At 39.4% G+C, this 130,943-nt stretch overlaps 1 protein-coding gene and 2 long non-coding RNA genes across 4 annotated transcripts; 2 read left to right on the top strand and 1 right to left on the bottom strand.

Annotated features, from left to right (window-relative positions):
* Positions 1-21,206: 21,206 nt before the first annotated feature.
* On the bottom strand, positions 21,207-26,409 carry LOC123611361. 2 transcript variants are annotated; one of them, XR_006718616.1, is made up of 2 exons: positions 26,306-26,409; positions 21,207-21,834 (listed from the first exon to the last, which is right to left on the bottom strand). It is a non-coding gene; the product is annotated as an uncharacterized LOC123611361 (long non-coding RNA). The 2 variants fall into 2 exon arrangements; XR_006718615.1 differs by having other exon boundaries at positions 26,237-26,409.
* Positions 26,410-26,507: 98 nt separating this feature from the next.
* On the top strand, positions 26,508-64,508 carry STRIT1 (small transmembrane regulator of ion transport 1). Its single transcript, XM_045503197.1, has 5 exons — positions 26,508-26,594; positions 30,470-31,227; positions 61,245-61,440; positions 64,212-64,307; positions 64,405-64,508. Exons 3-4 carry the CDS (start codon positions 61,428-61,430, stop codon positions 64,301-64,303), a joined length of 105 nt encoding a protein of 34 aa, XP_045359153.1. The 5' UTR covers positions 26,508-26,594; positions 30,470-31,227; positions 61,245-61,427; the 3' UTR covers positions 64,304-64,307; positions 64,405-64,508.
* A 24,454-nt stretch (positions 64,509-88,962) lies between these two features.
* On the top strand, positions 88,963-93,799 carry LOC123611362. The gene is made up of 2 exons (XR_006718617.1): positions 88,963-89,227; positions 93,537-93,799. It is a non-coding gene; the product is annotated as an uncharacterized LOC123611362 (long non-coding RNA).
* The last annotated feature ends 37,144 nt before the right edge of the window (positions 93,800-130,943 follow it).

Genomic DNA, 130,943 nt, shown 5'->3' on the forward strand with positions numbered 1-130,943 from the left:
CTTCTCCACAGCATGTGCATAGGAAAGTCTATCAATTCTTCCTAGACTTTGATTTATTTCATGCAATATCTATTATATTTGATCTGTATGGTTCCAGAAGTCAGTCTATAACGTCCTAAAGTGCAAATACCTTGCTTTTGTCATTTTCCTATTTTTTGATAATTGTATCACCATGCCAAATAATGCTGAGATAAACATTTGTAATCTACCTCCTTTCTTTAAAAAAACAAAAAAGTTTATTTGTTTTGAGAGAGAGAGAGAGAGTGTGCAGAGAGAGAGAGAGAGAGAGAGCTGGAGAGAGAGAATCTCAAGCAGGCTCTGCACTGTCGGCACAGAGCCCATTGTGGGTCTTGGCCTTATGAACCATGACATCATGACCTGAGCCAAAATCAAGAGTCAGACACTTAACCAACTGAGCCTACCATCCTTTCTTTGGGATGATTTTTCTTAATGAATCAACCTTAATTTTTAAGGTTAACTCCCATGAAGGGATCATGAATCAAGAATTTAAGTTATATTGGCTTTTACAAAGATATTATGGTTACTTCGACATGTCCATAGCTTACTGGACTGGGACAAACCATCAAGGTAGATCTCTTGAAATATTTCTATTTTGTCAGGGAGGTAGTGCTATTTCCCATGTTCATAGGTATGTAGTCAGGGCAAAGAGGTGATGACCCTTGACGTGGGCCTGCTTTGTGAGCATTTTCAATGAAGTTCTGTGAAAACAGAGCTGAGCATGGAGAATATTGTATGACTTAAAAAATGCTAAATCCTGTGATTTATTTTAGCACATTTGAGTCTTTATTTGTAATATTTATTATAGTCTCAATGGATTGCCTGATCTACTTTCCTGCTATTGTTTTAAAGAAGTTTCTCTCCAGATATAGTACTGAGTGAAGTAATTTGCTTGAATGTAATATCAAATTAACTGCACATAGTTTAGGTAGAGAAATCTCCTTGTCGATTTCCTGAGGGTCAGCGTGAGCTCACCTCAAGTGGTGCCAAGTGGGTCCTGTGGGGCTGTGGAAGGTCACAGCACCAGCAGGAGGGGCTCCTTTGTTGAGAACAGCGGTGTAGAGCCTAGGCCTCCAGGAAAACCCAAGAGAAGGAGAAGTGTTGGCAAAGCTGCGAAGTCATTGCCCAGGAAACTAGACACCTCTGGAATAGAGTCACATCTGCGGTGACAAAATTGCCACAAAGTTGAATAGACTTGTGTTTTACTTGGAGAGAAGCTGGTCAGCAGGAAGCCCTGAGCAAAAGGCAGCGTCATTCTGGAGGCACTCTACTGGCTAAGGATTTACCTTCTGCCTCCTTCCCCCCACTTCCTTAATCCCCTGACTTTTAGAAATAAGAATGAAAGCTATGGGGCACTTGGATGGCTCATTCGGTTGAACATCCAACTTCGGCTGAGGTCATGATCTCACAGTTTGTGAGTTCGAGCCCCACATGGGGCTTGTTGCTTTCAGAGTGGAGCCTGCTTTGGATCTTCTGCCCCCACCCTCCTTGGCCCCTCCCCACTCATGCTGTCTCTCAAAAATAACTAAACATTAAAACAAATAAAAACCCAAAAGCTAAAACCATGGTAGATCTAGTTAAAATATTGTATTTTTATATTCAAATAAACATTATAGGCAAATGTGCAAAGTTCAGGGGTAAAGAATTTACACAGTGGAAAAAAAAAGTAAACAAATGAGACTTCCTACTTGGTTAGTTTATCTTGTTAATCACAAATTGCAAAATCTCTTACTATTTTTCTATCAAATTAATGAGAGAGAAACCCTCCTGTATTAGTTTGTGAGGGCTGCCAAAACCAAGTCCCAGACACTGGGCAGCTTACATAACAGAAATGTATTTTCTCACAGTTCTGGAGACCAGAAGTTAAAGATCAAGCTGTCATTGGGGTTGGTTTCTTTTGAGGCCTCTCTCCTTGGCTTGTAGATGGCAGTTTTCTCCCTGTGTCTTCACATGGTGTTTCCTCTGTGTGTGTGTGTGTGTGTGTGTGTCTGTGTGTCTGTGTGTCTCTGTCTCTGTCTGTCTGTGTCCTAATCTCTTCTTATCAGGACCCCAGTTGAGTTGGATTAGAGCTTGCCTTAATGACCTTATTTAACCTTAATTACCTCTTTAAAGACCCTATCCCCAGATATAGTTACGTTCTGAGGTGCTGGGATTAGCATGGATTTTGTGGGGACACTTTAGCACACTGTCTTCATGAGAGTTTTGGAGTACATTCTAAAACTGTGCAGATTTTCTGTGATTAAAAATTATATTTAAAACATTTTAAGTTCCTACCAAATATGTGCCCAAAACTCTACGAGGTCCAATGTGAGCCTTGAGGGAAGGAATTGGAGTCCTTTTCAAAGTAAGATTGAAATGAGTGTGAAGACAGAAATAACTTTAAAAATGGGAAAGTTAAAAGGATAGTTTATAACAGTCTGCTAAAATGAATATTAACTGTAAAAGAAGAGAGTCATGGGAGCTGGAATTTTCAAGGTGGGATTTTTGGAAGAGGTAGATTTTTAGCAAGAACACAGTGGGGGGTGGGGGGGTGCGATGGTGCCTGGGTAGCTCTGCCCATTAAGTATCCTACTCTGGATTTTGGCTCAGGTCATGATCTCATAGGCTTTGGGATATCGAGCCCCGCGTTGGGCTCTGCACTGACAGGGTGGAGACTGCTTGGAATTCAATCTCTCTCTGTCTGTCTGTCTCTCTCTCTGCCCCTCCCATGCATGCATTCTCTCTCAAAATAAATAAACTTAAAAAAAAAAAAAGAACACAGATAATATGCTGTCTATCCCTCATCCCCTTTTTTCTCAAGCTCTACCAATTCCACACATGTGTACTTCATCTTTTGATGGCTTAATTAGCACAAAAAGTCTAGGATCTGGTGGTTCCTGTTCCTCTACTAGAGTAGGAGGAAAGTTTGGGTGTCCTTTCCCTTCCTCCCCTTCCTCTTGTTAGTTATATTGTCCTTATTTCTTTTTCTTTCTATAAAAAATAGCACAGTACTCACTAGCAAAAGCTCTTATACCTAGGATTATATACATTAATCTCAGGGTGCTGGCTGGCTCAGTCAGTGGGGTGTGTGACCCTTGATCTCATAGTTGTAGGTTTCGGCCCTACATTGGGTGTAGAAATTATTTAGTAAAATCTTAAAAAAAAAAAAAAATATATATATATATATATATATATATATATATATATATATATACACACACATCTTGGTGGAAGTGAAAATTATCTGCATACTTAATCCTTTTGGAGAGAAGTAGTGTGTCTGCCTTAAGTAAAAATAGTTATTTTTTCTTGTGTGAGAACACTCAGACTGAATGCCTAACGAGTAAATTTAGGAATCAGTTAGAACATTCACATTTAAGTCAGAAATAATTATTTTCTGAATGTTGACTACTAATATTGGCTATAAAATTGCACTAGGCTTTGGATGACAGAGTGCAAAATATGAACAGGAACATAATCCAGAGCTTTCAGTGAGCAAGAGGGCAGCAGATAATGGGGTTTAAGGTGTAAGCAGACTCTTCTTGGACTGATATTAAAATGCCGTTTCTGTGTTTCTAGTAGCTTCCAAGATCTAAGAAAAGTTTTGCAGATCTTCAAGTTTTGCTGACCAAACCTGATTTGCCTCTACCCAAGAAGCAGTTATCAGTATTAATTTTAGTCACTTGTTTGGTACTTTTGTCACAAAGTAGATTACATTCCCTGAAATACAATAATTTTCCTCTCCAATATCTATCACATTATTCCTACCAAGCAGGCCTCTAGCACAGGTAGGAGAAAAGATGAAAGGACAAAATTTCTGAATGCTACAGTTGAAGAATTCTGGAAAAAAACACTCCTGGGCAAATGTCTGTTGAGCACCTGCTATGTGCTAGGCATTGTCCTTGGTGATACAGTTAGAAAGATGAAAAATGCATGATTCTACACTCTGGAAGCTCACATTTTGGTGGAAGAGATGCTCAAACCTCTTAATATCATACAATGTCAACCAACAGCACTGTATTAGAAATACACACAAAGTGATGTAGAAACTCTGACTAGAAAGTAACTGACTGTGAGGAGTTAGTTACAGAATAGGTTACTCTGCAGAACAGGTGAAGCTTGAGGCTAGCGACTTGAAGTGTAAGTGAGAGTTTACCAGGTAGAGAACAGATGGAAAGATGCGACAGGCTGGTGACAACATAATGACAGCAGAGAGGATAAAGTGCATATGATCGGTACACGTTGTCATAGTGCAAAATGGAAGCAATTTAAATGCTCGACACCATAGGGGAATGCATAAGTACATTGCTAAATATTCATACAGTGGACTATTATGTAACATTTTTAAATGATGTTTACAAAGACGTTTTAATGTGGGGAAGTGCTTATGCTATAATATTAAGAAAAAAAATAAGCGAATATAATGGTCTATATGGAATAAGCTCATCTTTTATGGACATAAAAGGAAGAAAAATGTACATATCATTGCTTTTTGCTAGTTTGCAGTATTTGAATTCAGCTTTCATGAGTTTATATTGTTTCAATAGAAAAACAAGAGTCAGAAAATTAAAAAGAGTGTATGTCAGGTTGCAGAGTAAAGACTAGAGTAGCTGGAGCTGAGGCCTGGGGGAGGGAGATGAGGCAGGCAGGCCACCCTGCTGCGGTCACTTACTTATCCTGGAGCTGATAGGGAATTATGGAACTCCAGTTTGTACTGAACACTGAAGCCCTGTTAAAACAGAAAAATGAGTCATGAGGGGCAGAACACTGAGCTTCCATCACTTGTAAATTTTTGCCTTGAGTTACAGTGGTGGTCATGCTGCTGGGTCCACAAATACCGTGGACCCAATTTTCTATGCATTCTGTTGCCTCTTGATAAGCCCTATACAGCAGTTTTTCCCTCTAGAGCTGGAATAGATTACTGCTACTACTATTGAACACTTGGAGAGCTACTTGGCTTGCATTTACATAAATATATTTTTCCATTGTGGTTTTCTACCTGTGTATAATTAAATTTGCACAATTTAAATACGCATACACCCATGCTGTACTGGCTTTTCTGGCAGAGCTGTGTCCTCAGGAATAGGGACATAGGACTTCCAGGTTTGGAAGGGGACAGAAGGGCAAAGGCTTAAGATGTTTTTTGGCATCATGGAGTGTTTTCGTGGAACACCCTGGGAATCTGGGGGTTGGTGGGGAAACCTTCAGTGTTAGGGTTGGAAGTCCAAGGAGTAAAGGTAGGGGAACCTTAAGCTCATATTTACTTACTTCTCAGGTTTTTCTAGGGTTGGAATGAAAATTGCAGCAAAGCCATATTGTTATTTGACATCAATATGTCTAACTTGTGAGATTTTATTCAAGCCAGTGCAAAAAAAAAAAAAAAAAAAAAAAAAAATCTATCTAGCCAGCCAGCCATCTAGGATGACAAATTCTGACATAGATAAATAAGAGTGCGCCTTCTTTGTTTACACAAGGCCTTTGTTACCTGAGGCCAGGCTTGACACAGTCAGTCTCAAAGGATGGAGACTGCTACCGCACCTTGGAAAAGAAGCAGCTGTAGAGACACCGACCACATCTCCTCACTCCTGCCCTCTGTCCTCAGCGTGTGGGTGCAAGCTTCCCTGAGAGAACAGTCTCATGGCAGAACAGACAGAGAGGTCTGAATTTGTGCCGATGGTTGATGGAGCATGTCAGGGGCTCAAGCAATGAATTTCTCTAGAACTAGTATGTAGCTACCCAAAGCATACAATGGTCGGGAGCTGGTTAAGGCCAGGCTCTTGCAAAGACAAATTACCCACATCACTATGACCCAACTAAATTTGTGAAAAGAAGTATTATCAGTGAATGAAAAAAAACCTGGCTCAAAAAGTTCCCGGGACTGGGGCGCCTGGGTGGCGCAGTCGGCTAAGCGTCCGACTTCAGCCAGGTCACGATCTCGCGGTCCGTGAGTTCGAGCCCCGCGTCGGGCTCTGGGCTGATGGCTCAGAGCCTGGAGCCTGCTTCCGATTCTGTGTCTCCCTCTCTCTCTGCCCCTCCCCCATTCATGCTGTGTCTCTCTCTGTCCCAAAAATAAATAAACGTTGAAAAAAAAAAAAAAAAAAAAAAAGTTCCCGGGACTTAACGAAAGAGTCTTAGCTAGTCAGTGAGCAAGCTGGGGCTAAGAGCTCAGCTCCCCAAGCCCCCAGACTGTACTCAAGAAGTCAGCACATCTCATTTCACTGTTGTTCCATGATTTGCATTGGCAACATGAGATTATCCTCACCTTTTCCTCTTTTAACACAATGATACACACATAGGCTTGAAATTTTTTCTCAGTTTTGATTCGAGGAAAGCTGGTGGTGCCCTTTGTTTTACAGTCGAGCTGTTGCAACCTGACTGAGCAGGCCAAAGTGGAAATGTGAGAAGAGCCTTTCCCTAGACAGTTAGAATACATAATGCAGATGGAAATTTCCAAGATCTGAATCCCTAAACCTGGACAGATCTCCCCTCTGTCCTTGAAATATGTAAGTAAACTAGCAAGATGTAAGAAATTGAACCCAAATAAATATTCATCATTTTCCTTCTTCCATTCTGGATCCTACAGAATATAACAGGTGGTGCTCTTTGCACTGGCTCTTGGATTTTAAAGTGTACTTGCGTGGGGGGCCTGGGTGGCTCAGTTAGTTGAGCATCCGACTTCGTCTCAGGTCATGATCTCACGGTTTGTGGGTTTGAGCCCCGCATTGGGCTCCGTATTGACAGCTCAGAGCCTGGAGCCTGCTTCAGATTCTGTGCCTCCCCCTCTCTCTGCCCCTCCCCTACCCCCGACTCTCACTCTCTTTTCCCCTCTCTCTCTCACAAATAAACATTAAACAAATTTAAAACATTAAAGTGTATGTGTGTATAGGAGCGAGTGTGTGTGAGCATCTGTGTGCAAGTGTGTGAGTGTGTGTGCATGAAAGTGTGCCTGTGTGGGTGTGCATGTGATTATGAGTGTGTGAGGACATGTAAGCACATGTAAGCATAAGAATGTGGGTGTGCCTGTGTCAGAGTGTTGTGCATGTGTGTGCACTTTGGTAAAAATAAGAGTTGAGACACTAATTTCTTTTGATAACCAGTCCAACTTCTGCAGCTCCAGTTATGACATACACCTGTTCGCAGCACTCTTAAGATGGGAAAGTGTATTCATGTTGACAGCACAGTTTTCAGAGTAGTGGTTTTAATCAGTTGAAGTCACATCACACATTTAGAGATGTTTGACAATGTCAGGAAAATATTTGCCTTCATTTCTTAACTGCTCCAAGTTTTGATGCAAGTACCAAGGCACGTACTAAAGGCCAAGATTTTACTTTCAGATATAGCAAAGGCTTTATTTATAGGAAAGATATGTGTTCTAGTCTTGCCTTCCTCCATTTCAAATTTCATACTGCAGCCAAAATGATTTCAAATTCATGATTAAATTTGTTACTCTCTACCTGAATTCCTTTAATTATTTCTGTAGAAAACAACAAATATTGGTTGCCTACCCAATTCACTCTCTGCTTCCGATGGATGTCATTTAGTTGGACATCCCTGACCTCAGAGCTCCAACGCCATAGCACTAGAGATGGATGCTGGCTGGCTGAAGCCTCAACGACTTCACCTTCTCAGCAGCTTTCCTGCCCACAGTCACCTGCTCAAGGCTGGAGTGTGCGCTCAGCTGGGTGGCCAGGGTGCATCTCAGGATCTTTTCTTGAAATGTTGGGACCGAGACACAGCCTCTTTCAGGATAAGCTGAGGCAGACCCAACCCTAGGAAATGTTGGCATCTTGAAATCGGGATGGGAGCCAGCCTGGGGAAGCTGTGATCCTTTAGAAAGTGAAGTAAAGAGAAAGAATGTGAGCCCGTAGTGACTCTATTACAATAGTCCTGAAGCTCACCTGCTTGAGGGCTCACTGTGAGACCTGAGCATTCTTGGGGAGAGTGCTGGTGACCCCACCACTGCACTCTCCACCAGCCTCCATTGCCTCCTGCCCGAAGGTGTCTCCAGGTGTGAAGTGGGCCCCAGGCTCTGTTCATGCATGCCCCCACTCAAGAAAATGTACAGCAGTTTCTCCTACGTGCTCCCTCCCTCTGCTCCTCCTTAGAGGGGGTGAGCCTGTGAGATTCTGCCACTCCCGGATAAGGAGACTGATGCCTAGAGTCAGTGCCCCCCTAGAGGGGGATTCCCCTCCGTCTAGGCACTTCTAGGTGCTCCAAGAGATGTTTTTGACCTCCTCCTTTTGTTCCAGAGTATTCAAAACAGGGGGACGAAAGTACCCTCTCCAGACCCCTTTGCCTTGAGGACTTCCTTCTGGATTTCTACTATTTTCCTTACATAGGACACAGAGATAAGTGAAGTCCTGGGGGATGAGTTGTGTATCTTTCAGTAATTCTCACAGAACATGTCCAGAAGCTCTTCTTTAAGATTTGAGGACATTAGTACTAATTGCCCTCAGCATTGGGACTTAAATAAACAATTTTGTGATAAGAACAAAAATGCCATCCAGTGTCCTATTATAGGTCTCAAGACTAAAGGTCCACATTAAAGACACTAATTGTGAAAATATTTTTAACTGACAAATTATAGGTGCACAGTGTTTCATAAAAGAATGGCAAGTACACATGGATTTCTAATTAGCAATAAAAAGAACACTTTCAGAAGTACTTTTGTTGCGAGAAAAACAGAATGGTTCTGGCAGATAATATGAATGAGGTGTAATGGTTGTGCATAATACAATAGAGAGTAGTGGGGATTGTGGTAAACTACACCACAGAGCTGTTTAAAAAGGTCAGCTGAAACTCAGTTCCAGAGATTTTGTTTCATGAAGAAACATGGCCTTAAAACTAGGTCCTATTGTGTCTTTTTTAAAACAGTTTATTTTTTTTTGAGAGAGAGAGAGAGAAATAGAGAGAGAGAAGCAGAGAGAGAGAGGGAGAGAGAGAATCCCAAACAGACTCTGTGCTGTTAATGCAGAGCCTAATGTGAGGCTCGGTCCCACAACTAGGAGTTCCTCATCTGAGGCAAAATCAAGAGTTGGATGCTTACCTGAATGAGCCACCCAGGTGACCCTAGATCCTATTATTTCTTAAGAGGAGTTGGAAATACTTTTTTTTTTTAATGTAAAGTCCCCCAAATTTTAAATAATGGCAACTAAATCAAAAACATACTGGGCTCAACAAAAGCCTAACTAACACCTGGCCAAATGTGGTATTTAGAACAACAGTTTACCACCTCTGAGAAAGTGCTATATAAATATTAAACGTTATGATGATGGGAATGATGAATGCTGTTCAACATTTTCTGAACAATGCTCTAAAGTGATAACTGTGTATTTCAGTAATCTAAAATATGTCCGGGGCGACTGGGTGGCTCAGTCCGGCTAAGCATCCACCTTCGGCTCAGGTCATGATCTCATGGTTCTTGAGTTCAAGCCCCATACTGGGCTCTCAGCTGTCAGCACAAAGCCTGCTTCAGATCCTCCTTCCCCTTCTCTCTCTGCACCTCCCTTGCTCATGCTCTCTTTCTCTCAAAAATAAATAAAACATTTAAAAAATATGTCAATCTGGGGCACCTGGGTGGCTCAGTCAGTTAAGCATCTGACTCTTGATTTTAACTCAGATCATGATGTCATGGTCATGAGATCAAGCCCCATGTTGGACTCCACGCTCGGCATGGAGGCTGCTGAAGGTTCTCTCTCTCCCTCTCCCTCTTCTCTCTCTCTCTCTGCCCCTCCCCTGAGCTCTCTCTCAAAAAATAAATAAATGAATAAAATGAAATATGGCGATCTGATCCTATTGTTCTGAAGCTCAGCATTTCTACCAGGTGGACTTTGCTGGAAGACAGACTCTATAGGTATTAGGTGGTGACATTTAATTCCTAGAGCAGTTGTCCACTGTGCTCCAAGTGACAGGACCAGCATACCCTTCATCATTGGGTGGCAGGAGTTAAAAATATACTGAATCAAAATCTATTCTATTCACTTGCATATCACTATCCTTTGACTCAAAAGGTAGGATGGGTCAGGGAGAAGGATGGGAAGTCAATGACCAGTACCAAACAGACTCTTACTGAAGAAACGAATGAAATGGGTGTAACTCCATGGTTGTGTTCACATCCATGTATTTTTATCAAATGATTTTAAAATTCAGTCTGATTCATTCATTTTCAGTTCAGTGAGCCCCATACTATGGAAATGATTTTTGTAAACATCTCTTAGGCCAAGAGGCTTTTGTTTAGGCTTCATGAAGAATTAGCAGTGCAAAACTCTGAGAAGTTTTGCCCTCCAAATCAATTTATGTGACAGTGTTAGAATAATTGCTTGTGTGATATGCAGAGAAAGACACTTGAGGCGGTGGTTCCAGATGAGGGCTCTTTGTAAAATGCAAGCATCCAGCTGGCTGACCAATGGCTGCTAGTGCTACCTTCACAGGCTCTTCCTTGTTGTCTTGGAATTTGTCCTGCTGCTGGTGGGGGCGGAGTTCTCCCACATGCATTTGCTTTAATGTCAACTTCTTTAAGTGGCATAGAGGTGGGAGGCTGGTTCCTAGGGTTTTCCCTTCCCATTCTTTCTCCTCACCTACTCTTCTGCCTCCCTTTTATAACTTGTGCTCACACACACTCAAGCATTCACAAATTCCTACACTCTCATTTTACCTCCAAACGAGTACTGGGAAAGCATCCTTTTGTGTAACGAGGCCAATGGCTTGGGGAAGGAAGGAAAAGGAAAAAAGAACACCCTCCTAAGAAAGATGACAATTCTCATCAGGTTTATAGTCAATCTTTTAGAATTATTCTGTTTTACTTAAAAAATAACTTTTCACAAGGAGGAGTGCCTTTGGCTATGTTTCTAACTCTAAAAGAGTCTAGACTGGCTTTTTATACTGGTTGGCTTAGTCACTCATTCAATTAATATTTCTTGACCCTCTTCTAAGCATTAGGCACTGTTTGAGTCAGTGGAAAGAGAACAACAACAACAAAAAAAGACAAAAACACCTACTTTTCCAGTGGATGTAAATGAATTAGATTAGAGCAGCGAGGTTGTATTCAGAGGGCAAATTATCAGCAGGTGGACAGTAAGATCAAACACCTGTTGAAGATGATTTGCATTTTAAGTGCACAAACACTGTTTTCTCAAACAAAGCATAGTTTCTTATTTAGAAAAAAAATCACAGTCGATTCTTAAATACAGAGAACAAACTGAGGGTTGCTGGAGGGGTCATGGAGGAGAGGGTGGGTTAAATGGGTGGGGGGCATTAAGGAGGCACTTATTGGGATGAGCACTGGGTGTTATATGTAAGTGATGAATCACTGGGTTCTACTCCTGAAGCCAAGACTACACTGTATGTTAACTAACTTGAATGTAAATTTAAAAAGAAAAAAAGAAAAAAAGAAAAAATGACAATCTTCAAGAAATGAGGCATTCGTTGGGTTTCAATAGAAAATATACTTGGTTTTATTATGGTTAAAAAGTGAAGCACTATCCCTACTCATAGATGCAGAGGCTGAGACTGCATCCTCACAACTACCATTTACTAGTGTTAAAAGAAATCTAGGCATATTTAAATTTTTTTAAGTTTATTTATTTATTTTGAGAATGTGTGTGTGTGAGTGCAGGAGGGACAGAGAGAGAGGAGAGAGAGAATCCCAAGCAGTCTCCATGCTGTCAGTGCAGAGCCCAATGTGGGGCTTGGTCTCACAAATCGTGAGAGCATGACCTGAGCCAGGATCAGGAGTTGGTTGTTTAACTGACTGAGCCACCCAGCCACCCCACATATTAAAAATTTTGAGTTTATGTGAGCAAAATCAATTTAAGTCAGGCAGTATCCAATCTAACAGAAAAGAGCTCTGAGGAGCTGTACAAAATAAAAGACTTTTATAGGCAGAAGGGAGCAGGGACAGGAATGTGATAGTAGGCAAGAAGGAATTGATCATTGCAAGGTTATGTTCCTTTGGGGGATGGCAGGGGTCTATCAGGCATATCACCTAACTAGTACTGATCAGAAGATTTCTGAGAGACTGGTTGAAGCTTCCGTTTCTAGGAAAGCCAAAATTGTAACTAAGCCTTGGTTTGGTGATGTGGGGCTTAGCATAAGTGGCTCAATTTTGGGCCTGTTTTCTTATTTTTAACCAGCATTGCCACCTTGGGAGTGTCTCCTTTTTTCCCTCTAAGTACCCTTGTTTGTAAAATGGGGTTAGTCCCTAATACAAGATAGACCTATGATGGCATTTAGATAGTGTGCTCTCAGGAAAAAGCATTTTGTCCACTGTGAAGTGCCACAGAGGATATTATGGTTAAGTTTGGGAGTAGGTGAGGTGAGTTGGAAGGGAGAGGAGGCAGAGGGAGACCAGGACCCAAGTGGAGACAAACGTATCTAAAGAGATGGTCCAGGCGGGGGTGGTTGTTGTGGAAATGGCCTGATCTCCTAGTGCCCTGGATGAGATTATGGCAAAGAGACCTTTTCTGGAGGCAATGTCCTCACTACTCTGTTATTATGCAAGTGAATATGACTAGTTTCGGGTCTGGCCAGGTACTTAGGAGAACTGGTCTGTTGTCCAAGTTCATTAACTACCCATGTGATGCTGGGAAGTTACTGCACTATTCTGGGCTCCACGTTCCATGCAGCTCACTGGCAAACAGCCTCAGGAGATTGGGCTTTTGGTAGGTTGGAGGTGGAGGCGGGGGGCACCCACCTACCTGGAGCAGGAGGACACTGGCAGTTTCCCCATATAGGAGTCTGCTTTGCCTTTCTTCGGGAGCTGAAAATTTCAGTGTAGTGCAGTTTAAATGGTTTAAAAAGGGCATGAGGAATAGAGGACGTGCTTTGCTGAAGCTATAGATGTCAGATTATAAATCAGAGAGTGGTAAGGGACCTTGGACCACCTAAATCCAAATTCCACATTTTGTAGGTTAGGAAGAGGGTTGGTAATGATACATCCCATGTGACCTACCCCCATGAGAATCAGCACCCTCTTTACCTTTCTCCACATGCCTTTGACTGTCTATAAGGCTTATATTAGGGTGGATCTTTTACATATAAAGTTGACTTTATATCGAAATCTTGTTATCATAAAGGATTATGAGTTTTCTTATAATACTGAAGGTTTGTTGTACTAGTTCCATGAATTATTGATCTCTCTGTGCATATGCTTGTGCGTGTGTGTGTGTGTGTGTGTGCTTGTGTGTGGGTCCATGCACGTGTTTGTGCGTGTGCATGAATGCCTATGTTCTGTTGACCCAACTGTGCTGGTTGATCTGGTTCACTGTAATCCCAGGTCAGGGGAAAGGGAGCAGACACTCTTCTAAAATACTAGAAGTGTATTCAAATACTATGGTAACCAGTAAATTTATATTTACATTAGCTTATCGCAATCTTATTTTAGTATTTGACTTAGTTTCATTCATTTTTAAATTTCACTTTCAAACTTTTAAAGCTCTTTTCCTCCCCCTGGAGGCCACACCTGTCTATGTTTTCCCAGCATGTGTGTGTGTGTGTGTGTGTGTGTGTGTGTGTGTGTGTGTGTGTTGAGGGGCAGGGGTGTGGTCTGTCATTAATTAATTAATTTCTTTATTGGCCTGTTTAGGTCTGTCCCTACTTTTAAGCCAAGCCCTTCTGGTGCTTTGGGATACAGAGGAGAGGCACAGGGCAAAGATGTCACTCTCCCACTGAGCAGGCTATAGTTCCTTCATTGTTGTTTCTCTGGCTCATACAGGCTGCCTGGCATCATGCTCCCCCTGCAGTGGCCCAGGTCCAGTGTGCCTCTCCAGGAAGCACCTCTGTGGCAGGTTTCCTCCTGCTGGAGCTCCCTGCCCTGGCCTGGGAGAGCCAGCTCTGCTGGACCTCCTCCACCACACCTGTTAAGCCCTCCAAAGACTGTCTGTCCCACAGTCCCATTTGCTGGGTTCCCAACCCCAGCTGGAGGACACTAGGGTGAGGAATTGGCAAGTATGAGTTCAGCTCTGTCTGAGATGGCCACCCCACCTGTGGGGACACCTGACATCCTTGCCACGGCCATTCCAGGAGTGTGGGCCACTGCTCTGCTGTCCGCTCCCCATCCCTGATCTCACTCCTCTTGTCCTTTGCTGGGAGCAGATGGGCAAGCCAGAGACTAAGCAGACATGAGTCAGGGAAAGAACTGCCCTCCTCTCTTTCTTCCAGACACCCCAACTTAATGAGAGGTTCTCTTGAGGTGCTCCACTCTTGACTTTGGAGAGAGTAAGCACTCCGTCTCTCCACAAGGAAGGCCTAGCTTCTCTCCATCACTGCACTCCCCTAGATGGCAGACTCCTCCTTCTTTGGGTTTAATCTGAGTTGGGGGTGGGATGTTCTTGGAGGGCTGGTTGGTTCCAAAGATTCTCAGTGAGCCTGCAGGCCCCTACTACCCACTCTAGCTGCAGGCAGATGTCATCTCTCTGAACTAGGAAAGGGCTTTTAGTGCCTTTGTTCTTGGCCTTGGACCTTTGCCACAATTCCGAGACACCAGGAGAAATCCCTCTTGACATTCTGTATCACAGCCAACATACTCTGTTCTCTGTCAAAGAGCTCAAATCAAACCCCTGGTGTTTCTTTTTTTTTTTTTTTTTTCAACGTTTATTTATTTTTGGGACAGAGAGAGACAGAGCATGAACGGGGGAGGGGCAGAGAGAGAGGGAGACACAGAATCGGAAACAGGCTCCAGGCTCTGAGCCATCAGCCCAGAGCCTGACGCGGGGCTCGAACTCACGGACCGCGAGATCGTGACCTGGCTGAAGTCGGATGCTTAACCGACTGCGCCACCCAGGCGCCCCAAACCCCTGGTGTTTCAAGGCAAGATGTGCAATCCGGAATCCCACTGATTGCTAGCACATAGTTCAGAGGTATACATTTCAGTTTTAATGGGAAAATATGTCCAATTTTCTCTAAACTCTTGACTAATATATAAAGAGCTAAATTTTTCTTTAATATGTTGCTTTTGTATTTTTAATCCTGAAGAGAAATTTCCAGAAAATGAGATTTTCACATAAGTTTAACTAGTTTGTAAATAGTTGTACATAGTAAACTGATAACTCAACATTTGTTTGGTTATTTTAATTAATTATTAAAAAACTCTGTAGCAGAGAAACACACCTGCCCAATGTCATCCAGTGGGATTAGTCAGTGGCCAGGGAGGGCCAGATACTAAGGCTCCTGACACTTTCCACCATAATGGTGCTCACGGGTTCTCTATTATATACCCTAAATCTTCCAGAAATCATCTTGACCCCCAACACCTAATTTGATGGTTTAACTGCATGATAACTGTACCTCACACTGTGTTTGAGAGTAACAGACCTCCATGTAAGTGTAAGTCACAAGGTGGAATTTTTTAAAGTTTATGTAATAGTAGTTTAATTATTTCAGTGCAGCGACTATCTGGGCTACCTAAACCAGGTGTCAAAATATTCCTTCTGCAATGATGCAAAATATTTCTTTTGCAGTGAATACAGAAATGAGGTATCCAATGGGTTTCAATAGAAAATATACTCGCTTTTAGTATGGTTAAAAAGTGGAGCATTATCCCTACTCATAGACACCGAGGAGAGCATTTCCAGTCTCCTACACACAGGGGGTTTAACTGCAGCATCAGTTTATATGTGTCTATTGTTGGAGAACTTATTGGTGCAAACACCAGCATGTATATTTGATGGCCAGTTTTTAAAAATGTTTTAATAACTGGCTTTATTATCTTTTAGCAGACATATAAATAAATTCTTTTTGGGTTACAGGGGGAAAATAGTCAAAAAGATTGATTGGAGAAACAATTTTCCTAACTGCATCATAATGGAGTAGAAGCAATAATTTTTTAAAGAACTTTTTTCCGCAAAAAGAAAAAGCTGGAAGGAGTTTATGCATTTATCAGACCTGCCAGAGATCCAGAGATGTCTCTTTCACAGTGGTTAGAATTTCCCAAATATGCCAAGTGAAACATACATGGAACCAGGGAGCCTCACGGTCCTGGGGGTAAGACAGTTGACTTTGAAATAGGAGCAGACCAGCCAGGTCAGCCAGCAAATGGGTGAAGAACAAGAAAGAAGCCAGACAGACACTTTGAAGCCGATCATTTAGGGACAGCATGACTGACCATCTTGGTATTTCTGAGTTGCAAAACTGCTTGAATCCCTGCTTTAATGCCCTGCTTTGTGAGGTCCCTAAATAGTTCTTCCTCAGAGAGAGATCTGGCCTTATGGGTGAACTGTGTAGGCTTGCTTTCAGGATATCTTCTTTTGCTTTGCTTGGTTGATAAAAGCATAGTCACAGATTCATTCTTTTACCTAGTATATGTGTGTTGTCAGGGGCTGTCTTCTGCAGCCACCACATTGGGTGTCTTCTATGGGAAGTGGCACAGAGTGTTACTTACACAGGGCAGGACCTGGTCCTTCAGGGGACCTGTATTAGTCTTCTCAGCTGCCATAACAAAATACCACGGGCTGGGTGGCTTAAACAACAGACATTTATTTTCTCACAGTTCTGGAGGTTAGAAGTCTGCCCCAGACTGAATGTTTGTGCCTCCCTCCCCCCGCATTCATATGTTGAAAGCCTAATCCCAGTGTAATGGTATTTGATGTGAGGCCTTTGGAGGTAATTAGGTCATTAGGGTGGAGCCCTCAGGTATAGGATTTGTGCCCATATAAGAAGACACCAGAGAGCTAGCTAGCTCTCTCTCCACCAGATGAGGATATAATGAGAAATCAGCAGTCTGCAACCAACCCAGAGGAGGGCCCTCAGTTGACCTTGTTGGTACCCTCATCTCAGACTTGCAGCTTCCAGAGATACATTTCTGTTGTTTAAAAGCCACCCAGCCCATGGTAGTTTGTTGTAATATACCAAACTGACTAAAGTTCAAGATCAAGGTGCCAGCAAATTTGGTTCCAGGTGAGAGCTCTCTCTCTGGTTTGCAGATAGATGCCTTCTTGCTCTGTACTACTCACATGGCCCAACTTCTGTGCATACAATCAATGACAGAGAGAGAGAGAGGACAGAGAGCACAAAATTAGCTCTGGTGTCTCCTCTTTCTATAAGGACATTAGTTTTATTGGATCAGGGCTCCAACCTGATGGCCCCATTTAACCTTAATTATCTCCCTAAAAGTCCTATCTCCACATACGCTCACACTGGGGGTTAGGACTTCACTATATGGATTTTAGGGATACACACTTCGGTCCATAAGAAGACCCATGTGGCACACCCGTATGAACTGATGTCTGGCCCTTGTGGGCTCCAGCACTGATGTCTTCACATGTCACCTGACTTAATCCTTTCTGGGATTTACCTCCTGGACTTTTCCAATAGTCTCTACCCACAAATGAACTTTTGCCCCTTACCTGTCTCCATCCTACACACATTGCTTCAGCTCCCCCTTCCTACTTCCTGCCCCTGTGTCAGAGTCGCCTGCCATGGGCATCTTGCTGCAGAAGAGGGTGCATTAATCCATGTCATTTTTGCTTCTACCATGTACAAGACAGATTATCAGGATCTATGTCAAAGATTCATGTTGGAAGAAAACTCCATATTGAAGTCCCCAGGGCCTGGAAATTAGCTCTTGCCATTCAGTAGATATTACTGTGTGAGGTGCTCTGCTAGGACTGAGGAAGATGTAGTCTCTATTCTCACAGTGGATGGGATCCCTTTCAATCCATGATGAACTGTCAGTTTAACAAGAAAACCCTTGAGTGATTTATTAAAAGATAGACTTTGACAGCAAAGTATTTGCAAACATGTATCACCCCTCTGGAAACCATAAACCTGCTCCTGTTTGTGGCGATGCATTTATTCATCCAGCAATCACACGTGTTCATTATAGAGGGAGTGTAAGTTGCCAGCAGAGGCCAGAGTAGGTGAGACTGGAAAGTTAGACAGGATTCAGATTATGAAGGCCTTGTGTTCCTAGCTGAAGACTTTGTTCTGGAGGTAATAGGAAAGGTAGAGGCACAGGGGATAGAAACATGTGACTCTGAAGTTGTGGAACCCACAGGATATGGACCATGAGGGCAAGGGCTCACTCCATAATAACCCCTGGCTTCTGGCTGGTGAGCCTGGGGGGCTGTCTTCTAGAAAGGGAATGCAGAAGTCAGAGTGGGCTTCTGGCAGGGGTGATGGTTTTGCTTGGGGAGCATGGAAGTGGCAGATGCCAGGGGGGCATCTAGGTGGGGATTCTGAGAGTCTGTGTTTCCCTTGAGCCTGGGTGCTCTGGAAAGAGACCTTTTCTTCTCAGTCTCTCCTTCTTTGGTACCTGCTTCTGTCTGAAAGCCTTTCTCCTTCTGCCTGGCTCATTCTCAGGCCATCTTCAAACTCCTTTCCCAGAGTTCCTTGGAGGGATCCTCCCCAGGAGTACCACTTTATCCACCAGGTCCATGGCTGACTTTAGCCCCTAAGCGTGATTATTTTGTCACAACTGCTGTCCTGCCTGGACGCAGCCTGAACCCCCCTCCCCCCACCCCTTTCCATGTGCTCAGGCAGGACTTGGCTTGCCTGTCCCCAGCTGTTTGTGCTTCCGGGTTGGATAGCCAGCTGCATCTTGTGGCTCCCTAATTACCCCTTTACTAAAACACTGTAGAGTCCTAAGCTCTTCTAGGTACAGACCGTTCCTGGGTACACTTAGAACTTAAGGAAACAGAGAGACAACATTAGGACACTGCTATCACAGAGCCTTTTTGGAAAGTAGACCCAGTGATATAAATAAATGCATGATGAAAAAAAATCAAAACATAGGAGGTCCAGGGCCCTTTCCTGGAGGGGAGACAGTACAGAAACAAGGCCCGGTCTTTCAGGAAATGCATTTCATCCCCTTCCTCATTTTCTCAAACTCAGGTCAGAGAACCTCTTATTTCAGGTTCTGGTGAAAACACGAGGTAGAAGCCCTGTTTCTGAATTATAATAATAAAAATCACAACAGTAGTAATAACTAATGTTTATTGACTGATTACAATGTCCCGGGCACTGAGTACATTGCATGAATTATGCCATTTAATCCTATACTTACTGTTATATACTGTTATTATTCCTTTTTTTTTTTTTTTTTTTTTTTTTTTTTACAAGGAAAAGACATGGAGCTTAAACAGGTTACGTCACTTGTCCATGGGTTCCACAGCATGGCAGTGGTGAGACTGGGCTCAAACCTACCTACCCAGGACGCATGTTGCTGTGTGTATACTGGGCCTAATAGTGTCTCCCCCAAATTCAAGTCCACTTGGAGCCTCAGAATGTGACCTTATTTGGAAATAGCTCTTTGCGGATATGATTAGCTAAGATGAGGTCAATGCTGGATTAGGGTGGGCCCTAAATCCAGTGACTGGTGTCCTTATGGGAAGGTCACGTGAAGACACAGAGACATAGGGGTGAGAAAGCCAGGTGAAGATGCAGATTGGAGGGATGGGTCCTCAAGCCAAGAGCACCACGGATTGCTGGCGACCACCCATGCCAGAAAAGGATCTTGGGACAGATTCCCCCTCAGAGCCTCAAGAAGGAACCAACCCTGCTGGCATGTTGGTTTCAGACATCTAGCCTCCACAACTGTGCACTGATAAATTTTTGTTGTTTTAAGTCACTCAGTTGTTACAATACCCCAGGAAACTGACACACTGGATTATGGCTGAATTAATTTTTCAAATCATTTCTGAATAGTCAAAATGATAATCATTTTCCAGGTACTTTCCATCTTCTTCCAGTGTTGATTTGACAAGGCTTATTTTAACCTAGATTCATTTCCTCCTTTATACAAAATTTCCTGGTTTATTTATGTATAGGTGTGCCATCTAGTGGCATGAAGTGAGAAATGCTTGTTATTTTTAGAAATGGCTATGATTTGAGTAGTCTCATTTGCTTGCTCCCTGAAGAATATCAGAAAGAAAATCCTGCAGTAGAATCTTTCCTAAATATCTGTCTGAGTGACACAAGATAATTCAGATGATTTTCTAAAATTATACGTAGGTTTTAAAAGAGGTAAAATTAAGACATTAATTTTAAGTTGGACTTACAGCAAAATTGTTTTTTTTTTTTTTTTTTGGCACTATTTTTACAATTCAGCATATATGAGGAAGTTTGTGTTAAAAATACATGAACCTTGTGGGAATATCTTTTAGTTTTATTGTGAATTAAAGTAACTTTAGTAACTTAACCAACTTTATCTCTGCATCTACAGATCTACCTACCTATCTTCATATATGCATATTTTATAAAATTTGATGTTATTATTGGGAGATTATTATACAAACAGCATTAACAGATTTAGCTGCATTTAACCTACATACATAGGGTAATTCTGCCATACAAAAATAGAATGAAAATGGATTATGCTACTTTCAACCCCACTGCCTTTTTGTAATGGTGAATGATGTTGTTTTCAAAATTACCCATGGGTTAGTCCTCCTGGCAGTGCCCCGATCATCTCACACCTGGAATGGAGGAATTCTCACTGTGCTCTCCTCCACCTCGTAGAGCACTGCTCAGTTAATCCTTGCAAGGCTCTACTTTCTTCCCCTGCTAAGTCCGTGGATTTTTTTTTCTCTTACCTTTCCAAGCTTCCTGCTCTAGGGCCCCGGACTAAGGAATGATGGTGTCACCACCCCTCAACATTTATCTTACATGATTCAAAGTAAAGCATCCCCTGACCCATAAAAGACACAGGTTACATCTACTTTGGAAGGTAAATAGCCCCTTCTTAGAATTTTGGTTTGCAAAATTCTTGATAAACTTGGCCAAGTTTAATATTTCTCCTTTTCAGGGACCTCTGCTTGCTCATGCCCTCAACAAGTACTCAATTTGCTTCTTAGATCACGCACCTTAGTTGTCAAACTGATTTGGTTCAGTGCCTCATTTATAACCTGTCTCCCTCGTTGCTCTCCTTCCTCAGCCCTCCCTCTCATGCTGACTAATGTTCGTTCTGGTCTCCATGACAGACTTGTGCTCAGCTCTCACCTGAAATGGAGCTGTCTCTCTCCATGAGCCAAGTTCCAACAATTCTCTAAGGCCCACACCAAATCATGCCTTCTGCAAAGGCAGGAACATTTTTTAACCCCACTTTGGCCCTGCCAGCATCAACATGTGTTCTGTTTTTCTTCATCCATAACTGAGAATTTGGAAAGACCGGGTGGCTTTCCATGGAACACTTCAAGATCTGTTTTTAAATCGTTCATTTTAGACACCTTGTAATCTGAAAGATGTAAACAGTGGAAATACTGCTTGGCAAAACCCAATAAAGAAATCAAGGAAGATTTTATTTTATAACTCTCCCTGGATGATGCATGGCTTGATAGAGCAATATTTTTTAGATTGATAGCACTCGGCAGAGCTTTCTATGGGGAATATTGTTGACTCACGTACAACGAATAATTTTTATATTGAAATTCACTTCTAGCTTATCTGATGTTTCTATCTGCCTCGAGACATTAGCAAACATAAAAATGAAAAAAATATTGGCATATAACAAGAGAATATTTTTAATCTAGCATTTTTACTAGAAACACATTATTGCTTTTTCAAATGGAAAAGCCAATTATTTTACACTCACAACAGAATCATTCAAATCATAAAACATCCAAGAAAGTGCTTAAAAAAATAAAAATGATTGACACTTCAGACTCTGATTGCCCTGACACTGTATGTTCTAGCTTGGGAATTTTCTGATCTTGTAAAAAGGCCATCTTTCTTTCATCTCTGCTTCCCACAGACCTAAGAAGTTTTTGGCTGGGGAGAGGGCAGTTACTTATGCTTAGAAAATTTTGATGTGACATTCCTGCCCTTTGGAGTCCTTTTTTTATGACTGGATTTTCAGTTTCTTCCACAGCTTGTTACATGATGCCAGGAATTAATCGTTAGTTGTGGCTGAGAAAAAGAAAAAAAAAAAAAAAAGGAAACAATAACTATAATAAATACATAATATATTTACTTGTTATATTTAATAAATAATAAATATGTAATACATAAAACATAATAAAATATAATGAACACTCTGTGTTGGTGCTTGTTATAGTGAAAATAGTAGGCACTGAACTATTTGTCACTAGAGGTGCCTGTTAAATTGCCATGTGCTACAAAATCTTTCTCTCTTTATTTTTATTACTTTTTTATATACATATATAGAGAGATTGAAAGCAAGAGTGCAGGAGAGGGGAAGAGGGACAGAGAGAGAGAATCTTGAGCAGGCTCCATGCTCAGTACAGAGCCTGATGTGGGGCTCAATGCCACGACCGGGAGATCATGACCTGAGCTGAAATTAAGAGTCAGACGCTGAACTGACTGAGCCACCCAGGCTACTAGAAAACAGAAGCCTCATACACGACATGGCTACCATAAGCTTTGTTATTTGTATCTTGATCAAATCAAGGCTGTGATAATTAGACATTCAATTAGAGTTCGATGTCAGAGCTGTTATTGTCAAAACGCGGAATCTGTTGCGTACATAATGCATGTTAGAAATAGGCTCTCCTTTGTAAGCAATGTGAGATAGTCAACATATAAGGATTGGCTGTTCCTCTTGCATGAATAAGATGTAAAAACTGGAGGAGGCCTACAGTCTACATCCTTAGGGAAGATACCACACGCTCAGTCCCTAATGGTCCCGTGTCCCATTGGTGTAAGATGATTGCTTGCTGATGCCTGAAAGTCTAACAGAATGTTGCCTCTATGTCCTGTTGTATCTGCCTCAAGTGGACTTGTCAGGAAACCTAAAAGGGATCCAGGAAGATGGGACTTCTGTTAGCTTACGTGGAGTTTTGTGCTGCTTGCTAATGAGTGTGTGGTCAACACGTACCTGTATACATGTTACCTTTGCTTTTGTTATAGCCTGAATAGCAAGAGTGGGGCCACAGCTCACCCTTATCTACATCAAACTGCTCTATAGGCTCCTGCTAAGGTCAGCTTCTGCTAGCTGAGGTTAGTTAGTAACAGTATATAAACTTGCCTTTGTAAAATGCCTTAGTTGAGGGAATACATGTCAACATCTTATCAATCAACATTGATAATTGGCTAGACTGTATTGCCCTTTGGCATAACTGAATTACATAGCATGCTAGATGATGAAAGTCTTATTAAAAAAAAGAAAAATAGAGCAAGGTAAGAAGAAGCAGTTGTGGGGGCAGAGTAGTTGGGTCCTCTGGGGTCTTAGCTATTTTAAGTACTTTGCCTTTTTCTCTGAGACAAATAGGGGGACATTGCAGGGTTTTGAGCAGAGGACTGACATAGTCTGATGTAGGATCATTCTGATAGTTGGATTGAGAATAGTCTTGGAGAGCTGGGCTGGAAGCAGGTTCACCAGTGAGGATGCTTTTTTGGGAATCCAGGAGAGAGATGACAGTCTCTTAGGCATCAAGGGTATCCAGGAGTGGTTGCAGCTAGATCTGTTTTATAGTTAGAGCTTACTAGATTTGCTGATGGATTTCATTGAAGATATATGAGCAGGAAGAGCCAACAATGACCCCCTTTTGGCCTCAGCATCTGGAAAATGGAATTTCCATTAGCTGAAAAATTGAAGCCTGGGATGAAGTAGGTTGAAGAAAATAAATAAATATGGGGATATCTTGTAATACATAACTGCTATAAAAATGTCAGCCTGTAGAATTCGGCGTGTTTATAAAGTCTATGTAATTTAGCATATTTTAGTAAACTGTTGCTTTTTGCCTAACTTACTCTTATGTAAATTTCCTGGTTTCTGATGATCGCATCACACCCCGCACAAGAAATCTGCTTTCATTTGCTCTGATTGCTTCTTGTCTCCCTGACAACCTCCTGCCCTGCCTCCAGTCCAGCACAGTGCTGAGGTAAAGATTATTGGCGGGAATTGGCGGGAATCGGACCATTTGCACCTGTTAGCTAGTGAGGAAGTTTGCCATCTGCTTAGCTTATGAAATCACTTAAAGAGCAGAACATAGTTTCTGTCACCAGTTTGCCTCCAACAGTCATTAGTAATGTGAGATGTTTATTGAATTTGGGCTTCCTAGGGTCTGGCCTGTCAGGATCTGGTTCAACTTTTAGATTTCTCTTTCTTGGAGACTTCACAGAAAAACCTCATGGTGCCAAAAATATACATGATATGTTAAGCATTAGCGTGGAGTAGTGAGGTGAGATGTGCCATCCAGATCCTAAGAAGGAGGAAAAAAATGAAACATTCAAAACACCATATTCTTGTTTACTTAAAAAATAACTAACGTACTTTCTAGCCATGGTAACACGTAACAGAGACTGGATTCAATCTCTAACATAAAAAAGGAAAACCAGACAAAATGTAGGAAACAAAGGTTTCCACACATTGGCTACGAAGCAATGCAGGACTGTGATCCTTGAGGAAAGGACAACCAAATCAATAAGATGAGCTCTGGAACTGACCCAAACTGTTGCCCAAAGGCAGTTTCCAGGCTGCAGAGTCTGGAAGTCTGGCTGAGTTGAAAAGCTTGAAATTGGAATTCTGGGGGCTAGATGCCTGGAGTTTGTGGGACAGAATATCAGGGAAGAGAGCTACAGAGAGTTTCTGAGACACGCAGATGGGTCCTCTCTGGTCTTTGGCTGAGCTCTGATCTGCTCGTGTGTGAGAAGACACTCAGCCAGCACTAGATCAAACATGACCCAGAGTTCACACTGGGTTGGGAGTATGTCATATCCCCACAAGCCAGAGTGGGGAGGCCTTGTAAGATGCGGACATTGAGTAGGATGAGAAGAAGGGGGTTAGCACGAGACTGCCAGTTTCTCCTGACCCATCCTGGTGAACTTTAAAGCAAGTTTCAAAAGGATGAAACTGTTCCTAAGTAACTTGGGTCTAAGTAACTGCATGCTAAAATAGAGTCCAATACTCCTTAAGTGCTACAACAAAATCCAGTACCCCGCAAAATGTAAAATTTACAATATCCAGCCAGCATCCAATCCAAATGACCACGTATATTAGTTTCTTGGAGCTGTCATAGCAAAGGCACACAAACTGGGTGGCTTAGGATAACAGAAATGGATTCTCTCACAAGAGCATTAGTTGACATAGATGTTGCAACAACTATGATAAAAATTCTCCATATGCAGGGTGCGTGGGTGGCTCAGTCGGTTAAGCGTCTGACTTTGGCTCACGTCATGATCTCAAGGTTTGCATGTTCGTGCGCTGTGTGGGGCTCTGGGCTGGCAGCTCAAAGCCTGGAGTCTGCTTCAGATTCTGTATCTCCCTCTCTCTCTAACCCTTCCCTGCTCACACTCTATTTCTCTCTCTCTCTCAAAAATAAACAAACATGAAAAAAAATTACAAAAATTCTCCATATGCTCCATTTTGGATAGTTTTTTTTATTATGTGTTCTTTTGGGTTATTTTTTATATAATTTCATCTAATCTCTGTAATAGCATAGAAGACAGAGATTAATATTGTAAGTCATAAGTAACCCCTTAAAAAACTTTGCGAATGCGAGTCATGGAAATTTTCATAGTTCCTTCCTTACTTTTAAATGGAAATAATAATACTTAAACCTCACAGATAAGTTGTGATGATCAAGTGAAAGTTTTATAAATTACCTGGTATATAACTGACTCTTATTAAAGACTAGCAAGTATTTTTGTTAATAAAAGCTGAGGCAATGACAAAAGCAATTATAGGTCCAATTATGATAGACCTATGATGGATGAGGCTGACCACAATAGTTTAATTATGATGGTTTTGATTTATTGCTTTTGGTAAGAACTGTACCAATTCAGACAAGCTGGGATAAGGCGAAAGTCAAATTTGAGTGAGCAGTCTTAATTACAGAATTTGAAGAAATGGTTTTTGATTATTGTCAACTACATGCAGTAATTTGAACCAGGCAGCAAAGTTTTGCCTAGTATATATCCTTAAGGGACTGGGCTTTAATGATTACATAAAATGATCTTTCATTAGCATAACAGGCTTTCAGTTGCTATAAAACAGTTTCTTTACATAAGCAGTTTGTTTTCTTTAGCGATAGTATAACTCCTATTGGAATGATTTGACCAGCAACAACCATATGACAATTTCTTTATAGAGCCAGGCACCAGCCTCAAGGCACCAGCTGAGGGCCATAGCCCTGGCCATTGGGGCACCTGCACCCTGGGGAGCCCCCCTGTGAATGCCTGGCCTCTGGTGATGCCACTTCTTTCCTATTGCTCCCCCACCTGTGGTGGTGGTAGCTGCTTCCTGCAGTTAGTAATATCCAGATTATTTTAGTGTGCGAATATTTGCTCTTTCAGTGCTCCAACAACCATACAACCAAGTCCTGAGTTAAATCCCCTCTGTTTTAAATACCTAGCATAACTATTCTCTTGACCAGATCCCAGCTGATAGCATATACCAAGAGAAACAGTTGGCACCGACCAGACCAGAGAGATGCCAGAGATGGAGCAGAGGGGCAGTAACCAGAGAACGAGCTGGAGCTGTGCGGGGGGCAGGAACTAGAGGGAGGATTTCTAGGGCAACCCACCCAGTTGGTTGATGATGCAGCTTTGGCAGAGTGTGCTGTCCTAGTGGCGCCCCCACCAGCGTTTCCTGCTCTCTAGCTGAGTGGCCTTGTCAAAGCCTCATCCACTACTTAGAGCATGGGTCTTCAGTTTGCAAAATGTGAAGGTTAGTCCAGAGGAATTCCATGCCATACTTCTTTTTGGCTGTAAGTTTCTCTTGAATGGTTGACAGTTTTGCCCAGGTCCAGGTCGGGAAGACTCTCCTGTTTCTTTCCATAAGCTAAGGGAATACAGGATTAAGAAAGCAGAATGATTTGGCCCCCTGGCATGCACTGCCTCCTGAACAGGTAGCAGAAAGGTTTTGTACAGCCTCTGTCAGGTTCAGATACCAGTCAGCCAGAGGAGGCAGCACATGTCAGACTTGGCAGAAAGCGCTGCCGCATGGCACTGACCATGTCACAGTGCAGCATGTTACATGTCAGTATGATTGTGTTTGAATGGTGGTCATTCCAAGTGTGGCAGCAAGATGAAGTCATAACCAGAAAGCTAATTAGGTTCCTGGGATGGTGCAAAAGGAGGCACCGGGCGGGATTCCTGAATATGGTATAATTAAAATGAGTATGCATGTTTTCCCATATATAAAATGTACTGCCTTTTCTGAATAAGTTTTACAAGAAGGAATAAAGTCTAATTGCTTGCCACTTAAAAAAAAAATTTTTTTAATGTTTATTTTTGACAGAGAGAGAGAGAGAGAGACCGAGACCGAGCATGAGCAGGGGAGGGGCAGAGAGAGAGACACACACAGAAACCAAAGTAGGCTCCAGGCTCTGAGCTGTCAGCACAGAGCCCGAAACAGGGCTCGAACTCACAGACCGCGAGATCATGACCCGAGCTGAAGTCGGATGCTCAACCGACTGAGCCACCCAGGCATCCCAGTTTGCCACTTTTTAAAGAACTGGACTTTTTATTTTAGGTCTATTGTATGTGGCAGCTAGGTCTCCTTGGTCTTAATATAAATTAGTATGGGAAAAGCTTTGAATTTGTTCCTGTGAAATTCCCAGGGACGTGTCTGCATCCTGCCCGTGGGCTTCTGGCAAAACCTGTTTTGTATTCTGATATAAGGTGACCTGATATCAAAGCCTTATACCCTCAGCAGGTGAAGATGATGATATTGGACACTGAAGGGATCTGGGACTCTGAAAAGCATCATTTGCAATTAGTTTGAGGGTAGGTAGCTCAGCTGGCTGGCTTTCAGGTTGTCAGTTACCATGAAAAAGTATCTGCAGGATATTGAATACCTATGACAGTAATAGTATCCTGGGTATCAATCAGTTGGAAAATAAATCCTTTCAGGGTGGGTCAGATGTTGTTGGTCTTTAATTTCCACGGGCCAGATCATTTTCTGGTCCTGATGTAAGCATTCAGAGGACCTGAAACCATTTTTTTTTTGCCACATATGAGTGAGGCTAAAACAGCCGCCATCCATTTTCAGCTTGTACCACCTACTGAGCCAACCCATCCCCAAACCACGGTCAGCTGCTCGTAAGGGATCCCCCATATGGCTGTGGCTTTGGGTTGACAAAACGACAACGTGGTTGACAAGGGGGTCTGAGCTACCGGCTCACACGACTTGCTTGTGCCCTTTGATCTTGCTCGTTTGGGATCCCAGACATACTATTTCCATCTTGTGATGAATTGCTGCTGGGCTCACTGGACACTATGACTTGGTGGGTCTGATAATAGGCCCACGCTCATGATGAGCAGTTCTGGATGCATGATTGCTCTGGTGGTGTTCCATGGCCAACCACTCGACCTCACACATAGCCCAGGAGCAAATGAGAAGGTGTTTTTCTTTAATTTTTTTTTTTTTAACTTTTACTTATTTTTGAGAGACAGAGCATGAATGGGGGAGGGGCAGAGAGAGAGGGAAACACAGAATCCAAAGCAGGCTCCAGGCTCTGAGCTGCCCAGACGCAGGGCTCGAACCCATGAACTGTGAGATCATGACCTGTGCCGAAGTCAGACGCTTAACCGACTGAGCCACCCAGGAGCCCCGAGAAGGTGTTTTTCAAGAGGCCTTGAATTCTTTCCTGCATGGGACATGGCCGTGTGCAAGACGCCCAGGGCCTGTGTGGTCATCCTCCACTGGGGTTTACTACACACTCCACACGGCGTCTCTTCCCACAGCTACTATCTCTCACGCTATAGGGTCTGCCGGTTCACAGGCCCAGGTGACAGGACTCCTTGTGCACCAGAACCGAGACCTGCTGTAGAGCTCTTCTCTTCTCTGGGTCCCACTTAAGGCTGGTGGACTTTGTGTCACCCACTATGGAGACTGAAGCATATTCCCAGGTGTGGCACATGCCGCCTGTAGAACCTCAATGCGCTGAGCTAACGTTTTCAAGGTTGAAGGTGTAAGATATAATAATTTGTCTTTTCCTTTGGAGAGGATTTACTGGCATGCCTCTTGCCACTCGACTCCAGGATTTTTATTGATGAAGTCTCTTGAATCTTTGTAAGGCTTATCTTTTACCTTCTGGAGCACATGAGTCTTTCCAAAGCCTCCGGCACGCTAGACTTCTCAACTCGTCCTGGCCAATTAGCATAATGTTATATACGTAATGCATCAGTGTGATTCTTTGTGGGATATCCACATAGTCCACACTTCTTAGTATATTGTTACCAGTGGAAGGAGAGTTGACATGGCTCGGGGTTTGTACAGTCCTGCCTATTCCATGTGAATGGAAACTGTTTCTGATCTCCTTTTCTTTAACAAATGTTTATTCAATTTTGAGAGAAAGCATGAGTTGGGGAGGGGGAGGAGGGAGAGGGGGACAGAGGATCCCAAGCTGGTTCTGCACCTACAGCAACAAGCCTGATAAGAGGCTTCAATTCACGAATTATGAGATCATTACCTGAGCCAGACACTCAACTGACTGAGCCACCAAGGTGCCCCTGAACTTCTCTGATTAGAAAAGAAGATATGTCAAATCAATGGCCAGAAAAATACCACATCTGGCATAGTGGCTGCAATTGGGCTATTCTTTAGTTGAGTTTTCAATATTCCACTCTAGAGCCTGTTTGTTTCTCCATGGGCCAGACAGGAGAATGAAATGAAGATCTGGTGGGTACCACCATCCTGCATCCCTTTTAAAAAAAAAAAAAAATTTTTTTAATATTTATTTATTTTTGAGACACACACACACACACACACACACACACACAGAACAGAAGCAGGGGAGGGGTAGAGAGAGACAGGGAGACACAGAATCTGAAGCAGGCTCCAGGCTCTGAGCTGTCAGCACAGAGCCTGATGTGGGGCTCAAACTCACAAACTGTGAGATCATGACCTGAACCGAAGTTGGACACTTAACCAACTAAGCCACCCAGGCACCCCTTTTTTTTTTTTTTAAATTTTAACGACCATCCTTCATCCTTTAGGTCCTTAAGGGTAGCATTGATTCCTGCCATCTCCCCACCCCTTGGACCTGATATTTTTTAAAAGTTGGTGGTGGGCATTTTCAGAAGCTTCAGTTTGCCTTTCCCCACCATGATACCCCTTATCTCACAAGTTGAGGCCCCAACTTGTGTTATAACTACTGACAAAAGCATTGATTAAGCATGCCAGTCCCAATTATGAATTCAGGAACAAGGTAAATCTTATTTGGTGGGTCCACAGACCCAGTGGACTCCATCTATCACATCATGACCCCCTCCTGCAAAGAGGAGGACCAGAATGACGCATTGTCACAAATCGGGAATAGATGGTAAATATCAAAAGAATGGCACTGATGGTGATGGTTACAGGAACTGGAAGAAAAACATTGGAGCTGAAGACCCTTATTCTAAGATCCTTATAAATATAGCCTATTCCTGGAGTGGATGCTTGGGAGATTTATATGTAAGATGAAATTTATGTAATGTAAATTTAAATGTATATGTATATCTGCTAATAATCAGCAGGGGTGCATTATTTTTATTTCAGAAATAGATATCTCCACCCCCTCCCCAAAGAATCTCAGACACTTCCATCAAAATAAAATAAATTACTCATTGGAGCTTACTAATTTTGAATTGACAGGCATGGATCCAAGGGAAATATGGATATGAGCAAGTAACAAGAACACGTCAGCTGCAGTTTACTTTCATCCTTAAGTGTGTTGCCCTTGACAGTTTTAATAACTATTTCTAAGTTACAAAGCTTTGTACTGTCTGTTTGGCTTTTAGTTAAATTGGCTCCCTGAAAAAGGAATATATGCTAACGCTCATGCTCCAGTTGCTTTCAAGTAAAGCAGATTAGCAATATCATGCATCATGTCGGTTTCTGCTCAGTAATCACAAATGTTGACATGTTTCTTCAAAAATGTATTCACTACATCTGCTGCTTTCTGAAAGACTGAAATAGTGGCTCTTTTTTTGGAAATGGCATTAATGGCATATTGATAACCACGTTTGGTTACAATACACATTGTGAGATCCATATGCAGAATAAAAGGCCCATCTCTCTTTCCAAATGGATTGCTATTAAAACTCTCAGAACTCTCAGCTCTGGCTCAGCTGAGCAGACAAGTGGCCCAGCAGGAGCCGGTTCCTTTGCCTCGACTGTCTTTCACAGTAATGAGGGCCTTTAGTATTTGGAAGGGACATCAAAGGTCATCTGGTGGCAAGAAGATCCCACATCTGACATCGCATTTATCAGATTCTCCTGGGGAGCTTAAAAATACATCCATCGCCGTCCTTATGCAGGCCCAGTAAATCAGAATACCTGGAAGAAGAACTTGAAAAACATCAGCCAGATCTGGGGATTGCTGATCTGGTCCAGCTGCCTTCATGATTTCAGTAAGTCTTCATATTTAGAGTCAGAAGTAAGTAGGTCTTGTTAAACTTATCTCCAAGATCTGGTTGTTGAACTATTTGTGAATGTCCTTGCACGGACAGACCAGAGCCATCGGGTTTTTATCTGATGGGGCATCATGTCCCGTTCATCTCAATATCCTCCCACAGAGCCTCTGCTGTGCCTTGTTCAGAGCCACAACATAACATACTTTGAGTCAGATGAATTAATAAACTTAGGTTTTAGACTTTGTTTCAGACAAAAAGGGAAAAAATAAATGTCATTCTTATTTTCTTTTTGTACCTAAACATTGGCTGTATCAGAACAAAAACTGTTGTAATTATTTAAAAGCATGAAGTGGATTCCTTACCCATACGGAGGAATTTGAAGTTCTTCATTGCCATCTGCTGGAGTCAGTGCTGCACTAAATCCAAACTGCTGTAGTATACCAAAGCTTCCCCCGTAAAACAGTTTATATGGCTAATAATGCTGGAACTCCTATCCCCCCCCCCCCCCCGGCCCCAGGCTAAAAGCCAGGTGCCACCTGGAGACATGTGGATGCAGAGTTGTGGGAATGAGGAGGCGTGGATTCCAGCCGGGTATCTCCAAATTTCGTCTCTCCAGACACGTATTCATGCTCAGCTGCCTTCACTTCTGGGGGCAAAGTGGAAGCTTCTATAGTGAATGGTTCTGATCCTTGAGCTCAGAGAGAACGCTCCTCTCCCAGTTGTTTGGTGGGAGAGCGAAGCTGAAAGAGAAGCAGGCTCGGCGTCCCGGGACTGAAGCTGTGTGTGCGCTGGGCACACGTGAGCCCGTGGTGTCCTCTGTGAGGTGGAGACCCGAGCTACTCACAGACTAACACATGCCTCCTACTGTTAGGACAAACCGTCTGGAAGCATCTGTTTACTTATCCTTAACACAGTGTAAATCACTAACTTTATTCATCCTTTCTCATCCTTCTGTGTGGATGTAAGGTGGGTCTGTGTCCCTGAAGGACCCTTCCCCGGATCTATTCCACCCTGTCCATTACTTATAGCAGGAGATTATTAAGGACATTGAAGAAAAAGTGCATCCTATTCCCTATTATAAGAAGGATGGGTCTTTTCTTGCTTTTTCAACATATATGAAACAGGATGACCCAAACCAAGCGAACCTGAACTCAGAGCCTCCAATTTGCTGGGATAACTTGAGGACAGTGTTGTCTCTGGGCTGGATGGCCCTTGGCTATCACGGGAGTGGAAGAAACTCTTCCTTCCGGTGCTATGGCTGTGGCTGGGCAGATGGAGGGGACGTACTTACCTGGAGCTCTAAGCGCTTACGTGTGCTGGCATAGGTGTGCTTTACTTACACGATGCCCTTGCCCCCGGGCCTGCATCAAGCTGCATGTTAAATAGGGGACGTGTAGTAGGTTTTTGTTGCCCTGAGTCCTGAAGCGTGAGACCTTTATCGGTCTCTGCGGGACACATTCTGCCTTTCTCTTCTCCTGGGTCCTGACTTTTTTGTTCTTTTTCCCTTTTCCCAGGCCCACCTCCCCCTTGGCATCTGACCAATCCTCAGCCATGACTTAGTTCTAACAGGTGACAGGCAAGAAAAGTAGCCAACACTTGGAAGAGGAGAGACTGGGGCAGAGGAGGGTGGGGCGGGAGCGGGCCCAAGAAAGAGTTTGAGTTGGGTCATCATTTCAGTGCTAGGGCCACGTCCTCCCTGAAGCTATCTGTGATGACCCTACTCCCCCCTCATGACCCACCATTATCTGTACCTTTCACGGGGGCCACTTGTCACATTCTGCCTTACTTAGAGGTGCTACATACAGATAAGAACTCCTCTGGCTTATCATCTGTTCTGGGGCAATTTTCAACTTTCAAAACAAAAAAAATCATCTTTCTATCCTGCACATCACAAAAAACACCATGTGACTTACTTTTAATATTAAATACTTGTTGAACCAATGAAAGCAGGAGATGGGAGCTGGGTTTCAGCCTGAGGCTTGTAGCTCACAAAGAACAAAACCTCCCAGTGTAAAGGGAAGTGAGAGTGTGTCAACCCATGGGTTGGGACATTCCTGGGGAAGAAAGAAGTTATCCTGTAGATGTGCCAAAAAGTCTCCATCAGAAGTAATTCAACCTCATTGGGGTGCCTGGGTGGCTCAGTTGGTTAAGCGTGGGACTCTTGGTTTCAGCTTAGGTCATGATCTCACAGTTCACACGTTCCAGCCCCGCGTCGGGCCTTTCGCTGACAGCACGGAGCCTTGGGGATTCTCTCTCTCCCTCTCTCTCTGCCTCTCTCTCTCTCTGTCTCTCAAATAAAGTTTTTTTTTTTTCAAGAAGAAATTCAACCTCAGAATGCAATGGTTAATAAATTTAGGAAGTGAGTGAAGTACAAATTATAAATGAGTACATATATTTAGATGTTCATTTATCTGATGCATAGAATGAGAGTTTTCACAATTAACGTAAACCCACAGTACGAGTGCAACAGAAGGCAAATTGAAAGTGTATAGATGACATTTATCCAGTTTCTGAATAAAAACCAACTATGCAAAGCCATGTTTGGCTCAGGAGCGCAGCCCCATCATGTGGTATTTAATAATCCCCACCAGCCCTCCTGTATTGGCTACAGATGTGGTTCTTCCTGTCAGTCATGTGGGCATTATCCCTGCAGCAAGTGCAGTAGGTAATAGAGATGGGTTGCACTGAAGTTAGAAATGTCATGGATTATGTAGCTCACCCTGATGCCCTAAATGTTGTGGTACTGTGCTCTGAGTCTGAAAGTCAAATAAGAACTGGACCCATTAAGAGTAGAAATATTGAACTCACATGGTCTGAAAAAACAAAAACTGAGCTCATTTAGTAAGGCATGTTTGCAATTCTCTGCAATTAAAAACTGTTAGTAACCATGCTGGATAGGGACCCTCTGTTTTCAAGCGTAATTACAAGAATGAACCGAGGGTTTGCGATCTGCTCACTAGAGGGTGTTAGACACTAAAGAGCTGCCTTCTCAAGGAGCGCTGAGCTGGATTGACCAAGACTCAGGAAAACAGATGCCAGACTTCCCGTGACAGGGCCGTCTTTTCATAGATTTTTAAAAAAGGATCCTTTACTAGTATGGTCAATAAATCAGAATAATTTTTAAATTGTTTTTCTAATTTTACTGTAAATGTTCACTGGAGGAAAACAGAAAAGTAATAGAGATACCCTAACATATGAAGAGCATTTTAATTCACTTATAAAGTCCACATTGAGAACCAAACATGATTAATAACAGGTTTAACCACAGACTTGCTGGAAGCTGAACATTCTTAAGCAACACAAGCCACGATTTCATATGGTTTCACTTAGTATTTTGGTGTCTATATTTATTTTCTTTCCTATGCTTATAAAGTGTTAATAATTTATTTTTTACTTGATATTATACAGAGACTATGTATTAACGTTCATGTATGAATATATTACTTATAAGTTTATGTCTAGGCTTTGCATATTATGTGGATCAATATTAGATTATTCTCTAAGTTTTGAAAGGTAATTTTCAAGGAAATGAATTATCAGTCCAAACTTTGTCTGAAATCACTCAGTTTTCCGTAACTGTAATTTTTTTCAGCTGCTTAACAGAGACAAAAAAGGCGACAGCTAATTAATATCAGTTGTATCAATTGTATCTTGCTTGTATCAAGCAAGATAGAGAATAAAAAGCAATGGTTCTTGATATCAAAGATTGTGTAATCTAGCCAGGGAAATGACACTAACAGCATTGTAGGAATGAATGATAGTGAAGTAAGCAGAATGCCAGTGCCAGTCCAATATTCCTGTAACATTGAGTTGTAGACCCTGCCTGCTGAAGAAGCTCCGAGAAGGAATCAGAGTTAGGTGAACTTTTCCAACAGGCCTCCTGGAAGAAGCAGAATTCAGAATACAGTTTTGAGAAGGCAGGGACTGCGCCTAACTTCTTCATTACTGCATCCCCAGCATTCAGGGTGAGGCCTGGAAGGCAATTTGTTTCTTAAAAACGTCAGCACCTCTGCTCTTTTTATGTAAGAATGGTGATACTGCCCTCCAGGGGAGGATGTGTCATTGAAGATATTTTCCAGTCCTGTGAGGAGGCCATTCACTCATGTATCAGCTTTTCCTACTATCTTTTATTAGAGAAGTAATGAGGTTCTGGAACACTGTCTAGGGCCATAAGTCAGAGTGCAGGTCATTAGCTCTTGTTGCAGGTGAACTTTTAACCTTAGCTTCACGAGCACGGAATGAGCTAATCTGCCACCAGTGATATATAAAATATGCTCAGCAGAAGTGTATTGTTTTTTTCTTTTTCTCTGTTGTCTTGAAAGACCTAGAATAAAAGGGAAAAAATGGCTAAGAGAAGCTTAAAGGTATGGGAAGATGTGTGGTGATGGAGTTTTTTTCCCTCTGTAGTCTCTTGAAACATTCTCACACAAAATCCTGTTCTGAATAAAGTATGAAGGCTAGAATGAAAATGGCAGTGCACGGTTAAGCCAGGCATTCAAAATGCCTTACAGATTTTGAAACTATATTCTGGTTTTAATTTTTTCATGCTATATGATCGGTGCTGGCTGTAGGCCATGCGTCCTCTCAAGTTGGAAACCTCTTGCCAGGCAGAACATTGCTGGAAGCTATTAGAGACGCCAGCTCTGTCAACACAGGACACTCGTGGGCTTAGCTATCCTGCATGGGCCTAGGGCCGAGGTAAAGAACTTATATTAGATGCATTTGAATTTTGTGACTCAGTGACCACATTTCCCAGCTTTGAGGGCCAGGCAAAAGACATAAACAGGTTTACCCGAGATACAAAATCTGGCTACAGTTTGCTGGATTGCACACAAAACACTGAAGTAGCTTAAACATTTAAACATTAGTGTTGCCTACCACTTTAGGAACTACAATCCCTACTAGATTCAGTGTGAACTGGTTGCAGTGATGGTAGAAAACAAGATCGCATTGAAACTTCTGAAATGTTAATGAAGCTATTATTGCAGAAGGAACCCTGCTCTGAGATTTGGGTTTCCTTGTGTCAGTGGCTACTAATTAGCTGTATGTCCTTTGGTTAGTGTCTTCCCATTCCTGGTCTCACTTTCCTATCTGTAAAACAGGTCAAACTAGGCAACCTAAGATCCTTTCCTGCTCTGCCACTGTATGCTTCACAGATAATAGCTTAGTCAATATATCTTAGGTGTAGAAATGATTCTGAAACTATTTGTGTGTATTAACTTTGAAAAAAAAGGTAGGCTTCTGGTTGAGGAAAAATGCATGACAGATTTCATGTATTATACCCCAAACTGTGCCACTAAAAAAATCAATGCAATTTCTAATATTCTGTACATTTGACTTAAAAATAATTAATGATTTTCTGCTTTTCAGGTTGGTTTTAGTGAATGTAACTGACGGCAACATGTATTTGTTTGTATTATATTTTGTTAATTGGCAAAAAATTTCAGGGAATTTGGTGGGGTGGCTGGTGCGAACCATTCTAGTTTTGAGAAGCAGTGAAGACTGAGGAAGAAGAAATAGAGAGTTTACATTTTACATTTTATTGGGATTAGGTGTTTGGAAACAGAACTTCCTCAGCAGCCGAAACACTGTAATGAGGGAAATAAAATGTTCCTGGCTAAGTCCATGTCCCTGTGCATTCATATTACCTACCTATGAGCACATGTTTTGAATTTGGGCCTGAGTATCTAATGGCATGCAGAGTTCTTCACTTGACGTCTGCTCATCAGGGTGATGTCACACTTGTCTGGCCAGGAGCTATTGCTAGACGAAATTTTCTTGATTCAAGGATCATGCTGTGTATGGTATGTGCATGTGGTGGGGGATAGAATCTAAATACATAAGTATCAGACTTCAGCAGAGGTCAGTGATCTCAGAATGACATTACATCTATTTCTGCTCTTACCAAACTTATACTCCAGCTTGCTTTTTTTTTTTTTTTTTTTGTCCTGGTGATTTTTCCTCTTTGGATTTTACCTGAGTAGACAAGCATGAAATGAAGTTCTCTTTGCATTTTACTAATGTCAGGAATTCTTGCAGCTCAATATCGCTGATTGGTAACGGTCCACCACACCAGGGACAGGTAGTGGCTTTACGCAATGCCCAGGACTCCTTCAGTCCACCAGCTGCCCCAAGGATCACGGCCTGCCAGTTCACAGCTGAGTCCTTCCCCAGGCATTGCTCTTAGCCTTAGGGCGTGACCTTGCCCCAGTTTCCATCTCCTTCCTAGGGTGGCCTACGTCCAAAATCCGGTCGATGTGGAGGCACAAAGGCCTGGCCTCCTTGTCTCAAGCTTGCATGGCCCTGAGGGCCATCCCAGCTCCATGGCCTCCTACGGGATTCACTGAGGCTGACTGAGATCTTGATCACAGCTGCATCACAGTTTAACCTCGCCTTCTGCCCAGTTCCACATCTCTTTTTTACCTCACCATGTCATTCCTCAGAGCTCCCAGGGAAGCCTCCTGGGTGCTAACCTCGGACTCACAGTCTGTTTCCCTGCAAACAGACTGAATGGGAACTGTTTTCCCATTTAATGGTGTGAGCTTCCTCAGTGTCCATGCTCAATCCTAGTAAGATAAACTCTTCTGGAAAAGTTAATATTGACTGTCTGGAATATTAACACATAAAATTTAGTATTTGTATTTTTCACTTTAGTGTCTAGTAGAAAATTCTAAAATAAAAAAATAAATTACTCTTTTACTTATTGCAAATATTCTAAAACCTCATTCCTTCTTTGGATATATTGGAATGGTCTTTAAAAAATTACAAAATATTGTTCAGTATGGTAATCATGGCCTCTTTTAATAGTGTCTTTATATGATTTATCCACTAGCTTTTTTCATCTTCATTAGAATGAAAAATTAAAATGCTTGATATTGTTCTTAAGAAATAATTAGTGCAGCTGAACACACATAGAACTGGATTTTTTTCCTTATGATTTATTTCTTCACTGTTGTGACTCAAACCACACACATAAGTAACAATGAAAATTTCAAAGAAATAGCCTAAACTGGTACTACTTTGTACCAGTTTATATGCACATGCCCTGTACCTTGCATGAAAATTCCATTTTTATAAATCCATTTTTAGGATTTTTTGGGGGAGTCATAATTGAACTTAGTAACTTTTGTCCACCTTTTAACTAAGCCACAAGAGATATTCAACTGAGATTGTTGACATATGCCTCTTAAAGAAAGTATTGTGCTTTTGTCATGATGATCTCTTGCCAGATTTAGAAATTAACAAATGAAACAAAATAGATTTTATATCAAAATGGCACCTAGAAATTTCAATTGATAGATGTATCAAATATATAAATAAATGACATAAATTCTATTTCTCTAGGAAATAGAGGAATTTGAAACTTTGTAATATCTTTTATGAAACAAAATCTGTCTATTCAGTAATAAAATCAAGGTGTATTTAAAAATTTATTTTAAGCTGAAGCTCCCCAATTTTTCATGCATGGGATGCAATATTTGACATTTTTCAGTTTGGTTTTTTTTCAAGCTCAAGGTGTTCATAGCTCAATACAGTTTACAGAATGGATGCTTTTCCTTATCAAATGACCACTGTCTGTATGGATTGATATTATGAAAATCATGGGGTTGTTCAGGCAGGGGCAGGGAAGCACTGTATCATTAGCATCCACTATGCAGGCTATAGAAAACATTTCCAGTAAAAGTGTGATGCTGCCATCTTGGAGTTGGCAGAGAGATGACATGGCTATGGGCAGGGTGAAGCAAAGCCTAACGTTCAAATGGCATCTGAGACACATATGCTATTTATAGAGTTGAGAGAGTAATCTGGTAAAAGAATTACACTGGGTTTCCATAACCTGTCTTGGAAGCCTGTTCTATTCCATCCATGTCTCTACTTGGGTGTTAAAGTTAAAGAGACCTCTGGTTAGAAGTTTCAGAAAATAAGTTCTGTTTCTTACTCTTTCTAACTGGGTTGTTCAACCTTTCTCTCTGGGGCTATTTCCAAATTTCCAAATTTGGGGTCTTCCAAATTTCACTTGTGTCTCTCAAAGCTGATGGGGGAAAAAGTAAAAAAATAAAGTGCACAGATGCTGATATTTAAGGGAATACAATGCCCTTTGAAAGATCTGAATAGGAATTAAACATATAAGCGTATAAATGGAGAATCATGTAACTATTTGTCAAACTTATGAGGTATAACAAATTCATTATTAATAGCTGGGGCAAGGGATATCACCTTATGTTTCCTGTCCTGATGAAATCTTATATCTTTCCAAATGGTGTTGATCATCGTTGTTTTGGCATCTGGTACCTTCTTTGCTTTGGGAAAGGTTTTGGGACACAAAAAGGTAGTAATTGCTTACAGCCAAATCAATTGGGGAAATTTTTGGTTAAATTGATTTCTTCACTGTACAACTTCTCAGATCCTGTATTATGAGTCTTCAAGAAAGGGATATCATAGTGAGTGTCACTTATCTAGATAATTTGATCACAAAATCGTTTTTGTGTGTGCATGATTCATTAGTGTGCATTTGAAAGAGGGATTTCTGGGTCAGTTTTGGAAATGCTGACCTTAGTTCTGTTTTTGATTATAATATTTTAGAAAGTTTTTCTAGCTTTGTAAAATGAATTGGAAGTTTTAGAATTTCTCCCCCCCGCCGCCCATGCTTTGAAAGTCACTACAAAAAATTACAAGGATTTGTAACTCTTAATTCTTCTTGTATAAGATGGGCCAGATGACAAAAGTCATCCCACGTTTGAGGTTCCATGAGAATTATTTTTTGAGCAATAAAATTTTATTTTTATCCTTTTTCTTTAAAAGTTTATTTATTTATTTTGAGGATGGGGGAAGGGGCAGAAAGAGAGAGAGAATTCCAAGCAGGCTCAGTGCTGTCAGCACAGAGCCCTATAGGGGGATTGATCCCACAAGTCAGATGCTCAAATGAAGGAGCCACTCAGGAGCCCCACCTTTTTTGTTTTTTAAACACAACTTTCTTAGGACCCCTGGGTGGCTCAAGTCGGTTAAGCAATTGACTCTTGATTTCAGCTCAGGTCATGATCTAATGATTCATGAGATGGAACCCTGTGCTGTCAGCATGGAGCCTGCTTGGAATTTTCTCCCTCTCTCTGTCTCTGTCTTTCTCTCTCAAAATCAAATATAAATAAACATTAAAAAAATAAACACAACTTTCTTATGCAACATAACCTTTTCTATGTTGGACTTCCTAACCAGCAAATAGGCAATTCAAGGGATACAAGGAGATCAAAGATTAATGATGATGTGAATAAATTGGACTTTCTGGAACCACCCTTGCTTTTCATAAAGGAATGCTGAACTTTAGTGACTTTAGCAGTCCGCATGAAGACAAGGGTCTATGAGGTTGGAGAATCCATGCCTGGCAGCTGACTGCCTGATATCACCTCTTACAGGGGATAGGAGTGGTGGGGGGGCAGGGTATGGGTGGGTGTATATCAAATCTCAGGGACCTGTACTGAAAAAACACATTTCTATTTCACTTAAACCATGTTACTCAGTTTCCAGATTAAGATTTTTTTTGAGTACCACTTTGCACCACTGAGGTACCTGATATTTACAAAGCATCTTATATATAGCCTAGTTTTAAATATTTTACTGTGCTATTGTATCTACTCAAGGTGTTAACAAAACAGGCCTGGTCATGTTTTACTACAATATGGTTATTGATCTATATTTATGTTTTTCTACTTGCTCTTGAGTAAGTTTTGAAAATTCACACAGTGGAAATAAATTTTAGGTCCAAGATGAAGCCACTCCTGACCAAGGTGCTATGTCAGCAAACCAATTTTTGTGTTTCTATAACTTCCCCCTTGACCAGAAACACATATATCCAGTCACCCAATATCCGAATACTGATTTCCTTATTCCTTGATTTCTCTAAATGAGGTCAGATATGCAGCACCAGCCAATCTTGCCCCATTTGCTGTTGCCACTTCTTTTTTAAAATGTTTATGGGGGCGCCTGGGTGGCTCAGTCGGTTAAGCAGCCGACTTCGGCTCGGGTCATGATCTCACAGTCCGTGAGTTTGAGCTCCACATCGGGCTCTGTGCTGACAGCTCAGAGCCTGGAGCCTGTTTCAGATTCTGTGTCTCCGTCTCTCTGACCCTCCCCTGTTCATGCTCTGTCTCTCTCTGTCTCAAAAACAAATAAACGTTAAAAAAAAAAAAATAAAAAAAAAATGTTTATGTATTTATTTTGAGAGTGAGTGGGGAAGGGACAGAGAGAATCCAAGCAGGCTCTGCACTGACAGCACAGAGCCCAACCGGGGCTCAAACTCACCAGCCATGAGATCATGACCTGAGCTGAAACCAAGAGTCAAATGTTTAACCACTGAACCATCCAGACACCCCTCCCTGTTACTACTTCTTTTTTTTTTTTTTAATGTTTTTTAAATTTATTTTTAAGACAGAGAGCATGAGTGGGGATGGGGCAAAGAGAGGGGGAGACACAGAATCTGAAGCAGGCTCCAGGCTCCGAGCTGTCAGCACAGAGCCTGACACAGGCCTCGAACTCATGAACCGTGAGATCATGACCTAAGCCGAAGTCGGAGGCTCAACCGACCGAGCCCCCTGGGCCCCCCAACCTGTTACTACTTCTAATGCTCTATAAAGTTTGCTCTTGATCCAAATCCCTCAGGAAGAGAGTTCCACTGCTTGTGAGACATTGAACTCCCTCAATCCATGGATTGTTTTGCCTTCAACAAAGGACAATAAACTTGTTACTAACTTTAGTTTTGTCATTTGACTTTGCCTTTGCAAAAATTATGTATTTTACCATCTTTTTAAAATCCAACTTCTCAACAGACGATGAGCAACAGAAGTCATGTGTTTTCCATCTCTCTCAAGCCCATATCACCAGCACAGTGTTGCACAAGGTAGACATTTATAAAATGTGGTGAGATCATGTCTGCAGGTCAGCGTTGTCATTCTTCATAGCATCATTCTGCACATGTTCGTGTGATACTGTAATACAATGAGAAATGTATATTTGGTCTTCTCTGGTTCCTGGCAGAGCTCCTAAAATCCTTGGAATTTCCTGAATGAAAGGGATGGGGGGAACATCTTTTGTAATTCATAACAAGCCTCTTTCAACTATACCAGAGTCATGCTAAAGAGGTGACCCTTAGAGGTAGGGAACTGGTTGCCAGAGGAACCAACCCTGTGATTAGAGGTTTGTAACTTTCAGCCCCACCCTCTGATCTCAGGGAGGGGAGAGGGGCTGAAAATTGAGTTAATCACCAATGACCAATGCTTTAATCAATCATTCCTGCATAATGAAATAATAAAGCCTAAAAAATTCTAAAACATAAAAATTCTAAACAGTGGAGTTCAGAGAGCTTCCGGGTTGGAGAATTCATTGATATGCTGAGAGAATGGTGCACCCAGAGAGGTGTGGAAGCTCTATGCTGCCCCCTTTACCCTACCCTGCATAGTTCTTACATTTGGCTGTTCCTGAATTATAGGCTTTAGACTAAACCAGTCATAGCACGTAAACTATTTTCCTGAATTCTGTGAGCCATCCTAGAAAATTATCAAACCTGAGGAGAGGGTCATGGGAACCCTCCATTTACAGCCAGTGGGTCAGAAGTACAGGAAGCCTGGACTTTGAAACTGGTGTGTGAAGTGGTGGCAGTCTTGTGGGACTAAACTCTTGTGGGTGTGCTAATTCCAGGTAGTGTCAGAACTGAATTACAATTCAATTGTAAGGAGAATTTGTTGTTGATATGGGAAACCAACCACCACCCTTGACATTTAGTGTCAAAGGTGTTCTGGGAATAGAAATAGATCATAGTGTTAGCTGGTGATAGCCATCATCTATTGAGTGGTCGATATTTTGCCAGTGCTCACCATATATTGTTTCTAATTCCAATGATCTTTTAAGATCATATTCTTGGTACCATTTTACTAATGAGAAACTAAAACAATTGCTTAGTAAAGTTTATATTTCAGATAAACTGAGTTTTCAGTTCTCCCTAACTTGCGATCCCTGCCTACCCTTACCCCACACTAGGCTACTACTACATGTCTCTATAGCCATAAGAAATCTACTGGGGACAATTTATTCAATGAACATATACTGAGTGCCTCCTGTGGTCCCATTATTCTGCAGGATGCTGTGTGTCAGAACATAACAGAAGGAGAATAATAATAGTAGGAGAAAACATTTAATTCTCAAAAAAATAGATACTTTTATTGTCTTCCTCTTACAGAGGAGAACAGTGAGGCACAGGATTGCTATGTAATTTGTCCAAGGCCACACAGCTGAGTGGCAGAGCCATTACTGAAACACAAGACATCTGACTCCAAAGTTGAAATGCCTCTTATATGCCATCCCTTATATCAATGTGTTTTGAGTCTGATTTGAAAACAAAACAGATATACATGGTACAGCTATAGAACTATGATTCCATGGTGTCCATACAAATCTGAAAGAACATGCTATAACCTTCATATTCAAGACAAAAATATCTTCATGGATCTCATATGCAAGTTTCGTGAGCTGCAATGTGATTCAATAGCTTATAATGATCAGTTCAGTTACTTGGTTTAACTACAAATTTTTGTTCAGTGAATTTTTTATGTCATCTTTTGATTGAAATTCCCTAAAAAGAAGCTCCCATCATGACTATTTCTGCCATTCTGAATCTCAAAAAGACAAGGACCAAGAAGATCACATATGAGCCTCTGAATAGAATATAATATCTTTGGTGAAATGCAGTTGGCTCATTTAGACATAGTTCTGCTCAAAATAACCTAGATGGGCTGAATGGAATTTATTGCATTACTAATGTTCTAAAGGCAGATTTCCCAGTAATAACTCACCCATGAAACTCTACTTCAACAAAAGGCTACTTGATGGCATAGAATAAACTGAAATGCTTTTTTACAGCCAGAGATTTCCAAACCATCAATACCCCCATCCCTGTAAGCAAATGGGTCAGAAATACTTATGAGGCACCTTGCATTTTTATCACCTCTGCAATGGAATATAGCAATTTCATCATGACCACATTCCATCTCTACCTTTATTCTGGTGATGGACTCCTTAGCATATCATAAGCAATCCATTAGTGAAAGGAACTTTGGCATTCAGAAAGGAATGAAGGGGAAAAACATAGAAGTTGTTGAAACTAGTTATTTTTGAGCAATATACTATCAATAGCTAAACTAAGTCTAATAGTTATTTCAGAACAATGTCAGCATAGGCAGTTAGGAAGATAGCTGCCTGGTAATTTAATTGATCTGCTGAAGGTATTAACCATTTATTTTTCTTTCTTATAGAAAGAAACAGGGGCGCCTGGGTGGCGCAGTCGGTTAAGTGTCCGACTTCAGCCAGGTCACGATCTCGCGGTCCGTGAGTTCGAGCCCCGGGTCAGGCTCTGGGCTGATGGCTCAGAGCCTGGAGCCTGTTTCCGATTCTGTGTCTCCCTCTCTCTCTGCCCCTCCCCCGTTCATGCTCTGTCTCTCTCTGTCCCAAAAATAAATAAACGTTGAAAAAAAATTAAAAAAAAAAAAAAAAAAAAAGAAACATTCAGTTGATCTTGGTAAATTCCAAATCGCCAGCATTTGAGACATGATGTAAGACTCATCACAGACAGGTTAGCTTTGTTTTCCCCCTTTTTTTCCTAAGAAAGAAGCATGTGATAATAACTGCTTTAAAAGCATCTCTTTAAAGCTGTCAGAGGTCAAATTAAACATTAAAGCATTTTGCCGTTGATCAGCATTGCTGTTTTGTCTTTCTTCCTTGTTAAAATGCTATATAGAGAAAGCCAATATGTGATTTTACATTAATTTTTTAAGAATAATGATTTTATTATTTATGTAAGTGTTGCATGATTTTTATTTTAAAATTCAAGCAACTCAAAGGTTCACAACGAAGAAAACTTAAAAAATGAACTAGAAAGGGAATCTATATTATATTAGCTAATATAGATAATAATAAAGTCTAAGTATGAAAAAACATCAAGTAACATATATACTTTTGTTATTTTAAATTATTTTCTTTTAGAAATCCTGGTTAAAAATTTGGTTAGCCAACTCTCAAATTTCATTATACATTCATAAGGTATGAGACATACATTGTTTAAACTGAAATTTGTAGATGCCCTTATACGAAATGCTAGTTCTAGATTATTTTATTTTTTATTTTTTATTTTTTAATTTTTAATTAAAAATACTTTTTTTTAGTTTATTTATTTTACTTTGAGAGAGAGAGAGAGAGAGAGAGAGAGAGAGAGAGAGAGAGGGCAAGCAGGGTAGGAGCAGAGAGAGAGAGGGAGAGAGAGAATTTCAAGTGCTCCACACTGTCAGCACAGAGCCGGTTGCTGGGCTCGTACTCACAAACTGTGAGATCATGAACTGAGCCAAAATTGAGTCTGATGCTTAACTGACTGAGCCACCCAGGTGTCCCTTTATTTTTATTTTTTTACATTTTTATTTTAATTCCAATTAGCATACAGTGTTGTATTAGTTTCAGGTATACAATATAGCGATTCAACACTTCGATCCATCACCAGTGCTCATCACAGGTGCACTCCTTGATCCCTATCACCTATTTAATTCACCCCTATACCTACCTCCCCTCTGGTAACCATCAGTTTGTTCTGCATAATGAAAAGTCTGTTTCTTGATTTGTCTCTCTCTTATTTTTTTTTCCTTTGCTTGCTTGTTTTGCTTCTTAAATTCCACATCTGAGTGAAATCATATGATATTTGTCTTTCTCTGACTTATTTTGCTCAGCATAATATTCTAGCTCCATCCATGCCATTACAAATGGCAAGATTCCATTCTTTTTTATGGCTGAATAGTATTTCATTGTGTGTGTGTATATATATATATATATATATATATATATATATATATATATATATATACCATTCCCTCTTTATCCATTCATCAGCTGATGGACACTTGGGCTGCTTCCATAATTTGGCTATTGTAAATAGTGCTGCTATAAACACAGGGGTGCCTATATCCTTTTGAATTAGTGCTTTTGTGTTCTTTGGGTAAATACCCAGTAGTGTGATTGCTGGATCATAGGGTAGTTCTATTTTTAACTATTTGACGAACCACCATACCGTTTTCCAGAGTGGCTGCATCAGTTTGTATTCTCACCAACAGTGCAGGAGTGTTCCTTTTTCTCCACATCCTTGCCAACACCTGTTGTTTCTTGTGTTTTTTATTTTAGCCATTCTGACAGGTGTGAAGTGATATCTCACTGTGGTTTTGATTTGCATTTCCCTAACGATCAGTGATGTCGAGTATCTTTTCATGTATCTGTTGACCATCTGTATGTCTTCTTTGGAGAAAGGTCTATTCATGTCTTCTGCCCATATTTTAATTGGATTATTTGTTTTTAGGGTGTTGGGTTTTATCAATTCCTTATATATTTTGGATACTAACCCTTTATTGGATATGTCATTTGCAGTAGATTTTACTTTTCAAAGGAAATATGGCTTTGTATTAATACAAATTTCATTGTTAATTAATATTAATTTGTTATTATTAAGCACCCATGCACAAAGCATTTTTTTAGTCATAAAGATAAATACGGTAGCAGAGACTAGGTAGGTACTTGGACACACAGGTAGATGATATTTACTAACCTTCCTTCGCATTAGACTTGTGACTGAATTCTGTCTGGTGGAATGTGGATAGATTGATACACAACTTTAGGGAGAAACCAGAAGATCTCCCATGCATTTATGTAAAGGCTTTTATTTCTTTGCTTCCCATAAAGATCTAGTGAAAGATTTTGAAGTTCTAGGTGTTAGTGGGGCCACTGGATGAATAAAGCTCTTGATAATTATTTTTACTAATACTTATTGGTGAAACCTTACAGAAATTATTTTTTCAAGTAATATACTGTAGGCATTGATTTTATATACAAAAATCACTTCTGTAATTATGATTCTTTCATACAGTAACCCAATTCCCTCCACTTTTTGTTCTATAATTAACATGCAGCTAGATTTCTGTCATTATCATATGATTTCTAGAGATGCCTGAAATCATTCTAGCGTTCTGAATGGGAAGAGACTTGGATGGATTTTCTTTCTTTTCTTGCCTTAAAAAAAATTTACTCTGTTATCACAGATCCTGGGTGTTCATTTTATTTCCTTTCTATGCTATCAGATAAGTTTTCCTGCTTTTTAAAACTAAGAATAAATGCACTTCACACAAATCACCACAAACCTCATATTTTTCTGCTGTCTACATGCTTTTCTCATATCTTCTTTCATCATCATGTGCAATTTTGATTTTCCTCAGCACTTTTAATTTTTAAAAATGTTTATTTATTTTGAGACAGAGACAGAGCGAGTGAGCACACAAACAGGGGAGGGGCAAAGAGAGAGAAAGACACAGAATCTGAAGCAGGCTGCAGGCTCTGAGCTGTCAGCACAGAGCCCGACATGGGGATGGAACTCACAGACTGTGAGATCATGACCTGAGCCAAAGGCAGACGCTCAACCGACTGAGCCACCCAGACGGCTTTGATTTTCCTCAGCACCTTAAGTGTGGGAGATGGATGCCAAATGCTTTGAAGCTTATGACCTAGGTTAAAAGGCCACAGGAGGCCTGAACAGACTTGGAGACACCAGAAAACAACCGTGTTGCAATGACCTTCACCACCTCACCATGCAGTAGCTCATGAATGGTCAACACAACGACCTTATGTGGGCTGCATAAACATTGTCCTTCCCTGGCATGAAAATAACCACATTTTTAGAAAATATTTTTGCAAAAATGTAGGATTTAGAGATTAGGATTATTTATCCCGGAGACAATGACTATGGAAGGCCTCCCTCAAATTTACAAGGAGTTATTATGCAGAGAATAGGGACCAGCTGTTCTCCATCTCTGAAGAATCCCGGAGAGAGAGCTAACCCTCAGCATGAAGTAATTAGGTTGGGTATGAAAAAGGATTCCTGATGGTGAGAGTGAAACAAGGAAATGAACCTCTTCGAGGAATACCTTAAAATCGGAAAGAACTCCAAAAGCAGAATCACTGTCCTGGAGCACTCCCAACATGTGAAATCTCTAAAAGCCTTGTACTTGTAGGACATGTGCAATTACTTATCTGCATTTCTCAATGGGCATCCATGACATCCTCAGTGACTGCATGTTTATGGTGGTGTGTTGGGCATGTATTTCCTCTAGATGGTAAGTAATTTGTGTTTTGTTTCCTCATATGGTTCTAGTGATGCAGTCTGGGGAGGTAGGATTGTGTTGGCCGTGGCAGGCATCCTGCTCTATTATTTTGATTCCGAGATCTATGTGGTGTTTGACAAATTGCTTAATCTCTCTGAGACTTGATTTCCTATAATAAAAGAGGATAATTAAGGAATAAATACGTCAGTGTATTTGGGTCACAAATACAAAGCTAGCACTTATAGGAAACAACACTCCCTGAACAGATGCATAAATACTTAGTATCATATATTAAAATTTTTGTCCTATAAAAAGTGTTACTCCATGATTCATTTATTTTTTATTTAAAAACATTTTTTAAACGTTTATTCATTTTTGAGAGATCGAGAGAGACAGAGCAGGAGTGGGGGAAGGACAGAGAGAGGGAGACACAGAATCTGAAGCAGACTCCACGCTCTGATCTGTCAGCACAGAGCTAGACGTGGGACGCAATCCGTGAGATCATGACCTGAGCTGAAGTTGGATGTTCAACCGACTGAGCCACCCAGGCATCCCTATTTATTTTTTTACTTTAGACAGAAACAGAGAGAGAGTGAGCACGTAGGGGAGGGGACAGAGACAAAGAGAGAGGGAGAGAATCTTAAGCAGGCTCCATGCTCAGTGTAGAGCCCAGGGCAGGGCTGGATCCCATGACTCTGGAATCATGACCTGAGCCAAAATCAAGAGTCTGGACGCTCAACCAACTGAGCCACCCAGGGGCCCCTCCATGATTCATTTTAAAAGCAAAATACCACTTAGAAATTTAAAAATTCTCTCAATTCCTTTGTCAAAGAGAAAATCAAAAGTAATATGTCAGAATATCTAGAAAACATTATTAATTAAAACATGACATATCAGAACCCATGATACAGCTAAACCTGTGCTCAGAGGAAAAATATACAACCTTAAATGTTTTTATAGATGAACAAAAATTAATGAAGTAAGCATCACATTTTAAAAATTAGATAAAAGACAAGGAGATAAACCCAAGAAAAGTTGAAGGAAGTAACTAAGAAATTTAAAAGCAAAAATTAATGAATATAAAACAGGAAAATGATAAGCCTGAAAAATAAATTCAAGAGTTGACTCTTTGAAAAACTAGTGAAAAAGAGAAAAGCATAATTATACAAAATAATAAAGGAGATGGGGAAATGACCATGGATACTGAGGAAATGGAAGTAACTGACTCTTGATCAACTCAATATTGGGGTGAAGTGGAATAGTTTTTAGGGAAAGGTAAATTGCTAAAACCATCCCCTCCCCCTAAGAGGAAGGCCATTTTCCATATTCAGAGGCCATTTACTGTGAAAGAGATACATAAAAGTTGTTCAAAACACTAATGCCTGTCTAATGACAGCCTGGCTCTAATTGATGCAACTATAAATGTAGGGGGGCAGAGGGGGAGAAAGAGATATAGAAATTGGAAAAGAGAAGGTAAATTATTGTTTGTAGATAATGATTTATATATCAAAACCTAAGAAAATCAACTGAAAATTACTGTCGATCATAAGCATATTTGGAAAGTTGTTTGTATACAAAATTCGTATAAAAAAGTATAATGGAAAAAACACATTTAGAAAAACCACCCATAAATAAACTCAAGAAGAAATGTGCAAGAATTTTATGAAAAGAATTCTAACACATAAAAGAAGTCTTCACTACATAGAAAAGCATTTCGTGTTCTTGGAAGGGTACATGGAATATTATGAAGTTTCACACATCCCCAAGTTAATCCTAAACTTAATGCAAGTTAATTAAAGATAAGGAATTTTTAATTTTTATTATTTTTTCTTTTTTTGTGGGAACTAAGTGGTTTGAAAATTCAAGAGAAAAATCTGTCAGAATAGCAAAAAAATTCTGAAAATAAGAGCAACAAAGGGGGATGAGACATGCAGATTTTAAAATATATTTTAAAGCTAAGATATTTAAAACAGATTGTTACTTGTATGTGAATACACAGGTTACTAATAAAAGCTAGTAGGTCAAGAAATAGATTCAGGTCTCTATCCTAATAAGAGTTTAGATTACAATAAAAGACTCTTAAGTACAGAGAACAAACTGATGGTTGCTGGTGGGGTGTTGGGTAAGGGGGATGGGCTAAAAGGGTGATGGGCATTAGGGAGGGCAAGGGAGTTATAGGTAAGTGATGAATCACTAAATTCTATTCCTGAAATCATTATTATACTATATAGAAACTAATTTGGATTTAAATGAAAAAAAAAAAAAAGAGTTTAGGTTACAGAGGTACATGCATTTGTCAAATTCAGCTAATGTACAGCTAAGATTTATGCATTTCACTGTATATAAAGTTTATTTTGAAAAAAATATTAAAATGTATTGGACTCTTGTCCAATGACATGCATACTAAACTATTCAAAGGCAAGAGTGCTATCTGCAGTTTATTTTGAAAAAAATCAGAAAATCAAAAAATCAGATGGATTGATGAAATTTTGTACACATAGATGGGAAATTTTGTAATTATGTAAAACTATCTCAACTTTGCCATGTGCTTGAAAATGTCACGATAAAGTGTTGGAAAATAGGTTTAAATGTATAGAGATTTAGAATACAGTAAAGAAGAAAGTGGTTATAACTTTAACTATAGAATGAAAGATTTTGTCTCCTATTATAATAGTTTTAGGAACCAGAATGCTGGTGGGAAGGGCTAGGTGTAGGTAACAGAATTACTCCTGGGGTGACTCTTATAGATTCTGTAGTGTTCCCGGGGGTTCTGACTTGTGAGGCTGTGTGAAGCCTCCATGAGGGCTTTCCCATTGGGAGGCATGTTGGCCAGCAAGGGGAGCACAGGTCCTCTGGGACAGCACATGCTCAAAGAGCTGGGAGAAAAATGTAGTCACTGGACCAGAGCAAATGTGCAGGCCAAGGATGGCTCTGTCCTTCAAGCATGGTGATTATTCACTCCTTTGAGTTTTGTGTTAAGCTGCTCTCTTATAGCTTAAAGCCTTAGGATTGAGAACAGTTTGTCCAGGAGTTCTGAGTAGTTCATAAAGTACAGTTATTTAACTATTTGTCTTCTGTGGTTTTGTGCTGCTCAACCCTATATTTATAGTTCTCAAAGATTGTGTGGAATGGGTGTTTGTTGGGAGAGGAGCATTTTTCTGCTGTTTTTTACACAGCCCAGCCCCCAGCAGGAGTAATTTTGCCACCATGTGGAGAGAACTAGCCACACTTCTTCAACCATAAAAATGCCCTTTGGCTCTGATGGGTAAATTTGGGGTTCCTTTTGTTTAGGGTCTGGGGGTGAGATAGGTGTATACCTTTGGGTAGTAAAAGGGAAATATCAGGGGGCACCTGGGTGGCTCAGTCGGTTGAACATCTGACTTTGGCTCAGGTCATGATCTCAGGGTCCATGGGTTCGAGCCCTACATCGGGTTCTGTGCTGGCAGCCTGGAGCCTGCTACGGACTCTGTGTCACCCTCTCTCTTTCTGCCCCTCCCTCACTCACACTCTCTCTCTCTTGAAAAGGAATAAATGTTAAAAAAATTTTTTTTAATAAAAATAAATGGGAAATATCAGAAACTTGATTCCATAGTTTTGAGAGTTCTTAGGGAGGGGAAAGTGTTAAACAGTTTACAGAATATGTTTACAACTGAATAGGTTTCCTCAGCATATCCTTCATTGAAAATATCAGCTTTCATGTCCCCTTTTTTGTTCTGAAAAATTACCACTTGAAAATACAGAAATGCTAATGCATGGTCTCTGAGAAAAAACTTGTCTTTTGGTTTAAATTTATTTGATTGACAATATCGTGGGCCTTTAAAACCCTACACCTGCCTGAGCACTATTGGAAACAAGCACTGGAAAGCTTTCAGTGATGAAGGTCACCCAGCTCCCACACATAGTTCCCACTGGACATTATTTCCATGAGGTATAAAGTGTATAATTAGCAAAGGGTCAGCAAATAAGGTTTTTAAGAATGTGATTATAGAAGCAGAAAATCATTTCAGGCAAGAATGTAAAATGTGGGTGTTAAAGTGTTCAGTGACGAACTGGACCACATCCCCAATTCCAGCTGCTTTGTACTCTCTTCACAAACTCACCTTCAAAGCTCTAGACTGTGCAAAGTGCCTTATATACCTTTCCCACTTAACTTTCATGATAATCCTATAAATTGGTCTTATCTCTGTTTTACAGATCAAGAAAACTGAGGCCAAGAGAGTAAAGTCAGGTTAAAGCATAATTTTCAAAAAGATAAAATCAGAACTCTCAGACAAATATAAAAAGGACCTGTATCAAATATTTTATTGAATTCATAATTAAGGAGGGAAAAAGATGTTATGATCAGTTCAAAGAGCATTAAGAGTGTATTTACCATCAACATAAGAAAGATGTGCTAGGATGAGATTGATGAACTAGATATAGAACTGGTTAATGTCCAGCAGGCCATTGAGATTTGGGGTTATCTGCTCCATTGGGCATAAATTACTTGAATCTCTACTGGACAGAAATGTACAAGTTATCAGGTAAATTCCCTAAGTATGGGAACTTTAATCAATAGTATAAATGAGGTGAACACAGTACAGGTCTTGACAATCCTTGAATGACCTTTGTCCCTATGTGATACTGAAAGAATCTGCCTCTATCTGTCTGCCTTCTTTCCAAGTATGAAGAATTTTTCTGGCAGTAACCTGTTCCAGGTCTCATGAATAGCATAGTAGTAGAGCAGAGATTCAAACTCCTGACACTGTGACTCTACCATCCATGTATTCAACCTGTTGTCATGACTCAGTACTGAGTTTTTTTTTTTTTTTAAAGACTATTGGAATCTATCAGATCTGTGCAGATAATTCCCTTTGATAGCCAATGCATCTTTGAAACACAAAGATTCTCTGGGTGATGAAACCATCCAACCCAGTCAATAAACATCAATCTGAAGTAATAGCACCTTTTGTGTCTGTGTTAGTAGAGATTGCTCAGGCTATGGACTCCAAGAACAGGAGTACTATATTAAGAATGACACTGAAAAAAACACTTTATATTTACCTCTGTCTTTATCTATATGAAAACATTCAAGAAATAGATTCAGACTGAAATCATATTTCATATACTGTTTTGCAAGGTGGGGGTACTGGTGGCAACGGCTTGAAGTTTAGGGAAAAATGTCTTAGAATAAGAAATGGATACATAGATGCTCACCTTGGGGTATCTATCAGCCTTCTTCCTTAAATTCCTTTATACTTTACAGTAGGCTAATAAAGGATTCTCATATCTAATCACTGAACACATCATGTCATGAATCATGTAAAATCACTGAACATGTCATGTCACCAAAGAGGTCATGGATACCAGGAAAGCAGCAGGAAGGTGAGAGGTTGGAAGTAAGGAGGCTGACTGTGAAATTGGAAAAGTCACTTCACTTTTCCATGCATGCCTGCTGCTGTCATGGGCTCCATTCTGCCCAGGTCCCAGCCTGGCCCCACAACTCCGCTCCCCACAGCTCTGCACTGTCCGAGGCTCTGGCCTGCCCGCAGTGTCCACTGCCATGTGGATGCTGTTACAGGACTTAGAGCCTGGGCCCGCGCATACTCGAGCTGTGGCTGGATCGATACATCACGCATACACAGTCTCCTGAATATCCTTCTGCTTGTGCACATGCTCCATTTCTCCATCAACTCTGATGAAACCCAAGAGCAAAGATAAATTATTAAGAATTTCAAGACACTGACATCAGAGCATTAAGCCAAGCATGGGGGCCTTTTTAGCACAGAGTCCTAAATGACGGTACAGGTTGCATACCAAGAAGCTGGCCCTGAAAGGAACTCTCAGGGCCTTGTAAATGCACATGACTTTGTGATTTCACTTACTGGCTCTCTCCAAATCATCTTCTTGTATCCCGAAACCTCTGTTCTGATCTATTTACCAAGGAACAAATCTTTAATGTTTGGGTAGATGATGATAAACATACAAGACTAAGAATGAACAGTTAAAAATGGGAAAAGTCAGAAGAATCTGATGCCACAGAAGCCAAGAAAGAATTTCAAGAAGAATAAAGTAACCAAGTGACACCAAGAGGTCATCAGTAAGTAAGATCAGGACTGAAAAATTTCCATGGACTTTGGCCACATGGAATTTACGTGATAATAGATCTTCATGATCTTAGGAACAAGCTGTTTTAATAGAAAAATGCAGGCAGAAGCTAAATCAGAAGTGCATTGGGAAGTGAGTGGGAGTTGAAAAATGGACTCCTACAACCCGCCTTATGCAGCCTGAGGATGAAAAGATAACCTAAGACAACCCTCAGGAATGACTGTGGCTACATGTATCAGGGAACATCTAGTTCTTTGTACATGTTGCTTCTCATTCGTCTTTATCTCTGCTTATGATAATTTAATTATAATAAATATCATGTATTGGGAATCTACTACGTGTTAGGCTAGCGCTGAGCACATAATACCCATTTATCTCTAATTCTGCAACAACCTTGTATGCTATTTCTCTCATTTTCCAAATGAAGAAATAGACTCAGAGTACACATGACTTGTTTAAGTTCACACAGCGATTGCCAGAGATGGTGTTCAAACTTGATCCTGAGTCCCTCCTCCTTCACTATCATAGTCCCTACTGCTTTGAGCCACTCTTTCTTTTCTGTGACATGTAAGGAGTCCCAGGGAAGAGGATCACGTAGTTTGTAATCCTTTGTTGCCTCTTACTCATTAATCTCAATACATTTCATATTTTGGACACCTCAGATTGGATAAATATTGTTCAATACATTCTATCGCAATTTGCTGAACCTTTTGCTTGGACTTTGAACACACAAATTTCTTGACACAGCAACTTGGTCAACAAAAATTCATAATAGGGGAAAGTCCCACCCAACCTATCAAAACCATATTAGTCACACCTTTGTAAATGTGCCACACTACTTTCTGCCCTCATTAATAGTCACCTTTCTTGATGAGAATTGACCACCACCCTGGTCCAAGTCTCCACCATTTCTTATCTGCATCGTTACAATAGTCGCTAACAAGTCTCTCTGCTTCTACCTTTGGTCTCAAACAGCCACAAATGAGACTTCAGAACTATAGGTCTGATCATGTAATCTCTCTCTTCAAAACTTTCTGTTGGCTCCCTGTTTCACTCAGAGGGAAAAAACAAAATTCTAACAATAGTTGATAAAGCCTCCTTACTACCTGGACTCTTCCCTTACTGCCATCCCTCTTGCTCACCCTGCTGGAGTCACACTAACTCCTTGTTGTCCTTTCTCCCAATGCTGTTTCACCTCTCCCTGATTTTTTGCCTTCGAGGTCTGGGGTTCTTTTCTAAAACTTTTTTGTTTCAAGAACTAATTTGAACTTGTTAAAAAATTGAGGTATAATTCACATACCATAAAATTCACTCTTTTAAAGTATACAATTCAAGGGCACCTGTGTGGCTCCCAACTTTGGCTCAGGTCATGATCTTGCAGTCCATGGGTTTGAGCCCTGCATCAAGCTCTGTGCTGACAGCTCAGAACCTGGAGCCTGCTTTAGATTCTGTGTCTCCCTCTTTCTCTGCCCACACTTGTGCTCTGTCTCTCTCACTCTCAAAAATAAACACTAAGAAAAATAAAGTGTACAATTCAGTGGTTTGAGTATATTCACAAAGTTGTGCAACCAGTACTGTTATCTAATTCCAGAACATTTTCATCACTCCCCAAGAAAACTCAATAGCCTTTAGCCATCACTCCCCATTCCCATCTCCCCCAGTCCAGAGCAACCATCAATCTACTTTCTGTCTCTATGGTTTCTCCTATTGCGGACATTTCATATAGACAGAATCATGCAATACAATATGACATTTTTACATACCATGGTATTTTCAATGTTCAACCATGCTGTAGGACGTACCAAAACATGTTTTAATGGTTGACTATTACCCTGTGTGGCTATACCACATTTAGCTTATCTATTCATCAGTTTATAGATATTTGGTTTGTTTCTACTTTTTGAGCCTTATGAATAATGCTGCCCTGAACTTCTGTATATAGTTTTTGTATACTTGTTCTCAATTCTTTTGGTATACACCTAAGAATGGAATTGCTAGGTCATAAGGTAGTTCTATATCTAACATTTTGAGGAATTACAAAACTGTTTTTTAGAGTGACTGAACCATTTTACATTCCTACCAGCATTGTATGAGGGGTCTAATTTCTCTACATCTTTGTCAACCCTTGTTATTGTGCAACTTTTTATTTTAGCCATTTTGGTGGGGGTGAAGTGGTATCTTATTGTGGTTTTGATTTGCATTTCTCTAATGACTAATGATTTGAGTGTATTTTCATATGCTTATTGACTACTTATACATTTCCTTTGGATAAAAATCTATTTGAATGCTTTGCCCTTTTTAAACTGGGTTGTCTCTTTCTTGTTGAGTTGTAAGACTTTTTTTTTTTTTTTAATATATTCTGGATATTAAACCATTGTCAGATATATTTGCAAATATTTTTTCCCATTCCATAGATTATCTTTTTTCTTTCTCAGTGGTATTCTTTGATATACAAAAGTTTTAAATTTTGATGAGGCCAATTTATCTTTCTCTTTTTTGATTGCTTGTACTTTATGTGTACTTTATGTATGTTTCTTTATCTAAGAAACTGTTGCCTGTTTACCCCTATGATTTCTTCTGATTTTATAGTTTTAGCTCTTGCATTTAGGTCTTTGGTTCATTTTGGCTTAATTTTTGTATATGGTATGAGGTAGGAGTTCACTTTCATTCTTTTGTATGTAGAAGACTAGTTGTCCCAGCACCATTTGTTGAAAAGACTATTCTTTCCCTAATATACTGTCTTGGCACCTCAGTTGAAAATCAATTAACCACTAGTGAGTGGATTTATTTCTGGATGTTCAATTCTATTCTATTCACCTGTATGTCTCTCCTTATGCCTGTACCACACATTATTGATTACTGTGGCTTTATAGTACATTTTCAAATCAGTGAGTCCCTTGTATTTCCTCTTTAAGATTGTTTTGATTATTCAGGGTCCTTTGCAATTCCATATGAATTCTAAGATTAGATTTTCCATTTCTGTAAAAAAGACCATTGGTATTTTGATAGGAATACAGTCACCCTGTAGATTGTTTTGAGTGGTACTGCCATCTTTAACAATATTGTTTCAATTCGTGAACACAGAATGCCTTTCTATTTATTTAGATTTTAATTTCCTTCAGCAAGGGTTTGTTAGTCTTTAGTTACAAGGCTTATACATCTTTGATTAAATTTATTCTTTATTCTTAAGTATTTTATTCTTTTTGATGCTATTGTAATGTTATTTTTTAATTTAATTTTCAAACTGTTCATTGCTATTGTGTAGAAATACAATTGACTTTTGCATGTTGATCTTATATTTTACAATCTTGCTGAATTTGATTATTACTTCTAAAAGAGTTTTTTGGGGGGTGGGTTTTTTGAGCTGGGGTGGCTCAGTTGGTTAAGCATCTGACTTCAGCTCAGGTCGTGATCTCATGGTTCACAACTTCAAGCCCCACATAGGGCTCTGTGCTGACAGCTCAGAGCCTGGAGCCTGCTTCTGGTTCTGTGTGTGTGTCTCTCTCTGCCCCTCCCCTGCTCATGCTCTCTCTCTCTCTCTCTCAAAAATAAATAAATATTAAAAAATTAAAAAAAATAAAAGTTTTTTTGTGTGCAGAAGGGGCTCTTAAGGATTTCTTGGTATATGAGGTTATGTTATATGCAAATGAAGATAGCTTAATTCTTCTTTTCTAATTTGGATGACTTTTTATCTCATCTCCTTGCCTAATTCTCCTGGCTACAACCTCCAGTACAGTATTGAATCAAAGTATAAGCGTACACATTCTTGTTTTATTCATGATATTGGTAGTGGTGGCGGGGGGCATCCAGTCTTTTGCCATTAAATATGATGCTAGCTGTGAGTTTTTGTAGATTCCCTTTATGAGGTTGGGGAAGTTCGCTTTTATTACCAATTGGTTGGTTGGAGTCTGTCAAATGCTTTTCTGCATTTAGTGAGATGATCATGTGTTTTTTTTTGTTTTGTTTTTTGGGTTTTTAAAAAAATTTTATTAATATGGTGTATTACATGAATTGGTATTTGAATGTTGTGCTGACTTTGCATTCCTGGGTTAAATCCCACTTGGTCCTGGGATGTAATTCAGGATGTTGTATGTTGCTGGATTTGGTTTGTCAGTTTATTGTTGAGAATTTTTCACCTATATTCATTAGAGAGATTGGTCTGTAGTTTTTTTCTTATAATATCTTCGGTTTGGGTATTGGAGTAATACTGGCCTTGTAGAATGAGTTGGGAATGAGTTGGGAAGTCTTCCCTCCTCTTCTATAGTTTTTGAGGTATTGGTGTTAACTCTAAATGTTTGGTAGAATTCACCAGCGAAGATACCTGTTCCAGGGCTTTTTTTTTTTTTTTTTTTTTTAATTATTTTTTAAATGTTTATTTTTGAGAGGGAGAGAGAGAGAGACAGAGTGTGAGTGGAGGAGGGGCAGAGAGACAGGGAGACAAAATCTGAAGCAGGTTCCAGGCTGTGAGCTGTCAACACAGAGCCTGACTTGGGGCTGGAACTCACAAGATGCGAGATCCTGACCTGAGCTGAAGTCTGATGCTTAACCGACTGAGCCACCGTGGCGCCCCTCAGGGCTTTTCTTTGTGAAACATTTTTTTTATTATCACTTCAATTGCTTTACTTGTTATAAGTCTAGTCAAATTTTCTTTCTTTTTGAATCAGTTTGGGTAAGCTAAGGTCTTACGAGGAATTTGTCCATTTAATCTATCATGTGAAGATTTATCTACTATAATTCCAGACACTAATGGTTAGAAAAAATTAGAAAAATGAAGAATTACGATTTGTCTTGAATAAAGAGCCAAATATTTGACTTTTTTACCTTAAGTGCCCTGGAAGAATCTAATGTCACTTTGATAATAAGGGATTTGAGAACTCATGAAGAAATTTTTATGCAAAGTAGAAATGTAAAACATTCCTAAATGGTATGCCCTAAGAGGAAGATTAGAAAATTGTCAAAAGAGGCCCTTGCATTTGTGAGTTCAAAGTGAATTCAGTCTATTAGTGAATAAAACATTTTTCCTGAATAAACATTATAATTATTTTTTAAAAGTTACTGATGGGATACCAAAGAAATGAGATTCTAGACTGAACTCTTTTCTGAGATCTGGGCAATTCATGTTCATTGAATTAGTTCCCGCCCCCCCCCCCCACCCCCCTCATTTTCTGTAGAAAACAAAAATAAATGATGAGTTATAAAGTAATTCCTCCTCAAAATTCAAATTGGTAGCAATGTTAATAATAGTCAATTTTATATCAAAAAAGAAAGCTTAAGGTAATTTTAATGTAGAAATGTTTTCATACGTTGTGTTTTTAACCACTTTAGGCAAATTGTTTTATACTAGTATATATGTATATTTGTTTTTTGGATGGTATGTCACTGTTTCTTTTTAATATCTTTTTTTTTTTTTGGTCTTAAGATAGGGTATTCATTTGAATCTATTTAGTTTAAAAAATCAGTATTTAAGTGAGATTAATCACTTTTTCATTCTATCTCTGTTTATCTTGCCTCAATTAACCTTTTATCAATATATAATTATTTAGTATTAAAAAAAATGGACTTTACCAGGGATTTTGTTACATAGATATTACAAGTCTCTCTTCTGCCTGGTATACCCAGGCATTTTTAAAAATATATTTAAATTGTATATAGAGAAAGAGAGAGATGACAACTGTGCTTGAATGATATAACATAAACATATTGCATAATCATGTAATAAACTTACCAGATTGTTGGCTGCACAGTCTAATTATAGGGATATGACTTGAGGTAAAAAATCAATTCATCCCGAATTCATATATCACAAAGGATTCACTGTGGCTGAGGCGTCACTGCAAGTGGGAAAGTAGGAAGATGAGGCTTTTCAGGTACTCAATGAGGAGTTCAGATTTTTATTTTCTGGGAGATGGAGAACCATGGGTGGATTCTGGTGAGTGATGAGATGTGGTCATTTGCAGGGACACCTCCCTCTCGGAGCTCTGTGGAGGTAGACTTGGTCAGGCAACTCTTGTCTTTTCAAGAAGGACACCCTTAATCTCGTGGTGGACTTTTTGAGAAGTTGGTCACAGGGTCATTTTGCAAAACTTTTCCATCCAGACCTGAAAATTAAAGTTATTCCAGTGAGAATCTAGAGCACAGTCTAGGTCATATTACATAAACCAGGTTGGACTTTGAAAAATGGGATGTCCTATTTTTATACATTGCTAATAAAAACAAGCTTATGACTGCTCTCTGAAAATTCTAGGCAATACCCCAGCCTTTCATTGTTTTAGTTTCTAGTACATTTATATTAAAATGTTCTGTTTTTAGAATGGTTCACAGTGAGGGGCACCACTTAATTTACTTTATCTTTTGCATCCTGTAATGTAATAAATGTCTGTATTTCCACATAGCTTTTTCATCTCCTCTTTATGACCCCTCCACTGTGGAAAGGTATCACTATTCTCATTTTAAAATTCAAGAGGCTGATACTCAGGTTAAGCAACTTGGCCTTCATTACAGAAATAGCAGAGTTGGAATTTGAAGCCAGGTCTTTCCGACTACAAAGTGTTTTTCCCCCAGTAGATTACCCTCTCTCCTTGATAGAACTTGTCTAAGTGCAATGCCGTTTTTCCTCTGTACACCCCCTTTCCTAAACATTTTCTCCATGTTGCCTGAAGGCATTGGGTGAATTAAAAATCTGCCCATCTCTGGGTTAGGATAGCTCAACTTCTTTAATTGTTTAGCTTATGTAGCCCGTTGCTTCCTCCATGATAACAGGATAAAGAAGAGCCAGGGGAGATCTGTTCTCCAACACCTTACATCACTCTGCAGACAATTGGCAGTCAGGAGAGAGGCAGCTGCCACACTCTTCAGATATCTATTTAAAGTTCAAAGAGACGGTGCGTGACAATTACGAAGAGGTGAGTGTGGCCCTGACCAACCCACCCAGCAACAGGAAGAATGGCTGAAAAAGGTAAGATTTAAGGCATCAGACCCTCTTGGTAAGACAGGCCCAAGCTCCCTGGTTTATTTTATGTTCCCCAGTATTTAGTATTTCTCAGTTATTCTTAAGAATGTGGTATCTCTGCTAAATGGGCATTCATCATATATGTTAGCATGGCTACGAAAAAAGCCATTCAATGTACAATTTATGGATTATGTCTGTATGTTACATGTAGTTTCAAAGGATCAAACAAACAAAAGAGCTTAATTTGTTCATGCTTGTTTTGAAAGAGGTGGGAGTCAGTTATTCTCGAGTGTTATACAAGATTCGAGGTATTGTGGTGTGCTGGACCAGAATTGAGGACATTTGATTCTGTCCTCAGTTCATGGCTGTCCACAGATCAGCCATGTGAGTTTGGGGAAGCTCCGCTAGCTCTCTGGGCCTGTTTTCTGCCTCTAAAGTGAAAATAAATAAAATGGACTTAGTCATTTCTGATATGCTTCAGATCTGAATTTCTTATTTTCTGATTTTAAAATGTGTGTTATATTTAAGAAAAATGATTGACTCTACTATGACAGAAGGGGCTGAATATATATTGTATCCAAGAAATGCTTTTTTACACTACACTGTTTGCTCTTAATCTGGACAATGATCTCATGAGATAGGCAGTATTGTCTTCATTTCCATTTTACAGATAAGGAAACTGAGGCATAGCTGAGTATAGTCACTTGCCTGTGATCATAGGAAGTGGTGACAGCAGATTCTGAATGCAGACAGTCTTGTTTCAGAGCACAGTGCCCTTAAGGATACTTCCAGGTATAACCTCTTGGGCATGCTCAGAATTGGACAGAGAGAAGCATTTTGAAATCACTCTTCATATTTAAAAAGAAGTTTTGTGCTTGTTTGTGCCATAATATAAGTGACCTATGCAAAGTATATTGTGTTCCTATATATTCCTATTTCAAAACAATGCTACAGATTATGGTAAAACTTAAAATATTCATGTTAAAAGAACACAAATGCAGGCATACTCTGAGTGTTGAAATGCAGTCAACTGTACTGTTTTACAATGAGTAGTAAACAATGAGATATATACTTTTAGGGCTTTATTATATGTAAATTTTAGAATCGTACAAAAATATGCTTGTATAAGATATTTATAAATGCTCAATTAGAATATTCGTATTAATTTTTAAGTTCTTTGAAACTGGGAAAAAAGTGAAATCGCATATATGAACAGTTCAAAAAAATTACTGCTATGTACTCCAACTGTAATGGCACCTTAATTCATAAAAAGGCTTTCATCCAAATGAGAGTAAAGGGCATATCACAATGTTCGCTTTATACTTAAAGCAATACCACAGGCAGGTAAAGACAAAGGTTTTTCCATGAGTGGTTAATGCTTTGTTCAAGGTCAAAGCGAGATGGAGAAGCAAGGAAAACCCGTTGAATTTGTGAGAGTTAAAAGACATGCCAACATTCCTGGAAAGATAGATTTAAAGTATTAAAATTCACTTTAACTGCACAAAGTTTGCTTTTATTAGAGGAGCTCCTAATTTTAGAAGTGTTTCTTTTCCTGATGATTTTAATAGTACTTGAAAAAAAACTTCACATTTTAAAATGATAGAAATGGTAACAGGCACACAATTGCTAAGAATATGCATTCTCTTTGTTAGCTGGTGGTACAAAACCTAATTGTGCTTTTCATTTAAGAGTATATCTAAGTCCTTAATGTGTGGACATTAATTCTATATGATGTCTTTTTGTGCTCTTTTTGAATCTTTTTGTGTGGTGTGCATGTACAATGAATATTTAAAAGATAATTTTATAAATTGCTTTCTTCAGATTAGAGTTCAAAATAGACACAGGAGTAATCATTGTTCTAAAAGTCTTTTATGTGTGTTGGATCAGTGTTGGTTGCTCTATTGAATATGTTAACAAAATAGAATCTCTTTTCTCTAGTTGAGAATGATCATATAAGGTATAATGCTTTTCTTTTCCTATGATACTTAGGATTAAAGTCAGCTATGAAGGCTAACAACAATTTTTTTTTTTAATTTTTTTAACATTTATTTATTTTTGAGACAGAGAGAGAGCATGAACAGGGGAGGGTCAGAGAAAGAGGGAGACACAGAATCTGAAACAGGCTCCAGGCTCTGAGCTGTCAGCACAGAGCCCAACGTGGGGCTCGAACCCACGGACCGAGAGATCATGACCTGAGCCGAAGTCGGACGCTTAACCGACTGAGCCACCCAGGCGCCCCAACAACAATTTTCAATAACTTTCCCTATATTATGATTATTTAGTTTAGGAGGAATTGCCTCAAAAGTCATTTTCGATGGTTTCTATGTAAACAGCTGCTCTCTGTGTTCTTGAACAAATGCAGGGATGTGTTTTGTGTACCCTAGGCACACACACAGGAAGGTTAGAGTTTGCAAAGCTCTTGCACATACACAGTATCATTTGATCCTCTCAACAACTCAGGGAGGTAGATATCACAAGTTTCATTATCTCTACAAATAGGGAAGTTCAAGCTCAGAGTTGCCCAAGGTTGCATAACTGTGTAAGGAAAGCCTATCATTTGAACACAGGTCTTTCCTTTTAAATACCCAGCTGAGTCTCATGTACCCTTTGTAAAACAGAAGATAATAATCATGTCTGAGAGTGACTGAAGAGTGTATTTTTTTTCCTCTTGATATTACCAGATTCCATTTATTCTCTCAAATAAATTCTCTATTTTCAGAAGATATGATGCCAAAATGACCTACCTACTCTGTTTTCTTTTCTTTATTTTTAACCAGAATCTACACTATCACACCTTCTGGTCCCTATTCTTCTCTTGATTGGCTGGATTGTGGGCTGCATCATAATGGTTTATGTTGTCTTCTCTTAGAAAGGTAAGTTTTCAATAATTGAGTATGTTTATTCATAAAGACCATATGTTACTCCAGAATAATCTTTTCTGTTTTACTAATGGAACATTTTATCATACAGGCAAGAAGACTTCAGATTGACTTCATTTAGAAGAATTAAGAAAAACATGAACATGACAGATTATTAAACATTTCTCATGTAAATAACTGCAATGTTTGACATCACTTTCTAACCTTGGATTTGTAAACTGTTACTTTGGTGTACATACAAATCTTTTCAGGAACTTTTAAAAATTCCAACTACAAATAAGAACTGTAAGAAATTATGGATGAATTTCTCTATAACCTGGGAATAGGAAAAATGTTCCAAACGTTGACTAAAAATGCATAACCTATAATAGGGAAAAGTTTGATAAATTACATTAAAAATTTTAGGGGGGGTGCCCACCCAAAAAAAACCCTATAGAAAAAATGAGCTAGAGATGAATAGAGATCGTTGTTCACAGAAAGTAAGATGTAAATATAAACTTCCCCTTCCCCTCTTGCTCATGATGAAAGAAGTGTAATTAAAACCGCACTGGAGAACCATCGCTCACCTTGTAGCTGGGACAAAACAAAGATGTTTGACTTTATATATGTGGGGAATAAAACATGCTCATATACTGCCTTTAGAAATTAAAAATGGTACAGAATTTTTAGAGGTGTTTGACAGTCAATATCTATCAGAATTAAATATGTATTTAACTTCTGACTCAGCCATTCCTTTTCTAAGAATATTGCATTTCCCACAGATGCACACTGGTAAAAGTGCAAAATGGCATCTGCACAGGCCTACTCATTAAGGCATAATTTGTTATAGCAAAAACCTGGAAACAAGCCAAGGGTCCATTAACAGGGGGCTGACTAAATAAACTGAGTTCTAGCTACATAATGTGTTACTTGGACGTCTGTGAAAACGAATGAAGGGAGTCTCTATATACTGATGTGATGTCATCCCCAGGTCAAAGTGTTGAGTGAAAAAAGCCAGGTACAGAATTATGTATTCTACCTTTCTATAAAATGGAGGGGGCTGTATCAATATGCACATTCTTATTCAAGGGCTCAAAATTCTTTTCCCCAGCACTTTAAAACAGAAGGTAACGTTTTAAAGGAGGAATAGAAATGAATTTTTCTATTTTTCTGTTTCCACATCCAACCTGATCATTTTCTCAGAGAACAAAGAAAGCGCAGTAAAAAAGAACAAAAATTTTGGAAGTCAGATTGCTTCATCCTAACTTGGGAGTCCTTTGAATAGTTAATTAATCTCTCTAACCTCAGTTTTCTCAACTATAAAAGAAGGATAATAATATTCTCATGGGATTGTTTTGAGGACCACAATGTTTTCTAAACCTGCCTGATCTGAATTGACTGAGTCATTTGTTAAAAATACAGATTCTTGAGCTCCTTCTCTAAGAGTTTATTTTGGTAGGTCTGGAGAAAGCCTATTAAAAAAATCAATTCTCCAGGTGATTTTTATTATCATAGAAGTTTGGAAAACACACTTACAGTGTATGTGTATATGTAGGCATTCCTCCTGATACATATAGACATTGATCCACGACAGCTTACATTGGTAAGTCCCAGCCACTTTTCTGTTTATGGCTGCAGCAAAAAAATTGCACTATATTATTATATTATATTATATTATATTATATTATATTATATTATATCATATCATATTATATATTTTAATTACATTAGGTATAATGATACATAGTACTATTTGTCCACTAATATTTTCACATATGTGAATTTTATTTTCTTTATTAAATTTAAGCCCTTTATTGGTGAATCCATTTCTTACCTTTTCAACGTATAGACTATAATTCAAATTAGACAACTACTAAATATGCACCAAAAGGGTAATTATTTTCCCCCTACAATATCCTTGAATACACAATGTTGGTGTTCTAAGTTTGAACTTTAAAGATGTTGAAGCAATTTAAGCTGGATTGGAATTCTCAAAGAAGTGACTAGTGATCTGTGAATAATACATCTGAGTAGATGATTGCATACAGATCTTATAAGGCATAGAAGCTTATGTTTTTAAGTTTCCAAAATCTTCAGTGTATGTTCTGTCAAAGTGCAGTTATACCTATTTGAGAAGGGTATGATGGGTTAACTGTTTCTTGACATTTTTGACTGAATTAATGCCTAGCCTTACATCATCATAATACCCACCCTATGTCTCTCCCCTACCCCAAGACCTGTATTCATATTAGAGCTGAGAAATACTACTTTTCTAATACCTATTAGGACATAAAATATAAAAAACTTTAAAGAAAGCTGTTTATCATTCTCTGTGTCTGGGAAAAGTGACAAATTCCACTGAGTCTTGAAATGTTTAAGGAAACTCCTCATGATCTACCAAGCTCAATAGAGCTGAGAAAATACCCAAGGATAAGTCCTGGAGGAGAGATCCCTGTGCACAAACAGATATAAGCTTTTCAAGTAATATGCATCTATCGATCTTATAATAAAATAAACCTGAATTTCTCTTTTTTTCTGAGGAAATTTCCTAATTTTATTTATTTGTTTTATTTACTGTCCTTTATTTTTGCTTATTGCAGTTTCTCAGACATCCCCTTTCTCCTCTTCTTTCTTAGACAAGCACAGTAGTTCCACTTAAAACATAAATATACATTAGCCTGAGATTCCTTTAGAGGAAAGAAAGAAGAACATCAAAAGCAGAAGAATATTTTGAGTTGGTAATTTCCCTGAGAATGAGATGGATAAGGTGTTTTATTCTGCTCTCCTTTGAAAGTGATTTCCTGTTTTGCAAAGTGAGATGGGTATGCAATTTCTTATAAATCATCTGAACGAATCCTGAGTGGGCACAAAGTGGGTTTTTTTTTTTTTTTTTTTTTTTTTGGAAGGATAGAAATATCCCAGGGCTTCAAATTTAGGCCATTTTTGGAGATTTAAGACCATTTTCAGTAATTTCCCTGGGCTGGGCATACACGCCCTTATAAATTCAAAATTCCAAATGACACAAATATAGAGCTGATGAAGTTATTTTTAGAGCTTATGCCTATGACTATTAAAGGAAATAGGATATTGATTAGAATCTTGATGCTGAATGAAATAGGGTCATGGAGAGATTGTTTTGAGTTACAGGTTACCTGCTCTGTAAAATTGGTCCAGAAGTGGAGAGTAAATGGAAACAGGCTTAAAAAGTAGTTTGCATACTGATGTGCTTAAAGCCTCTAACCTGGCATCCTATTTGTTTTCTCTCATCTCTACCATGTGAAGATATACTCAGGATAGGATGTATTTGCATTTAGAAAATGCAATCCCCTAGTTTAATTGACACAGTGATCTCATCAGGATGTTATAGACATTGGGCATATTCCTCATTTATCTCGCTAAAGGTAGAAACTTGCTTTGGAGCCCATTGACATTAGATGGAGAGATTGCTTTGGACCTCTTCAAGCATATAGCCAGATCTGTCCAATTTTGTTTTTCCCTTCATTTTCTGCTCTTATCTTTATTTAATATTCTCTCTCACTCTCCTCCTATTTCCCTGTTGTATGGAATAGACACTTCTTTTCTGGTCTCAGTAGCCCATGGGGAGTAATGAAATCACCTTAATATCAGTAATTCTAACTTCCTTGGCTCTTGCACCCTCCTGCTGAGGAAGCCAGGAGGGTCTCATGTGGCTCACATGGGCTTATGAATATGTCCCCTGCTCTAGTCACCACTTCTCCTCTCCAGGACCCAGCCGTGTCTCAGAGACACTGTGGGTGGTTTCCCATTTCCCCCATCTCTCCCATGGCAGCCCTCACTGGGCCTATATGTTGGTCTGTGAGCAAGTAGTTGTTTGTGGAGTTCTAAAGCAGTGCTGCCTAATGTTACATGTTCCTCAGGGCTTAATTAAATAGTTCTTTTAGTTTTCATTTTCAGCCTCCCCTCTGGCTCCCTAGGACATACATCCAGGGCAGAGCCAGACAGACTCAAGTGGCACCTGCCACACTAAATTCACTATCACTGGGTCAAGTTCCTCAAGCCTGGCTTCTTCGAGGAGTTCTCCCAGGAGTCTCCTCAAAGTTACGCAAGCAGGCTTTAGTTTATTTGCCATATCAAGATACCAGACATGCTGAGAGCTGTTGGGATCTCACTGCCACTTGAGTAATGCATCTGGATTCTCAGAGTCTTGTGATACAAATAAGTAGGGTCGGTGATAATTTAAGACAAAATACTGGTCTCAACCTGCCAAACAGATTTAAAATGTCTTTTAATGTTTATTTATTTTTGACAGGGAGAGAGAGAGAGAGAGAGTCAGAGAGGGAGATGCAGAATCTGAAGCAGGCTCCAGGCTCTGAGCTGTCAGCACAGAGCCCGACAAACTGCAAGACCATGACCGGAGCTGAAGTCATTCGCTCAAGTGACTGAGCCACCCAGGCACCCCCCACCAAACAGATTTAAAAACGAGTCGACTGATTAACCATTGGAAGAACATTATTTTAGAATTCAGTGTTATTAGACATTATCATCTTGGTAAGAGTTTGTCTGAGCACCCTTACCTCCAAACACACACACACACACACACACGCGCGCGCGCGCGCACACACACACACACACACACACACACATTCCCCACTAAATAAATGGCAGATCCTCTTTTTCAAACTGATGTATAGTTGACATATAATATTAGGTTCAGGTATACAACACAGTGATTCAACATTTATATTGATTACAAAATGTTCACCATGATGAGCATAATAAACTCTTTCAATGTAGGATGTGTGACAATGTAGGATTCGCTAGACATGACAGGAAGATGTCTCATGGATATATATCAAGTGAATAAGTGAATGAATGCCTGAACATTACCTTTAACCAACAGTCTCATGAGATATATTAAGAGCGTGAAGCTTTTAGCACAGTGTCTAACACTTACTACGTGCCCAACTAATGTAAGATTATTTTAATCATTATTAATATCACAATTTTCCTTATTACATCTTACATACATTCTTATTTATTCCAGTGAACAACTCTGTGAAGTAGAAATTATCGTTAACTCCGTGCTGAAAATAAGCAGGCTGGAGTACAGAAATGTTGAGACTTGTTCATGATTATATAGTGATTGGTACAAACAATACTTGACCCCATGTCTTCTGATTTCAAATTACAAATTGTTTTCTACTATACTGTATGATCAAATTATAAGACTTTTTTTTTTTCTGAGAGAGAGAGAGTGCAAGTGGGATAGAGGAGCAGAGGTAGAGAGAGGGAGAATCTCAAGCAGGTTCCATGCTCAGCCAGGAGCCCGACGCAGGGCTCAATCCCACAGCCCTGGGGGTCATGACCTGAACTGAAATCAAGAGTCAGACGCTCAGCCAACTAAGCCACCCAGGTGCCCCTAAGATTCTTTTTGAACTATACTAGAAGATGCACCAAATTTCAGAGGAGGAAATCTCTACCCTATATTTAAAGAATTAACAACTACATTTGTTTCTTCTAGGTGACATTTTATTTTCATGCTTCTTGGTCTCCACATTTGCGTCCCTTGGCACAACCTCCATTCTTTCTCTAACCTCCTTTTGGTTTTCCATTCAGTCCCTTTCTATGTAATATTGTCAAGTTCTTAGGTTTCTGTTGTCAGTCGTTTGACATTAAAGGATCTTTGTACCATAGAACTTAAGGCTCTTAACCAGGTATATCTGGGCCGCCTACTTTCATTTCTAGCTCTAAGCCAACTTTGCATGTTCTGTTCTGGAAAATAACTACTCTTGGCCCTAGCATATTCCACCCCTTTTCCAAACACCTAAATTTATATAACTGCCTCCTTCTAGACTTTAAATTTTGGCTCAAATGTGAGCCTCCTCCAAGAAGCAAAGGGACATGGAACTTTAAAGCTTTCTCTGTATCTACAGATAGAGTGAGTTGAGGGTTTTCATGTTGTAAGTGCTGTAGCAATATTCACACAAGTGCTTGCAAGTAAACATGTAATCCCTAGATAGTAAGGGTTTTTAGATCCTTGCATAGTTCTAATAACAAAGACACATGAAGACTATCATTAAAAGAGACATCTGTAATAAAGGCCCTCTTCTCCTGACAACCTAAAACAATTCAGTAGTAAAAAGTTCAGATTTGCTTCATCTATCTTCAGTGTTGCTCACTTCCTCAGAAGTAACTGCTATTAGCAATTAAGTGGGTATCCATCCAAAATCATTGCAATGTGTTTACCAGATAGTTTACATGATATGGTTGTAAAAGTGCTTTCTTATTCATTATCTCACTTGATTCTCATGAAAGGTAGGTGTATCCAGATGTGTGAAATAAGACTTAGGAAGTCTTTATTTGGGCAAAGTCCCACAGCTGGTCACCAGCTCAGCAGAACTTAACCCAGGGCTGTTGTATATAGTCTTTCTGCTATAACAGATGCCAACTTGCTGTGTGTGTATTTAAGATTGATGGAAATGGAGAGAGCATTGAACTTGTACAGTAAATGACTTAGTCTTATTTATGGTGTGGCATGTATCTATATTGCTTACGTTTTTATATTCCATTAGCATATATCTTCATGTAGTTAAAGCACTGAACAGCTGCACTTGCTCTGAGATGCTCAAAAGTCCCTCCCTTACCCCCTTCTTCTTCGCTAAGCCCAAGGCTGATGTATTCATTTTTCTACCAATCTTGATAGAGGTATACAGTGAAGTTGATATGGGATCTCTGAAAGTCCAACTGTCTGGTTGCCTGGTGCATGTCTCTACAATGTGATGAGTTAAAATTTTTCAAGTTTAGACGGGGCACCTGGGTGGCTCAGTTGGTTAAGCGTCTGACTCAATATCAGCTCAAGTCATGATCTGGAGGTTTAGGAGTCCAAGCCCTGTTGTCAGGCTCTGTGCTGACAGTGCAGAGCCTTCTTGGGATTCTCTCTCTCTTCCTGTCTTTCTGCTCCTCACCTCCTCTCAAAATAAATAAATAAATTTAAAACATACTTAAAAAAAGTAAAAGTTTTCAAGTTAAGAGACGTCGCTTCATAGTCCTGGGACTTAGCTATGATACAGAATACCCAGAAAAGTAATCCTTTATGCACCAAAAAAACAATAAAATTACCTAGCAATAAATTTAACAAAGGAGTGAAAAACTGTGCTCTGAAAACTCTAAGACATTGAAGAAAGAATGGTTATTGCAGCATTAACCATAACCAAGATATGGAAACAGTCCAAGTGTTCATTGATAGAGGAAGGGATGAAGAAGAGGTAGTATATATATACAATGAAATGTTTTTCAGCCATGAGAAAGAATGGGGGCGCCTGGGTGGCTCAGTCTGTTAAGCATCCAACTTTGGCTCAGGTCATGATCTCACGGTCTGTGAGTTTGAGCCCCGTGTCGGGCTATGTGCTGACAGCTCGGAGCCTAGAGCCTGCTTTGGACTCTGTGTCTCCCTCTCTCTCTGCCCCTCCCCTGTTCATTCTCTCTCTCTTCTCAAAAATAAATAAACATTAAAAAAAAAGAAACAAGAAAGAATGAAATCTTGCCACTTGTAACAACATGGATAGAGCTAGATGGTATAATGTTAAGGGGCGCCTGGGTGGCGCAGTCAGTTAAGCGTCCGACTTCAGCCAGGTCACGATCTCGCGGTCCGTGAGTTCGAGCCCCGCGTCGGGGTCTGGGCTGATGGCTCAGAGCCTGGAGCCTGTTTCCGATTCTGTGTCTCCCTCTCTCTCTGCCCCTCCCCCGTTCATGCTCTGTCTCTCTCTGTCCCAAAAATAAATAAACGTTGAAAAAAAAAAATTTTAGATGGTATAATGTTAAGCAAAATATGTCAGAGAAAGAAAAATACCGTATGATTTCACTCATATGGCAAGTTTAAGAAACAAAACAAATAAGCAAAGGAAAAAAAGAGAGAAAGCCAAACCAAGAAACAGACTCTTAACTATAGAGAACAAACTGATAGTTACCAGAGGGGAGGTAGATGGGGGGATGGGTGAAATAGATCATGGGGATTAAGAAGTATACTTGTGATGAGCACTGGGTGATGTATGGAACTGTTGAATGACTTTATTATACACCTGAAACTAATATAACACTGTATGTTAACTATACTGGAATTAAAACACTTTTAAAAAAGTAATTCTTTGGAAGACTTTTTAAAAAATCCACGTCTAGGGGCGCCTGGGTGGCGCAGTCGGTTAAGCGTCCGACTTCAGCCAGGTCACGATCTCGCGGTCCGTGAGTTCGAGCCCTGCCTCAGGCTCTGGGCTGATGGCTCAGAGCCTGGAGCCTGTTTCCGATTCTGTGTCTCCCTCTCTCTCTGCCCCTCCCCCGTTCATGCTCTGTCTCTCTCTGTCCCAAAAATAAATAAAAAACGTTGAAAAAAATCCATGTCTACATAAATTCAATTTAGAGAAAAGAGAAAAAATAAATCAGTGGCATTTTAGTGATGACTCCCATCCAGGAATCCAAAGAGGTTTAAAAACAGCAACAGCAGCAACAACAGCTCATTACTCTTAGTAGCGTATCTACAGATAGTGACAAGGAAACCTGTTGAGAAGAAAAGTGGCGTGGTGTATGAATACATCAGGTAATAGAAGCACAATAGAGTCCAAGTAGAAAGAAGGGTGTTGTGACCCATTATCTCGAGGAAAGCAGGCCAGGATCAAGTGTGGGGAGGAACTCAGTGTTATATTTTCAAACCACATTTGACTTTTCTTTGATGTCACATTAAGAAATTTAACTACTGAGAAGCATTTGAAATTCATTGCCTGAAGTAATTTTGCCTAACAGTTATCAACTGGAATTTAGGAGAAGGCCATATTCCAGGTAGTGAAAGGATGTGCCCTTCTGATTAATCATCTCAGTCTAAAAAAATGGTAAAGAGAAAGTCCGATTCAATACTCAGCCTTGGAAAAATGGTTGGAATCCCACTTCCCTTGAGATAGGTGGCTTATAAGTTGGTGACTATTTACAGAAGGACTTGAAGAACAGTGAAAATTTAAAGGCTCAGTTATCAATCATGTTGCAGTTAATTAGACTGATTTCCAGCAAAAGTACTTGATGTGTTGTGGTTTTTTTTTTTTTTTTCCCCATGTCTGGCCCATCCATTGTTTGATAAAAGATTGTAATAGAGATCTGGTTAATTTTCTAGTAAATTGATAAAGTTTTTTTTAAACAACCAGAACAAAGACCTGTGTGGTATGAATCATCTGTGCACATAAGTGTCCAGAACCACACTGTCCTTCGTTGTCATAGAGGTAGAGACTGGTTTCTCTCAAGTCAATGTACTCTGTATTTTTAAAGCCCACCCCCCTTAGTTTTCCAACACGTCTTCCTACATCCTTCCAAATCTTATTTATTCCTTTCCAATAATTCACTACTATATCCCACTAAGTTTTATCTGAAGGAATTTTAACCATGTAGTAAAGAAAATAAAGTCCATGTGGGTATAAGTGTGTGTGTGTGTAACAGGAAAAATAAATTTGATAAAAAAGTTTCCTTCCTCTTAAAACTATTTCAAGTCTCTGAGTATTTCTTATTCCAATAGTTCTCAATATTTGGTCCCTGGACAAGTAGCATCAGCATCATCTGGAAACCTGTTAGAGATGCACATACTGGGACTCCAGGGCTTTTCAATCAGAAACTTTGGGGGTGGGGCCCAGCCATGGTCTTTTAACAAGTCTTTTTAGGTGATTGTGATACACACGTGTTCATGTTGGGAAGCTCTGTCTCCAAGCTGTCTAACTTCTAAAATATCATCTCAGCTTGGGCATGTATCGGTAACAACCTGACACAGTCTTTTTCTTGAAATCCATGAGTTTCTTTAAAATTTTTTTTAAATGTTTATTTATTTTTGAGAGAGAGAGACAGACAGAGTGACAGCAGGGAATGAACAGAGAGAGAGGGAGACACAGAATCTGAAGCAGGCTCCAGGCTCTGAGCTGTCAGCAGAGAGCCCAACGCGGGGCTGGTACTCACGAACTGTGAGATCATGACCTGAGCCAAAGTTGGACGCTTAACTCACTATCACCCAGGTGCCCATGATGAATATCTTTTAAAGTACAGTTTTTTGCTCTCTTTCTGAATCTGGCTGTAATTTACTTTTGATGAACATTAGTCCATTCTTGACAATTCAGAGGTCCCAAATTCACATGCTTGGGGGACAGCAAGGTAGTGGAGGTGAGAGACACAAAACCAAAAGTAGAGAAGAGTGAAAACTGAACAAATGGAGAGTTCACTCCTTCCTGCTTGCATCCATTGAAATTCATATTTAAAAGAATATTATCTGATAAAACAGACAACATTGTAATCAATGAGACTTAAAAATCTATTTTAAATATATTGTCAAGAAAAGATTTATAAAAAGTGCCTTTAATTCTAGTTGCTGTTGAAATTACATTTAAATATATATGAACCCCAGAGGAAATAAAATAAAAATGTATAGTACAGTAAGATTCTTTGCTTTGTGTTAGACTTTAGGAAACCAAAGCCAGGCCTACAGCTAGGTTTAAAGACTTGTGCAGGATTTGAGATCTTTTTACAATGACTTGATTTTATTTCCTTGTCTGATTTCACTTAGCATTAGGTTAAGAAATGTATGCAAGAGCAAATTCAAGACATCTGCCTCTTGAAAAGAAATCAAAGCATGGGGAGGCAGAGGAACTAACATAAAATACGCTTTTTTGATCTAAGATCACTGCTGTACAGGACTCTCGGGCTTTTGGATAAAAAGTTAATGTAAGTAAAGCAAGTGTTACTGATTTCCCTTCATCTAATGAAGGTTTAGAAAAGGAAATGACATTTTCCCCCCTTCCAAGAGAAGACATTATCTTTCTAGTTTGCATATGCTTCACCTCAAACCTTGAAAAAGATATTTATTTCCTTTTAGCTTAATGAACATATTTGCTTTGTTGGGCTTCTGGAAACTATACTATAAGAGGAAATAAAATTTAGATATAGGCTCTCTTTTATTGTCTTTCTCTAAACAAGATCATGTCCGTGTTTTAAAACTCATTGTTAGGTTCTAATGATAGTGAAATTCTTCAAATCATGGTATTTCAAACATGAAGTAGATAAGTTTTAAAAGTTTACCTAAGAGGGACGCCTAGGTGGCTCAGTTGGTTGAGTGTCCCACTTCGGCTCAGGTCATGATATCATGGTTCATGAGTTTGAGCCCCGTGTCAGGATCTGTGCTGACAGCTCAGAGCCTGGATCCTGTTTCAGATTCTGTGTCTCCCTCTTTCTCTCTCCTCCCCCCCCCCACCCCTGCTCTGTTTCTTTCTTCTCAAAAATACATAAACGTTAAAAAATTTTTTTTAAATAATAATAAAATGCTGTCTATTTTTTAATTAAAAAATTTTTTAGTATTTGGATCAGCACAATGCTCTATGGTTGTGTCCTCAGAGAAAGCCCTTAATCACCCCCTTTTTCTGGTGGCTACAGGGATGATGGGTGCAGGATGGGGTCTTTCTGGTCCATAACACAGGGTTCCCTGAGACATCTTTTTTTTCCTGGGGTTACCTGAGTAGATGCCTACTGGACGATGGCTCTTGCACAGAAGACCTGGCTGGTGTGGTAGCTCTGGCAGAACCTGAACCCTTACACCTTGAAATCTTCAGTACATTTTCATATAGGCATTGGTCAAGGTGACCAACTATCCCAGTTTGGATATCTATGGAATGGGAGAAAATTGGCAAACTGTATATCTGATAAAGTGTTAATATTCAGAATATATGGGGAACTCCCATAGCTAGCAAAAAACCCAAATAGCCCAATTAAAAAATGGGCAAAGGAACTGAATAGACATTTCTCCAAAGAAGATATGCAAATGCCCAAGGGGAAGGTGAAAAAGTACCCAGCATCAATAATCATCAGGGACATGCAAATCAAAACCACAATAAGATATCACCTTACATCTGGGGTGGGGGAAAAAAAAAGATATCACCTTACATCTGTTAGGATGTCTTTAAAAAAAAAAAGGAAAAAAAAAGTGTTAGCAAGGATGTGGAGAAATTGGAACCCTTGTATGCTATTAATGGAAATACAAACTGGCAATTCACTATAGTAAAGAGTATGGTGCTCCCTCAAAAAATTAGAAATAGAACTATCATATCCAGCAATCCCACTTCAGGGTATATATCCAAAGAAAATGACATCACTACCTCCAAGAGATATTTTCACTCTCAAGGCTATCATCACAATAGCTGAGACATAGAAGCAACCTAAGTATCGAAGGACAGATGAATGGATAAAGAAAATGTGGTATACACATACAATGTCATATTATCCAGTCTTTAAAAGAAGGGAATCCTGCCACTTATGACAGCATGGATGAACTGAAGGACATTATGCTGACAGAAATAAGTCAGACACAGGACAAACACTACCTAACACTTAGATGAGGAATCTAAAATAAATAAAGTCATAGAAGCAGAGAGTAGGATGGTGGTTGCCAGGGAAGGGGGAAACAGGGAGGTATTAATTAGTGAAAGGGTACAAAGTTTCAGTTATGCAAGATGAGTAAGTCCTAGAGATATATTGTACCACGTAGGTCCTGTAGTTAACAAAACTGTATTGTATACTTAAAAGTTTGTTAAGGAGGTAGATCTTATGTTAAATGTTTTTATCACACATTAAATAATACTAATAATAAATAAAGAAAGAAAGATAAGTGATGAATATCTTTATGGCATAGATTGTGGTAAAGGTTTTTTGAGTGTATACTTTTCACTAAACTCAACAAATTGTATATTTAAACATATACAGCTTTTTGTATGTCAACCATACCTCAATAAAGTGGTTTAAAAAATCATTGGAACTGAGTTATAGTTATTAGTAGCAAGGAACTGATAAAAATCATAGAATTATTAACTTGAATTACATGAAGTTGGAATGTTCACCTATTTTGATCTATAAAAATGGCAATTTAATATGGTAACATATCATGAATTTTGAAAATTATTAAGTCTAAATAATAAAGTTTTATTTAATATATATACATTGACTTGAACAGAAAGAATTTATATGAAAGCTTCTAGGAATTCTGATATCCTTTGAAGACTGATCCATACTCTAGGAATCTGAATGTGTCAGGTTAAATTCAACTTAACAACACTTTATTGTGCATGCACTATGTGCCAGATACTGTTCTAGGTGCATCAACAGATATATCAACAGATATATATCAACAGGGTTATATCAATAGATGAAATGTCTTCTTTTATTTTAAGGTTCCTACTGTCATGGAAGGCTACTTACATTGTGATAGGAGAAACAGAGAACTAGGGATTTTAAGAATTTTTCTACTAGTATCTTTTTCTGCTCTAGCATCCAATCCAGGATACCACGTTGAAATCAGCTGTCATATCTCCTTAGTCTTCTCCAATCTGTGACAGTTTTGCCATGTCTTTCAGGACCTTGTCACTTTTGTGGAAGAGTGGTCAGGTATTTTTTAGGCTCCATCTCAATTTAAAATTGAGTTTGTCTGTGTTCCTGTAATTGGGCTAAGATTTTAGATTTGGGAGATGACCACCACAGAGATGATGGGGCTTTCTCTTGGCATCCTACCAGGGGTCTCAACATGACTTATCACCAGTAATTCATCTGTGATCACTTGGTTGAGGGGAGTATTTTCCAGGTTTCTTCTATTCCTCAGAAGTGAGTCACTAGGTCCAGCCTACACTCAAGAGTTGGGAATTAAGCTTCCCCTCCTAGAGGGAAGATTATCAAACAATTTGTGGACACATGGTAAAACCACTATAGTAATTGATAAAATATTTAAGGGGAGGTACTTTGAGGCTATGCAAATATTCTGTTTCTTTTTAAAGTTTTGTGTTAATCAGTGGATCTTGCCTCAGAAATTATTGCTGTGGAGTTCTAATGGTGATATTCTGTTTCCCTCATTTCTTCCACATTTATTAATTGGAATTTTTTGTGAGGAGGATTTGTCTCTTCTCACCAATGTATAATATATTTAATTTTTAATTTATATTACTATGGATTCATGGATTTTTCCTCCTTGAATAATAGTCCAATACTACGATTATTTTGTTACTCAGATTGCTCCAACTGTGGCCATTGGAAAGTCTTTCGGTCTTGTTCCTGTGCCTTTTTGAAGTGTCCTCATTTTTTACAGTGCTTCCTTACTTTCTGGTGCTATAAAATGCTCCAAACTTATCTTGCATTTTCTCATCCCCAGCCCTAGAATCAGCCATTTCTCCAAGGAGCCCTGGTACCTCATATTGGAGAATGACACTTAGAAGCCAGGATCTGGGCACTATACCCCATTATTGCTGGGATGCCACTGCTTCTTGACCCTCCTTGCAGACAGAGCCAGGAAACAGATGTATATCACTAACCCAAGTGTGTATCACTAACCTAAGTTTCCTATGCTGCTGTAACAAATTACTGAGGACTTAGTGACTTGAACAACACCAATTCATCTTACACTTCTGGAGGTCAAAAGTCTAAAATAGATTTCAGTAGGCTAAAATCAAGTTGTTGGCAGGTTAGTGTTACTTCTGGAGTCTATAGGAGAGATTTTGTTCCCTCACCTTTTCTGTCTCCTACAGGCTTCCTGCATTCCTTGGCTCATGGCCTTTTCTTCCATCTTCAAACTTGGCATCATAGCATTTCAGATCCATATTGCATCACTGTGATACTCTGCTTTTGTTGTCCCATCTGCTCCTCTGACTCTTTTTAAGGATGGTTGTGATTACATTGGACCCACCCAGCTAATCCAAGTGAATTCCCCCATCTCAGGTTCTAAATGTGATCACATCTGCAAAGTCCCTTTTGCCATGGAAGGTAACATATTCACAGGTTCTAAGGATTAGGATGTGGACATCTTTACAAAGGGGTCATTCTGCTACCTACCACTTTGCATACGAACAGGTACTAAATTTATGTATGTATCTACCTGTCTTTACATATATTAAAATAAACATGGGTTCATACTGATCTCTGGATCTATTTTGATAATAGAACCAATTCGATTTATATTTAGATTGGATGTGAGGTATGAAAGGAATAGAGGAGTCCAGGATGACTTAAACTTTTGACCAGAGCAGTGGGGAGAACAAAGTTGCTATCAACAGAGAAAAGCAAGGCTATGGGCAGAGCAGCTTTTGCAGGAAAGATCAAGAGTTTAGTTTTGGGAATGGTGAGTTATAGATTTTATTTAAAATGCAAGTGGAGTTGTTGACTAGAAGTTTGGGTATAAGAGTTTAGAATTTTGGAGGAAAGTGTGAGCTAGATATACAAATTTTAGAGCTATTGGCATATAGATTGCATTTCATGCATGGATGATATCTTCAAGGAAGTGAGTGTAGATAGAGAAAAGATCCAAGGACTGAGCCCTGCCATTTTCCAGGATTAAGAGATTGTAAAGAAGAATAAAATGAAGGAGAGGGTAAATTTAAATGGGTGGATTTTAGCTGCCTTGGTAATAGGATAAACCAGAACAGCTCTGACTTGGAAAGATTCTTTTATGATGGATATGTAATTTTAAAATGGATACTGAATACCAGTAGGAAGAATACTTGGTATTAAAAAATATAAGGATATCATCTTAAAATTATTACATGAAATAAAATATCTTTCTCAATCTCAATAGAAACCAGTATTTCTATACTTGCCTCTTATAGAAGAAAATTGAGGGAAAATATCCCCAACCTTGTATTCGTTATTTATCCAAATAGCCAGACTCCTGGTTCTACTGAGATTTATTATAACCCATTAGCACCAAAAGCATGGATTCTTGCAGAAGTACTGGATTTTGGCCTGGTTGTAGTATCACATACCGTCTTGCTGTTTTGTTCAACTTTCTGGGTTTCAAGCAGTCTTAGAACTAAAATACAAAGCAGCCAGTTCCTCAATTTACTAGACCTATGAAGCAACGAAAGTTGATTTCGGCTATTGTATGAGGCAGATAGTTAGGGAGAAAGCACTCTTCAAAGACAATTGCTTCAAGTTCTAAAAATTCTTTGAAACTCAACACATTTTCTACGGAACTGTAGAGATATTAGTCCTTATTAACAATCTTATTATCCTCCAATTCTCATAGTGCCAATTATGTGTGTGGAAACATACACAAAACAGTATTAAGGGCAAGATTACAATGAATAATCCTTTCCACTTCAGTCTAAAAATATCCATTCCAGGGTGGAGATCAGCAAAGTCAAAAGAATTGCTGATTACAAAATGAGTCATAACATCGGTCCATTGATTGGAGATGTAAATGTAATTTCCTCTTAAATTACCCGTGGGTTGCAATTTAGCAGTATTAGATTATGACGATTGCATGAGTTTATCTAGGTACTTTTCTATTTAATTTAGCAGCTATCTCAAGAGGCGTGGACTATGAGGAATCAACATGAATACAGATTGCTAACAGATGAAGCCTGGGCAGAATCTTCCCTTGACTGGCATTTAGGGTTCCTAAAATTACTCATTCAGATACTGGTTGCCAGGTATATTTTAAGCCCAAAGCAATGTCACATGCCTTCCAGTCACTGGTGAGTTTGGTGTGTGTGTGTGTGTGTGTGTGTGTGAGAAATATGCTCATTCTGAGGGAACTCAGATGATTCCTTAATATTGGCTGGTGAATGCATGATTCTACTAGAAATTATTCTGTCATGGGGGATGAAATGAGTAGGGTCAGTGCACCTAACAGAGCTGCCACATTTGGCAAAAGTGAATGCTGCCTCTGCCACTCCAGGTCTTTTTGTTTGTTTGTTTGTTTTTTCTTAAGCCAGAAGACTGTACAAACACTTAAGAATATAAGAATTTTCATACCATCTGACAGCCTAATACTTCCAGTTCACAGCAGTGAGATGACAATGCCATAGGACAGAAAAGCAGGTTTTAAAACAGAATGAAGCTTTTTACAGGTCTCTATCAGGTATTAAGCTGTATTTCCTTTTGTTTAATTTAAAGATAAAGATTCAGGGGCGCCTGGGTGGCTCAGTCGGTTAAGCATCCGACTTCGGCTCAGGTCATGATCTCACGGTCCGTGAGTTCAAGCCCCGCATCGGGCTCTATGCTGACAGCTCAGAGCCTGGAGCCTGTTTCAAACTCTGTGTCTCCCTCTCTCTCTCTGACCCTCCCCCGTTTATGCTGTCTCTCCCTGTCTCAAAAATAAATAAACGTTAAAAAAAAAAAAATTTTTGAAGATAAAGATTCATGGCCCAAACTATGAAACATTAAAGGTCCACAGACAGTGCTTTGTTGTGTGGGATTCTCACTTTTTGTTTTACACCAAAAAAATGTCTATAAGTAAATGCTGAAAACAATTCTCTTCAAATAAGTCGGTATCTGTGCAATGTGATAGCTATCCACCTTTGAGAAAAGTAGGCAAATGCTGTATTAGTTTGCGAATGTATGAAAATACAGAGGCCCCGGGTGGTTCTGTGCCATGTGGTAGATCTGCATAGAGGTAACCTTGGGATTTCACTATTACTTGAATGAGCTGGGTGAATGAGTGAAACTCTGTGGGGTTTTATTCAAGCACCTATTTTTATTTACTTATGATTCTAGCTTGAATTAACTAGAATGAAAAAAATGAACGAGTGGACAAAATAGAATAATTATAGAACCAAGGGAAGTTCTTATGCAGAATTTCCATGATTTAGTTTCATGGATGTTAGCAATTGTTGAATGGCAAAAAGGGCTTCATGGCCAAATAAGTTTGGGAAAAGCTGAGCTTAATAAAGCTGAACAGATTTCTTTACTGAAAGACTGCTCAGAATTTTTTATACGATAATGTACATTTTGAATCGCTAAGAAAGGGATATATATGTATACATATCTTTACATACATAGATAACAGATACAGATATGTGTGTATATGTTTTTTCAAATATACATTTTATATGGATAAATATATATACATACAAATATATACAACACAATACAAATACACACACACATATATATATATATACACTTTTTATAATGAATAGCACCTGAAGAAAGTTGTGTACCCCACATCTGGCACCTAGTTGAAGCATTAGCTGGCTGTGTGATTTTATTTGAGTCACTTAGCCTCTCTGGACCTTGTTTCCTTCCTCTGCTAAATTAAAGGAGTGAACTAAATGACCTTTCAGGTCTTTTGAAGTTCTAAGAACTAAGTCTCCATTTTATGGAAAGATATCATTAACCTTGTAGACAGCAACCACAAAATGTGTACTAAATATCATCAGCTTTTCTTGATGATACATCATGGATCTATAAAACATGTATTTATCTAAACCCTTCTTTTAGCTGTGAATCAGCAGTTTACAAGAACAAATGCTTACTGAGCTTACTTCTTCTACTACTTGGCTCCAAACAACTGGTATACATTAACTGGTGTTTCTTAGTTCTTATTTCCAGTGTTTGGGGTAAGCCTGTGTCAAGAAGTCCATTTTGTTTTCGGCTGCCACCACAAAGCAGCTGTCTTCTAAATTCAAACACCTGAGGTCCCGGGGACCTACCCTTAGTCATCTTGAAATCAGTTCTCTTTGGACCCCTAGGCCATTCAATATCATACCCAGAGGCATTTTCCTAAGTGGATTGATACCCTTGGTAGGTCTCTCCAAATAATTTGCCTTCCTAGGAATATCTGGTTCTAGGGCACAGACCAAACAGTATCATTCCCTTTGGGGTCTGAGGATAGGATGGCATCTGGATTTATCTAGGCTTGGGCGGTGTGGACCACTACCTCAGTGGCTCATATTACAATGTAAAGATCCCTGTTTGGACACCATAACATTACCTTTTGGGGTGATAAATATTTTATTGTTATTCTACTGGTGCAGCCACAAGATGGCATTCTTTTTGTATATTTTCCCCTTTTGCTTAACCATTTCCTAGGACAGAAGTTATTTTTGAGGCACTCTTCAGTCTTCGTAGTTTACGGAAATAACTAATCTAGATGAAACAAATGGGTATTTTCTTGCCAATATCAACCAAAATGGATGGATGGACTGTTTTAGTTGAGAGGAAAATTATCCATAAAACATAATGTTTTAGATTATTTACAGAAATTGCCTCAAAAATAAAGCTCAGAAGAATCTCATAACAAAAACCTCAACTTTTTAAAGAATAGGCAAGAGTTGAAAATGATTCTCCATAATACTGTATGTCTGATGAAACATAACATTTGTAAGAAAAATGGCATGAATAAAACAATGGTATTGATTCACCTCTTTTGGAAAAACATGTATATATTTATGATTTGAAGAGTACCAGTTTGTGGTAGACCAAGGAGCATGAATGTTTAGCAGATGACTGTGATATTGATCCAAACATTCTGCCTCTTTCTAAATGGGAGCCAAGAATATGGTCTAGTTTATAACTTCTGGTTCCATTTTTTTTTTTTTAAATATTCACTCCCACCCATCCCCTAAGGAAACAACAGTACATGTAATCAAAAGGAAATATTTCTTCTTCTGTTCTTTGTTGGGTCAACTCATGATAATTAGAAGAGAATTGCCAGTTGTATTTTAAAAAAGGAAAATTATATTAATAAAACGCTTTCTTCCTGCATTGCCCACACACTGATTAAACTGTCTGGGCCAATTTGTGGGGTAATCATGACTTTCTAACTTCTCAGAATAGCTTGCGTATGTTCCCCTTTGTCCCAGAACAATACCCTAATCTGCTGGCATGTGGGCTTGTTGTTTCATCAGCAAGGCATGCTTGGATTCTCATAGGATTGAATACAATGACTCCCTTCCTGGGAGTACCGGACCCCCAAAAGTTTTCTGATCTGAGTGGCATGGCTTCTTGGAACCAATCCATTATTCTTTGTCCCTTTGTAATGTTCAGCCATTTGCCGTTGTTTACTCTTCTCAATATATCTCTCTTGATTTGTATATGAAACAGCTAGTTTGGGCCTTCTTCTTAGCTTATAAATAGAATAGGAAGGAGTAATCAAATAGAAAGGACTAAGGTAGGTATGGGAATAAGCTGCAAGAGAGCCTGGAGGCAGAGCTCATTTGTGGTAAAACTGTTAAGTAGTTGAAAGGAGGAAGAAGAGGGAGAGGAGGGGTTTTTGAAATTCCTTTCTAGAATTTCCTCCTGCCACCTCCTCCAAATTTTAAGACACACACACACAAACACACATACACGTGCGCATGCACATTCACACACACACTCCAATCCTTGCTCTCTCTTTTTGCTTCTTCATGGCCTCCCCTGAGTCCTCTTTTTATCCTCTATGGACCATCAATCCTTCTTAAGGTTTTAGGTTTTTCTCTGTAATATCCACTGATAGTAATGAAAGGTATGCTCTATTATTTGCATCTTCTACAGAACTTAAAATCAAAGCCTTTAAGAACTCTGCAGAAGTAGATAAAAAGGGGTATAATAAAATTACTAGTGTTGGTATCAGTATTTGTGATAAGAGACCCAGATTTGATGACACAATGGATCACTATTAAAAGTAAATCATTGCTAGGGTGCCTGGGTGGCTCAGTCCATTAAGTGTTCGACTCTTGGGAATGAGTCCACGTCGGGATCCTGAGCATGGAGGCTGCTTGGAATTCTCTCCCCTTCCCCTGCTCATACTCCCACGAGCTGCTCACACGCTCTCTTTCTCTTAAAATAAGTAAACAAACATTAAAAAAATAAATCCTCACATATTGAAGAAACAATCACCTGAATTTGCTGCAATAAATTTTATCTAGAATACTGCTGTTAATACTGTCAATACTGCTTTCTGATCTGGAAATAGCAGGTAGATAATTTTATTAGGTAAAATAAAATTTCCACTTTCCACCTAAATAAAAATTTCCATTTTCCTGTTCTCCATTATTACATATATTCAAATATTTTTTAACTTCAAAACTCCCTTTGGTAATATCACACTGCCTTCAAAAGAAGCATCTTATTTTAAGGGTATTTAGATGAGTATTTTGAAGAGTTCCTAATTAGTGATAAACTATTGTGACTATTCACACCCTTAACTGTCTTCCAAGACTGACTTAGGGCTTTTATCTTTGCCTTGCTGATGAAGTATGTTTGGTAAGATTTTATATTACATCTGACCAAACTGGCTGTTTCGTTATCCAAATATGTTAATTCAGGTTCCCACAACAACATGGGGAAGCAGCCCTCTGTGGCATCCCTCTGTCATTGCTGTGTGCTGTTTGCAGAGAACAGGCGGTGCCTATGTTCCTCCCATGATCAGTGTTTCTCCCATGGCCATGGTCCAAAGGACACGGTACCTTTCTCCGCGGAGAGGCTGGAAAGGGTCCAGGAACAGGCAAATTCAAGATCTGGGATTAGGGAGATTTCCTTAGAAGGTGGGCTAAAAATGAGGTCTAGAAAGACCAGGGCTACCAGGTGATAGGAAGGAGCCTGTAACAGTTGCCTGGTGGTGAGATGTTTGTGTATGAAATTCCTGAGTGGAGAATAGGGCAGCTGTGCCTTGAAAACATAAGAGTCACTTTAAGATAGGTTAGAGACAGACTGAGCCTCCATCTCCAGGCTGTTTGCTGATGACCCTCTGTGAGTTACGGTACCATCTGGATAGATGTTATAGCTGTTCTCTTTAGGAGTTAGTCACCTTAAATTAAAAGTAGAGACTATGCGAACAATTTAAGACTATGTAGCATAAGAATTTAGACCCTAGAATTTAAGACTCCACACTCATTCCAGATAGGAATATTATTTTTCTAGTTGAGAAACATGGCCTTTTGGCGGGCAAAGCCAGTGCTCATGAGCTGATAAAAATGGTCCCAGTGCGTGCTTAGTTGCCACCCCAGGTGACACGACATGAACAGCTGTTGCAAAATCTCAGACCTTGATTCCTGCCAGACCACAGGCTACTGAGCCCAGAAAACAAAACCATGACTCATAGTGAACATTCATGGCCCCTGAGGTGGATACAGTCACACACTCACACACACACATATACACACACACACACAGAGTGCTTCAGGAACTTGGACTCTGTTACCTGGCTGTCCATGTCTTTGTAAGGACGCCACCCTCACCCGTTCCTGACAGAATCCAAAGACCTTTGTGGAACCGCTCCCTACTTCCCAACACCGTGAAAAGGAGTGTGTGTTTCCAAAGGAAAGTGGAAAAAGGATCTGTTTGTGGCGAATGGGTGGCTCAGTTGATTAAGATTAAGCATCTGACTCTTGATTTCACCTCAGGTCGTGATCTCACTGTTGGGAGTTCGAGCCCTGCATTGGACTCTGCGCTGACAGCGTGGAGCCTGCTTGGAATTCTCTGTCTCCCTCTCTCTCTGCCCCTCCCCTACTTATGCTGTCTCAGTCTCTCTCAAAATAAATAAATAAACTTAAAGGAAAAAAGGACTGTTGAACTTCCTTTTAGTTCCTCTTTGCGGGTTCTCCTGGGACTCTGTGTGAGGAAGATACAAGTTGTGAGTCTGAGTCTTTCCTTTAGAGTAAGTCAGGCAATCTTGGGGGTCTTTGTGATCCCTGTGGTCGGGTGGCAGTCTTCAGGATGCTATGGCCATCATCAGAAAAGTGGGTCCATTGCAACTCTATGATTCTCTGATTTGGGACTTGGGCAAATAAAGACCTAACTTCTGGATCTAAGACAGTACCCTGAAAATTTTAAAAATTTGGAAGTCAGTGACAAATGGTAGAAAATGACACAAACGATTCCACGTCAGCGTGAACTTCCCAGGCCCAGGCAGTTACCACAGGTAAGAGAAGCAGGCCACACAGCCTGGCTGGTTGGGTAGATAGGAAGTGGCAAGGACTGTGGGAAGCTACTGGGACCAGGTCTTGTCTAAAGAAAAGGGGGAATCTGAAGCTCGGCACTAGCTGACTGTTGCCACGTGAAGAGATGAGCTTACGGTTGCCAGCTTGTCTGGTTTCTTTCAGGAGAAGCCAGAGATCCAACGTAGTAAATGACACCCCTGAGGTTTAAATATTGGGCACTAATTCAAGTTGTAAAAAAGACAAAAAAAAAATCAAATTGCTTTGTGGTTCAAATAAGACCAGTGCAGATAAGCTATGAGTTACCAAATATTTTTAAGTTTACTTATTTATTTTGAAAGAGAGCAAGCATGAGCAGGGGGAGGGGCAGAGAGAGAGGAGAGAGAATCCCAAGCAGGCTCCAAGGCTGTCAGCAAAGACCTGATACAAGGTTTGATCCCACAAACTGCAAGATCATGACCTGAGCGAAAATCAAGAGTTGGACACTTAAATGACTGAGCCACCCATATTTTGACCCATTTTTTGTACAGGAAGACATTACAATATCAAAATTTTGATTGATAATCGCTTACATGGAATTTTCTAAAACTGCACTTACTTTAATATAAAATTTTGTTTTTAATCGCTTACCTTTCTGCCTAGAACATAACAGATCTTGAATAAATATTTGTAAAACGAATGATTAGAATACAATTGGTACTTCTGGTAGATACTGCCTGTTGGTTCTGTTTCCTGCATTCCAGTGTGAGAAATGTGTCCTAGGATATGGAGTAACATGGTTATTCAGTTGGTAGGTAATGGAGTTGGTGGCACAGCATCTTCAGGCTACATTGTACTACTTGGAGCTATCCACCAAACTCAACTCATGAAGATTTCAGTAGGAGTCTGGTTGTAGCTCCCATCACTTGGGCTCAGTTCCCAGCCTCCCTGTCTCCTTACTCCAGTTTCCCCATACATTTATTTAAAATTTTTTTAATGTTTATTTATTTTTAAGAGAGAGAGAGAGAGATTCAGAGCATGAGAGGGGGAGAGGCAGGGAGAGAGGGAAACACAGAATCCAAAGCAGGCTCCAGGCTCTGAGCTGTCAGCACAGAGCCTGATGCAGGGCTTGAACTCAAGAGCCACCAGATCATGACCTGAGCCAAAGTTGGACACTTAACCTACTGAACCGCATAGTCACCCCTCCCCATACATTTATGAAGCACCTACTGTCTTCCAGTCGGGGAGATGAAAAAAGTAAAGAGACACCTTATAATCCAACATGGAAAGTGAATCAGAGGTACAGGGGTAGAATCTGGGGTCCTAGACATATGAAGCTTATGCCTCTGAGTTACATATTTTATCTTTTTCCCTTTCCAAAGATTCCTCCAGACAATACCCTTGTTTTGATTATCTATTGGTACATAAACTTAGCAGTGTAAAACAATAAACCCTAACTTGTTATTATTACCTCTCTTGGTTTTGTGAGCTGACTGGACAGAGTTGCTTAAGATCTCTCCCCTGTTGCAACCAGACAATGAGTGCATCTAGAGTTCTCCCTTTCTCTCTCTGTTTTTTCCTCTCTGTAATGACTCCTTCTAAAGGACTTTTCATTTCTCCTGGCCTTCTGACTGTCTTCCCCAAACAAACATTGGTGCAGTTCTATGGAAAGTCCTTTCCCACACGCTAAGATTAAGGAGCGCCGTGAAAAACCAAACTGATTCACAGCAGAGGCTCTGAGGACAGCAGAGTCTATGGGTGATTGTCTTAGAAGCTGGAGGTCTGGAAGAGTCCTGAGCCTAATCCCACAAGTGGGTAACATGTGTTATGTAAATCATTGACACTATAGACTATTTGAAGCCAGAATAAAAATGGCAAAACTTCTGGAGCATCAATTAACTCAAACACTTGAGAAGAAAAAATAAATTAATTCACAGGAATTTTAAGATATCAGTTCTATATTAAAGTCAATAACCTGAATTTTAAATAATAAAACCAATACTCAGGGAAAGGTGCACTTGTGTGGGGACCCTTGTGAAATTCTCGGTGTGCACGTTCAATTTCCTCTTCTACAACATTTGGCATTCTTTCTGGAAGAGTTGAGGCATCATGAGCTCTCCCATGTTACCGTTGAAAATCAGGATAAGAGTGTTTGTTCTTAGTGTAGGATTTGAGCTTAGGTCTTACTGATTCTAAGAGGTGCTTTATTCTTCAAAATTCTGTGTCTTTCAGGACATTGGAGCAGGAAAACCTTAGCTGCTGCTGCTGTGGAGTCGTGATTATCCAGGCCCAACGGTAGGTCCTACACATCCTGGCCTCTGTTAATTCCTTCCTCCTGCTGGACTCAGCATTTTTACTTATGGGTAGTACTAGATGGTAGTACTAGACTGTGGTATCTACTGTTTATGGTGTTGTTTGCTTGTTGGCTATATTTATCATGCTTTCTTTTCTATCTACTTCCTCATACAGCAAAGGAATTTTCCTTTCGGGGGGTTCTGCCTGATTTTATGTGCTCTTGGATGTACCATCAAGCACATGCTCCCACTCTGCCCCTTTCCCTATCAACTCCCATCCCCTTCCTTGACCACAGATCAAAACATGTAAACTAAACAGAGCCAAATCAGGAAACCACATATGTTAATTTCTTTCACTACTGTAACAAATTAGCACAAACCTAGTGGCTTAAAACAACAAAACTTTATTCTTTCACAGTTCTAGAGGCCAGAGTCCAAAACTGGTATTGGCACAGCTGGTTCCATCTGGAGGTGCTAAGAGAGAATCTGCTTCTTGCCTTTTCCACCTTCTAAACCTGTATTCCTTGTCTCGTGGCTCCTTCCATCTTCACAGCACAGCAATGCAATCTCTGCTTCCATAATCACAGTTCTCAGTTCCTTCTCTCAGACTCTGATTCTTTCTGCCTCTTTCTTCTGAAGATCCTTGTGATAGTATTGGGCTCACCTGGATAATCCAGGATAATCCCCCCATTGCAAGGTTTCTTAATTTAATCACATTTGCAATGTCCCTTTTGCCTCATAAAGTAACATATTCATAGGCTACAGAGATTAGAATGTGAACATCTTTGTGGGGGGGGGGGGGCATTTTTGTATGCCATTCTTCTGGGAAAGTAGTTCATCCAAAGGTGGACATGTGACCTAAACAGGAAAATTAAATCTTTCCCTGGGATTATTATTAGGATGGGAGGAGAAGTTATTTTTCCTAGGAGTGGCTAATCTTGAAGAAAACTATGGTGGTGCTGCCAGCAACTCTGTTTCCAGTTACTGGGCAAAGCTCATCTGTAGCAGAAGGGAATAAAGCCAAATGATTGAGAGCTGTAGCCAAGAACATGGAAGCAACAGGCAGTGGTGATAATATTTGAGCACCTGTATCCAGCTACACTTGAAACCAGACCTTCTTGTGATTTCCCAGGCTTACAAACCAATAAGATCTCTTTTTGCTTTGAGCTGAATTTATATACTAATGACTCCATATTTTTCTTAAACAATGAAAAGGAAAGGGAGGTGGGAGCCAACTCAATTATTTGTCTGTTCTTTTTCAGGGATATGATAACTGTTTGAATATAAATGAAGTTGAAGCTGTCAAAATAAGTCTTTATAAACATGATTAAGTTTTGTTTTCTTATGTCTATGCTCTACCAAACTACAACAGGGAATTAGAAGCTAACTATATTAAAAAATATGAATGTGACTGTAACTGGAATGTTACTGAAATAATACATTCCTTGACTTTTTGCCACTGTTTTCTCATTTCCAAAAGGCAAACAAAAGAACATTTCTCTTTAATGGGAAACCAATTCTTATAGGCTCCCTTGTCTAGAGAAAGGCAGGTGCATTGTGTTAGTAACTTTTTGTCATTCAGGCCTGAAAATGTTTGTTCAGTAAGGTTAGATCCATTAAGAGATTATCATTGGCTTGTCCTGAGAGGATGTAATTACAGAAATAGTTAAAGATGTAGTTGAAGAACGAGTGGTCCAACTCAAAGGGAGGGTATAGAATGGTGGGTTACAGTGGCCACATTCTTTCAGGAGGTGAAGGTTCTTTCCTTCCCCTTGAGTCTGGGTTGGCCTTATGGTTTTTTCTGACAAGCAGAATATGGAGGAAGTGATGCCTTGCTAGTGTCACCTCCAGCTCCTTAGAGGACAGCTTCTCTTACTTTTCCTTGAACCACTGCCTCTTAGGATCCAGACACCATGGAATAAGCATTGACTAGATCACTAAGTGATAAGAGGCCACACAGAGAGAGACTGTGGAGGAAGAGACATTGGGACTTGCTAGCTCCAGTGGTACAGACAGATGAAAGCAGTTGCACGAATGGTTTTCAGTTGCAAATATTGTTGCAACAAAGATGAGACTTTCCCCATTGAGGTGCGCCCAAATTGAAGAACCACGGGAGATATTTGGTTGTATTTTAAGCTCTTAATTTAAGCTCTCGGGGTTATTTGTTATGCTGCAAAAGATCACGGAAACAGGTACGGCTGCCTAAGATTGGGAATAAGGGATTGGCAGTGGGTACCATGGTGGCTGAGACTTGCATGATACACTTTTCTTCAATGCATCCTGTAAGTGGAGAATGCTGCGTGGTTATCAGGAAAGTGAGCATCAAGTGCCAGCCAGCGGGAGCCATGGAGAAGGAAGGCTTCCATGGCCACATTTGGCACAGAAGGTGGAGGATTGGGACAGGTTGGGCCTTTGGCAAAGTTTTTTAACAGCACATGTTTCTTCACCTTTCCTCCTTCCTGGCTGTCTGGAAGATGGCATGAGAAGAGCTCTAGCAGTCGTCATAAACCATGAGACAATTTTGCGTATGAAAATTATGCACTAAAAATGGCAGAACAGAATGTTGGAAGGATCCTAAGAATTAGATGACTTTGTGGAGCTGCTGTACCTGGAGTCCTGATTTCCAGATTTCTTTCACTTGATGGAATAACCGTTATTTCCTTAAGCCCCATTAGGTCTCATTTACATTTCTCACTGATAAACTACACAAAATGACTAAAGTTATGTTTCCCCCAGACCTTAGTAAATTATGAAATGAACCATATCTAACATGATTTATAAAAGTAAAGAAATATAATGTTTCCCCTACCTTTGCTTCACAAAGCAGATCTTTTAGTAACAGGTCTTTAGAAAATAGTAGCATTAGAGCCCATGGAGACATTATAGCCAACCAGGTTTCCCTCATACACTGAAGACATTGTGAAAAAAGCTTGAGATTTAAGTGGATGTAAACTTGGGTGTGAGTCGTAGCTCTTTCTCCTCAGGCAGGTGAGTTACTCTCCTGGAACTTCATATTCCTTATGTGAAAAATGGAGGTAAGACACCTGAGTGTCTGGGATGATACAATGAAGTACCTCAAGAAATACAACTTACACTCCTTGACACATAGGGAGTCCTCAATAAATGACAATGTTACAGATTGCGCCTAGTAGAGAAAAAGGGAAATTATAGAGAAAAGAAAAAAGTAAAAGTAGAGAGACAGTAGATGGCACAGAAGAAAGAAAGCTCAGATGTGATGATAATGATTTTCAAAGCTCTGTTTTCTGCAGACCTTCATTTTCCCAAGGAGCAGAGATATTATCTATAGCAGGGAGATACTATAGTTAGCAGGTTATTAAACCAGCTATTAACCCAAACACCCAGCTCTATGCTCAGAATTTGAAAACAGAACAAAACCTCAAATCTGGGCAGTTGTAAAGAAAAGAAGCCAGTATGAATGAAGAATTCACTTTCAGTTATTTCTTCAGCAAATATTGATGACTTCCAGTGTTCCAAGTTTTGAGGATATAGTGGAGAACAAGACAGACCAAGCTCCTGTGCTTGGGAGCTTTCAATATAGTGGTACAGGACAGGCAATACATATGTAAATTAAAGCACATACTGTCAGGTACTGAGGCATACGTTGATGAAAGACCAAGCAAGTGAAGAGAAAGAGGGATAATCGTAGGAGAGATGATTTTTAAAATAGGTTTCTGAGGTCCAAAATTGTACCTAAAGAATGTAAATTAAATATGTAAAGATTAAAATTTGCGTGGTTATTGTATCTTCAAACCATCATGGGTTTTGTCTGAGGGTCATAGAAAGAGATGCTGATCAATCATTTTCTTCTTTATAGAAAGATTTCACAAAACAGCTCCTAAATATACTTACTCAGTATCCTTAAACTAGTTATACAATCTCTCCAAGCCTCAGTTTTCTTAACTGTAAACATTAAAGCCATAGTATCCACTTCACAACGTTTGTGGGAAACCAAGTGAAAACATTAAGGTTTATGAAATGTCTGGCACACTTTCAAAGCTCAAGGAATATTCATTCCTTTCTCTTTTCTTGGAGTAGGATTTAACAAAAAGAAAGTGATCCAAACTAAAGCAAGACATCATTTGTGGAAAGACAAGAATTCTTGATTGCTGGGGTGATGACTTTGAAATTGAGCTTCTGATGGTGTTTGTGGATTACTGAAATATTTGGGGAGAGGAAGCACATGTGTGTCCTTTAATAAGAATGAAGACAATGGGTTGGGTCCAGTCATTCCTTCGCATTTTTTTCTAGTTCTGTGGTTCTGAACTTGGCTTCTGCCCTTTCTTTTTCAGGCTAGAAGTCAAAGTTTCCTAGATGTGAGTTCACTAACTTGTGCGGGAGCGCCTACATTACAATCATCTGAGAACTTGTTATAAATATAGATCCCTTGGTCCCAGCTCAAGATTCTTCCCCCCAGCTCTAGACATTTTGATTCGGCCATTCAGGAGTGGGGACTGAGTGATACTGAGTGATATTTGATACTGAGACAGAATTGTATCAAATTCCATTTTAGGTTGTTCATTTACTTATACTAAAAATGGCTCTTTTCCTTTGAGTCTCATGTGTAATTTTGCTTATCATTTGCCCTTAATTTGTAAAAGGAAAATAAAAATCTATAGCAGTATTTCCCTAACATGACCTAACATTTTCCTTACATAACTTTCTATATCCATTTCAATCTAGTTACCAGTGAATCAAAGAATCTCAACAACAAATTTAAATTTTCACTTCCATCTTCAAGTGGATTGTGCACAAACCAGGGGGTACTTTCCTAACCCCTTTCTTTTATAAATTTTAGCTTAGAAAATAATGAAACCATTACATTTAGCTAGATATCTAAAATTCTTATTTCTTTCTTTCTTTCTTTCTTTCTTTCTTTCTTTCTTTCTTTCTTTCTTTCTTTCTTTCTTTCTTTCTTTCTTTCTTTCAAGTTTATTTACTTGAGAAAGAGAGAGACAGCATGCGTGAGAGAGAGAGAGCAGGGAAGCAGAGGGAGAGAGAGAATCCCAAGTAGGTTCCACACTGTCGAGACCGATGTGGGACTCGATCTCACACACTGTAAGATCATGACCTGAGCTGAAATCAAGAGTCCAACACTTAATCAACTAAACCACCCAGGTGCCCCTAAAATTCATATTTAAAGATCCTAAAAAAACAAACTTACCAGCAACTGCTATTGGTACAACTTGGTAAATAACTGAAAACAAAATTAGATCTCTATCTCACAATGTATAGTGGTGTAAATTCAAAATGGATCAACTACTTAAATGTAAGAAAATAAAACCGTACAATTACTAAAAGAATACATGGGAAGGTAGGAGAAGATGGTGGTGTAGGAGGACGCTGGGCTCACCACGTCCTGCTGATTGCTTAGATTCCACCCACATCTGCCTAATTTACCCCGATAACCACCAGAAGACTAACAGAACGGACTCACTGGAGCCGAGCGTAGATGAGAGGCCCACGGAAGAGAGTAGGAAGGGCAGAGAGGCGGTGTGCACTACTGGGACTGGCGGGAGGGACCCGGGGCAGTGGAGGGGCAGCCAGCCCACCCAGCAAGGCAGAGCCCCTGAGTCTGGCCATAAAAGCAGAGGGGCCTCACGGAGTGTGTTCTGACAGCCAGTGGGACTTAACATCTGGAATGTTATAAGTCAACAGCTCTGCTTGGAGAGCAGGAGGGAGAGTTGTTGAGCCTCGGAGGACAGAGCTCAGCTTGGCGGGAACAAAGGCATGGAAAGCACTGTCTCCCTCACCCATCCCCCAGCGAAAATCCCAAAGGGAGCCAGTTCCCCTCACGTAACTTGCTTGCACCGTGCAAACACCCAACGCTGTGCTTCTGTGGATCCATCCCTCCGTCGGGTCTGCCTCCCTCCTGGTGCTGCAGGGCCCCTCCCGAAGCGGACCACTGAAGACAAAGCCAGCTGAGCCTGCCCCTCCTGCCCCCGTGCACCTTCCGGATCCACCCCGGCTAATACGCCAGATCCCATGGAAGCAGTACCACAAGACTGGCAGTGTACAAGTAGCCCAGACAGAGGCCACACCACTTCACAGTGAGTCCTGCCCCTGGGAGAGGGGAAGATAAGGTACACACCAGTCTGACTGTGGCCCCAGCGGTGGGCTAGGGGCAGACATCAGGTCTGACTGTGGCCCCGCCCACCAATGCAAGTTACTCCAGACAGAACAGAGGAAGAGCTCTGCAGTTCCCTGCCACTCAAGGGACTATCCAAAATGACGAAACAGAAGAATTCTCCTCAAAAGAAACTCCAGGAAGTAGCGACAGCTAACGAACTGACCAAAAACGATTTAAGCAATGTAACAGAAAATGAATTTAAAATAATAGTCATAAAATTATAGAAATTTATATTATACTTGAAAAAAGTATAGAGGACAGAAGGGAATCTATTACTACAGAGATCAAGGGACTAAGAAACAGTCAGGAGGAGATAAAAATGCTATAAATGAGCTGCAAAATAAAATGGAGGCGACCACAGCTCAGATTGAAGAGGCAGAGGAGAGAATAGATGAATTAGAAGATAAAATTATGGAAAAAGAAGAAGCTGAGAAAAAGAGAGATAAAAAAATCCAGGAGTATGAGGGGAGACTTCGAGAACTAATGGACGTAATTAAACGAAATAATGTACACATAATTGGGATTCCAGAGGAGGAAGAGAGAGGGAAAGGTGCTGAAGGTGTACTGGAAGAAATCATAGCTGAGAACTTCCCTGATCTGGGGAAGAAAAAAAGCATTGAAATCCAAGAGGCACAGAGAACTCCCTTCAGATGTAACTTGAATCGATCTTCTGCATGACATATCATAGTGAAACTGGCAAAATACAACGATAAAGAGAGAATTCTGAAAGCAGCTAGGGATAAACATGCTCTAACATATAAAGGGAGACCAATAAGACTTGTGATGGATCTGTCTACTGAAACTTGGCAGGCCAGAAAGGAATGGCAGGAAATCCTCAATGTGATGAACAGAAAAAATATGCAGCTGAGAATCCTTTATCCAGCAAGTCTGTCATTTAGAATACAAGGAGAGATAAAGGTCTTCCCAAACAAAAACTGAAGGAATTCATCACCACTAAACCAGCCCTACAAGAGGTCCTAAGGGGGATCCTGTGAGACAAAGTACCAGAGACATCAATGCAAGCATGAAACCTACAGACATCACAATGACTCTAAACCCATATCTTTCAATAATAACACAATGTAAATGGGCTAAATGCTCCAACCAAGACATAGGGTATCAAAATGGACAAAAAAAACAAGACCCATCTATTTGCTGTCTACAAGAGACTCATTTTAGACCTGAGGACACCTTCAGATTGAAAGTGAGGGGTTGGAGAACTACCTATCATGCTACTGCAAGTCAAAAGAAAGCTGGAGTAGCCATACTTATATCAGACAAACTAGACTTTAAATTAAAGCCTGTAACAAGAGATGGAGGAGGGCATTATATAATAATTACAGGGTCTATCCATCAGGAAGAGCTAACAATTTTAAATGTCTATGCGCCAAATACAGGAGCCCCCAAATATCTAAAACAATTAATAACAAACACAAGCAACCTTATTGATAATAATGTGGCAATTGCAGGGGACTTTAATACTCCACTTACAACAATGGATAGATCATCTAGACACAGGATCAATAAAGAAACAAGGGCCCTGAATGATACACTGGATCAGATGGACTTGATAGATATATTTAGAACTCTGTATCCCAAAGCAACAGAATATACTTTCTTCTCGAGTGCACATGGAACCTTCTCCAAGATAGATCACATACTGGGTCACAAAACAGCCCTTCATAAGTATACAAGAATTGAGATCATACCGTGCACACTTTCAGACCACAATGTGATGAAGCTTGAGATCAACCACAAGAAAAAGTCTGGAAAACCTCTAAAAGCATGGAGGTTAAAGAACACCCTACTAAAGAATGAATGGGTCAAGCAGGCAATTAGAGAAGAAATTTAAAAATATATGGAAACAAATGAAAATGAAAATACAACTATCCAAACGCTTTGGGATTCAGCAAAGGCAGTCCTGAGAGGAAAATACATTGCAATCCAGGCCTATCTCAAGAACAAGAAAAATCCCAAATACAAAATCTAACAGCACACCTAAAGGAAATAGAAGCAGAACAGCAAAGACAGCCTAAACCCAGCAGAAGAAGAGAAATAATAAAGATCAGAGCAGAAATAAACAATATAGAATCTAAAAAAACTATAGAGCAGATCAATGAAACCAAGAGTTGGTTTTTTGAAAAAATAAACAAAATTGATAAACCTCTAGCCAGGCTTCTCAATAAGAAAAGGGAGATGACCCAAATAGATAAAATCATGAATGAAAACGGAATTATTACAACCAATCCCTCAGAAATACAAGCAATTATCAGGGAGTACTATGAAAAATTATATGCCAACAAACTGGACAACCTGGAAGAAATGGACAAATTCCTAAACACCCACACTCTTCCAAAACTCAACCAGGAGGAAAGAGAAAGCTTGAACAGACTCATAACCAGCGAAGAAATTGAATCGGTTATCAAAAATCTCCTAACAAATAAGAGTCCAGGACCAGATGGCTTCCCAGGGGAGTTCTACCAGACATTTAAAGCAGAGATAATACCTATCCTTCTCAAGCTTTTCCAAGAAATGGAAAGGGAAGGAAAACTTCCAGACTCATTCTATGAAGCCAGCATTACTTTGATTCCCAAACCAGACAGAGACCCAGTAAAAAAAGAGAACTACAGGCCAATATCCCTGATGAATATGGATGCAAAAATTCTCAATAAGATACCAGCAAATCGAATTCAACAGCATATAAAAAGAATTATTCACCATGATCAAGTGGGATTCATTCCTGGGATGCAGGGCTGGTTCAACATTTGCAAATCAATCAATGTGATACATCACATTAATAAAAGAAAAGATAAGAACCATATGACCCTGTCAATCGATGCAGAAAAAGCATTTGACAAAATTCAGCATCCTTTCTTAATAAAAACCCTCGAGAAAGTCGGGGTAGAAGGAACATACTTAAACATCATAAAAGCCATTTATGAAAAGCCCACAGCGAATATCATCCTCAATGGGGAAAAACTGAGAGCGTTCCCCCTGAGATCAGGAACACAACAGGGATGTCCACTCTCACCGCTGTTGTTTAACATAGTGTTGGAAGTGCTAGCATCAGCAATCAGACAACAAAAGGAAATCAAAGACATCAAAATTGGCAAAGAAAAAGTCAAGCTTTCACTTTTTGCAGATGACATGATATTATACATGGAAAACCCGACAGACTCCACCAAAAGTCTGCTAGAACTGATACGTGAATTCAGCAAAGTCGCAGGATGCAAAATCAATGTACAGAAATCAGTTGCATTCTTATATACTAACAATGAAGCAACAGAAATACAAATAAAGAAACTGATCCCATTCACAATTGCACCAAGAATCATAAAATACCTAGGAATAAACCTGACCAAAGATGTAAAAGATCTGTATGCTGAAAACTATAGAAAGCTTATGAAGGAAATTGAACAAGATATAAAGAAATGGAAAAACATTCCGTGCTCATGGATTGGAAAAATAAATATTGTTAAAATGTCAGTACTACCCAAAGCTACCTACACGTTCAATGCAATCCCAATCAAAATTGCATCAGCATTCTTCTCGAAGCTAGAACAAGCAATCCTAAAATTTGTATGGAGCCACAAAAGGCCCCAAAGAGCCAAAGTAATTTTGAAGAAGAAGACCAAAGCAGGAGGCATCACAATCCCAGACTTTAGCCTCTACTACAAAGCTGTAATCAGCAAGACAGCATGGTATTGGCACAAAAACAGACACATAGACCAATGGAATAGAACAGAAACCCCAGAACTAGACCCACAAACGTATGGCCAACTAATCTTTGACAAAGCAGGAAAGAATATCCAATGGAAAAAAGACAGTCTCTTTAACAAATGGTGCTGGGAGAACTGGACAGCAACATGCAGAAGGATGAAACTAGACCACTTTCTTACACCATTCACAAAAACAAACTCAAAATGGATAAAGGACCTGAATTTGATACAGGAAACCATCAAAACCCTAGAGGAGAAAGCAGGAAAAAACCTCTCTGACCTCAGCCGCAGCAATTTCTTACTTGACACATCCCCAAAGGCAAGGGAATTAAAAGCAAAAATGAAGTATTGGGACCTCATGAAGATAAAAAGCTTCTGCAGTACAGAAGAAACAATCAACAAAACTAAAAGGCAACCAACAGAATGGGAAAAGATGTTTGCAAATGACATATCAGACAAAGGGCTAGTATCCAAAATCTATAAAGAACTGACCAAACTCCACACCTGAAAAACAAATAATCCAGTGAAGAAATGGGCAGAAAACATGAATAGACACTTCCCTAAAGAAGACATCCAGATAGCCAACAGGCACATGAAAAGATGCTCAACGTCACTCCTCATCAGGGAAATACAAATCAAAACCACACTGAGATATCACCTCACGCCAGTCAGAGTGGCTAAAATGAACAAAACAGGAGACTATAGATGCTGGAAAGGATGTGGAGAAACGGGAACCCTCTTGCACTGTTGGTGGGAATGCAAACTGGTGCAGCCACTCTGGAAAACAGTGTGGAGGTTCCTCAAAAAATTAAAAATAGACCTACCCTATGACCCAGCAGTAGCACTGCTAGGAATTTACCCAAGGTATATAGGAGTACTGATGCATAGGGGCACTTGTACCCCAGTGTTTATAGCAGCACTTTCAACAATAGCTAAATTATGGAAAGAGGCTAAATGTCCATCAACTGATGAATGGATAAAGAAATTGTGGTTTATATACACAATGGAATACTATGTGGCAATGAGAAAGAATGAAATATGGCCCTTTGTAGCAACATGGATGGAACTGGAGAGTGTTAGGATAAGTGAAATAAGTCATACAGAGAAGAACAGATTCCATATGTTTTCACTCCTATGTGGATCCTGAGAAACTTAACAGAAGAGGCAGGGGAAGAAAAAAACATGGGGCAGGGGAAGAAAAAAAATGGTTAGAGAGGGAGGGAGCCAAAACATAAGAGACTCCTAAAAACTGAGAACAAACTGAAGGTTGATGGGGGGTGGGAGGGAGGTGTGGGTGGGTGATGGGTATTGAGGAGGGCACCTGTTGGGATGAGCACTGGGTGTTGTATGGAAACCAATTTGACAATAAATTGCATAATAAAAAAAAAAAAAGAAAAAAGAAAAATGCCATTCCATTAAAAAAAAAAAAAAAAAAGAATACATGGATAGATTTCTTTATCTGATCTGAGTAAGGAAGGTCTTTCCAGGGCTCAAATTTCAGATGTCATGAAAGATTAGGTAAAAGCCCAAAATTCTGCATGGCAATAAAAGTGCCACCAGAAATATGTTAAAAGACAAACAGTAAACTGGGAAAAAGCTCTCCAGCTCATATTACAAATGAAAATTAATATCCTTAATATACAGAGTTCCTTTAAATGAAAAGGTATGTATACTTTTTAAAAATTGGCAGATACAGAAAGGATACAGAAAAAAGAAATGTAAATGGTCTCTAAAACTTATGATGTTCAAAATTCCTCATGATAAAAAAGTTAACACTATATTAAGATACCATTTCTCACCTAGTGGATTGGTAGAATCTAACTTTGCCTTCACGCACATTCATCTGTTGCTAGTGGGAATGTAACTCCCGTGGAGAGCAATTTGACACTAACAATCAAAGTTACAACTGCCTCTACCCTTTGACTGGGCAAGTCCACTTCTGGGTATTTCTCCTACAGTATCTCTTCCTTTGTGCATGATGATGTGTGTTTGAGGATTTTTTTATTTCAGCTTTGTCTGCTGAAATGGCCCAAATGTCCAACAAAGGAGGATTAGCTAAATATTTCATGTACAAACAATGGAATACTTTACCACTGTAAACATGTGGATGCCATTCACAGATATGGAACGCCTCCAAGATATGTGGTTTCACACGGGAAGAAAGGCCTAGGGCAACCTGTTAGGCTAACTTCTGTGTAGCAAGGGAAGGAGGAGAGTGCATACCCATATTAATTTTTATTTGAGTCAAAAACCTTTGTTGTAAGTAAATTAATAAGATAGTTGAAGAGGAGGGAAGCAGGTTAGATTCAAGGACGAGTGGACACTTTTTTGTTTTGCCATCACCATGTGGTTAATAACTTTATCTGAAAGAAAAATATCTCATAATAGTTTTTTTTTTTAAGTTTGTTTTTTTTTTAGTGATCTCTATACCCAATGTGGGTATAGAGTCGCAGGCTCCACCAACTGAGCCAGCCAGGCACCCCTGATGATTGTTTTTAACATAGGTTTTACCAGTGAAGCAGGAGACTGTATTCCTTTTCCTACAGTTTTGTTTTACACACCAGAAGACTGTATCACCTAAGATGTAAAATTTAAAGGCCTCTGTGGAAAACCAAGAGTGAGCAGATCCCATGTGGATAATTAGTGTTTTAAATAAAAATAATATTTTGACCAGAGGAATGTGAAGGAAATTATAGACCATCCCACGCCAAACACAAGAGGAAAACTCCCTAAGAAGGTGGTGTAAAAAACAGATTGCAGGGGCCTCCAGATAATTTTTCCAGAATGAGAGTGGACTAGCTATGAACCATGTGTGTTTAAAGATTTTTTTTTCCATGAAAGGGAGAAATCCATCTAGTGAAATGTTATTTTAAATACACTAAAAACCATGAAGAAAAGGTGTTATTAGTCCTCAACTGTGTGTTTTGGCTGCAAGTAACAAAAGAACCTTTTCTAGTGCCATAATCAGAAGGAAGCGGGCCTCTCATGTGGGTTCAGAGACTTAATAAAGTCACAAAATTGCTTCTAAAGCCCCAGACATAAGCATGCATGTTCAAGGAGGATGAAAAGGAGGAACTGCTTTTATAAGAAACAAAAAAGAATACACAGTAACTTTGCCTAAACTCCCTAGCATACTTTTCTCCCACCTCTCATTGGCCCAACTGTGTCACATGGCCATTCCTAAATGCAAGGGGCAGGGATGGGAGAATGAGAATATAGTTTTGCAGTTTCTGCAGCAGGAACAGGAAGTGGAAAGTGTTGGGAAGTCAGCCCACAATGTATGCCGTACTGTAACTGGTGATGGGCACATCTTCAAGTGCCTCTGCTGCATATGGTCCATGGGGGGGTGGTTATTAGATCCCCAGCTGGAGGCTTATTTGAGGCTGATTTCTCCCGTATTAAAGGAGGACGCAACAAGAGATTTCTTTACATTTCCTGGGCCTCTACCCTTTAGGAACTGCCCACCTGTTTTCTGCAGCTGTAAAAGTGTAGTGCCCTTTAATACAACACTATTCAGGGTGCCTGGGTGTCTCAGTCGGTTAAGTGACCGACTTCAGCTCAGGTCATGATCTCATGGCTGGTGGGTTTGGACTGCGTTGGGCTCTGTGCTGACAGCTTGGAGCCTGGAGCCTGCTTCAGATTCTGTGTCTCCCTCTCTCTCTGACCCTTCCCTGCTCACTCTCTCTGTCTGTCTGTATCTCTCTCTCTCTCTCTCTGTCTCTCAAAAATAACATAAAACTTAAAAAATATAACACTATCCTACCCCTGTTATATTATTATATTATTATTATATGTTTAACTTTAAAAATGGCTATTAGCAAGCACTTCAATAACCTTTGAGAAAATCTGTTCACTGGATATTCTAACAGTCAGAGTGACACTTTAAGAAATTGCCTGATGGTAAGTCCATCTGGCTTGAGTTTCTTTGATTATTTCAGTACCTTTGGGAGCTTGGAAGGCATTCCTCATCCCTTGAACATTAAAGATTTGTGTATGACCTTTCTGCCCAATCAAATAATTAGTGTAAGCCAAGTCTTGTAAAATGAAAGCAAATACTCTTAACCAGGAAATACAATTTTAATAAGGTGTTTGTCTGCCATTACCCCAAAGCATGCCTTCTCTCCAACAGGTTTATACTGTGCTAAAGAACAATTTAGATAATTGTCTCATTAAAACCCAATGTTGATAATTTTTAGATGATTACCTTCTTCAAGAAATACATTGTACTTAACATTGCAAAGCCATTCAGCAAATTGGTATTTATAATAATTTGGTGCAGGTGGCATTTCAATGTCACTAATTGCTGTGATGGATTGTCATGTTTGGTGATTCCTTGCTAAAGTTCCTTCTAGCTCCATCAAATGTCCTGTGATTCCATGGGTGATCTTATTTATTTAATTTCAATTTTTTTTTTAAAGATTTTATTTTTAAGTAATCTCTACAATCAGTGTGGGGCTTGCACTCACAACCCTGAGATCAAGAGTCCCAGACTCCACTGAGGAAGCCAACCAGGCACCTCACAGGCATTCATATTTAAAAAAATAAGCTACAGTTGACTGAAAGTCTGAACTCGTTATTTCTTTTGATCTCAAATCCAGGTATGTAAGTTTGATCTTAGGGTGAGAAAGTGACCCACCCAAAATATTTATTCCACCTAATTCTCAATATCCCCTCAAGAGGAGACAGATGTTTTTTTTTAAGTCATCAATAGGGAATCCTTTGAATGTAGATTGCCGTGGAGGAGGTAATACCTAATATTGATGGGAAATAAGTCTTGCTCCTCCTGGTGTTGGAGTAGAAATTAGATTAGTAAAAGAGATTAACAGAAAGGTGGAAAGTAGTCTTGCTGGAGGTGGATATTCTTCACTCACTCAAATATGCATTTCTTATGGGAAGGACAATCATCCATCCTAGAATTCACAAAGTCTGACTATTCAATTACTCATCTGGCAAATGTTTATTGAGCAACTGCTTTATAAAAGACACTGACACAAAAAGAACCTTCTTTTCGTATCTATTCTCCTCATATTGGGGATGAGAATATGGAGGGCCTAGAGGCAATGTTTTACAATGTTTTTAGAGCCAGAGAAATCCATAATTTAATAACATTTACAAAGATGTCTCAAACCTGAAGCAGATGCAGATGGAACTGAGTGTGTGAGGTAGCCTCACACCCAGCAGCCCAGCTGCTCTTCTCTCTCTCTGAAGTCTCTCCAGGTTGCAGCGTGAACATTTTTGCTGAAGGGATGAAATGAGCCCCCTCATTGAATGGCATCCCTTCTGAAGAGCTGCCACTCATATAGCTCAGCTGTTTGACATCAAGACCCCTTACATTCACTTAGTGGCCTGGTCAAGGTTGTTGACATCCAACCTCCAGGATTTTTGCAATACTCGTGATGTCCCAGAGAGGTGAATGGGGCAGAGGTGAGAGACCTCCTGTCTGGCACCAGAGTTGCAAATTGGAATGTTTACAAGAGCATATGCCAGCAAAGTACTTATATGAATGGACACAGTGGGGAAGAGGGGAACTGTGCTGCACATGCTCCATCGAAAGGAGATAGCTCTTCAACTCCAGTTCCCTTCTGCCCAGATGTTCTCATTTTTCAAGAAAAGCCAGAAATCCAGGGCTCCTGGGTAGCTCAGTCGGTTCAGCGTCCAACTCTTGATTTCAGCTTAGGTCATGATCTCATGGTCATAAGATCAAGCCCCTAAGTCAGGCTCTGAGCTGAGAGCATGGATCCTGCTTGGGATTCTCTCTCTCCCTCTTTCTCTCTCTGCCCCTCCCCCACTCATGCTCTCTAAACAAATAAACAAACATACATTAAAAAAGAGAAGCCAGGGGGAGGAGCCAAGATGGCTCAACAGCATGGAAATGTTTTGGATGTCTCGCGTCCATGAAATATAGCCAGACCAACACTAAACCATCCTACACACCTAGAAAACTGACTGGAGGATTAACACAGCAATATACACAACCTGAACCACAGAATTCAGCAGGTACGCGGCACAGAGAAGTGAATTTGGGGAGCGAGAAGGCGCAGGAAGGGAGGTGCTTTTGTGAGAGGAGAGAGGACGGAGACTGGGGGGAGAATACGGGAAAAGCACCCCTCCCCCAAAGCAGCTGGAGAGAAAGTGGAAAATTGGAAACTGCCGCAGGGACTAAACTAAAAAGGGAGAAAGGAGAAAGGAGAGGGTTTAAATTCCAGTAAGACTATAAACAAGGGGAGTGCAGAGTCTGCAACTCCATAGCCCGATACCTGGTGGTGCTCTGGTGGAAAGGGCGAATCCCCAGGAACAGAGTGCGGTCCGGGAGGTTCTCAAGCCACACGGGGAAAAGCGGTTCCGCTGCTGAAAGGACATTTGGTAGAGACTGTTGAAGCCATCTGGTCCCAGCAGACCCCACAAACTGGCCACATTCGTTGGTGCTGGAACAAGGTTAAGGGTGAAGCCTGGTGCCGGGTGTGTTGTGATTTTCCATAATCCCTGAAACGCTGCTGCTACACTGTCTCGTGAACATTTTCTGGGATGTGCTGGCACCTGGCCGCAGCCTCGGGGCACCGGCAGCAGCAGGGTCCAGCTAGCGTTCCTGGGTGCGGCCGACATTCGGCCATTGCTCATTCGGCCACTGCTTGGTGAGACCCTCCTGTAGAGGGGCAGAACGGATCAAAGCCGCAGTCCTTCAGAAGTAAGGGGCCGGAGAAGGCAGCCACATCTGAGACAAAATTCGAGAGAGGTACTGCCTGGGGCCTCGTCAGGGAGAGTGAAAAAGGCGGGGAGTGGCCGAGAGCTGAAGACAAAGGATGCCTGCGCGATTGCTGATCCCGAAAACCAGACTGGGTAACTGAGTATCGCCATTTTTACCGCTCCCGTGCATGCGCAAACGCACCTACAAGCCCCGCAACAATCCACCTCAGTAGGATAGCAACGCCATCTAGTGGAAAGCGGAGCCGTTACACTGAGCCCCGCCCAACTGGGCCAACCTCGCTCTTCAAGAACACAAGTCTCACTGCTGGCTTAGTTTATGGACTATAAAGTGCAATTCAATTTTCTTTCTTTTCCTTTTTTTTTCTCTTTTACACTTCTTTTTCTTGAATACAGAAAGAGAAAAAATTCATTTTTATTTTCAATTTTTATTAAAATTTTTTCTTTATTTTTTATTACTATATTTTTACTTTTGTGTACATTTTTTCAAATTCTATTTTACTTCCATCATTTTATTTTAGTCTACTACAGTGTATTCACTTTTTCAAATTTTCAAACGATTTCTTTTTTCTCTTTTCTTTTTTCTTAAATATAGAAAAAGAAAAAATTCATATTTATTTTTAATTTTTATTAACAATATTTTTCTTTAATTTTTTTCTAGTATATTATTTATTTTGTGTATATTTTTCAAATTCTATTTCACCCCCATCATCTCATTTTAGTTTACTTCAGTGTATTCATTTTTTCAAATTCTCAAACGATTTCCTCCCACCCCCCTTTTTTTCTCTAATCTGTCAAAGCACTTTCAACACCCAGATCCAAACACACCTAGGATATAGCATCATTTATTCAATTTTGTGTGTGTGTGTTTAAGTTTTTAATTATAATATTTTTTAATTTTAATATTTTTTTAATTTTAATATTTTTTAATTTTAATTTTTCTACCTCATTAATTCCTTTTCTCCCTTAAAAATGCCAAAACAAAGGAATTCACCCCAAAAGAAAGAGCATGAAGAAACAACAGCCAGGGATTTAGCCAACACAGATACAAGCTAGATGTCTAAACCAGACTTTAGAATCACAATAATAAGAATACTAGCTGGAGTAGAAAATAGATTAGAACCCCTTTCTGCAGAGATAAAGGAAGTAAAAAATAGCCAGAATGAAATTAAAAATGCTATAACTGAGCTGCAATCAGGATGGATGCAGCGGCAAGGATGGATGAGGCAGAACAGAGAATCAGTAATATAGAGGACAAACTTATGGAGAATAATGAAACAGAAAAAAAAGAGGGGATTAAGGCAAAAGAGCACGATTTAAGAATTAGAGAAATCATATATAATATATATACCAAAAGCAACAAAGATTAGAAAGGAACAGAGAACACCACCAGAAACTCCAACTCTACAAGCATCATAATGGCAATAAATTCATATTTTTCAGTACTCGCTCTAAACGTCAATGGACTCAATGGTCCAATCAAAAGACATAGGGTAACAGAATGGATAAGAAAACAAGATCCATCTATATGCTGTTTACAAGAGACCCACTTTAGACCTAAAGACACCTACAAATTGAAAACAAGGGGATGGAGAACCATCTATCATGCTAATGGTCAACAAAAGAAAGCCAGATTACTCATTATATCAGACAATCTAGACTTGAAAATAAAGACTGTATCAAGAGATGCAGAAGGGCATTATATCATATTCAAGAGGTCTATCCACCAAGAAGACCTAACAATTGTAAACACTGATGTGCCAAATGTGGAAGCACCCAAATATATAAATCAATTAATCACAAACATAAAGAAACTCATAGATAGTAATACCATAATAGTAGGAGACTTCAACACCCCACTTACAGCAATGGACAGATCATCTAATCAAAAAATCAACAAGGAAACAATGGCTTTAAATGACACACTAGACCAGATGGACTTAACAGATATATTCAGAACATTTCATTCTAAGGCAGCAGAATATACATTCTTCTCCTGTACACATGGAACGTTCTCCAGAATAGACCATATACTGGGACACAAATCAGCCCCAAATAAGTACAAAAAGATCAAGATCATACCGTGCATATTTTCAGACCACAGCACTATGAAACTTGAAATCAACTTTAAGAAAAAATTTGGAAAGGTAACAAACACTTGGAGACTGAAGAACATCCTATTAAAGAATGAATGGGATAACCAAGAAGTTAAAGAGGAAATTAAAAAGTGTATGGAAGCCAATGAAAATGATAACACCACAACCCAAAACCTCTGGGAGGCAGCAAAGGCGGTCATAAGAGGAGAGTATATAGCAATCCAGGCCTTCCTAAAGAAGGAAGAAAGATCTCAGATACACAACCTAACCTTATACCTTAAGGAGCTGGAAAAAGAACAGCAAATAAAACCCAAAACAGCAGAAGACAGGAAATAATAAAGATTAGAGCAGAAATTAATGCTATCGAAACCAAAAAAACCAGTAGAACAGATCAATGAACCCAGAAGCTGGTTGTTTGAAAGAATGAACAAAATTGATAAACCACTAGCCAGTCTGATCAAAAAGAAAAAGGAAAGGACCCAAATAAATAAAATCAAGAATGAAAGAGGAGAGATCACAACCAACACAGCAGAAATAAAAACAATAATAAAAGAATATTATGGACAATTATATGCCAATAAAATGGGCAATCTAGAAGAAATGGACAAATTCCTAGAAATATATACACTACCAAAACTGAAACAGGAAGAAATAGAATATTTGATCACACCCGTCACCAGTAAGGAAATCGAATTAGTAATCAAAAATCTGCCAAAAAACAAGAGCCCGAGGCCATATGGCTTTCCAGGGGAATTCTACCCAACATTTAAGGAAGAGTTAACACCTATTCTCTTGAAACTGTTCCAAAAAATAGAAATGGAAGGAAAACTTCCAAACTCTTTCTATGAAGCCAGCATTACCTTGATCCCAAAACCAGAGACCCCACTAAAAAGGAGAACTATAGACCAATTTCCCTGATGAACATGGATGCCAAAATCCTCAACAAGATATTAGCCAACTGGATCCAACAATACATTAAAAAAATTATTCACCACGACCGAGTCGGATTTATACCTGGGATGCAGGGCTGGTTCAATATCTGCAAAACAATTAATGTGATTCATCACATCAATAAAAGAAAGAACAAGAACCATACGATCCTCTCAATAGATGCAGAAAAAGCATTTGACAAAATACAGCATCCTTTCTTGATAAAAACCCTCAAGAAAGTAGGGATAGAAGGAGCATACCTCGAGATCATAAAAGCCATATGCTAATAAAGACCCAATGCTAATATCCCCAGTGGGGAAAAACTGAGAGCTTTCCCCCTAAGGTCAGGAACAAGACAGGGATGTCCACTCTCGCCACTGTTATTCAACATAGGATTGGAAGTCTTAGCCTCTGCAATCAGACAACACAAAGAAATAAAAGCCATCCAGATTGGCCAGGAGGAGGTCAAGCTTTCACTCTTAGCGGATGACATGATACTATATATGGAAAACCCAAAAGATTCCACCAAAAAACTGCTAGAATTGATTCATGAATCAGCAAATTACAGGATATAAAATCAATGTACAGAAATCGGTTGCATTCTTATACACCAACAATGAAGCAACAGAAAGAGAAATCAAGGAATCAATCCCATTTACAGCTGCACAAAAAAACCATAAAATACCTAGGAATAAATCTTAGCAAAGAGGTGAAAAATCTATATGCTGAAAACTATAGAAAGCTTATGAAAGAAACTGAAGAAGACACCAAAAAATGGAAAAAGATTCCATGCTCCTGGATAGGCAGAGCAAATATTGTTAAAATGTCGATTCTACCCAAAGCAATTTACATATTCAATGCAGTCCCTATCAAAAAACACCAGCATTCTTCACAGAGCTAGAATAAATAATGCTAAAATTTGTATGGAACCAGAAAAGACCCCGAATAGCCAAAGCAATCTTGAAAAAGAAAACCAAAGCAGGAGGCATCACAATCCCAGACTTCAAGCTATACTACAAAGCTGTAATTGTTAAGACAGTATGGTACTGGCACAAGAACAGACAGATCAATGGAACAAAATAGAGAACCCAGAAATGGACCCACAAATGTATGGGCAGCTAACCTTTGACAAAGCAGGAAAGAATATCCAGTGGAATAAAGACAGTCTCTTCAGCAAGTGGTGCTGGGAAAACTGGACAGTGACATGCAGAAGAATGAACCTGGACGACCTTCTTACACCATACACAAAAATAAACTCAAAATGGATGGAAAGACCTCAATGTAAGACAGGAAGCCATCAAAATCCTCTAGGAGAAAGCAGGCAAAAACCTCTTTGATCTTGCCCACAGCAACTTCTTACTCAACACGTCTCCAGAGGCAAGGGAAACAAAAACAAACAAACAAACAAACAAAAAAGAACTACTGGGACCTCATCAAAATAAAAAGCTTCTGCACAGTGAAGAAAACAATCAGCAAAACCATAAGGCAACCGACAGAATGGGAGAAGATATTTGCAAACGACATATCAGATAAAGTGTTAGTATCCAAAATCTATAAAGAGCTTATCAAACTCAACACCCAAAAAACAAATAATCCAGTGAAGAAATGAGCAAAAGACATGAATAGATACTTCTCCAAAGAAGACAATCAGATGGCCAATCAACACATGAAAAAATGCTCAACATCACTCATCATCAGGGAAATACAAATCAAAACCACAATGAGATACCACCTCACACCAGTCAGAATGGCTAACATTAACAACTCAGGAAATAACAGATGTTGGCAAGGATGCAGAGAAAGAGGATCTCTTTTCCATTGTTGGTGGCAATGCAAGCTGGTGCAGCCACTCTGGAAAACAGTAAGGAGGTTCCTCAAAAAACTAAAAAAGAACTACCCTATGACCCAACAATGGCACTACTAGATATTTATTCAAGGGATACAGGTGTGCTGTTTTGAAGGGACACATGCACCCCCCATGTTTATAGCAGCACTATCAACAATAACCAAAGTATGGAAAGAGCCCAAATGTCCATCAATGGATGAATGGATAAAGAAGATGTATATATATATATATATATATATATATATATATATATATATAGTATTACTCGGTAAGCAAAAAGAATGAAATCTTGCCATTTGCAACTACGTGGATGGAACTGGAGGGTATTATGCTAAGTGAAGTTAGTCAGAGAAAGACAAAAATCATATGACTTCACTCATATGAGAACTGTAAGAGAGAAAACAGATGAATGTAAGGGAAGGGAAACAAAAATAATATAAAAACAGGGAGGCGGACAAAACAGAAGAGACTCATAAATATTGAGAACAAACTGAGGGTTATGGGAGGGGTTGTGGGAGGGGGGATGGGCTAAATGGGTAAGGGGCACTAAGGAATCTACTCCTGAAATCATTGTTGCACTATGTGCTAACTAATTTCAATGTAAATTTTAAAAAATAAAATAAAATAAAATAAAATAAAATAAAATAAAATAAATAAATCACTGAGTTTATGCAAAAAAAAAGAGAAGCTAGAAATGTATATTTTTTATGATATTAACTAATTCAAATCTTTAACACTTTTGGAACCAAACAAAACATGTTTGTGGGCTGGCTGTCAGTTTGAAATTTCTGATTTACAGCTCTGATTTTAGGCCTTACCTGAGTATCTTCTTCATTGACCAGGGTTATTGTCTTTTTATATTCATTCCATATAACTGAGATTGCAACAGAAGTCGAGTTGAGTGATATATAATATGGAGATTCAAATGCAAACACCACAATATAAGATGCACTAGTTATAATAATAGTAACATTAAATAATGTGTATGATATTACATTCGTTAATGATGAGTTCAGTCCCTCACTATATCACCTTTGGTAAGTGACTTAACCTCTATTTCAATTTCCTCATTTGTAAAATAGGGATATATTAGTATTTACCTCAAAAAATTGTGAGGACTAAATGAGATAATGCATATAAAATAACTTGATGAATTAATGACATGAGGTTATGAGTGGGATCTAAAACAGTACCCCTCTTCACTCTCTGAGATTTAAACCAGTTGAAATATAATAAAGCTATTCCATGGAGAACTAAATATCATCACTATCAATGGTAAAGGCTAGGTTGCAAGTCACATTAATTGGACTAACGAAATGGGCTTGCTAACTATCTATGTCCCATTCCTGGCCTTGAAACAATCTATCTGAGAGAAATTTTGCTTTCAGAGGAACAGACACTTAACCCAGAGTACTAACTGCCCTTGGTCCAGATGCAAAGGAAAAAGAGGCTTAGTGTCTTTGTTCACTCCCACTTTTGGTATTAGCTCTGTCTAACTGAGAAACAGTAACCAATGGCTGTCAACTAACGGTAATGCTCCCTCCAAGAAGAGTCAAGAGTAAAACAAGAAGCCTGGGATATTGAGGGGAAATCCTCCTCAAGGAAAAAAAGGAAAGGAATAGGGAAGAAGCAATTTCCCTAAGAATTAGTAAGTTCTCAATAAGTGGCATCTATTATAATCACCATTAATTTTCAGTGTGATAGCCTTTAGATGAATTACAAGATAAGACTTGCCAAAATGTAATCAATGTATCCCCAAGCAGGAATTCTGCAAACTGTGTTCTTGAGAATCTAAAAGAAAAGCTGGGAAAAATGGATCCAGGATCAAATAATTTTGGAAAAATGTGCATTAAAGAAGAAATGGATTTCTCCATCACAGGACATCTTAGAGTTTTTAATATGCTAATTAGCACTTGACATGATGATAAATACATATAATGAATGCCTCTATCTCATACTTATTTGTATTAGGACACTTTTCTTCTAGCATGTTCATCAACATCCTAGGAACAATGCTCTGTGGATGATGGTTAGGGAAATGCTAATTTGGATTAATTTTAGGGGCGCCTGGGTGGCTCAGTCGGTTAAGCGTCCGACTTCAGCCCAAGGTCATGATCTCGTGGTTCGTGAGTTCGAGCCTAGTATCGGGTTCTGTGCTGACAGCTCAGAGCCTGGAGCCTGCTTCAGATTCTGTGTCTCCTTCTCTCTCTACCCACCCCCGACTTGTGCCCTCTCTCTCTCTTTCAAAAATAAATAAACGTTAAAAAAATATATTAATTTAAATCAACCAATTTTCCAAATACTTAGGAAAAACACTATTACATATCATACACATCAACTTACTACAAACTTACACCAAACCCCCCCCCAAAAAAACAAAAAAAAAAAACCCTGAAAACAAAAATAAACACATGGAAAGCAAAGTACACTTTATTAAATTCTCCTGCCTTTAAAAATGTGTGTGTGTGTGTGTGTGTGTGTGTTTTGACCCAGAAATTCAAATAAAAGCAGTTAATTCTCTTAGACAAAGGCAAAGATTTATTTTTTTGTTCAATTTGGGTACCAGTAGCCTTTGTCATTACCAGCTAGGCTCTCCTTACTGGACTGAGCTGGTTTCTGCATATGAGGCATGATGTACAATGTTGGGAAGAAGGGAGGATTTGAATTTAGGGTCCCATTAAATTTAGGTTTCTAATTAAAGCAAAAGATTCTTTAAAAACAAACAACAAACAAACAACAAAACTAGTTTGAGCTGCCAATTTATTGCTTTCTTCCTAATGTTTTCTTTATAATAACTAAACAAAATGGAAGCCATATGCTTTCAATTCCTTTATAATTCTTGTTCCAAATGCAGTGTAAAAATTATCTGTTCAAACATTAACTTCTAAATGGTCTTGGTTTTATTTAACCAGGTTATTCCAGCTTTGAACTTGGCAGGTATAGAGGTCTAACCAGTTTTTAAAACTATGGACGAACTGTTCTTGCAATTTCTTTGTATGACACCATGTTTCAGCCTTGGTGTTCTTTTTAATAAGAAATACAGCAACTAATATTTACAGAGTGTGTGCCAAGAACATTATTTCATTTGATGTTCACAAACATCTTCTAAAGTAGATGTGATTAGTTTGCCCATTTCACAGATGGGGACTGGGGTTTATAGAGAGGCTAAACAGTTCCGGAGGCCACCTAGTTTATACAAAGCAGTGGTTTGATGGGAACTCAGGCTGTGTGCGCTTCGTTCTGTCCCTGAACCACATGTCCAGTCTAAGAGTACTTGGAGATACAGTTCTTAAAACCCATCTGGTTCTTCAAGATCTTTACAGAGTCATAAATTTGTATGAATCCAAACATGCTTTGTTTACTGTTTACATGAATGAGTCTATATTTGGTAACTCCCAGGGCGCTCTCAATAATTTAAAAACCACAATGTTCAAACTGTTCTGGGAGGAAGAGATTAATAGGAACAAAGAGTTAGCTGATGCTGTTTAATTGGGCAAGCATGAGAGGCTGAATAAAAAAGAGAAAGACTGGTTCAATTATGGATGGGATGCTACATGGATGAGAATGTAGTTGTATTCTTGAAGCTTTAAGCGGAAATGGATGGGTTGCATGGCAAAAATCCATGCCATGTAGGAACATCAAAGGATTGTAAAAGTTGCAAAGGATACTTTACAACTGAGGCCATGGTGAAATAAAAGCAGCAGAAATGCTAAAGGCTCAGGTATCTGAAAACTGTTTTCAAAATATCTAACACAGACTAAGATATATTGTACATGGGCACCTTTGCAGATGTGTCAGGATTTATACTTTATCTGATTTGAATTCTGAGAGGGTACATGATCATGGATGAGGATAAATCACCTCTTCAAATGCAGAAAGGTTCCTTCTTTCATTTAGATAGGTTGGAGTTTTGTTTTTTCTTCTCTTTGTTGTTGCAGCTTGAGAAATGTTCTATCATGTGAAACAGATTATGCTCTGTGAAATCATCTGAAAGAATATTAAAGCCACATTGTGGCTTTGCATGGCATGTTACTTCCTTTGGGGTATGGGAGGGAATTGTAGTTCATGGTCTTACTAATCAAATACTCCAAGGTGAGTACCAAATTTGATCTTTCAGGAAGAAGATCCTTGAACCTTTACCAAAGCTACTATATGAGATACATACATGCCTGAAATGGAGTTCCTGCCTCCACAGACACACAGTCGCATGGAGTATCCCACATACACATCAAGTATCTATCATATGAAAGAGGACTGTGGCAAAAGCTCCAATGGGGAAATGACACTTGGTAGAACCCAGAGTAGGCAGTTTAAGTTGACCTGAGGATATTAGAGAAGATGTCGCAGAGGAAGAGTCATTTGAGTTTGTGTGAAAGGATAAGCAAGATTTTGACTAGAGACAAGTGGGAGGCAGCAATTTCAAGCTTAAAAGTAGCTTCAATCAACAAGGAGGAGTGGGATTTGCAGGTAGTTAAAGGTTGCATCTTCAGTTAAAGGGTGCAGACCTAATTGAAAGACAAAACAGAAAACAGACGCATTTATTTCAGAATCAGTCTGTGGATTGCTAGTTTTCAACCTTTGGGTTAAAAGATCAAAGGGCTCACAGTCAACAAACCCCATCCACCACTCAGAGCTTCAACTCAGCTTTTTTATTGTCTTTTTCTTAAAAGGTGAACAGATAATCAGGTACCCGAGAAAACTTAGCATAAAAGACAAAGGCTAAAAAACACACACAAAATGGACAATTTGAGGAAACCCAAAACTATGCATAAACATGAGATCATCGAAAGGAAAATTACCATTACTCCCCTTAGAGAGGTAAGAAAAGATATTGCATCTCTGAACCATGAGCAAGATGCTATTATAATTAAAAAACCCAGCTCTTAGAAATTAAAAAATACTATAGCCATACATAAGAAAAAAAAATAAGAGTAATGCTATAAAGTAGAGAAAAGATCCTCTAAAGCAGACTGTATTCATTTCGTAGGGCTGCTATAACAAAATATCAGAGTCTGATTGGCTTAAACAAAGGAAATTTATTTTCTCACACTTCTGGAGTCTGGAGGTTGAAGATCAAGATGTCACTAGGATTGGTTTCTTCTGAGGCCTCCTTCTTCTCCTTGTAGATAACCACTTTCATGTTCACATGGCATTCTCTCCCTGGGTGTGCCTGTATCCAAATTTCCTTTTCTTTTTTTTTTTTTTTTTTAATTTTTTTTTTTTTTTTCCAACGTTTATTTATTTTTGGGACAGAGAGAGACAGAGCATGAACGGGGGAGGGGCAGAGAGAGAGGGAGACACAGAATCGGAAACAGGCTCCAGGCTCTAAGCCATCAGCCCAGAGCCCGACGCGGGGCTCGAACCCACGGACCGCGAGATCGTGACCTGGCTGAAGTCGGACACTTAACCGACTGCGCCACCCAGGCGCCCCCAAATTTCCTTTTCTTAAAAGTACCAGTCACATTGGATTAAAGCCCATTCGAATGACCTCATTTCAACTTAATTATCTCTTTAAAAACTCTGTGTCTAAATACAGTCACATTCTGAGGTACTGGCAGATAGAACTTCAACATTTTAATGTTTGGGAAACACGATCCAGCATATAGCATAGACTAAAAAGGATTAGAAATGGAAAACTGGGAGAAAAAGTAAAGAATGGTAGAAAACTAGGAGAGAAGATCCAATATCTGAAAAATATGAGCTCCAGAGTAAGAGAACAGATAAAAAAACAAAGAGGAGAATAAGTCATTAATGAAGAAATTTAACAAAAATTTCCAGAATTTTAAGACCCAAGTTGCAAGATTAAAAAGCACTTTATAGGGGAGCCTGGATGGCTCAGTTGGTTAAGTGTCTGACTTTGGATCAGGTCATGATCTCATGGTTCATGGGTTCGAGCCCCGTGTGGGGTCTATGCTGGCAGCCCAGAGCCTGAAGCCTGCTTTTGATTCTGTGTCTTCCTCTCTTTCTGCCCTTCCTCTGGTCACACTCTGTCTCTCTGTCTCTCTCTCTCAAAAATAAACATTAAAAAAAATTTTTAAAGTGCTTTATAACAAGAAAATGGATGAAAATAGGCCCACATCAAGACAATTATAAAAAATTTTTCAAATACTGAAGGCAAAGGGAAGTCCCTATAAAAATGTAGTGGGAAAAGCACAGGTCATATATGAAAGACTAGGAATCAGAACACTTTCAGACTTCTCAAAAGCCAACATTGAGAGCTAGAAGATAGTGGATCAGTGCCTTCAACAATTTGGAGAAAAACAATATTTTCCAGTATGAATTCTATATTCGGCAAGTTATAAATTGAATGGATGGCAGAATATAAGTATGTTCAGAAAAGTAGTCTCAAAATTCTTCTTTTAAATACTCTTTCTCAGAGATTCTGGAGGATGTGTGCCACCAAAATTGGAAAGCAAACAAAGAAAACTACAGACAGAGTAGTTGTTCTCATTCTTGGCTACTCATTGAAATCAACTAGAATGCTTTAAGAAATACTGCTTTTTGGGTCCCACCTCCAAAAGTTCTGTGTTAATTGGCCTTGGATGAGGCCCAGGCATCAGGATTTCTTAAAGTTCCCCCAGATGATTTTTATGTATATTCAAGGTAGACATAGAAGAAACAAGAGACAGGAAGGGAATCCCCATGGTGATACAGAAGGAATTCTGAAACAAAATGTCTACAATGAGAATAGAGTGCAAGTCATTTATGATGGAGCAAGTAGGAAAACCTCAAAAGAAATTTCTTCAAATAGACAAAATTGAAAGAAGACATACTGAAAAGTATAGAGAAGAGACTTGGACAACTGATGGAGGGTTTTGTGTTGAGCCAACGCTAAGTACATAGGAAACCAAACAAATATAAAAACTAGAAAATTATTAATCCCGCCAACACACACAAAAAAATTCAGGTAAGGAAAACTTATCAGAGCCTACTACATGGCTTGGTCATGGAAAGAACCTACATGAACTCTGAATATTGGGAAGGAAGGGCAGAGGAAGTCTACAGGTGTGCAATGGTATGTGTGTGTGTGTATGTGTGTGTGCATGCACAAGAGTTGTGTTTACCTTTTCTATGGTAAGAAATCAAGATTTAATGGTTAAAAATAAAATATCAATGAGCAGCCATACAAGTGTCGTATTTAGAAAGCCAAAATCTTGAAAGTTTTGCTTCCGGAGAGTGCGAAGTAGGTTGGAAGGCTAGGGGATTGTTTTTTCTCATAAAAAGTTTTATAAAACTGGGGCGCCTGGGTGGCTCAGTCAGTTAAGCGTCCGACTTCAGCTCAGGTCATGATCTCGCAGTCTGTGGGTTCAAGCCCCGCGTCGGGCTCTGTGCTGACAGCTCAGAGCCTGGAGCCTGTTTCAGATTCCGTGTCTCCCTCTTTCTCTGACCCTCCCCTGTTCATGCTCTCTCTCTGTCTCAAAAATAAATAAATGTTAAAAAAAATTTTTTTTAAAGTTTTGTAAAACTATTTCATTCCTTAAACCATTTACACTTTTAATTTTATTAAAGTAAAAATTAAAATATACAAACAGTATAAGAACAAAAAAAGATGAGATATACTACTGAGGGATGACAGAGACAAACATGAGAACAGACAGGCTGGATCATGCCTTGACTTAAACATTGGTGTTAGGAGTATCAACCAGATCCTTCTACAGAGACCTCTTGGAGTTGAGATACCAATATGGAAGACTTATTTTAGGATGAAAGAGGGGAATCTTTCAGGGAATAGATATGTTCTAGATTTCCTTTTAAGGTCAGAGGATTTTATCAGAGAATAAAGCTATCTAAGGACACTAAAGAACTCAGCATTTAATCACCCAACTATTTATTCAACAAACATTTATGGACCAATGGCACTACCCTGGATATTAGATATAATTGGGAAAGGTGACTAATCCCCCTTTGGACATCAATTTAGCAGAGGAATAAAGTGATAAAAAAAAACAGGGTAGTAGATTCTGTGATGGAAGATATGGTGCTATGGACATATTTAAGAAGTTCATATAAAGACAGCTAAAAAGGAAATTATTCAGAGGGGTAGGTCAAGTAGCAGCTTATGAACTCTGATAAGAATTGTGTACTTTTTTTTTTAATCCTCAGACCTTATTCATCTTACAGCTGAAAGTGTGTACCTTTTTGATTGATTGATTGATTGATTTTTTAAATCAATCTCTTCCCTTTTCTCCCCACCCATAGCTCCTGGCAACCACTTTTCTATACTCCGTTTCTATGAATTTGACTTTTAATTTATATTCAATATATAAGGGAAACCATGGAGTATTTTCTTTTTCTGCCTGACTTATTTCATGTAGCATAATACCCTCAAGACCTATCCACATTGCCAGAAGCTTCAGGATTTCCTTCGTCCTTGTGACTAAATAATATCCACTTGTATATGTGTACCACATCTTTATTCATTCATCCATTGATGGGCACTTAGGTTGTTTTTGTTTCTTATAGACTTTATCCAAAGAGAAGCAGGGAGACATTAAGAGTTATACACAGAACTGCTATTTATAGAATAGATTAGAAAGGACAAGGATGAATAAAGAAAGGCTCTTGCCGCAACTATGTAACAAAGGCTTAAACTAGGGAAGAGTAAGAGGAATGGTGAGCAGATAAAGGACATATTGGAAGGCAAAATCCATGGAACTTAGGACTTCATGACTGATTGAATGTGGGCAGTAAGGGAAAGGAGGAAAGGTACAATGTGGTACAATGTGGGTACAGCAATATGAACGACAGCACCATTCTCAAAAATATGAAGAGGGGCAGATTCCAAGGGAAAGTCTTTAGTTCCATTTTGAGCATGTTGAGTTTCATATATAATAGCCAAGTGAAAATGTATGCTCCAGTTTATGTGAGAGAGAACTGTACAGGTGATATAAAGCTGAGAGTCTTAGATGATAATTGGAAGCATGTATGCAGGAAAGGTTGTGAAAGGAAGGTATAGAGAGTAAGAAGAAAAGACACTGGTAGAACCATGAGGATCACTACTATTTTAAAAATAGAAGATTAGGTGGCTGGAAAAAAAAACTGGAAAGAAGTAGCCCAATAGATAAGAAGAAAACTAGAAGACAAAGTATTAAGAAGGAAGGATCCAATTAGGAAGGATGAAGAAAATACAGAAGAATGGGAATAACTAATAGAACAATGTACTTGAGGGAATGAGAAGTGAGCTTCAGATAGAAGAGGAGGCAAGCTAGCTTCTCCAATTCAATGGGAGAGAAGAAGAAAAGGATAGATGCAAATACTTGTAAGCTTTCATTTAAGATGGCAGTAAGTAGACTTGAGTCCAAATCTGCTTGATCCTTTCTCATCTTGGAAGTAGGAACCAGGGCATTTGCTGAGAGTGAAAGGGAATAGTAAGTTTGGAAATCTGAGGAAAATAGGGAATGCTTGATGTTCCCTTTGTGGAAAATGAGAAATAAAGCTTATTAAGAAAATGTCAGAGAATTCCAGGTACCTATGGTGGCTCCAGTGCTGTTGGGAACTATGTCATATCTGTGTTGCATGATTTTCTCCAGCAGCCTAAATCTAGCATTTAAATCTACCATACCTCACAACATGCTGCCTTTAATTTCTTTGGTGTTCTCAATCTACACGGTTACTTCCAAAGCATTCATCATTTCTATCCCTTGCCTTGCTGTAAAAATTCCTGTCCCCTTCCACAGCCAGGCTGGGGCAGAGGTGGGTATGTTTACCCAGTAGTCACCTGAGGGATTTCTTATTATAGATGGATAGGGAAGCTCTGATAACTCTAAAAATAATGAGTGGCTACATGTCATTCTAGTTGATGAGTATACATAGAAGAAAGTTTTGAAATTTGGTAATGATAACTGAGACCATCTATGACAATAAGACTATAGACAACCTAAGTCAACATGATTTTGTTATTTACTCCAGAAAAGCTTTGCCTTGCAAACAAATAAACCAATAATAGAAACCAATATATAACTTTACTATTTGTTTCATAAAATTCCTACAAATTATTAATTGGAGATAGCCCTATCTGCTCAGTGGGGCAAACTTACTTACAAACAGCTGTTTATATATCAAGGCTTACTTCAAGACCCTTGCCTTGTTGGGTTCACTGATTCTAAACCACTGTGTCACAAAATTTGCTGAATCCCAGTCTGTTCCCTATCTTGAAAGATATGTCTTAAACCATTTGACCTCAGACCCCAAAAGCCCTATGTGTATCCCATTTCTTACTTCCCATTGTTAAGATTCTGTTCATATTTTGGGGTGTTCAAATAGGGAAGATTTAGAGATATAGCAGAAAAAAAATAATTGAAATTTAGAACTTTTCAGCACTTCTTAGCTATAAAATCTGCACCCCAAGGAGTGGGTCAAACTATTTTCAATTCTCCAAACTTGCATCTACTCCTCTTTGGTGGATGTCTCATTACAGAAGTTCCCCCCATGTAAACAATCTTCCAGCTGAATCCATTGTTGCCCATCTTCACCTCCCACAAAAACTCGATTACCAACACCTGTTAACTCTACCTCATAAATAGCTCCCAAGTTCATGTGCTCTTTACCATCACCACAGCCACACTCTCATCCAGCTCACTTTGGCCTCTGCAACAGTGTCCTAATCCTCTTCTAGTGCTTCCTGCCATTTCTACAGGATGGGACCCACAGTACCCTGATATCAAGGGAGAAGTTTGCTTACGGTTTGAGAAAATTGGGTAGAGATTCTGACTATCTCAGTTTCCTCCTACATGCTCCCAAGACTGAAAAGATTAATATTTTGCTTTGGACAGAACAATTCTGAGCAATGAAACTGAATCATTAATAAAAAAAACCTCCTGACAAACAAAACTCCAGGATGAAATGGCTTCCCAGGGGAATTCTACCAAACATTTAAAGAACAGTTAATACCTATTCTTCTCAAACTATTTAAAAAAAATAGAAGAGGAAGGAAAACTTCCAAATTAATTCTATGAGGCCAGCATTACCCTGATACCAAACCCAGAGATGGACATGACAAAAAAAGTGAACTACAGGTCTATATCTCTGATGAATATAGATGCAAAAATTCTCAACAAAATACTAGCAAGCTGAATCCAACAATACATTAAAAAAATAATTCAACCATTATCAAGTGGGATTTATTTCTAGCATGCAGGGGTGGTTCAATATTTGCAAACCAATCAAAATTTTATATCCTATCTATAAGAGAAAAGATTAAAACTATTTGATCAACAGATGCAGAAAAAGCATTTGGCAAAATACAACATCCATTCATGATAAAAAAAAAGTCAACAAAGCAGAGTCAGAGGGAACATACCTCAACATAATAAAGGCCATAAATGAAAAACCCATAGCTAACATCATACTCAATTGTGAAGAACAGAACTTTTTGTTTAAAGTCAGGAACAAGACAAGGATGTCCACTGTCACCACTTTTATTCAATATAGTACTGGAAGTCCTAGTCATGGCAATCAGACAAGAAAAAGGAATAAAAGGCATCCAAATTGGTAGGAAAGAAGTAAAACTCTCACTATTTGCAAATGATATGACACTATATTTAGAAAACCCTAAAGACTCCACCAAGAAACTACTAGAAATGATACATGAATTCAGTAAGGTCACAGGATACAAAATCAATATACAGAAATCTGTAGCATTTCTATACACTAATAATGAAGTAGCAGAAAGAAATTAAGATAACAATCCCATTTACAATTGCACTAAAAGTAATAAAATAGCTAGGAATACACTTAACCAAGAAAGAGAAAGACTTGTACTCTGAAAATTATAAAACATCAATGAAAGAAATTGAAGATGACACACATGGAAAGATATTCTGTACTCATGAATTAGAAAAATTAATATTGTTGAAAATATCCATACTTTAACAAAGCCATCTACAGATTTAATGCAATCCCTATCTACATACCAATAGCATTTTTCCCATAGAACTGGAATTAATAATTCTAAAATTTGTCTGGAACCACAAAAGTCCCCAAATAGTCAAAGAAATCTCGAAAAAGAACAAAACTGGAGGTGTCACAAACCCAGATTTCAAAATATACTACAGAGCCGTAAGAACCAAAACAGTATGGTACTGGCACATAGATCAATGAAACAAAATATCAAGCCCAGAAATGAACCCATGATTATATGGTCAATTAATCTTCGACAAAGGAGGAAGGAATATTCAATGGGAAAAAAAGATATTCTCTTCAAGTGGTGGGAAAACTGGACAGCTACATACTAAAGAATTAAACTGGACCACTTTCTTACACCATACACAAAAATAAATTCAAAATAGATTTAGGACCTAACCGTGAGAGCTGAAACCATAAAAATCCTAGAAGAGAACACAGGCAGTAATTTCTCTGATATTGGCTGTAGTAACATTTTTCTAGATGTATCTCCTAAGGCAAAGGAAACAAAAGCAAAAATAAACTATTGGGATTAAATCAAAATAAAAAGCTTCTGCACAGCAAAGTAAACAATCAACAAAACTATAACAATAAACAATATACTGAATGGAAGAAGATATTTACAAACAACATACCCAATAAAGAGTTAGCATCCAAAATACATAAAGAACTTATACAACTCAAGACTGAAGAAACCAAATAATCCAATTAAAAAATGGACCGAAGATATGAACAGACATTTCTTTAAAGAAGACATCCAGATAGCCAACTGACACATGAAAAGATGCTCAACATCAATCATCATTAGGGAAATGCAAATCAAAACTACCATGAGATACCCCTGCACAGCTATCAGAATAACTAAAATCAAAAACACAAAAAACAACAAGTGTTGGTGAGATTGTGGAGAATAAAGGAATGCTGTGGATAGGAATGCAAACTGATGCAGCCACAGTAGTAGACAGTATGGAAGTTCCTCAAAAAATTGCAAGTAAAACTACCATATGATCCAGTAATTCTACCATTGGGTGTTAACCCAAAGAACACAAAAACACTAATTCAAAAGGATACAAGCACCCCTATGTTTATTGCAGCATTATTTACAATAGCCAAATTATGGAAACAGCTCAAATGTCCATTGATAGATGAATAGATAACGAAGATGTGGCATATATACACAATGGAATATTACTCAGCCATAGAAAAGGATGAAATCTTGCCATTTACAACAACATGGATGGAGCTAGAGAGTATAATGAAAAGTGAAATGAGCCAGTCAGAAAAAGCCAAATACCATATGATTTCACTTACATGTGTAATTTAAGAAACAAAAACAAACAAGCAAAGGAAAAAAGAGACAAACGACAAAGCAGACTCTTAACTGTGTAACAGAACAAACTGATGGTTAGTTACCAGGAGGGGAGATGGATGTGGGGGATGGGCAAAATAGGTGAAGGAGATTGAGACTAAACTCATCATGATGAGCACTGGGTAATGTATGGAATTACTGAATCACTATTGTACACCTGAAACTAATATAACACTGTATGTTAACTAACCGGAATTAAAATTTTAAAAAGCTCAATATTTTGATGCACGCACAGATGTGGATGGTGTGTCTGTTCTAACACACTGCATAGGAATCTTGGCACTAAATTCTTCTCAGTATATTAGCATTTGAAGCATTTATTCATCTTGTATCACCAATTTTTAGTCATCTGTCTCTCACATAGTGAATACCTAACATGTGTTGTCGAATTGGCACAAACTAATTTCTGGAGCTGATACCTTGAAACACAGATTACTCGGGGCGCCTGGGTGGCTCAGTTGGTTAAGCGGCCTACTTCGGTTCAGGTCATGATCTTGCGGTCCGTGAGTTCGAGTCCCGCGTCGGGCTCTGTGCTGACAGCTCAGAGCCTGGAGCCTGTTTCCGATTCTGTGTCTCCCTCTCTCTGACCCTCCCCCGTTCATGCTCTGTCTCTCTCTGTCTCAAAAATAAATAAAATGTTAAAAAAAATTAAAAAAAAAAAAAGAAACACAGATTACTCATGCCATGAAGAGCAAAACCTTTTGGGGAGCCAAGATAAAGCCTTACTTCCACAAACCGTCTTTCAAGATCCTCTCTCTCCCTCACAAGGCACCTTTGCAATCTGACCTGGAATTCTACTAGTGAGTTATGTGGGATTTCACTTCAGGCTTCTGGACTCTACTCTGCATTCTTACAGTTTTGTTTCCTTTCTCGTGTAATACCCTCAACTCAGCATGCCCTTCATCTCATTTTTGGCTTGAGGAAATTTGCTGATTCTTTAAAACCCAACTAAATGTCACCTCCTCATGTAAGTCTTCTCTAAATGACTGTGTCCTTTTTATGTTTTTTTAAAGTACTTCGTTAATAGTCTGTAGTGGAGATTTAAAAAAAAATACAGTTAACAGCCGACAGTATTCTTCTTAGGGAAGAAGATGCCTTTGGGTAGGATAAGGTCTTGACAATGCCCAAACAGGTAAAAGGAGAACAAAAGATCTGGAAAAAAAAAAAAAAATAAGTAGCCCAACCTCTGTGTGTGAGAAACGGGTAGGAAATGGCTGAGTAACATGGTGGAGTAATCTAAAGGGTTAAGATAGGGACTTTGGTATTCTATTTTAGGTTGTTATATCACTATGTGGTATTTCTAAAGATTTCAGTGAAGTATGCCACATGTTTAAAAGCGTCATGAATGTTGGTTTTATTTTATTTTATTTATTTTGGGGAGGCACAATTGGTTTGAAAGTGGTAGAAATAAAGGTACATTCACAAGATAGAGTAAAAAATACGACAGCAGAGCAGAATGTGGAAATTGAAGGTGTTACGAGTTACAGGACAAAAATGGGGATTTAAGTCAGTCTTCTCTGTATCTCAAGGGACAGCAAAGCCTTGGCTGGGTTTCACCTCAATTATAGCAGTTATCATAGTGCATTTTAGATTATGGACGATTATAGGTGGTAGGTATTTTCCCTGGGGGGCAGGATCCCATTGAAACATGGATGCCTCGGCTGCAATCATGGATATGAAATGGGGACTAAGACAATTCATAGAAGAAGGGGAGTTCTAGGCAGAAAAGCAATGTGTGTCTGTGACAAGCAATAATTTTCTTCATGTAACTCAGCATAATTGTTAATGTCACCTACTGGACTCTTAATCCTGTGTTGTACATTGTACTGCTGTTTCAGAGATCTTTCTAGGTGGAGTCATCACAACACGCCATAAATTTCTTGTGGTAACTACATTTCTATGCACTCCCTTTGCACCAAATGCAAGTTTAAAAACAAGCTGAAGTGTGCATTTTATGAGGGTAGAGATTGTATCTGTTCTGCTTACCACTGAATCCAAGCACAGTGCCTGGCTCACTCTGTAAGCAGAATAAATATTTGTTAAAATAATGAAAAAATTAATAGTTGCTCTGTAAACTTTTAACCAGTTTCTTGAATGATGCATTCTCATGATCTGGAAGTGGAAGAAAAATGCAGAATGTGCTGATCTATATAACCTATTTTTAAGGTTGCTTTTCTTTTCTTGGTGCCAATTAACCTCATTTGATATACAATATAAGCATGGTTATCTTAAATCTGTGTTTGACGATTTTCCAATTCGCAAATGAATTTCCATGTTTGCCAGCAAATTGAATTGGGTCCACTAAAATACAATCTTGCTTTCTGGGTTTTTTGAATTCTATTCCCTTTTCACTTCAAAGCAAACTAGAAATGCATAGGAAAGTATGGCCTGAGTTGGGTTGCTGGAGACTACTCTGAAATGTTCTAGGAAAAGGTATCTATGAAGTGTATCCTTGCCTGTTGCTGTTCATTCCCCAGGTTTTCAAAATCCTAATCTGCCTGCTACTTAACTGAAATTTGTGACTGAGTTTCAATGGTTAAATATCCTCCAGTTTCTGGGCGCTATCAATTCCTCCAGGTTCTGGGCACTATCAATTTCCTCTGGGAACTGAAAACACGTTTGTCAATTTCACATGCACGAATCTTGCAGAAATACAGTTCTAGGAGGCACTGAAATTACTTACCAGACTAAAAGCTTTTTTTTTTTTTTTTTTTTTTGTGAGCAATTAACGTAATTAAAATACTTGGTTACATCTGATGGCCTCATTTTCTGAATACCGTAATGATCAGAGTAGAATAAATACATTTGATACATATTGATCAAATATTGCAGTACTTTTGCCCTCTGAATTTTTATTTGATTTTTCTGAATAATTTTGTGTTATATAATTTGCAGCTGTTCTCTTGTTGCCCTATATACTCTTAGCGTTTACTGTCTTAGGTTCCTGGGACATGCATAAAAAGTACCACAGTAGTGTAGCTTAAGCAACAGAAATTTATTCTTTCACAGTTTTGGAGGCTAGAAGTCCAAAATCAAGATTAAGCTTAGTTACTTCTGAGAATGCGCTCCATGCCTCTCTCCTGGCTTCTGGTGGATTACTGACAAATGTTGGTGTTCCTGCCTCATAGAGGCCTCACCAGCATCTCTGCCTTCATCTTCGTGTGGCTTTCTCCTTGTGTGTGTGTTTGCTCTTGGTGTCCAAATTTCCCTTCTAAGGACACCATCCATATTGGATTAGGGCCCACCCTAATAAACCCATCTTAACTTGATCATCAGCAAAGGCCCTATTTCCAAATGAGGTCCCATTCACAGGCACTATGGGTTAGGGCTTCAATATCTTTGGGAGACACAGTTCGGCCCATCATGGTGGCATAACATTGTCAGTGACGGCTGTAAGGGAGGATGAATAAGAAACTGAAATTTCTTTGAAGCATTGAGCTGGGCCCGAAGGGGCCAAGTGCAAGGCTTGGTGGGGAGAGACAGAACACTTCACAAGCTATGAGAATAGAGATTCACTGTGATTCCTTTGATTACTGTCTAATACCTGAACCAAACACTAATGGAAGAGTTTTTTGGAAAGAGATAAATAGTCAAAAAAAAAAGGGCTGGATTTCAGTCCTGGCTCTGCCATTTTTCCAGCTCAGTAATCCCGTATAAGCAAACCAACTTCTGCAAGCCTCTCTTTCCTTGTTTGTAGATGGAAGATCTAATAGCTTGAGGGTTAAGTGAGACACTCTATGTAAAGTACTCAGAACTGTACCTAAAATTTAGCAGAGCTCAAAAATAGGTCTTTCCTTCTCCTTACTCCTTTTTCTTTTTTTTTTCCCTAACGTTTTTATTTATTTTTGGGACAGAGAGAGAGACAGAGCATGAACAGAGCAGAGAGAGAGGGAGACACAGAATCGGAAACAGGCTCCAGGCTCTGAGCCATCAGCCCAGAGCCCGACGTGGGGCTCGAACTCACGGACCGCGAGATCGTGACCTGGCTGAAGTCGGACGCTTAACCGACTGCGCCACCCAGGCGCCCCTCCTTACTCCTTTTTCAATGCTCTTTCCCTCTATCCTTGAGGTCCTAAAATTGCTCATACTAGTGGCTTTCAATAAGTGAAAATTTTGGAGCATCATATTGCAACTTTTTAAAAAAAGTGAACGAAGGATGAAGCGGCATATGCATTGCAAAAATTGAAGGATTTTGAACTCTTCTGTCTCCCATTCTGACTCATGGGTTAAGCATTAGGGTTAAGACATATAGTTTCAGCAGTTCTTTTAAAATGCTTTCCTTGGGATGCCTGGGTGGCTCAGTTGGTTGAGTTACAGACTCTTGATTTTAGCTCAGGTCATGATCTCACGATCATGTTGGACTCTGAGCAGAGTGTGGAGCCTGCATAAGATTCTCTCTCTCTCTCTCTCTCTCTCTCTCTGTCTGTCTCTCTCTCCCGCTGTCCCTCTCCCTCACTCAAGTTCTCTCTCTCTCTCTCTCTCTCTCAAATTGAAAAAAAAAAAAACTTTTCTGTCTACTGGGAGATTGTCATATGAACACATTAGCATCTAATAACTCTTGAGGGGCTATTTATCAGATGAGCCAGCAGGGGCTTGAGGGAATGGGATAAGATCAGGTGGGTTTGTTATCTCTAAAAGGATGACAGCCATTTACCTGGTATTTACTAAGCTCCTCCCCGGTGCCAGGAATTGTGATTGAGCCAGGTGTCTGCCCTCAGAAAACTTGCCTTTTTCTCCCATGGGAAGCCTGTGTTTCTGGAAGCGTCTGCCATGCATGGTCTGTATGTGAGGGCTGGCTGTAGGGAGGGTACTGAAGAAAGTTATGGGTGAGAAGGGTAAGCCTCCAAGAACTTCACTTATGCCTCAGAACATTCCTGATGGAAGGGAAACAAAGACCCAAGAAACAATGTCTTATGAAGGAAATGAGTAGAGAACTTTGAATCTAGTTACAATGGGCCTCATTCAACAATAAGAAAGAAAGCATGGGCTTCCCTTGGGCTCTGTTTCTTATTGTTCACAGTTAGGTACCGTTCCCCTTATTTAGTCACGTGGAGACTTCTCAAGTTTCAATGACATGCAATGTTAGATTTTAGACATCATCTATCTAACTCCCTCAATTTAGAAGAAAAATTGAAGTGGGGTGCCTGGGTGGCTCAGTTGATTGAGCATCTGACTCTTGATTTCAGCTCAGGTCATGATCTCATGGTTTGTGAGTTCAAGCCCTGCATCGGGCTTCTCACTGGCAGTGTGGAGCCTGCTTGGGATTCTCTCTCTTTCCCTCTCTCCTATTTCTCTCTCTCTCTCTCAAAATAAATAAACTTTAAAAAAAAACAGAGGAGAAATTGAAGCATTTAGAGACTAGGTCGCTTGCCCAAGGTCACAGCCTCCTTCGTGACAGGTTTCCTTACCTCCAGTTCTGCTCCCTTTCCTTTTGGAGTTGTTAACAAGACACAGCAATAATTTTAATTTGTATTCATTTTGAAGTTCTAATTGTCAATTTCTCTTTTGATATGCATAAATGGGACATGGATTTTCTGCTTTGTTTTCCCTCACTTCTATCAAAATTGAGTTGTTGGTTGGTGCCCAGATGCTCTGTGGTTTAAACTTGGATTATTTGAAATAGAATTCATTACCTTGGGAAACTAGAATTTTTTTCATCTCCTTGCAGTGATCCTTCTTTTTTTTTCTGTAAAGAGTCATCTTGACATGGTTTATTACCATGTCTTCCAACCATTCCTCTAGCTATTCTTACCATTTGATTTTGATTTTCATTAATGACCAGGTGTTAGGCAGCTGCTCTGCTCATTTTGGGTTCATCCTAATTTTCGAGTTCCTTCTTTATTAGCCTGGACTGTTTTGTGTAGGCTATCTTTAATGGCTTGGCCCAGTTTCAAATTACAAAATAGGTTTTAATTAGTTAGATTCCTGCCAAAGCCAGTTGATTTCAGAATGAGGCATGGTTTTAAAATATTTTTCACTATTTTTCACTACTGGCCTTACATGACAACTTTATTTGTAATCTTGGATTTAAAAAGAAGTTATCTCATAATGATCAAGGCTGGGAATGCCAAATAATTCTAAATTTGTTTTTCGTGGTGCATAAGACAGACATTTAAACAAAAGAATTATTATGTTAGTTTTATATTTCCTAATGAAGCTAGTATCTTACAGGAATTTATTTCAGACAGACCTAGTTTTATTAGTTCCAAGAAAGAAATAGTCTCTGTCTTTCCTCAGTAGAACCAAGTAATAAATAACCTTATTAGCTACCAGGTCAACCTGTGGTGATAGACATTTTGGAAATCTATGTTGCCACAAATGTTGTTTTATTTTGACTGTTGCATAACATATTGGCAAGTCTATTAAAGATTTCTTGGGTTGACAAAGTCTTCACTGGCCCAGTTTATCTGCACTGACCCCTACATGACTTATCAAGGAAGACCTGGAATCCTAAGACGTGAGAAGTATAGGTTGGTACTTGCCTGGCTGGGCTGAGTCTGGCTTAATGGGCCAGGTGTTTTCCTCCTCTCTACTCAGGGTCAAAGGATCTTTGGGCATAAAGTCCTTTGGAAGAAGTGCTGTTCTTTTCACAAATACCTCAGTAGTGTCTATGTCTGGATTGCCCTTCTGGGTAATAGAGCAGATACATATACTTTAGCAACAATTCTCTGTAGGGAGCTAATGGAAGACAGTGTGAAATACTGATTGAGTGATCTCCCTAACTTTGTAGAAAGGGTTCAACCCACTGAATTTCTTTGGATCAGAGACCAATTAGTTTGGCAACCCATGTAATTTTTAAGGTATTGAATTCCCATTTACTAGTACCTCAACTAGTGTAAATAATGTTTCCACATAAAACTAAATCTCTAGACCCATTTAAATATGCCTAACTTGTTCCCACAATCACATTCTGAGAACACTAAAAGAACCATCAAGTCTGCTGACCCACATTGCTTGAATAGCTCTTGGCCTCCTCATCATGTTAGGTTACCCTTATCTACCAATC

The sequence above is a fragment of the Leopardus geoffroyi genome, chromosome C2 (genome assembly GCF_018350155.1).
Source record: "Leopardus geoffroyi isolate Oge1 chromosome C2, O.geoffroyi_Oge1_pat1.0, whole genome shotgun sequence".
In the NCBI taxonomy this organism is placed as follows: domain Eukaryota; kingdom Metazoa; phylum Chordata; class Mammalia; order Carnivora; family Felidae; genus Leopardus; species Leopardus geoffroyi.